General features: G+C 42.5%; 1 protein-coding gene across 2 annotated transcripts; it reads left to right on the top strand.

Annotated features, from left to right (window-relative positions):
- The first annotated feature begins 6,381 nt into the window (after window positions 1-6,381).
- On the top strand, window positions 6,382-77,953 carry CDK5RAP2 (CDK5 regulatory subunit associated protein 2). 2 transcript variants are annotated; one of them, XM_082068097.1, is made up of 39 exons: window positions 6,382-6,573; window positions 6,741-6,799; window positions 8,094-8,161; window positions 11,354-11,464; window positions 12,886-12,962; window positions 13,848-13,971; window positions 14,534-14,685; window positions 16,772-16,928; window positions 18,322-18,375; window positions 19,141-19,260; window positions 19,856-19,948; window positions 21,895-22,113; window positions 27,040-27,210; window positions 28,194-28,367; window positions 34,786-34,883; window positions 37,198-37,328; window positions 38,435-38,550; window positions 39,046-39,174; window positions 42,269-42,364; window positions 43,907-43,954; window positions 44,581-44,768; window positions 46,749-47,214; window positions 50,552-50,804; window positions 52,174-52,287; window positions 55,234-55,834; window positions 57,427-57,659; window positions 59,525-59,573; window positions 59,916-60,100; window positions 61,240-61,365; window positions 65,501-65,617; window positions 65,831-66,020; window positions 66,236-66,357; window positions 67,739-67,987; window positions 69,624-69,707; window positions 69,833-70,092; window positions 71,952-72,098; window positions 73,566-73,704; window positions 76,926-76,972; window positions 77,828-77,953. In XM_082068097.1, exons 1-39 carry the CDS (start codon window positions 6,521-6,523, stop codon window positions 77,885-77,887), a joined length of 5,880 nt encoding a protein of 1,959 aa, XP_081924223.1. In that variant the 5' UTR covers window positions 6,382-6,520; the 3' UTR covers window positions 77,888-77,953. The 2 variants fall into 2 exon arrangements, with proteins under 2 accessions (XP_081924223.1, XP_081924224.1); XM_082068098.1 differs by lacking the exons at window positions 6,382-6,573; window positions 8,094-8,161 and having other exon boundaries at window positions 6,745-6,799.
- Window positions 77,954-116,161: the final 38,208 nt, after the last annotated feature.

The following is a 116,161-nucleotide window of genomic DNA, read 5'->3' as shown; positions in this document are numbered from 1 at the left end:
GCGCTTAGTAGGTGTCCAAAAATCGGATGTACCGTTCTGTTACTTGTTTTTAAATCTTTATACAAAATGCAAATACACTGTCATGGATGCGTTGAGAGCCTGATCTCCATGGCTGAGCTTTTCCCAAGTGGCTGCTCATCCCATGGTGGATCTCGTTGCCATCTCTCCCGTGCGGACACGGTGACAAGGGGACAAAAATCCCCTGGATATGGGTGGAAACGGCTTTTAGCTGAAGAGCTTCCAGGAGCCGATCTGCGCTTCTAGATTTAAAAGCTGAAAGCGCGTGGATGCTTTCAGGAAACTTATGTAGCACAAGGCGGTGATGGGGAATCAGCTGTCAAAAAAACCCACAGGGGACTTTAGGTTTTACGGATTCCCCTGATTTTTGTGGGAGGCTGGCGGACTGTTAGTGCCGGGAGGACAAGAGCACAGGGAGGTGACACCATGGAGCTCATCACTTGGTACCTGCACCGTGCCCTCCCTGCGCTGGGGAGCCGCCAGGTCCCACCCATGAAAATCAATAGTTATATTTAAGCAAGGTGTGAAACAAATATTTCACCGAACTCCTGACCAACCTCAGAACTCAAGCGGCGTTGCTGTGTGTGTTGGTGCTTTGCAGGCGGTTGCTGCTGGGGATAAATGAAGTACCTGCTGAAGGGCAGCGGGAGCCGACTGATGCATCCTCAGAGCCAGGCAAAAGTCAATATTTCTCAAGACGAGAAACAGTAGGAAGGATGTGGTGATTATTTATTTGCTTTCTGGTGCTGCATGGAGGCTTTTCTTATTGGAGACTTTTTTTGGGGGGGGTAGGGGGGAGAATAGGTGCTTTAAACACATGCACAAAGATGCCATTTCTGCCTCAAAAACTTGCTGCCTGATATAAAGATGAGGCACGGCAAGTAAGAAGGAAAATAGTCGAGGATGACCAAGGGAAATGGTGAGGGCAGAATGTGACGTTGTGTGTAGGCCTGAGCCGATGGGAAAGCTGCTGCCTGCTGTAGGCCAGGGTGAGGTCCCATATTTAGGTGATAAATTTGGCTGATGTCATTCAGAGCAATGTTAGTTATGAAACGGGGGAGGACTGGAGGAGAAAATCTGGATATTGGTAATCCTCGAGTTACTCATCAAACTTTTAAAGAGCAGAGTGGTGACAAAATAGAAGATTTCCTAAAAATCGTAATTATTTAGCAGTGCTGATTTAGTGATACACTTGCACTTGGTCACTTCATGGGGTGGGGAAAGGTAATTTAGGAAGTGTTAGGTGGGGCTAATGCCAGCAGGCAAAGTGAAGGACACATTGTTCACTTTAATGTTTCCAAAATATTTTAGTAGATCTTTTCATCTTTGCCACAAAACACCTCTTCCTCAAGTTTTGCTATGATTCCAGGCTACTGTGTAACAGGAATAGGCTTGGATTTTTCCCTCAGTGAGGAAATATCGCAGGTCTGCAAAACCAGAGGGTAAGTTCAGGTGCTGAGCCATCCGAGTCCCTGCCCACCGCAGCACGGGACGTGTTTGCATCCGGGCTGCTTCTGACCTCCAAACTACTGCAAAAACTTTGTGTCTGAGCAGAGAAGGAGGTCAGGATGCCTTACAGTCTGCAAGGGAGGTTGGTCCAGCCGTGGCCTGCGGGTTGCGCATCTGGATGAAATGATCTAGACAGCCCTTGCAGATGTGGTGGGAAGCTTTGTTGGGCAGGGAGGACCTGGCTGCCCAGGTTTGCCCAGGAGAGGAAAGCACAGGATGTTCTTTAGCAGGGAGTGGAGCACAGCAAGGATGTGGCAGCGGGACAACACTTGGCAGATGGCAGAATGAGTCGGCAGGAAGACACCAACCACCTCCAGCTCAACCAGGCCTTTGGCGCAGAGGAACAGCATTTATAAAAGATCGATGCCTCAGCAAGGAAAGAATAAACAGCTTCTTGTTTGATGTGAGTGATGGGGGATTAGATCTTCCTTGCTGTGTCCATCAGTCATGCAGCTGTCCCCTGGGCACCCCCGGAGGTGAGGAAGGAGCTGAGCTGGTTGTATCTCTGGTCAGCTCAGGTTGGTGTCGTACTTGGATGGGGTGCAGAGCTGAAACACCCATGCCAGGGTACTAAAGGCCACCAGGACCGCTGACCTGCTGTGTGGCATAACTTGTCGTGAAGCTGCCCAGACATTGAGGTTTGCCCTGTGCCACACTGGGGTTTGGGCAGGTAAACCAGACGTTGACTTACAGGGCTGCGCTGGGGCCCAGCTCGGGAGCCATCAAGACACGGGGAAGGCATTGAGATGACTTCTGGGGCTGGTGTGGCCATGCAGATACTGGTGGCACTGCTGAAGGGCCACCACGCGTCACCTAACTGAGCGTGTGTCCCTGTCTGGCTGCAGTGGTGTGGCTGTCATGGAGAAGGGCAGCTGGTGGCACGGTACGGTGGCTGTAGAGCATGGAGAAGGTACGACAAGGCAGGGGAAGGCTGGAAGGAGGTGGGAAACTGGATCTCAAGGCAGGTTCCTCAGGGTCGTGAGGGCCCTGTGGATCCAGCTGGTCTGGGTGGGGTGAGTTCAGTTCCACAAGCCAGTAACTGAAGGCAAGAGGGTATAATGGAGTGAGAAAAGGGCGAAAAGCAATGATGTGTCACAGGCACGGGGCAGCCTGGGTGGCCCACAGATTAGGAGAGCAGTTGGTAAGCACAGAGCACGACAGATGTGGACAGATGATCTCAAATCTGACGCTGTTGCTAGAAATAACCATGTGGAGCGCGAGCCCTGGGGAGCTGTCAGGAGATGTCATCCCATGCAATAGCAATTCCCTCGGACCAGGCTGAGCAAACAGCGCGCTGGAAGGCGCGTGTGACAGAGGAGGGGATGTACCGAGCATCCTGCAGGCATCCCGGGCCAGGTCACCCCTGCTGTACAGCATCTGAAATGTTACACGCAATGTAAATGTAGCAGAAAGTTTGCACAGTCTCCTTTAAATAAAGGATAGAAGATCGAATCCTAAAAATACATTTCTTTTTAAAGTGAAGTTTTGAAATGAGCTCCCACAGGGCCCTGCGCTTCGTGTGTCAGAGGAATGGATTAAAATAAGAAAAATGTGGGCCTTAAAAGTTGTACTTCCTCCCAAATGAAACCCATCAGTCTTACTACACATCCAAATGAGGCGTCTCCTAAGCATATGCTGTGCTTACAAATGCATTTCTAAAGAAAAAAAAAGTGTATGATTTGAATATATGTCAGAATTTATACAGAAGAATGTTATTTAAAATGAATAAAAATAAATGTATATAATTTGTATCTATGCCACTTGGATTTTTGCATTTGTTTTTTGTTCATTGAAGTTCAGCAGGAGTCTTTTCACTGATAGCAACCAGAGCTGGCTTGAAACCTAAAGGATTGAATCTGATCTTGTCTCGGTAATGACATTTGTTCCAAGAGAATTATTCCTTCATTACAGCCCTATATGTGAGATGAGAACTATGGCACACAATATTTTTACCATCAGATATTCATTCGTTCATTTAGCATCAGTTGACATTCCGTGTCAGATAATCCATCTGAAAAATGAGCCCTGTGATCTCTTGTGTCTGCTTATTAACCATTCCAGCTTTCAGCTACTTCCATTAATGTGTTTGGTAGCCAGACAGTCAATTCATATTTCTCCATTATTGTTTGTAATATTCACATAGACATATTTTGTCAGAGATGCATGCAGTCATTTGCAATGAAATGTACAGAGCAAAACTAGAAATTGGAAGAGGATATTTTATCAGATTTTTCTCCATGACCACAATGGATCTTTCAAAAGAAATTTATGTTAACACATACTCTGAAATCCACATCTGTGGCATCCATAGTTTTGAATAGTGCTGGTAATGTCTGCAAAAGGACCTATGGAAAACTTGCATTTCTTTTTCACTTGTCAGTGTTAGGAAATGGATTTTTTTTTTGGCACAGAAGCAAATAAGAATGCTGAAGGCCAGTTTTTCCTGCTGAATGTTACATCTAACTCGTTGGTCCTTATTAAGCAAAGAAACTTGGAGAGGTCAGTCAGCATCAATTAAGGGAGTACTTAAAACTAAGTGTTCATTCAGATGCTTAACTGAGCCACAGCTGTATAAGCAAGGGCCACACTGGTGAAATTCCAGGGAGTTTATCGAGACGTGATTTGTGTTAGTAGAACAGTCTGTGTTTGACACAGCTTTGGAGGAATTCTGCTCTGAACTCATAACAGGAGGACACGAATGCTGAAGTGGGTCCCCAGAGCAGGGACTTGAGAAGAGGACGGCAAGGACGACCCGTGCTCGGTCAGCAGTGACATCTGTCCCTGTGCCACCATCGGCTGCAGCCACAGCGCCCGGAGCAGCTGGATTTCATTTGGCTCCTTGGGATCCTCTGGGCAACTCACACATATGTTGCACTCACCATAAGTGTTTCTCTCCCAGACTCCCTTTACTACTCTTTCTGAGGTGGTAAAGATCTCAGCCTGCCTTGTAAAGTGGGAAAGCGCTGATCCAATGAGGCTTCCTGGTACAAGGATTTAGCGTAATCTCCCCAAATGTACCACTAATTACGATAAGGTTAAACAACATTAAGCAGATTATCAGAAGGCAAGTTGTTAACTGCTTCTAAACAAAATATCTCCCAGCCCTTTCTGCCCCTCGCAGCTTCTTGGTGCTGCTGCAGATTTTAAAACATTGGGCAGTGCAGTAACCGAGGGAAATTGTCCATCATGTCTCAGAATATATACATGTATACATCTATATGCCCTTGTCCATCAGACATTTCATGAAGTGATAAACTGAGCAAGGATTAGCTGATTTCCTTCAGAAGATCGTATGTTGGGGCGTGCACCGTGGCTCTGCAGACACACCGATGCTGTACCAGCCTGTCACACAAGCAGTGAATGATTTGTGCTGTGCTTGTGGCTGATGGATCAAAAATGTAACACGCTACTGCCACCTGAAACAAGAGCAAATTGGTGTCCTCCTTTTCGTAAGCGGACTCATTAAGTACGCTTAATTATATGAAGATCTGCTCTGTAAACATGGGAAGCCACGGTTCAGGCTGATCAAATCCCGGTGCCATATGGCAGACCTGATTTTGCAAACCTCAGCTTGGCAGAAGGTGTGGCCACTGCAAAAGGGGACCCAGTCGCGTAAGGTGACAAATGTCTCTCAAAGGTCATGCGGGAATTGAAGGGACTGAACATCTCGTAGGGTGAACAGACCCCAAGTGCAGGGAATCAGGCATGTTCAGGTGGACAGGAGATGAGATTAAGAGTTTGGTTGTGCTAAGTCGTGCCTGGCATTTTGGGGCGCTAACAGCTGCGCTTGTACACGTTAATGGAAAGACAGAAGCAGGGATGGGAAGCCCACTGTGACCAGACACATCCAGTGTTTGCAATGGCTGCTACCAACAGTTTAGGGTGTTTTACAGGCTTTCAACTTTCATCTTATTTGAACAGAGAGTAGAGCTGGAGCAGGTACCTGGAGAAAACGGAGCTAATGGGGCAAAATGGCCATTTGGAATAATAAACCCACAAAATTACCACAGCCCATGGTCAGCCCTTATCCACGTCCTATTTCCCGGCCAGGTGAGAATCCCCTTGGGTCAGCCCAGATGATAACAAGTGAAACCAGACACGTTCAGTACTGAAAAGGAAACCAAATCTAAGGCTTAAGCACATGGTTACTCCTGTGGTCGAGTGTCGCTGGGTCAGAACTTCCTCACGTTACCAGCGATGCTGAGTGAGTCCCAGCACGGTGCCCCGGCTGAGGCTGTAAATGCTGCAGGAAAAGTGTTTCAATCCTACACACAGGTTCCCAATAATGAATTAAAAAAAAGAGGGTGAAGAGTGTGAGAAGCAAAGCGGGGTTTGGAGCTCCCAGCATGGTCACCCCGGCCAGACACTCCTCTAGGACGGGACACCACAGCAGGATTTAATTCAGTTTAGCATTTCCAGCTGCCAGTTACAAAGAATAGTGACTAGAATTTGAAACCAAAGTGTAATTATTTCTTGCTCCAAGTCGGTTTGGCGCCGGGGAAGACCTGGAAACAATCAGCTCCAGCAGCTCTGCCAGGAGCCGGCGTCCCGGCGCGCCCCAGCAAAAGCCTCTTCCAAACGTGTGTTTGTTGGAGCGGGGCCCGGAGGCCCCCGGGGAGAGGCGGGTCCGGTCCCCCGCCTCGGCTGGGCCACAGGCTTGAACAACGTGCCCCGGTTGCCCTCACTCAAGATGGCGCCTGACAGTTTTCTGCCCCTTTAGCCCAACTAGCAGTCCCCGTCATACCCCGCCCCGCTCTGCCCTCAGCCAACATGGCGCCTTCCCGCCCAATTTTAGCCACCGCCCGCACCAAATATGGCGGCTTTCCTTCAGTTTCCATTGTGCCCGCCTCGTACGCTCTCCCGAGGTGGCTTCAGCGGCTTCGCCTCCGTCGACGCAAAGATGGCGGAAGCGATTGCGGCCGTTTGAATTCCAGCGAAGCCGCCAAAGCCGCGCACAAAGGAGCCGGAGCTCGGTCGGCGGGTCGGCGCCGCCATGGACTCGCTGCCGGGGGAAGACCCGACGCTGCCGATGGCGTTTGAGGGCAGGTAGGCGGCCGGGACCGTTGGGTGGGGGCTGGTCCCACCGCGGGCGCCGGGCCCACCGCCCCCCTCCCCGCTGTGCCGGGCTGGGCCTGCCGGCCCCGAGCGGCTGTCGGGGGGACGACACCTCCCCACGCTTTCGGCTCCTCAGCGCTGTCCTCCTCCCTCCTCAGCATCTCCCAGCTGCCAGACGTGTCCCGCGGGGACCCCGCGCCCCCGGCCGGCGGCGAAGGTAAGGCCGGATCGGCGGGGTGGAGCCCCCGGGGCGGGCGGGGGGCGGCGGGATCGGGCCCCTCAGCCGCCGCTGCCCGGGGCTCGGTGCTTCGGGGGGGGTCTCGAAACCTGAGCGGGGAAAAAAGGGCAGAAAAATGTTTTAAAGTGACGCAGCTTGTTGTTAAGTTCTGTCATTACAGAGCGCCAGTTACTGCTGCACTTACTGCTGTCCCTCTGTGGCCTGTGGTCATCACGAGTCTTGCGTAAGATGGGCAGCGGTTTTGTGGAGCGTGTGCTTAAAATACTTAGAATACAAAGCAAGGCAATATTGCTGTTTCGTATTCTGCTCAGCCTTAGGGAAGCTGCATGCTGCACAGCGTTAGGTTGTTCAGTTGCAGCTCAGCTCTTCAGTTACTTCTGCCCGCAGACCTGACCTGGACTCTGTATCTTCACTTTTATCTATTTCTGCATTAAGAAACCTTCCTGTCTAGTTCCTGTTGAACAGCAGCTGTAATTCAGTGCGTTTTTCTGTATGACGACCATGTTAGTATCTTCCTCTCCAGGTGTGGGAGACTTTCTTGAAACACTTATTTTAAAGTAAAACAGCTGAGCAGTATTATGTTGAAACTTATCTATGGGCTTAACTCTTCCCTGTTCTGTAAATTCAGAGTGTATGTTTTTGATTTCTTTTTATACATGCATGTAACAAGCAAGGTAACTTGGCTGACTTCATTGTATAGCTGAAGTAGGCAATTGAAACTGACTCGAATTAGGTGGTTCCACAGGAAGATCTGTTTGCTCGGGAGAATAAACAAATATAGGAAACATACTAAATGCTGCAAAGTAATGTTACTACGTCCTGCATGTGCTCTAGGAAAGCTGCCTTGTGAACCTAATTAGGATGTCAAGATTTAAAAACCACTGGCTGGCATCCTTTGGGTTATTTTCCAGACTCCTCTACATAGTTGCATAACAATTTTGGAAGTATGTTAAAGAAAATATTTTCCTTCAGTTAGTATGAGAGTCAGTCTGAGTCCTCAGCCGCCTCTTTATATTTAAGATGATGCAAGTGCTACATGTTTTATACAGTCTCATTATTCTGATTAAAAGTTTGCTCTCACCAATCAGAATGGAAATAAGTTATGCAGTCCTGTTAAATGTGGCTGTTACAGAATATACATGCAAACAGAAGCTTAAGTACGTGTACATTCATTTTAGGAACAGGAATTAGTGTAGACCTTTGCTGTCTCCAAATTGAAGCTTAGTTTAGAGGTTCTGCTGCCTGAACTTGTTCTGTCTTTTTAAATGTCTAGTGTTACCAGATGTGGCAGAGGATACAGTCTCGCCAAGTAGAGCTCGGACCATGAAGGACTATGAAAATGTAAGCAGACTTTTAATATAAGACTCGGTGGGAGATTTATGGCCAAGGTATTTCAAACATGCTGGCTAAAGTGTTGACTCTGGTTCAGGTTCTTACTTTGTGTCCATCAGCACGGATCTGTTGGAGGTGTGACCAGCTGTCTGTCTGTGCTTTCAACCTCTATTTCTTAAGTATTGCTTTCAAAAACAGGAAAAAAAATGTTGAGACTAACCAGCTGCTGCTCTCGAGTTGCGAAACAAAAATTGGCAACCTCGGCTCAAACATTCACGCAAGCACCAGAAACATAAGAACTTGGTTTGCAAATCTGCAATTGATTAATTTCAGGGAAGCTTGATGTTTATTTTCATTGAGACTAGTACAGGATTTGACTTTTTAATTCATTGACTGCTGCAGAATACCTTTTACCTTTATAATTATGTCTGAGCGTGCTTGGAATACTTTTGTTGTAAAGGTCTAGTATTGTGACAGTTCTGTAGAAAAAACTGTTCTTGGCACTTACTACTGTGTAAAAGAAAACATCAGATATTTTAAAAAGAAATCAATTGTATTGGTTATTCAAATTGAAGAAGCCAGTTGCTCATAATTGCTGAATGATGGTGTGGTTGGGGTATAGCTCTGTTGCAGGACAGCTTCCCTGTAAAAAAATTTAAGACGTTTAACTCAAGTTCTTATGATTCTGTGAAGAAACTATAGAGAGGAAAGCATTAAAAAAATCTCGGAGATGTTTGCTACAGATAAAGGCTGCGGCTTGTGATCTTCAGGATGTGTTCAAGTGTCTGCAGTTTCCAGTGCTTCTGTAGCTGCTTTGGCCTTTTGTAGCATTGTTATGTTTGAAATGAGTGTTGCTTCTACACTCTTTCAGTTTCTTGTGGCCTTATGTCCCTCTGAGCAGAAAGCTATACCTTTTGTTCGGGATTTAAAGCTTGTTTTGGAAAGCGCCGGTGAAGGATGTTTTTTATAGTCCGTATCTATTTCACTTTCTCTTTTGTGTATTGGCTGGGGTAAAAAGAGACAGTCTTGCCATTAGTATGTGCTTAAAGTCTTTGATATATGCCAAAGACCTGTCTAGAATATACAGTTGGCAAGTGGTTATCTGCTGTGTTTGTTTGCACAGGGGAAAGAGTTGTAGAAGGGAGGAAAAATCTATTGTTTTTGTGTGATACAGAGGAGAAAGTCTCTCCCACAGATCTCTGGCTTCCTGGTACGTACAGACCCCTTGTGTTAAGCTGAGCTGTAAAAAGTCTCGGAGGCTTTTATGGATGCAAACAGTATAATGAAGCTAAAACATCCATTCAACTGAAGAACGAAGAGTCCTTTAAACACAGATATTGCTATAAGTTCTGCTTTTGACTCTTTAATGTTACTGGTAGCTGGAAGGTTAAACTTGACAAAGAGAGCATTTGCTTTTCTTGACCTTTTACTATTTACTAAAAATCCAGTGGCAGAGAGAACAGGATGGTTGTAATGACCCTTGAAGATCCACCTAGAAAAGCTCCTTGTATTTTCAGACCCAGAGAAGATACTGAGGCAGATAACATTAGAGGTGTAGGGTTTTTTTCTAGTATTTATGGTGTGTTACAATTTCTTGCAATACAGGCGGGAACCACTGTGTGATAGAATAAGTGATTACATGGGCAAAATGAAAGGCATCTTTACTTGAGGACCTTGTTATGATTTATTAGGCCTTCATGAGTAGAAGTGGGACGATTGATATCAAGTTAGGGAGCTAAGTAATAATATCTGTGGGTTCTTTCTTGTCTACCCAAACCCACTTACAGTTTTACTGTCTTGTAAAATGGCCTCTGCTGGCAAAACCTGTGTTGTGCAGTGAAACCGCAGCCTCTGCTGACAGATGCACACCAGTGGCTCTGTGCAGACTTGGAAAAGAGCTGCTGCGCCAGGCAAGTGGTACTTGCTGCCCTGCTGTCCGGGCTGTAGAGCGGATTGCATTGTCCTGGTTCCTCAAAAAGTGTTGGCTGCTTCTCTTCTTTCATTCCTTTTTTAAATACAGAAATCCAAATGCATGAAGGAATTACAACGGCGTCTTTTAAACGCATAAGTTGAGAGTGTTGCCATCAAAATCCCTTTGTAGTGTGAACTTGTTTGCATTTTACACATTGTCTTTTATTAAGCTATAACTTTTAAATTGCAGTCTGCCTCAATTAATTTACCTCTGAGAAACTGAATGTCAGAGCCAACATTTGTTTCAGTTCTTGGTTTATGATTGCCTAGCCTGTTTTGTTTGCCTTTTGAAAACAGAACCCTTAAGCTCTGCCACTGAAATACATGTGAGCAGAATTAAGGAATGCTGAGTTCTTTTGAAACAGTTTTTTCCTTTTGTCTCCAAAATGTAATGAATGTGTGAATACTAACTAGAATTTCAACTGATACAGTTTGAGTGTCTTTGGCACTTAGACCTTTCCTGAACGAACAGGAAATGATCTACTGGCAGCTTAAAAAGAACCACAAACCAAACGCTGGAAGATCTGCTCTCGCTAGTTGAACATGGTAGTTCACAGAAGCCTAGTTTGTCTCCCTTATGGGAAAGGCTGAGGGAGCTGGGGCTCTGGAGCTTGGAGAAGAGGAGACTGAGGGGTGACCTCATTAATGTTTACAGATATCTAAAGGGTGAGTGTCAGGAGGATGGAGCCAGGCTCTCAGTGACAACCAACAATAGGACAAGGGGCAATGGGTTCAAACTGGAACACAAAAGGTTCCACTTAAATTTGAGAAGAAACTTCTTCATGGTGAGGGTGGCAGAGCCTGGCCCAGGCTGCCCAGGGGGGTTGTGGAGTCTCCTTCTGTGCAGACATTCCAACCCGCCTGGACACCTTCCTGTGTAACCTCATCTGGGTGTTCCTGCTCCATGGAGGGATTGCACTGGATGAGCTTTCCAGGGCCCTTCCAACCCCTGACATTCTGGGATTCTGTGACTTGGAATACTTGCAGCTCCCTGGGTGAGACTGTCTTGGAGGGATGTTTCATTTTGACTTGGCTGTCATGTACTGTTATTAATACCTTCACCATTTGAATATATATATGTGTGTGTGTATCACCCACATTTAACCATGTTAAATCTCGATTTCTAACCTTGCACTGTGCAGAGCAAACCCAAATGATGTTGTTTTCACTCTTTGTTTTACTTGGTTTGAAACACAACGTAATTTGCTCATTTTCTTGCTTATTTCACAGCAAATCACTGATCTGAAAAAAGAGAACTTCAACCTGAAGCTCCGTATATACTTTCTGGAGGAGCGAATGCAGCAGAAATTTGATGGTCCCACTGAAGAAATATACAAAATTGTATGCATTTAGAATAATTTAATAGAATTATAGATGTGTTTTCTCAAATTTGTTTTGTGAGGACTTTACCTGTTTTACTCAACTTTTGAGTCTATTGTTGTTGGAAATTTTGATGTGATGAGTTTATTTAATTCTGGCCTAATCCTTTTCAGTAATAGCTAAATTCAAATGTCCTTTATAAGGTGTGGAAAAATTATTTTCTAATGTGTGTGGGCCCGTAGTTATGGGGCAGACTCAGAGATACTATATTTCCTGTAAGTGGTTATGAATCTTTGATAGTTGTTCTGCTGAAGTCATGTACTGAATGGGGAGCAGAGGAAGCAGCAGCACAGCTCCCCTGAATTTGGTACGTAGTTATTCTGCTTTCTACTGTTTGGCAGTTCAGTTCACCCTCTGTTCCTCTCTGGGTTTATCAGCTGTCAGTACAGCTACCCAGAGGTGGTTTGGGCACTCCAGCTCAATGTTGCTTCCTTTGAACCACATAGATAAATTTTTACTGGGGCTGAGTGTAGCTTCTAGTTTTATTGCTCTAAACTGAAAGAATGTGTATTTGTACAGGATTCAGGAAATCTATGTGTTTCCCATGTCCGCTTGTAGAAAAACTTGTATCTTTTTAAGCTGGAAGAAGGATTTGAGTCGAGCGGTATGTCTTGCATCCTCATGATTTCAGGTTTGCAGATGATAAGTAAGGATTTCTTATGCCCTTTGGTGCTGCCTGCGCTCTAGAAGGAAAGAAGAGCCATTTTGGTAACGCAGTAGCATGTTATTTATAACAGATGCTTGCATCAGGTCTCTTTTCTGTAATAGGATGGGAACTGAAGTCTCTCTTGATGCTTGTCGCAGTTGTTAAGTACATAGATTGATGTTTAGCTTGGTCATGGTTTCAACTGAATGTTGCTGGTTGGTGTCTGTCCTGGTTTCCTACACTGGTGTCTGTTTTGTAGGTGCTAATGGATTAAAATGGTGTCTGTCTGCTTGCAGCCCAAGAAGTTCTTTGTACAGTGTGTGCTTATGTCATGGGTAGCTTTATCAGGCTATAACAAAATAATTTTAAGGCTATTAAAAACTCCATAGTTGATACAATCAGGTTTTTAAAAGAAAATGAAAAGAAGATATCATAGCTCAAAGAACCACCATGCACGAAAGTCCTAGAAACTCCCTATTATAGTAGTTACGTCTCTGTGTGTGTAGGGGATTTGTGTTGCTTGAATACAACGATCCTGAATGCTTTTTGAGATTTCTGAAAGTCTTGAACCTTGCAGAACACGTCCTTTAAAAGCTAACATGTCTCCATGCTATTCTTAGCCCAATTATACTTTATATTTGCTGGTCCAAGCAAAAAGCAATCTACACATTGTCAGTAACTTTTGGGTAGGGTGACCTCTGAATTCTCTCCAGACGGTTTTATTCTTTTGTCCTAGAACATCGAGCTGAAAGTCGAGATAGAAAGTCTGAAGCGTGATCTGCAGGAGAGAGAGAAACTGCTCATCAAAGCCTCGTGAGTACCAGTGTATTTCTCAATGTTACTTAGGATTTCCAAGATCTTACTTCTATTGTTTTTCCCCCTGATGTTTTAGGAATATGAGGATCCCACAGTAGTATTTTAAGGGCGCTCACCTAGAAATCGCTTAATTAATTACGGAAGTTACGTGTGTGTATTCTTAAACGCACAATGGTGTTAATGTAATTATACTGGATGGTGTGACTTTGATATTATCCTTTGTTCTGCTGTATTTTAGGTGAATAAATGACTCCCTGGTTGGGAATGGCTTAGCATTCCTCCTGTAGAAGTTAAGCTAAGAGCTTAATTGTCTCGACAGGTGAAGAGGTGGACTTTTCAGTTTTTTACAGCACTGGATTGAGAAGGCATGAGACAAAACACTTCCCAGTCAGGCTGAGAGAGGGAATGGATGACCATAGGGCTGACAATAGCCTATTAAACTGCTGCTCTAGGTGCCTGGTTCAAAACTACTCCAGGCTGGCAATGTCTGAAAACTACTGACTGCTACTCGAGCCTTGTTTTCCATGGAATTTTCTCTATGTGGTTTACCTCACATGGCATTGACTTGCTACCAATTAGCCCTTTTTTCAGTAGTTCACAGGAGCCTAGTTTCAAGTAGAGACTTTAAAAATATGAAGGAAATACTAGACTTTTTCAACATACATATACACTGCTTGCTTATCCACTGTGACAAGGCTTGTGTGTGGAACTGTCAGACAATAACTGCAATATAGTGCGTAGATATTTTTATTTAACCTTAAAGTGACAAGCAGGTACAGATGAAGTGGAGACACTTGTGCATAATCTGTCAGCCGCTTGCACTTTAAATGTTTTCCACTCTGATATGCAATGGGATCTCTATCTATTATTATGGTCTTTCAGTAAGGCAGTTGAAAGCTTGGCCCAGGGTGGTGAAGCTGAAATACAGCGTGTGAAAGAAGAGGCACAAAAGAAGATGCAGGAAATGGAAAAAATCCTGACTAGCAGAATAAACCTTCTGGAAGAGGTGAGTGGCTGAAACTGAAGGAGTAGTTAGAAATCAGTACTGTCCTTGTACGATTGTCTGAGACTTGATACTGTGATCTACATGTATTTTCAAAATTGTTTCAGCTTTCCTGGAAAAATAGCCAATGCAAAACCAGGAGGAAAAAAAATGAAAGGGAAGATGGTTTTAGCTGCTCTTGAAATGTCAAATACGACGATAGCAGTTCTTCAGGAAGTTCATACCTATTGGTGGTATTTTAGGTACACTCAGCACAAACCTTTTGGTTCCTGAATTCCACTGGAACACTGGCCCAGGCTGCCCAGGGAGGTTGTAGAGTCTCCTACTCTGGAGACATTCAAAACCTGCCTGGACACCTTCCTGTGTAACCTCATCTGGGTGTTCCTGCTCCGGCGGGGGGATTGCACTGGGTGAGCTTTTGAGGTCCCTTCCAATCCCTAACATTCTGTGATTCTCTATGACCTTTGTTCAGTTTAGTGGAATTGGGGTTTCTCAAAGCATTCTTTGTGCTATTGGATAGGTAGAGAAGTTCCTAAATTACTGGGATTGTGTGTTTTAATTACAGAATCTTAAAACTGCCCAAGAAGATGTGGAAAAAGCTACTGCAATGACAGAGAAGGAGAAAGCTCTGAGAACAGCTGCTGAGCAGAAACTTTCTTCAATTATGAATGCCCCTGCAAAGGATGTGGATACGATTACAGGAGCTGAGAAGGACAGGTCAGAACTCCTGCTGATGATGTTTCTAACTACTGAACTCGTTTATTGCTAAAGTGTGACGAGTTGACATGGGTTTCAATAGTTTGATCTTACCCTCAGATACGTGCGTGTTACTGGCCATCTAATCTATTCAGCTATTAAATGAACACAGCAACCAGTTTACATACTGCATGATAGCAAAATCATCTTTAAAAGTTGTCTGGAAGTGTCAGAGAATCAGTCTGCATGTGACATGACCATGTCCTGCTTTAAAGCATCTTTGTAACTTCGCTGACTTACCTCCTGCTTGCTGCTTTCTTGAACCATTGCTGAGTAGAACTTGGCTCTTTCATTGGTGTTCACTTACTGATTTCATGGTGCTTCTGTTCTCTTCAGTCCCAGTGATGGATCTGTTGAGGGTGGTAAATGTAATGGGAAGGGAAACACAGTGTGTTTGGACTTCGTAGGTTTGATTGTGCTTTGCAAAGCACGGGCTTTGCCTTGTTTGGCAGGTACTTGGAAAGGTACACGAGTTGTTCAGTAACTTTAGGTGGGGAAAATGTAAAATCTCAATAGGCTGGAGGTTGTGTGTTTTGTGTGTTGTTTTTTGTATTTTTTTTTTTTCAATAACTTACGCAGGGTAATGTACATTCCTGACAAGCCTCCCAGTAAAGCTTAGTTAGTTAGGGGATGTGAGCCTGGCGTGGAGATCAAAAGATTGTTATGATTCTTACACTTTGGAGTATCCTTTCCTGTCTGTGACTGAGCCTGGCAGGTAGCTGCATAAATGGTGTACCCTGGTACAGAAAGTTGTGCTGGCCTGAGGCTTTCATCTCATCAGTTTTGTATTACAGTAGGACCAAAGCAAGGTTTGCTTTGTTTTCTGGGCAGTTTTTGTGAAAGTATAAGGTTTAAAACTGCAAATCTGAAATCTACAGTGGCATCAAATTATGAAACTATTCTAATAAGTTTTGATACTGCATCTTATCTGTCATTGTAGTAATTATAACCTGGCTTTCACATTACCTCCCCCCTTTCCCTTTCCTGTTTTCCTCTTTCTATCCATTAGTCATCTGCATGAACACAGTTGCTCTCCTGAGGGACTTGAGCTGGGAAGGACTTAGGAAACCAGTCCCTTTGAGAGGTGCTTTGGTTGCCAGCTCTCTAGATTGTGTCAAAACAGTGCTTGAAGTGTGGAAACAAATTGTCAGGATTGGATCACTGGAGTGAAGGCTGAGTAGAGTATGATGAAGAATGTCTCTCTTCTCCCCCTTCCGCCCCCTGTTGTTATCCAGAGTTAGCAGGATCTGCTGTAAGTACATACTGCTAGAGCAGTGTAAGCATTCACAGGACCGGAAAAACATAGTGCTAATGGAAGAAGAGAATACTTGATTTCTTCAAGTGAATCTAATATTAATGTGCAATGCTTTAAACTTGTCTGGGAGAAGTACATCTGGAATTCATATTGTGTTAAAAAGATACTTTCACCGTCTCGGCTACAAAGTACTGAGAGAATCTCAGCTGGCATCTTATGCCCGGACGTTTTCACATATAACCCTTATGTCTGTCAGAAAACTCAAGTGTTATTGTTTTTCTCAGTTAGAATACTGGAGTGTCAACATGTATATTGACTAAAGAAGGTAGTGCTGACCTAACTTCCTTTTTTTTTTTTTTTGCTTATGTGAAACAAGAACCAGCTTAGGTATGAATATAAGTGAAACGGGGTGCTTGAGAGACAGTGACGGTGCGTAAGGATCGGTGGCGTATGTGCTAAGAAGTGGAATAGGTTGATACGCTTTTTGTGTGTGTTAAAAAGGACGATGTAACTGAAACACTGAAGCTTAAGTGTTGGCATTTGAAATGGTACTGGAGGAAGATAAAAATGAGCACTATGCGGATAGCTCAACCCTGGTTGTTGCTCTCTTTGAAGTGACGGCGCCTTTTCTGGGTTCTCTGGAGGGAGAAGGGGCTGTGAAAGTCTCCCCTCAGTTTTACACGTATTGTCTGGAGTCTTTATGTAGGATAGTTGTCCTCAAGATTCACTGCAATGACTGGAGAATTTGTGGTAGATGATGCAAGATTAATATTAAAAGTCTTATAATTTTAGACTTATAGAGCAACTGAATCTGTCATTGAAAAGTAAAGAAGCTCAAATTCAACACCTGGAAGAGGAAAAGGCTCAGAGTGGAGATGGGAACTTATCAGCAGAAAAAATCAGAGAACTTACCGTCGCTTTGAGACGTGAAAAAGATAGTGAGATAGAGGTGAGGAAACTGGCTGAACAGCTGTGTTCTAAATCTCATGCGGTCTAGGATCTTAAAGGATTTGTGCTTGACGGTATGTGAGTGACTTAAGCCCATTTTTAAAAATACAGCTCTCCACAGTTATTCCCTTCTCCATTCCCTGAACATTCGTGAGTTATATTATGGTTTGGCAGTCAATATTCATCCTTATTCTCCATGCTTACCATCCATTCCATGAGAGGTCATGTTTCCCATTGACTTTATGCCTGTATTTTATTATAGATACTGTGCAATTGCTTTTTAGAAACATATATATATATAAAAAATGCAAGGTGTTAATAGATCCCTCAATAGATGACATGACTTCTGTAGAAGTTCAGAATATGAGTCGAGAGTTTATTTTGGGAAGTATCTCTACTATTGTGAAAAAGCTGTGATAAGGGAGTTAGGCATAAAAAAATCTCATGAACTGAAGTGAAAGTCTGACCTTTAGCCTGCGAAAGGTGTTAAGAGTCAGTATTTTATTTCACTTGACTTTTAAAGACAGATCTCCCGAAAGCTGAAAGGTAGAAGCAGGTTTTTAAGGCTTGTTGTCTTTTTTTTCCACTGATCATTTAAGCAATAAATTAAAGCTGCCACAATTAAAAGTAGTCACGGAGGCTGTTGTGCTTCTCAGAAATTTTCTGCCCTTTTGTATTGGAACTTAATATTAAGCAGTACCTAAATACCTTTTTAGTCTATAGCAAGAACAGGCAAGTGAACCTTCTATGGCCGGACTGATTAGTGGAATTAAGTGTTTAGTTCTGGGTCTTCTTGCAATTAAATCAGTATGTGTCAGGAAAAACTACCCTGGTTTCACAAAAATATTTGTGTGTCAAGGTGAAAATGAGGACAGTGTCATCTTGAATCATTTCCTAGGAGGTGGACAGACTGTGTCATCATTTGGGGATGCAGTATTGGAGAACAAATTCTGATGAATACCTTTGCACAGCTCTGTTTTTCCATATGATTGCTTTAAAAACAGAAATTCCGTAACTTCCCTGAGGAAAAGGGCTAATTAAAATCTCTCTTGAGAAAAGCATCTCGCTGACATAGATAAATGTCTCTCGAAAATGCATTTTTAACAACTCTGCAAGTGCAGTTGTCCTGTCTTGTGGAAGAACATGTCGTGTGTTGTGGAGTTTTTTTCCTTGTCCTCTTCATTTAGACAGGCTCATACTGTGGATTTGTAGACTACTAGGAAGGAATGTTTAATGTAGTACAGTTTTGAGGTGCACACTAAGTTTTTTTTTGTGTTATTTTCTTTTTCTCCCCAAGGTTTTTAAGCTCATTTTGCTTTATTTTAATGTTTCGTGAGTTACATTTATGTTTAGAATGAAATTACTTGTATGTAACAGCCGTTTTGTTCTTATAGGCTATTAGAATGGAGCTTAGAAATGAGAGAAATTCCTTTGAAAAAAAGATTCAGGTAAGTTCTAATCTTGTTTCTGTTTCCTTGCCCACTTCAGTGCACGTTGGTGTCTCTTGTTATGCATTCATAGAAACAGAGAGGCCTTGACTCGAAAAGAAGCAAAGCAAGTCCTCTGGTAAATGATCCTTTCTGGTTTCCAAGCAATATTCAGTAAAGCTGATAGGCATGCTCATCAAATATCGAAGCCGATGCTCGTGGCCTGCCCATGAGATTACGCTTCTTATTACTATATTCCAGGCACCTTTAAAATGATGACTTGCATTTTGGGGCTATATTTTACGTAAGTAATCTGAGTGATATGATACAAGATCTCAGTTCCTGAGATCAGCTGATCGGAGGCAGCTCAGCGGGTCCCGATTAAGTGAAGTCTTCGAGGTACAGAGAAGCCTTTTTTTGGAGCCAGGCTCTTCTTGGTGACAACCAATGATAGGACAAGGGGTAATGAGTTCAAACTGGAACACAAAAGGTTCCACTTAAATATGAGAAGAAACTTCTTCTCAGTGAGGGTAACAGACACTGGCCCAGGCTGCCCAGGGGGGTTGTGGAGTCTCCTTCTGTGCAGACATTCCAACCCGCCTGGACACCTTCCTGTGTAACCTCATCTGGGTGTTCCTGCTCCATGGGGGGATTGCACTGGATGAGCTTTCCAGGGCCCTTCCAACCCCTGACATTCTGTGAACTCTGAGCGAATGTGCTTATTAATGTGTAGTTACAGTATCTCTTAGTGGGAAGTTAATGCAACTTTCACATCATCTCATTTAGTCACTTCAAGAAGAGCTGCAAGAGAGAGAAAACGAGCTTGCTGTGGAAAAGAAGAATGGTTTGAAAAGGGATAAAACCATTCAAGGGCTAACGGTGGCATTAAAAGCAAAGGAAAAAGAGGTATGATGGTGATGATCTTGCTGGTGTGTTGAACTCTCATTGGGAGGGGAGTGTGTTGTGTATGTACCAGGGGTTGACTGATCATTAGGAGGCTTTGAGTGGGTCCTTAATCACAGCTGCCATATCTGTAAGCAATTCTGTTTATCTGGAGTTTTGGGTCTTGGACTGGAGGAGAGACAAAAAAGCTACTTAACTGGTATTTTCTCCTGTAAGAGCTTTGAAGAAAAATGTTCTCAGTTGCACATTGATTTTTATCAGCTCTGAGCACCACTTAAAAGGTATGAGAAGTATTTTATGTTGTTGGGTAAGTGGAGCTGTCATAAAGACAGTGAAAATAGGAGAAGTCGACATCAGCTGAAATTCAGATTTTGTGGAAGAATGGGAAACATTTAACTTGAGTGATAGGCGGTCTAGTGTGTGTGGTATAAGAACGAGAATTTATTTATAGAAGATTTGTTATGATATATCTGGTGTTTTTAAAGTATTTGTTTTGTGTAGTTGGATGAATGGATAATGAGATGGGATAGCTATTGCTGAATCACCATCCCTTGGAAATAACTGTTTCTACATAGTATTCATTTTACTTTATTTAAAGAATGAGGAGCTTGGTTCTGAAATAGAAGATCTAAATGCTTCATTGGCAAAGGCAAGAGAGGCAACTCACAAAGCACACGTCCAAAAATTCAAGGTAAGAAGCAAGCAATTGACGTGGCTTCCCCCATCCCTGCTTCTCCCTTCTCCATAATTCCACACAGCGGGTAGTGCTTTGTACCTTTGCAAGTAGAGGAATGGAAAATAGTTTAAAATTTTGTTTAAAATGTTTAATTTTTCTTACTTTGAAAAAAACTTCCCAAACCAAATTATTTAAACGATACAGTCTTAAAATGTCAGATTACTTATCTTGTTTCTTGTCAGCCACTCCTTCCAGCTTGGTGTCATCAGCAAACTTGCTGATAGTACACTCTATTCCTTCGTCCAAATCACTGATGAATATATTGAATAATATAGGCCCCAGTACTGCCCCCTGAGGCACTGCACTAGATACAGGCCTCAACTGGACTCTGCCCCATTGACCACGACTCTCTGGCTTCTTCCCTTCAGCCAGTTCACAGTCCACTTCACTACCCGATCATCCAGACTGCACTCCCCCAGTTTAGCTGTGAGGATGCTGTGGGAGACTGTGTCAAATGCCTTACTGAAGTCAAGGGAGATCACATCCACTGCTCTGCCATCATCCATCCATCTTATGTCCTCATAAAAGTCAATGAGGTTGGTCAAGCACTCCTCCATTGTCCTGCCTTCCTCTGGGGCCTCAGTGGTACAGGGCTCCTCAGGACAGGCTCCGGCAGAGTAGACAAAGGCGGCATTCAGTAACTTTGCCTTCTCTGTATCTTCTGTCACCAGGGCACCCACCTTGTTCATCAGTGGGCCTAGATTGCCTCTGGTGTTAGTTTTATCTGCCACGTATTGGAAAAAGCTCTTCCTGTTGTCCTTGACCCCTCTCACCAGGTTTAATTCTAAGGAGGCCTTAGCTTTCCTAGTTGCCTCCCTACATCCTCTGACAACACCCTTATCTTCTCCCCAAGTGGCCAGCCCCTCCTTCCATGATATAGAAACTCTCCTCTTCCACTTGCACATACCCAGCAGTTCCCTGTTTAACCACGCAGGTCTCCTGGCTCCCTTCCTTGACTTGCTGTGTGTTGGGATGTTCAGAGCCTAATGCAGCAGTAACGTTGAGTCCTCACAGAGCGCCTCCATTTCTTCAAAAGCCATTTGTTTCACTTAAGGCCAAATTTTAAACGTGCTCTATTGAGAGAAGTATATCCTATTTCTTATTCAGGTCACTTTTGCCTGTGTGTGAATCTGTAGTGTATATTTGCTTTTTCATACCTGGGAAGTCCTACTTAGAAACATTGCTCTGATTTTTTTTTTTTTTTTTTTTAACCCTTTCATTTTTATCAGAGCTTGATAATATTTGTGAAGTTCTAGATTTAAAAAGTGTGCAACTCATTCCTCCCGTCCACAGAACGCGTGTTGCACTGTGGGTGACAGAGCAAGCCCTTCTCCTCATTACTCTGCTCCTTAGCTCCAAGCTTGGGTTGAAGGCAGTTCTCTGTGGGTAGATCCCGCTAGGCAGCCCCCCTACTCCTATCACCTCCATTGTGGTCTTGGAGGCTGGTTGTAACAGTATGTGATGGGGAAGAACACGAATCAGACTTGCTATTTCATATAAAAAAATACACTTATGACTTGGTAACTGCTTGACCTAGTCTGAATTCAAATAGACCCCGAAGTGGAAAGTTTTATGGAATAAGAGCTTTGGGAACCAATAATAATTATATGATCTCATTTGCACTATGGGTTCCTTTGCAGGTCAACCTTTATCTAATTCTTAATTATCTGAGACGCTGTCATCCTGCGCTGGATGTCACCGAAACCTGTGTTACATTAGCTCAGAACATTTTCAGTGTAGCACTTTCTCTCTTGTGTTACTGTCATCTCACCGTATTTTTGCACCACAATTGTGAAGTACTGGAAAAACGCGCGGGGGAGCGGGTTTGGACACAACAGGAGTAAAGACTTCCCGTCTCTACAGAATACCTTATAGAACTTGAATGCTTCTTTACATTTCAGGGTGCTGAGGATTATCAAGCTCTCTTGATGGAAAAAGAGACCCTCTTAGCAGAGCTGCGTTCAGAAAACCTTACAAAGGATGCTGAGAATCGTAAACTACAAAGGAGGATTAAAAGGACCGATCAAGAGCTAAGCGATTTGAATTTAGAAAGAGAGAAAATGGAGAAGGAGCTGGATGAAGCACAACTACAGAAGAGCAGAAGTGACAAAACCATTAATGTTATTATCATTTTTTTCCTTTATTTCATAAAGCTTAAAAATAATTTAGCACTTCTAGCATGTTCTTTTCTAACAATTACTTTTTTAATTTGAATGATTTTTGGGAAGGTAAATGCATTTGCCTAAAGCCAGTGTTCAAAAGAATGTGGCCAAGAAGATTAAGGAAAATTCTGGCACGTAGTCTAAAATAAATAGAATTTTGATAGTCTTGGTCAGGTTCCAGAAGAAAAACCACATTATCCTTTATAAGTGGTAAATGGTTACTGTTGGTTTCAGTTTTTCTGAGAGGAGAATCTGAACATGAACAACAATGTACATTTTATACTTCTGCTCTATTTGTCTTATTACATGTCTACACTTTATCTTAAATTACACTACTTGAACTTTATTCTAAGTTCCAATGCAGAACAGGAGTAAGTAGCCAATTGTTGCAGCCTTAAGCCAAACTCTGCCTGGCTTTTTGCTCTCATAGCAGGGTCACTCTAAAGATTGTATACTTAATAATTTCTGCTTGTAAAATTCCCAAAATACGGGATTAGTTGATCACAATTTAGCATAAAAAATTATGTGCTGTATCTGTTTTGCTTCATATTCCGTTTAGGGTTTTTTACCTTGCTGTAGGTGTTTAAATAAGCACCTTTGTGTCCAGTACATGCAGCTTATGCAACAAAGTGAATGAGCAAGTTTCTTCTTTTCTTCCTTTGGAAAAAGGACGCACCTTCTGCAGGGTGTTGGACATAAAACACACAATTCTCACCGTGTATGTCTTGCCACGTGAATTTTTTATAAAGTCTTTGCGTGCAAGCGAGACTCCAGGTGAAAAGTCTGGTCCTCTTCAGCTAGGGATTAGTCTCCTGCTATATTAAATTACATAAAAGATTAAATGAGCTTCTATTTATTCAGTGAATGTTTTGCTTCAATTATTAAATAAGGACTTCAATAAAGCAGGTATACGTGGAAATTGCCGTCCCTGCAATATCACTTAAAACCAGTAGAGGGATCTCTTTACCTACAAACAAATAAGTTCTTCTCCACGTCTTCTGCCCCCAATTTAAGTTGCATTTTTGGTTGATTGTCAACTGTGGTTAGGCTGCCGTCACAAAGTCTCTATCTTTGGTGTGCTTTGAAATTTCTTCAGGGTGTTGAGGTTAAGGAGAGAAAGAACAGATCGCTCCTGTCAGTAAAACAGCCACGAAGAACATACTTTATTGATTTAAAGTGTTTATATTTAACTGTCTTCTCTATTCAGAATTTTTTTTCATCTTTCAGGGGAGCAGGAATATAACTCTGTATAGGAAAGAGGGGAGAAATAGTACTGAGTGGGGAGTTGCCAGAGAATTTGATGTTACTTGTATTACAGAAGCCTGTTTGACTCCATTATGTCCAAGTTTTTCATGTAAATGACTGGCTCCTTGGGGAAAAGCATTCTTGTCAAAAGATGAGCAGTCTTAGAAAAATTATATCCCTAACCTATTTCCTGCTCCTTGCAGAACAGCTGCTTCAATTTCAGAGTTGCTCGTACATTTGTATATAGCAACATTACCTGTGAAATGTTGCCCATTAAGTAGCAGATATGTGAGAGCAAAGAAATATGCCATGATATTTTGCTCTTTGACAAATAGAAAAGCACGTCAGTGATCCAATGCAAACCTTTTATGAGACAGCCTTAAAAATTCTGTTCTATTTATGCTCAGATATATCTATTTATCAGCGTTTCTATTTATTAGAATAAAGCCAGCAAGAATTTGCCTAAACTGTAGAAAATGCCCTCAACATCTTTAATGAACTGTTGTCTTAGCTCTGCACTCACAGGGAAATTTTCACTGACTTTTCATATACTGTAGGTATAAGTTGGGGAATGACCTATTAGAGAGCAGCGTAGGGGAAAGGGACCTGGGGATCCTGGGGACAGCAGGGTGACCATGAGCCAGCACTGGGCCCTTGTGGCCAGGAAGCCAATGGTACCTGGGGTGGGTTAGAAGGGGGGTGGTCAGTAGGTCAGAGAGGTTCTCCTGCCCCTCTACTCTGCCCTGGGGAGACCACACCTGGAATATTGTGTCCGGTTGTGGTCCCTCAGTTCCAGCAGGACAGGGAACTGCTGGAGAGAGTCCAGCGCAGGGCAACAAAGATGCTGAAGGGAGTGGAGCATCTCCCGTGTGAGGAAAGGCTGAGGGAGCTGGGGCTCTGGAGCTGGAGGAGACTGAGGGGTGACCTCATTAATGTTTACAAATATATAAAGGGTGAGTGTCAGGAGGATGGAGCCAGGCTCTTCTCGGTGACAACCAATGATAGGACAAGGGGTAATGGGTGCAAACTGGAACACAAAAGGTTCCACTTAAATTTGAGAAGAAACTTCTTCTCAGTGAGGGTGGCAGAGCCTGGCCCAGGCTGCCCAGGGAGGTTGTGGAGTCTCCTCCTCTGCAGACATTCCAACCCGCCTGGACACCTTCCTGTGTAACCTCATCTGGGTGTTCCTGCTCCATGGGGGGATTGCACTGGATGAGCTTTTGAGGTCCCTTCCAATCCCTGACATTCTGTGATTCTGTAATTGAGAGAATCTGAATTTTTGGATATAGCTATTAAAAAAAAACAAACCAAACCTTAAAGATCCAGAAAACATCCTTCTGCCCTGTTGTAAACCCAGCTTGTTGAGATGCTTTGGGCTTTACTGTCCTGAAATGGAAGAAGGTTAATTAAACTAAATTAATTAAGACTGCTACATGTGAGCTGATCATCCAAATGGCAGACTGTGCCTGTTATTAGGCATCTCCTGGAGCAGTGGCCATAGATGTCCTTGAGCAATTTATTAGCTCTTTATTAGGTCAAGTTTAAAAGCAAAACCCAGTTCTGTACTTCCCAGAAGCTTCTGTTAAGCAGTAGTTCAGCATCACTTTAAGCTCTTTGAAACAAGAACTTTTGGGCATATATTCTTAAGTACAATAAATGAGGAATAAACATCAGTTCATCCGTAATGTTGCTTGTGTCCACCACGTTTCTGTGTCTACAACAGAGATTCAGTGCCGCTTGACGGAAGAGTTTGTTCAAATTTGCATGATTAAACACTTTAAGGACCCATTCTCTCTCTAGGCCTAAATGTAGACAATTAGAGTGTGTTTACTAGGTATTCATATTTGATCAGGGGAAATGCAGAATAACTCATTAGGCAGAATTTATTATTTAGTCTTCCTACCTGTAGTTTAGCCTGAGAGGGAGCTTTTGGAGCTTCCTGACTTAATTATTCACCAACCTGTTTTCCACCTGACAAGAAGGGGGAGGCGTCTGCTCTGGTCTTCTGTATTATAGTGTTTCACATTCATTTTTCTTAGTTCAACTATCATTAATCATAGGGAAGTCTCTTGGGAAAAAGGCTGGCAGAGGGAATTGCAAAGTTTATGCTCTGTGAGCCGTAGGTACTATATTATCCTTGCAACTCAGTGTATAGAAACCAATAGATTTTCTCCCAGACAATTTGAGTGGTCAATGAGTTCAAGCAACCTGCTATAGTGATGGATAGTTTTGTGTGTTACAGAATTCAAGCTCATGCAAAGAAGATAATTTTCAGCCTCAGCTCTAGCCTGTTCTGCGAAGGATTTCGGGAACTCTGGGGGCAGAAATAGGAGAGGCAAAGTATCTGCAAATTGCAAATCTCTCTCAGGTTTTTTTACTTTTTCCACAGTTGTATGCCTTGTCAGTTCTCCTCTTTCCATCAACAGAGCCAGAATATTTTTGATGCTTTAAAGACAGAAGCGTAGTTTCTGTACCTGGCAAGTGTTGTACGCTGAGATGACTTGAGATCAGATAACAGGGGGTGCAGTGGTGGTATTGCAGCAGCACCTTTTGTCTCTGCATGTCTGTCATCTTCTGAAAGCTGTTTATGATTTTCATAGAAGTCACAGAACGTTGGTCACTTAAAGTTATAGGATGGGTTAAAAGTGTTCCTGTAATTACCTAACAGGTAATGCACTCACTTAAAGCCTCTCAGTGATGCAACAATATAAAACAATATAAAAATAGAAAGCCGAGGAATAAATTTTGCAATGCGGTGAAAATCATAATGCTGCAGTTGATCCTTTGCTTCGAATACACTTGTTTTATGTGAATATGCTGGACATGACCTACTTGAAGGATCTGCAGGAATGGAGAGGAGAAAGATATTGTGGTGTGCGTCAAGTCTGTGACCTGCAGAGTATAATCCTGCTTTTTATATTGCAATAGTCCGTGTTGATCCCAACAGATCCTTTCAAGTCCCTGTTGAAAGGAAATGTTTTGTGATTTAGAAGCAAAACGAACAAGGAGTGCACGTTTCTCTGCCAGGGAACTGAGATGTGGAGATGATGCAACTAATTGTGGAGCTGTAGGAAGTAATTAACAGCCAGAATCGAGATCAGGTTCAGTTCACAACTTCAAATCACGGTCATTTGAAGTTTGTGCTCTTGTGAAAAGAAAATGTTTTAGCATTTCTGACCTTTCGTTTGATGCAAAAGTAACTAGTAATACAATGTTAGTGCAAGAATTTTCATGGTGTGATGAGAAAAAGAGCAAATGACAAACCGAATCACCCGTAACCTATTTTCTCCTATTCCTAGCAAGGGAGTAAATTGACTCAGAAGCGAATGTTCATTTTGACAGCAACAACATCTACGTGCATGATATTCCAACAACCTTGGACTCCAGTCGTTCTATATGAAAAGCATTTAAAGAATAGCAGCCTAGTTTTTAGAAGACAATACTGACACTCATCTAAAACTTTCTTTAATTGTGTTCATTGATGTCAAGAGAAAGACACTGACTTAAATACATTCTCCAGACTATTCAGTGGTATGAGTAATTTCAAGCAATGGAAAGTTAAGCTAATAATGTGGATTGTTAGTCTTAAACTTTTTTTCAAGTTGATTTGCTAAATATTCAGTTTCTTTTTTGTTGCAGGACCTTAGAAATCAACTAGAGAAATTACATGGTGAAATGAGTGAGAAAGAAAAAGCAGTTGAACATCATTACAATATTCTTTTGAGTGAAAGCAATCAGAAGTTGCAGAACCAAGAACTAGTTATCAAGCAGCTGACAGACAATGTCAATCAAAAGGAGCTACTGCTTCAGGTGGGTAGACTTAAGTTGAAATGAAAACTGGAAAGTTATCATTTGATTTTGTATGAGGAATTATTACAAAATCACATTCGTATTTGGAATTACTGTTGATTTTTATGATAATCCTTCACTTTTTATAACACTATTTGCAGAACAGACATATAATTATAGAGTGTGTGTCATTCAACAAGATTTCTTGTTAGGGTTTTATGAAGCGTGTGGACAGAGGAGGAAGAAAGCTTTACTAATACTTACGTAGAATAGCACTGTTGTGGTAAGATACTTTAAAAGCTCTGAAGTGCCGATGATTTTCAGTGCATTGTGCAGAAACTGGAAGTTTAGGACTAGGTATAGATACTGAAATATTTTATCTGTCTTTTGGAGCTCATTCAAAATGCCATATAAGAGAAAGGAGCTGCCTGAATGTTAACAGACCCCTGCACAGTTTTGTTATAACTGAAGGTATAACCCTGAAAACTACTGATGGTATTAAACCAGCACTGCAAAGAGTGATAGTTGAGGTCAGTCAATACCTGGAGACCGAGGTGCGTGCTTTGACCTATTTTTAAATACTTAAAGGATTGGATAGCTGGGGAAAGCTGCTGTTTTTTGTTTGGTTGTTGCTTTTTTTTTTTTTTTTTGCTTCTATTATCTTAAATTGAGCTCATCTCTTCTGGGCCAGGTAAAGAACTTTAAACTAGACTCGAAGAGGGATGGGGTTGTAGCTGGGCTTGCATCAGTGGGGCATCACTCTAGAGTTGATGAAGGCTGGGAGGCCTCCCACGCCTTCCTGTGTAACCTCATCTGGGTGTTCCTGCTCCATGGGGGGATTGCACTGGATGAGCTTTCCAGGTCCCTTCAACCCCTGACATTCTGTGATTCTGTGAATACGTGTTGGATCATCCTTGAATATTCTCCTGAATTTTGTTTATCTCTTTTACAATATAAAACTAGAGTAAATTTTGTAAAACTATCTAATTGTTTTCTTTTTTTAGAAACTTGATGGAACAGTGAAAGAAAAGGATGTGGAATTGCAGGAACTCCTGAATAAGTACAAGAACCTTCTAAGAGCCAATGAAGAACTTGAACTGAGAAATGAGGGCTTAGTAAAGGAAAAATGTGCTGCACAGTCTCAACAGTCAATCATCAAGATAGTCCGAGAGTTAGAGGTGAGTTTTTCATAACTCTGATCGTTTACAGATAAAACCTTGACTTCAAATTGAAGAGAATTTTGACTTTGGCTTCAAAGGTGTGGACTCACACATGTCATTCACCCATATAGCAAGGGGTTGTTTTTCTTTCAGATCAATATCATCACAAAATTGTCTACAGGCCTGGTGCTACAGGCAGGGCTTTGGGTTCTTTGGTAACATCTGGTTTTACAAGACATCAGTCAAAACAGTGATACGTGGGAAAGGTTTATCTCGCAGGGGCAAAAGGATGCTGGGACAGGAATTAGTAGGGCTCATTTGGAGAGCTTTAAACTAGACTCGAAGGGGGATGTGGTGGTAGCTGGGCTTGCATTGGTGGGGCAGCACTCTAGAGTTGATGAAGGCTGGGAGGCCTCCCATACCCCTGGGGTGAAATGGGTGTGCTCAGCTCGCTCTCTGAAATGCCTGCACACCAATGTGTGCAGCATGGGGAATAAGCAGGAGGAGTTAGAAGCCTGTTAGGGCAGGAGATTATGACCTAGTGGCAATTACGGAGACATGGTGGGACAGCACACGACTGGAATGTGGTCATGGATGGCTATGTCCTTTTCAGGAAAGACAGGCCAGCCAGGCGTGGTGGTGGAGTTGTTGTTTATGTGAGAGAGCAACTACAATGTAGTGAGTGTTGTCCAGGCACGGATGAGGGGCGAGTTGAGCGTCTATGGGTGGAAATTAAGGGGCAGGCTGGCAAGGGTGATACTATTGTGTGTGTCTATTATAGGCCACCAGATCAGGGTGAGGAAGTTGATGAGGCCTCTACAGACAGCTGAGAGCAGCCTCACAGTCACAGGCCCTGGTTGTGGTGGGGGACTTTAACTTCCCTGACGTTTGTTGGAAGGACTACTCGGCCGGCCAGCCACAGTCTAGGAGGTTCCTCCAGTGCCTGATGCAAAGGGTGGAGGAGCCAACTAGAAGAGGTGCATTGCTGGACCTCATCCTCACTAACAAGGAGGGTCTGGTTGAAGCGGTAAAGGTTGAGGGCTGCCTTGGCAGCATCTCCTGTGGCAGGAACAGAATTGCTAGCAGAATTGCAACCCTGGACTTCAGCAGGGCAAACTTTGGCCTTTTCAAGCAATTGTTGCGAGCTATTTCATTTTCATTAATGAGATTTGCCCAAGGATGTTTAAAATAAAGTGAACCAATGGCAAAGAAAACATGAGCGCTACATCTCGTGTCACATTCTGAACACCCTAGTGATGAGATGGTTGGTATGTTATGGGCACTATTATTAAACAAGGTAGCTGCGAGTGCACTTTGAGTCATGGGTTGTTCGACAAGCTCGGAGTAAAGGACTCGCATAACTCTTTGCCAGGGTATATCAATGTATATATGAATATACATGCAGGGAAAATGAAACCTGTAAAAGGCTGCGCAGAAATTCTATCTCTGTAAAACAAACTGCAGTGCATGTGTGTATCTTTTCTCATGAAGGGACCCAAAAGTGACAGAAAATCAGACAGACTTAATGAAAATCAAACACTGCCTTTCCTCTGTACACCCCACTTCCAATACCGGTGTCTAACCAGGAGAGAACAGCAGCGGGCGAAGCCGTGCATGGTAATGACCCAGCGCCACCTTCTAATCACCGTCTATTCTCTGTTGCTGGTTCACTTCGTGATTGTGAACAATACCTAATCACAACCCTTTGTCCTCTCAGCTCAACCTTGATGTGAGATATCTCCTGTAAGAACCCACTTTGGCATATTAATCATAAATTTTTGGACACAGATCATCTCGAGCTCTACTCTCATTGGCTGCCGCGGCCTCTTTGATGACTTTGCAGCGCTCCACCAACTCTCAACAAACGCACAGCTGGATCCTCCCCACCAGAGAGAACAGAAACCGAGCTCTTCCAGCCCCACTGATCTTTAAAGTTGAAGAAACTGAATTGAGAGATGCAGAACTTTCTCTCTTTCATCATATCTTTTTGCTTTATTTTAATGTAACGATACATTTTAAAGCAACCAACATCCAAAGCTCCGCTGGGTGCCTTGGCCAGGCCAGGGAAGATAAGTGACAGTTTCTAATTAGACTTTGGATTCTTGAGCCACTGTCATGGGCTGGAGAGAGAGTGTGCGAGGGCACCGATAATTAGGTTAGTCACGCTACTGCTGACTCTGGTATCTATGGAGTCTCGGAACGGAATGTATTTTACAGCCAAGGAATTTAGAAGTGCAATGGACTCCATATAATTTGGAAACTTGAGTTGGTTTTGTGGTTAATGCTCTTCTCTCACAACCAAGACTCCTATACTTGCAAAGCTCTTTTTGTTGGAGTGTTTGTTAGGTAAATACATTTCTAACACATATTTTTAGACCTCTGTGATTCATTTTATTACTGAGAAAAGCAGCAAAATTGAGAAAAGTGGCTCTTGTTCAGTTCTTGATCTATGTTTCTGGGTTCTGTTGTGTTGCATGCAGCTGATACTGTAGTAAGGGGCCGCAGTAATGCGAGTTTTAATTCTAAATTGATTTCACTAAGTGTAAAAAAAAAAATGTTGGATTTGCTGTAATGTAACCTTTCCATGATGTCTGTTTTTTGTGAGGGGGAGCTTATACTCCACTTGAGGGTGGCATAGGAAATGTAGTTAGCTGCTACACTGCAAGGCACATCTGAGGCTTCTGCAGACACAAGGCACTTTCCGATTCCTGGATGATCAGCACGTTATTTGACTTTGGTTATAATTACTCCTGTATTTGGGGAGTTAAGACTGTGCAGTCAGGGAACTGAAGGCAGTGTGCACACAGTTGTGATGTCTAATTTGCTGCAGCTGAAGGGATTATAGTCAACACATGGAAGTTACTGATGTAACCAGAGCATCGCAGTTGATGGCTGTTGTGAGAGCTGGAATTGGTGCTATTGCTGCACTATGCAGGCTGTGAATCGTTGTGAAATTGGTGTTGTGAACATATAAGCAGGGTGGTAGTTCAGTTTCTGATCTGATGAGATGAGCTTATAGCTGAAAACAGCCATCTTTTTTGTCTTAACACACTTTAAACCTGCTGGTTTTACCTGTGACACTGAGCATGGCCCCGGGGAGGGGAATGGATGTGGTTGGTGTGTCTCACCATGCCCTCATTAGCAGAAATTTCATCTTGAAGGAGGTAGCCTGATGAGGTGATATTTGGAGATCTGTGTATACTCCACTGGTGTTGCCTCGCATAACACCCATAAGTTCCTCAGAGCCATCAGCTTTGTGACGTTTTTTGCGGTGGAGATGACTTCTTCTAAAAGTCACCACCAAAATCTTTTGCTGTAGTGATTTTCATTTTTGGATATGACTCAGTGCCCTGTAACAATTCTAATCTTATTAGTGATTGTTTCAGTTATGGTAGACCATAAAGTTTTACTGCAGTGTTAGAAGAAATGATCAAATCCTGGTCCTGGTGGATGGATGGATCGGTGATGAGGTGCAGGTTATGGCCTTCTCTCAATTTTTCATCCTCTGACCTTCAGAGCATTTAAAATGATCCCAAGGGCTGTTGTAAGCAAGAGAGTGAGGCAACTGGATATTCTTGTGACTTTGCTAATAAGTTATTTATTGCAGAGGTATAAACCTTTTACTTTCATTGCTCACAATTTGAGAAACCTTTAATGAAAGTAAGTTATGTTTTCCACCACTGCTGCTTAGCAATAGTATTTCAGACTTAAATATAGACTTTAATGTATTAGATTGCCTCCTTTCATGGGAATATAAATCTTTCACTGCAATATGGTCCTGAATGTCTTGCAGCTATCTCCTCTAACACATTTTCCCTCACACCATGTGTCAAGAGGTTTAATGTTTCATTAACTCCCACAGCATTATGGTCTATTTAAGTTACAGAGCAGCCTTATGGTTTGTGTACCATTGGGGAGCTGATTGGAATAATTCACTCCTACGCTTTATTTAGAAATGACAATAATAATGTACCAAAAAAATTCTTGCTCTATCTACTTATCCTTATTATTCTTGGAAATTTCTGACAAATCAAGAACGCTTCTTCGTGATTTTGTGAACCTCTACCTGGTTGAATTTAGAATTTAATCATTTGTGTGTAGTCTGTGACATTTGGAATTAAGAAACACCTTGTGATTCCTGTCATGCCGGAAAAAAAAAGGGGGGGAGGAGGATTTCATGAGCTAACTGAGATTCTCGTGCAAATGTAGAACTAAATTAACCTGGGAATTCTAAAACAAACATAGGAAAGCGGAGCCTGGTTCTGTGTGTAGCGCTGCTTTGCTGGTACAGCAGCCACAGACCCTGAGCAATTGGTGACAACCATCATCTGATTTGTGTACCGTAAGCTCTTCAGAGTGACATTACTTTGCCAGTGCTTCGGAGAGAGCTTTTAATTAGGATGTAGTTCTGTAGTGGCTTCAGTAATAATTGCAAGGCTTGTATCAGACATATGGAAGAGTTCACTAAAACTTTTAACAGACTGTTAACCGACTAAATTAAGTCAAAAGATGTATTTTTTCCTGTTGCTTTCTACGTCATTGATCAGTGTCACTGTGATCAAACTTTTTTCCAAGTTCAATTGCAATCTGTGTATTTTATGTTTAGCGACTGTTCTTAAAAGGCTGAGATTCCGACGCACTGATGAGACTCCTGATGTACGATTTCACAGGGTTTTTTTAGTAGAGATTTTTGTATTGATGGACTCTGGATCACCCACCTCCGTCTGTTTGCTTTTGTGTTTCTCGGTGAGCAGAAGCTATTGCTGTGTGCTCAGCTAGATAATAAACTGGAAGCTCAGTATTTTGCACTTCGTATATAGAGTAATATTTAATAATTTAATAGGTTGCACTAGAATCTGGAAATGTGTTAGAATCCAGCTACCGTTAGGAAGGATGGGAGCTGAACAGGATGAACATGGAGAAAGGCAAGGTCACTTCTTCAAAGCATCTGTAGCATTGGGTGGTGGAAGCTCCTCTTTCCGCAGTAGGATCTGACATGCAGATTACCTTCACAGGAGGAATCCGATCAAAACTTGATTACACTTGCAAAATATTATTCAACATATTTGCTAGCATACTGGCAAGTATGAGTGTAAATAATTAAAAGTAAACAACAGTTGTCCTTGATTTTGTGCTGTTTACTTTGCAGAATACTGAATTTTTCAAATTAACAGAGTCTTCGCGTTGTTAGTGTGAATTAACGAGATGCTACTGTAGCTGAATTTTTGTTGCGATTCCTTCCTTAGGAATTGCAATCGGAGTAATAACATCTGCTTAAAACTCCTGGGTGTAGATTTCTTCCTTGTTAATGATCTCTTCACTAATGATTTAGTACCTCTTGAGAGCTTAGTTTCCAATCTTGAGATTGTAATATGGGAAAATAGAATTACCTGTCATTCTTGCTCTCCAGGGTTATCTTGTTGTACTGCAGCCATGCACATTCCCCCTTAGCTGTGGCACTTTCTTGTTCTTTCTTTCAGTTTTCAGTTGAAGAAGAAAACTGAGAGAAGCAACAAGACCAACTGTTCCTCTCAAACAGAGGCAGAATATGCGTCTGACATTAAGACATGTAAATTTGCTATTGATATCCCAGTTACTTTCTCTTCCGAGATGGCTGATATCTTACATATTTTTATGTGCTAACTGCACGCAAATACTCCTTTAAATAGCTGCATTTTTTGCCTCCCGCTGAAAAAGTGGCTGTGTGGTTATTTTGAAGTGAAAAAAGTCTGGGGAACTTATTGGATCCTTACTGAGAATGCAGCCTAAGAGTCGGGATTTATTCTAATAATAGTAATATACCTTCTGTGAGCAAGACTGCAGGTAAACTATTTGCTTTGCACAGGTAAAGAAGCAGCTCGTAGTGACCCAGCTGAGCGTGCAGAAAACTGACTCAACGAGCGTGTATCTGACATGTTCGTCCTTTATTTGTCCGCTCCGTATAGTCCTTTTTGTTCAGAAATGGAGCAGAGTTTACAGAAAGCAAATTTTATCCAGAATACAGAGAAGGCAGTTAGGACAATGTCCTGAAATGTGTGCTTGGAGCTTGGGTTTGTCTGATTTCCTTGCCCTCCTTTTCCCTCCTCTGAAATCTGTACCTGCCAGGTTGTCTTTGGGTTGTTGAGTTATAAACCTGGCAGGTGCTCAGGATTGGAACAAAAGCTTTTCAGGCACTGATAAAAATGATAAACCACTATTTAGATATACAACTCACGGTAGGTAAATAGTGAAAAAGCATTTATCTTCTTCAATAATAGCCATTTTTGAGTATCATGAATGGTTTCCAGATCCATATTAGGCTTCAGAAGCGGGCAGTCCTGTTCAGCAAATTTGTATTTCTTTCATGTTTTCCTCAGAACACAGGTACCCACATAGTTGTAGAAACACAAACTTAAAATTTACACTGTAAGCTTACTATGTTCTTGTTTTAATTTAGGAAAATAAAGAAGCTGAATACGAAAAGCTGATCCTTGCTTTAAGAAAGGAACAGAATATTTATTCTACACTAGTGAAGACCTTCAAAGAATCGGATAGGTAAGTATGTTTTCTGTTTTGGTGGATAATGTGAACTCAAAGGGCAAAAGTCAGAAGTTGTGAAAAAGGGTGCAGCTTAACTGGAGTGCTGATCATTTTGTAACAGGCAATTGTTCAGTTCCAGCAGGACAGGGAACTGCTGGAGAGAGTCCAGCGCAGGGCAGCAAAGATGCTGAAGGGAGTGGAGCATCTCCCGTGTGACGAAAGGCTGAGGGAGCTGGGGCTCTGGAGCTGGACAAGAGGAGACTGAGGGGTGACTCATTAATGTTTACAGATATATAAAGGGTGAGTGTCAGGAGGATGGAGCCAGGCTCTTCTCAGTGACAACCAATGATAGGACAAGGGGTAATGGGTTCAAACTGGAACACAAGAGGTTCCACTTAAATTTGAGAAGCAACTTCTTCTCAGTGAGGGTGGCAGAGCCTGGCCCAGGCTGCCCAGGGGGGTTGTGGAGTCTCCTTCTGTGCAGACATTCCAACCCGCCTGGACACCTTCCTGTGTAACCTCATCTGGGTGTTCCTGCTCCATGGGGGGATTGCACTGGATGAGCTTTCCAGGTCCCTTCCAACCCCTGACATTCTGTCATTCTGTGATCTTTCAAATGAGGAAAATTATAACTGTAGTTACCATCATTAGTCTAACAGGATCTTTACAATTAATTCTGTGGGATCAGGAGCAGGATCATTAGTTCTGTTTTTGTGATGTGGAGTAACAGGATGCACAGAGCGATGCGTGTTCATGCAGGGGATGCACAATGATTCAACGGCAGAGCTGGGAGTTGGGGGCAGGTCTTCTCATTTCTCCTCCTCGTAGTTTTGTGGGCTGAGATGTGCTGTAAATCTCACCAAGGAAACCTTGTACCCCCAAAGTTCTGGGGAGCTGATAAACCAGCCCCGCAGATAAATTCAGCGTCCTCATTTGTGTAATTGCCATCAGCAGTGACACGGATTTTAGGCAAACATCTGTTTTCTTGCTGACATATCTTCTTTTAGGCGTTATTTATTTTAAGCAACCTGGGTGGTTGTTTTTCAAAATAAGCTACCGGATGTCAGGACCATGACAGTTCTTGTCTCTCCAAGCAGGGAATCAATGCTTTTTCTTTTGGAACCTTTAACTCATGAAAAGGAGAAAATGTGCTTACTTAGCTTCTAGCAATGTGCTGGTTTGTATTTATTTTCAATGTTTTTCTGAGCATTTAAGAGCTTTTCCTTCAAAGATGCTCTTGAGTGAGGGAGAATTGGTTAAAGCAATAAACACACCAGCACACTTGTCACAAGTCAGACTGCGAGTCTTTTCATACGTGTTGTCTTTTAATTAATGCATTTCTACAATACACTGTTATTCTCACACGAGCATGATGTGCTGTATGTTCTGTAGAGCCTCCTGCATTTAGTGCAGTGGATTGGAAATTCTACAGCAGCTTCTTTTGTCTTAAAACAGCGAGGTTCTGAATGAAATCAATGTGAAAATAAAGAATGTGAGTTCAGTAATACCTTGTTATTTATTTGTTATTAAATTAAGTTTGGTTCATTTTAGTATAATTTCAGTTTTTAGTGTTCTTAAGTCTTTTTGTGGGCTGATCGGAACAGTCTGGTTGATGTTGTTGATGGGCGTGGGGACGATCTGGCAAGGGACAGCCAGAGGGACAGTGACTGATGCTAAAGGAGGAGCTTCGGTGGCCACCTTAGAAGAAACCTACTTAAAGAATTAATTCATGTTGACAAATTATCATTTGTAAGTTTTGATATTTACACCCCATTGAGATAATTGAGCCAATTTAGACCTTAAAAGGTCTTTTTACGGACTGTTGGATAAACGGAGAAATAAAACAGTTAGTTGTGTCTGGATCATATTTTCAATGAAACACAATCTAAAAAAATCTTATAGAGTGTAGTTCTGTAGCAAGGGAACAGGGGTTCCATGGTCACTCTATAATGGAATCACAGAGCCATCAGTATGATAAAAGTGATATTTTTTCTGACATACTTTTCAGAAGTTAGTAATTTTGGTTTTCTTAAAAAGGAATTACACAGAAGTTGGCTGGTAGAATATATTTGTCGTGTTTAAACTGACTTACAAGCAGCACCGCTCAAAACAGCAAGAAAAGGATGCGTATGTAAAGGTTTGGTCTCATCTTTCTCTGTAGGGATTTATTTATTCTTATACATCAAATGATGTGACTGTGTGATGAAAACCAGCAGTGGCTGATGTGCAATGGGCCCTTTGTGGAAGCCTGGATGCCAAAAAGATGTGGAGGTGCACAACAAAATGTTTCAAATTGATTCCTGAAGTTTCTTTTTCTCCTTTTCTTTAGTCTAAACAGCTTGCAAACGGAACTAAACAACATTTTCATGTTGCGGAAACAACTAGAAGAGGACGTTTTAGCTAATCGGAATCTGCAGAAGGTCTTAGAAGATCAGATTAAGGACATTAAAAACCGCCAAGGTGTGTATATACATGTGCAGCCCATCCCTTTTCTTGAGGTCTTATTATTTTGTAATTCAGAAATAGTAAAGCTTTTAAATGTAACTTACCTTCTAGCTCTTTTTGTTGTACTTCTTTGGAGGTGTTTTTAGTATATACTTAGATATAGAAAAGAATAATATAAGTGCATGTTCTTAAATATAGTTTACTGCGTATGTACAGATGTATCTGTTTTATTCCATAGGGAATACATAAATAACAATAAAGCCTGTTCGCTTAGCCCTTTAAACTTAGATTTTCAATTGTAGCATCGCTCCCTTGACAGCCATGGTAAGTGAGGAACGAGAAGCTGCTGCCAGTTCAGAGTTTCCAGCCCCAAAAGTGCAGGGATGACAAACACCCAGGACAGGCCAAAGGGTCCCGAGGGTATCCTGAAAATCAGTAATGATTTCTGAAGCTTTGGGTCCTCGCAGCAGCCGTGGGATCAGTGTCAGAGCTGGGAGTAGGATTTGGATGTCTCTTCTTTGTCCTAATTTATATATGCCTTCTCCCTATCTAATATTTATAGAATTAGCTGTCATCTGTATCGTAAATGAACAGGTGTTTATTGAAACATAACAAATAATTCCTGCAGTTATAAATGAAATAAATAAGTAGCTATTTTCAATTAAATTAATGCAATCTTTTGACCCAAAAGCAAAAGAAATTCAATAACTTCGTCTAACCCGGCTTTTCGCCTTGAGACCATGATTTCATGTTCATAAAAATATACTTAAAACAGAATAACTATTCATGCCTTACTTATCCTTCCTAAAAATTATTTCTAATTGTAATGCTAAATATGCAAATTATAATTCAGAATTACGTTCACAACTCATGCTGATAACCACGGAAAATGCAGCCACAGAAAATACAGCATGTCTGCGTGTCAGAAGAACAAAGAAATATGAGGACAAAATTTGTTCAATTAACCAGAGAGCTTATTTTGGGGGATGAAACATTTGAACTGGCCTCCCACAGACTTATTAGTAGGTTCTTATTCAAAAAGTCCTGTCTTTGCATTTTATGCTGTTTTCTCCTGCAAACAGAGTTCCTGAAATAATTCCTGTCCTTGGTTATTTTGACAGATGAAACGCAATCGTTCTGTGGAGATCAAACATCTTATATGAGTATCTGTTTAGGAGAACAAGACCATTTAAGCCTACAGATAGACCATCTATCTCTTGAAGAGCTTAAGAAAAAGGTATTGATCTTTTTTATTATTCACCCTTTGTAACGAATTAATTCTGCTTCACTTATAGTTTGTGCCTCTCTCAAAAAGGTTTGTGTAGGTACAGTTGGGTAGTTCTGAAAGGATTTGAAGTTCTCATCTCTGTGGTTTGTGATCCACCTTTTATGAACTATTTAGTCTTTGTTCCACCACATGAGCTTCAGAATCAGCTGGAAGATGGTTGGTTTGCTGCAAAGGTTCTGTGATCATTAGACACCTGGATTCAGGTTTCAGATTCAATACCCTATTTTAGTCATCATGAAGTATACCAACTCCAAAGAAAAGTTTTGACATTAAGTATCCTACAATGTATATTTCATGCAGTTTTATTAATCACATAGGTGGTAGTGGTGTCTATAATTTATATTTCTGTGTAGCACACTCTGTCCCAGGAGTTGCAAATCTTCATTCGTTTTCCTGCTAGTATGGATGTTACTAGTTTTGCTTGTTCTTCTTTTGGTTATTCAGGTTACTGACCTTCTCTTGCTGGTTAAGGATCTGCAGTCAATTAACCAAGAGCTTAAGAAAAAACAGCTTGGGTGTTGTTCAACAGATTCTCAAGGGAAGGAAGCACTGAAAATATTAAACCACAGTGAGGTAGGTTTTCTGTGTTAAAGTAGTGAATCCGACTCTCACATCTAATATACCTTGTGGAGTCGTTTCCATCAGTGCAGAATGAGTGTAAAACCCCCAGGGCTTAGGTTGCTAATTCCTTATAATAACTTTTTAAATTAATGATGTAAACAACTTCAAGATGTTAGCACAACAGAATCAGCTCAATGCAAGTGCTCAGTGATGTCTCAAGTTGATTTTAAGGAAACAACTTACACATTAAAATATTAATTGGGTATGTGATACATTTTTTTGCCAATTGAAAGGGGAGGAAATAGTTAATTTTACAAAGAAGGCACTATCTTATATAACATTTTAGCTATTACTGAGTGTCTGCTGTTCAAGAGTCATTCTCAGGCTGTGTCTGGTTCTGTAAGAGCTCAGTTCATATCTCTTCTGCATCTGCAGAACAACTAAGGTTCACTGAGGCCAAAAAAGAAAGAATAGCATGTTGGCTCACTTAAACATGTTTGTTTCTCGGTGTAGCACATATAAGTATATGAAGAAGTGATGGATTGCTGAGGGGTGCAAGGAGGTGATCCTGGGGGGTTCCGTTCTTTTGCCCAAAGCCAAGGCTGCTTTGAGCTGTGGGGAAGAAGAGATCTTGCAAAATCCTTCCACTGAGAAGCATTTTGGGTGCTGTGTCCCCATGTGCCTTATTATGTGTGAATGCTGGAGGATGTTCAGGAGGCTCTGGCAGGTTCTGGTGACCCTTCCAGCTTGTTATAATGTGGTTCCTTTCTTTATATTGTGCTGTGGTTTTTGCTTTCAGTTACATTGTTCTTGCGCACCACATATTGAATAGAAAGGTAAAAATATTAAAGGAATAATGATGTTGCTGGTATTTTGTGTCTTGGATTTCTGAATTAACTCCATTAAAAATCAGGCATAATTTGAATCAGTTGTGTGTAGGGATTGCCTAATTATAGACCTGGGACTGTGGCATTGATGATTTTCTGCAGGACAGTTTATTCTGCAGAATCTGGAAAAAGGGTCATGTCTTTTACTGTTTGTGCTGCAGATGCAATGGGAACAATCATCAAAAGTCACAAAATATTCTCGCTGTTCTCAATTTTAAGATGTGCTCATGTTACCTTTAATTGAAATATGTTTTAATTTATAGATCGACCTTCAGGGATGCCATGGCTTTCATTAAAATAATGAATTTACATGTTACTGTAATAGGTTTGCATGAAAAGCTTGTGGGCAATCTGTTTCAGAGTGCATGCACTTGCTATAGATTAATTATATTTAGCAATTTGCCTCATCATCCGGCAGAGGGTGCTGCCCCCCCACCGATGCTGTCGTTAATGCCCAAAGAATTTGTGTCCATTGCTAAGATGATCATGACAAGACACTAAGATGATCATGACAAGACAGTAAGATGATAATGACAAGACACTGTGCACTCCTGCGTTTGTCTCAGCATGAAAAGAACATACGGGGCTACTTAAAAAACTGTCTACGTGAAATTAGATGTAGGATGACAAAGAATGAAGCTTGTAAAATAGAAACAAACCTCAACATTCTGGTAAAATAGGGAAGTAAAATATGGTATTTTAACCTGGGCCAGAATGTTAATAGTACTATGGAGCTCAAAGGTTAAAGGATCTGTAAGTAAAGGTTTTTAGTTTAAGAAGTACCATTTTATCACTCTTGGCAATAAAGAGCTGCCAAGTTTTTGGCGTATGGATTGTGACAACAGTGTGTTTTGCATACTAATAACCATTGTCAAAAAACCCGAAGTTCTATTTTTTTTGTGCGTATTTTGGGCTAGAATTTGTTGGCAGGTAGTACCGAGATGACACTAACATATGTGCTATAAGAGGAATTTGGACAGACACAGGGAGACGTATCCTTCTCGGGTTCTTAAAATGAACCCATCTTTCTTTTTGAGCACAAATCAGACGAATCTGCACGTTGGCGCCTCTGCAGGGCGTCTCCCAAAGGTCTGACAGCCCCCAGGACTCCGCTTCTTGGCTTCGTGTTCGGAAGGGAGGGAGAAGGAGGAGAGGAAAAGGTTGTTTTTGTACTGTCCTCTGAACATCTGCTTTCTCCGAGAGAAGCGGCCTCAGTGATTTCAGCCCCCAGGGCTCCAGGGATCTTTGCAAACCAAGTGTATCAGTGGTTCATTTAGGAAAAACATTCTCAAGGTTTCCAGTCTCCAAGGAAATACTTTAAACAGGTAGCTTAGTCTTGGTAGACTATTTTTTTCCTTGCCTTAAGACACTTATTTTCTTTTAATCTTTTGTTGAACATTAGGTTGTGCTCCTTGGAGCGCAGAAAGTTTATTTTCAGCCTCTCAGACACAGAACTGTAGGACCAGGCTCAAACTGCGTCATTTATTGTCATAGTGTCCCATAACCTGCTTCTCAGGGGAGAGTTTCATTCTAAGAAGCATCACTTATTGATCCAAGTAATGGCCTGGGAAACGCAAATATTAAAAATATTGAGTCATAAAAGATGATTCTTGTGGGTGGATAAGTTCTATGTGCAATTAAGTTTAATTTTAATACACAAATGCGGTGTTTAAACACACAGGTCTCCCGGCTCCCTTCCTTGGCTTCCTACATGTTGGGATGCTCTGATCTTGTGCCCGGTAGAAACAGTCCCTGAACACTGACCAACTCTCTTGGGCCTCTTTACCTTCAAGCAGCCTTGCCCATGGGCTTTGTTTTACAAGCATCTATTGCTTCCTAAATTGTGTAGCAAGTGAAAATAAATTCTGGAAATTGGCAAATAAAATAGGCACAATTAGAACATGGCTGGAGACAGGAGGCCTTTGCCAGAAGAGGTTAAGTGATTTTTGTATTTTTTTGTAAATTCTGAGGAGAAAGGGTTAAATGAAAATGAAGGAATGTGTAAGATCAAGTTTCACTGTATTTAATATGAGTCATGCCTGGGTTTTATATTAATTGTCTTTGATCTTGTTGAAGAAATCTAATTCCGTGTTTGTTACTTTGTATTACAGGCTTTTTTTATTTCTCTTTTAAGACATGTCACTGACTTATTTATGCATGTTTCATCTCACAGTATTTTTTTTGTGCTACATTTTCACATCATTCCATACTTTGTGTAGTGTCTTGAAATAACAGAGGAGCCTGTGATGGAGACTGAAGATGGTGACAATGACAGGAAGAAACAGAACAGTCCATTTTCTGAGAGGGTCAGCCAGGTAGGACTCCAATCTGGGTACATTATGTTTCAGTGCTCTTTTCTCTGCATGCCTTTAAACATTTTCTTAGAACATGAAGTCTTTTGCAAACAAAGCATACTTCTCTTGGTATCTGATTTTGCTTTCAACTAATTGTTGTCCTAAAGAGTTTCTGAAAGCTTTTTCCTCTATTTTTCTGCTGCTAGGGTTTTGCAGTCATGATAGCTTTCATTCTGGTCCTTATTTGCTTTTGTTCAAGTGCTCATAATCTTCCTTAATGGAGATGACAGAAAATCCCTGGAAATGGTGTTTCTTTACATACACACGCTTTGATCTTCAACCTCCATTGCAGTCAGGCCTATAACACAAATTGTATAAGGTTTGCTTGCTGCTATGATTGAGGAAAAAAATACTGTAGATCCTTCTTCAGGGTTGAAATACTTGATGTTTTGGTAACTTGTTGACCACATTTTCATACACACAAAGATCTGCTGTCCTCTTATTCTGTCATTCAAAATAGATGTAATATAAAGCATCCTGGAATCATAAAATAACTCGTGTTGCAAGGGACCTTAGAAGATCGTGCAGTGTAATTAAAGTTGAACCTTTCAGGAGTGTCTGACATGCCAGAGGCTGTGCTGCCATCCAGAGACCTGGACAGGCTGGAGAGTTGGGTGGGGAAAAATTTAATGAAATATAACAAGGGCAAGCGTAGAGTCTTGAATCTGGGTAGGAACAACCCCAGGTTCCAGTATAAGTTGGGAGTGAGCTGTTGGGGAGCAGTGAAAAGGGACCTGGGGGTCCTGGTGGACAGCAGGGTGACCATGAGCCAGCACTGGGCCCTTGTGGCCAGGAAGCCAATGGGACCTGGGGTGGGTTAGAAGGGGGTGGTCAGTAGGTCAGAGAGGTTCTCCTGCCCCTCTGCTCTGCTCTGGTGAGACCACACCTGGAATCTTGTGTCCAGTTGTGGCCCCTCAGTTCCAGCAGGACAGGGAACTGCTGGAGAGAGTCCAGCGCAGGGCAACAAAGATGATGAAGAACATCACCCTTATGAGGAAAGGCTGAGGGAGCTGGGGCTCTGGAGCTGGAGAAGAGGAGATTGAGGGGTGACCTCATTAATGTTTACAGATAACTAAAGGGGCAGTGTCAGGAGGATGGAGCCAGGCTCTTCTCAGTGACAACCAATGATAGGACGAGGGGTAATGGGTTCAAACTGGAACACGAGAGGTTCCACTTAAATTTGAGAAGAAACTTCTTCTCAGTGAGGGTGGCAAAGCCTGGCCCAGGCTGCCCAGGGAGGTTGTGGAGTGTCCTTCTGTGCAGACATTCCAACCCGCCTGGACACCTTCCTGTGTAACCTCATCTGGGTGTTCCTGCTCCGGCGGGGGAACTGCACTGGATGAGCTTTTGAGGTCCCTTCCAATCCCGAACATTCTGTGACTCTGTGTAAATCATAACATGCCAAAATATAACATGAAATGTGGCATATTGGTTAGTAATTTTGAAGAATAATGATGTTCTGTTCTTTGAAATCTGTAATTTCTGTGTTTCTCTGTGTACTAGGTATGCCTTCAGGTATCTTTGGATTTTCCTTGTGAGGTGGATAAACAGGTAAGTGATGTATTGTAAAGGTTCTCTTGACTCTTTAACACCTTTATTTCTTGCTGCTGATGGAAACCAGATCCAAATGGGCCCAGTATGGATTCTCATGTAATTTAATCAAGAGACTTTCACTGATTTTAAATAGAGGTTGAAATACTGTCAAGAACCTGTGTAGAAATTTCCTAGGACATGTCCATGGTGTTACATACAAAAAAAAGGCAGTTTGTAAATACTTCAAGTTGCTTCTTGTCCTGGCCATCAGGGCTCCCGTCTGGAGATTACAGGAAAGAATTTAGTACTGTAAAGACAGGTGATTCAAAGGTGAACTAATAAAAAGGTTCACTGCAATCTACAGGCTACATTCTAGAAGTTTCATAACTCTTCATAGATAATGACCTTCAGGGAAATCTACTTACTACTTACTAAACAACTGATCACTATGAATTAATCATATGAAATAGATGTTAATCAGTTTTGCTATTAATAAATAGTAAGTGAAATGTCTATGGATGCTTCTTAATGTAGATAAAGAGCATCAGGAATTACAAAACCCGATTACAAAAAGATTACAGCCCTGAATTTAATAGAACATTAAATACCTGTGTAATAAGAAAATGTTTCCCATTTTTTTGCAGATAACTCCATCGGGCTATTCAGAGAGTTTCTGCAAAGATAGACACTATAGGAGTCCAAATAAGCCTCAGTTTGAACATGATACAAATGGGAAACACTTTGACAGAACAGGAATGAGTGAACATGAAACAGAAGAGAACTTGCTCACATCTCCTTTAAGAGAAAATAGAACATCTGTACTGGAATCTACGTAAGTATGAGGGATATGCTCTGCTTTTGACAGTATTTCTATTTAAGAAGAGAAGAAAGTAATTTTGCTAAAGTGAATTTAGATAATAGCACTGTCTAATTTACCTGAGAGATTGGCAAGGCGCCTTCAGAGCCATTTTAGTCTATCATGCAATTAAGTAATTAGGAAACATACTATCAGTAGAAATCCTTATGAAAAACCCATTACAAGGAAAAAACCTCTCCAAAGTTACTGGTATACGGAGCTTTACTGTAGGGGCTTTTTGCAGGGTGGGCCTAGTCCCTCCAAAAGGCATAAATGGGCTTAGTTGTCAAAGCACTAGTTAGTGGTGAATGAGGAGATACTACCCTCTGAGGAGATGAATAGATAACATTGTTTTATTTGTTAACTTTTCTCACAAGTCTGCTAATGAGTGATTCCAGCATCATCATCTTTACCATTCTAGTGTGTGATCTTTTCAATGTTCAAGTAAAAATGACCGGATTGACTGGTGATGAGCCTGTACTTTGCATAACTGAATTCTCACTCGTGACACTAGGTACCAAAGACATAAAAGCCTAGTTAGCTTCTGCCATTTCAAATGCTAGCTGTACAAATGCAGTTGTCTTAAATGCTGGTTTATATGCTTAGTGGCACAAACAGCTCTGTAGAATTCAAAGGCTTTCTTATTCTTTAAATGCCTCTTATTTAGCTTAAGTTTCTCTTAAAACATTGCGCTCCAAACTGTTGGCCATGGATCAGTCATTATCTGGGGTAGTTTGATGGTCTGAAGTGAGCTGGTTTCACAGAATCCCAGAATGTCAGGGATTGGAAGGGACCTGGAAAGCTCATCCAGTGCAATCCCCCCATGGAGCAGGAACACCCAGATGAGGTTACACAGGAAGGTGTCCAGGCGGGTTTGAATGTCTCTGGAGTAGGAGACTTCACAACCTCCCTGGGCAGCCTGGGCCAGTGTTCTGTCACCCTCACTGAGAAGAAGTTTCTTCTCAAATTTAAGTGGAACCTCTTGTGTTCCAGTTTGAACCCCTTACCCCTCGTCCTATCATTGGTTGTCACCGAGAAGAGCCTGGCTCCATCCTCCTGACACTCACCCTTTAGATATCTGTAAACATGAATGAGGTCACCCCTCAATCTCCTCTTGTCCAGCTCCAGAGCCCCAGCTCCCTCAGCCTTTCCTCACACAGGAGATGCTCCACTCCCTTCAGCATCTTGGTTGCCCTGCGCTGGACTCTCTCCAGCAGTTCCCTGTCCTGCTGGAACTCAGGGGCCACAACTGGACACAATATTCCAGGTGTGGTCTCCCCAGGGCAGAGCAGAGGGGCAGGAGAACCTCTCTGACCTACTGACCACCCCCTGCTAACCCACCCCAGGTACCATTGGCTTCCTGGCCACAAGGGCCCAGTGCTGGCTCATGGTCATCCTGCTGTCCACCAGGACCCCCAGGTCCCTTTCCCCTACGCTGCTCTCTAACAGGTCATTCCCCAACTTATACTGGAACCTGGTTTTGCAGGCTTTGGGCTGCTTTCTCAGTTTCCTTCTTCCCTGTTAAATTAGAAATACATGAAGGGATAGATTTTTCAGAAAAACCCAACATCTAGAGTCTCCTATGTTTCTGGTACCATTTTATTAAGGTAGTTAAATAAGAGGGTAAACTCTATTAATTTATCTTATGTTGCTATGTAATGTTTGCAATTGATGGAGTGACCAGACCTTTAGTATCTGTTCACAAGTGGGGAGAGGGGTGGTAGAGCATATATGGTCATAAATATGAGAACAGCATTGGTGAGATAATTTATGATATAACTTCATGTTGTGAAAAGGTTTCAAACATTCTGTTCATTAGTGAGTAATTCATTAATGAGTAAAATGGAATCTCCTGGGAATTTCAAGTCAAGACACTGCAAAAGAGTTTCTTAGAATGTGTTCGTGTTTGCTTAAATAAAGATCAAAATTCATGCCTTTTCTTTCTTCTGAGTATAGCAGACAAGAACAAATGAAAATTGTAAATGAACTGTTAGATCATCTGAACACAACCGAGGAAGAATGTTCAAGTGAAGATATAGAGAAAAAGGATGAAAAAGATCTCAGGCAAATGATTATTCAACTAAGAGCTGAACTCAAACATTTCAAGCAGGTCAATAAATTCTTAAAGCAGCAAGTAGAATTGAAATCAACTTTTGATGGGAAAGAGAAGCTTTATCTGGATGCAGTGCCGCAGATTAATAAGGATATAGAGTTGTTGAAAGTGGAATTGAAAGATGCAACTACACAAACAATGACTTTAGAGAGTAATGTCATGAGATTCAAACATGAAGGCAAAAAAGGAGCCTCAGAAGAAAAGCCAAAATATTCAAGATTAAATGCAGAAAGAGAACATCAGCAAGAAAATGTGTACAAGGAGGGTGAACAGCATGAAAGACTTTTCTATAAAAGGAGAGCAAATGAAGTAAGTTTATTTAAAATTCTTTTTTGGGTACTTGGGGAATACATGTATAAAAGAGAAAAATACGTTTCATTTCTAATATTAAATCTTGCTCTTGTGTAATTTTTACAATTAGAAAAAGAGATGTAAACCAAATATATTTTAGATAATTGTTCTTAATGTTCAGAGCTTTTCATCGCATACTTCAGTGTGCTTTAGAACATTAATTAATTGAATTTCAATCCTCACCGGGACTGGATACTAGTAAATGTTATAGCTTTTGGAAAAAGAGATTGTTTCTAACATAATGGTCTGATTATGTAGTACCTTATATCTCTGCATAGATGTTCATAAAGTTCAGAACCAGAGTCTTCTGAACTGAAAGCTTATTAAGTCTAAATGGCAAACGAGCTCTACAGAACTGAAGATTTGCATGAAGTCTGAGAGCAGGCGGGTGAAGAGTCAACGGCAGATTTCAACAACTTCGAATCTTAATTCTGTGCTTTTATTAACATCTTATCATTGTGTCTTGCTTTTCGAGAATATGACCAGTCGTGCTCCATAAAACTGGGGCTCAGCTCTTGGTTATTGGTTGGAACCTCAGTGCACAGAATCCCTTTTGTGAGTACAGACATAGTTTGCTTTTGCCAGATAAGTTTTCAAACCGTTTGTTTGCACATGGTCTGTGATCCCAACCAAAGAGGTGGGAGAACAAGTGTCTGCTAAAGGCTTCATCTGTATTGTTTTAGTAGCAGCTAGAGAAGTGAAGTTGAAAACTCTTTGAAGATCTTCCCTCTTGCAGACAAGGAGAGTATTGCTTTTGATTTTTTGCACTGCTAATAGAGAACGTTGTGGCACCTTCTGCAAAGAGCGGCTTCCATGACTTCAGTGATCAAGAGATTTCTGTGAGCTGGCAATTGGGAACAACTCTTTTTTTATTCTGGCTTGTTCCTGTTGGCTTCAGTTTTCTGAAGGAAGGAGCTTGTAAACCAGGAGATGTTGATAAGCCTTTGTTCTGTACAGGCATAAACATTTTGTATAGTTCGGGTTTTTATGGAAAAGATTTTGGTATGTATGGTTGGTCCCTGGCAAGCGCCCTGGAAAATTCATGCCTGTCTTAGCCATAGGTTCTGATACCCTTGAAAAATTAAAACCTAAGTAACTCAAAAAAATTTTGTCTTGTTTCACAGAATCCCAGAATGTCAGGGGTTGGAAGGGACCTGGAAAGCTCATCCAGTGCAATCCCCCCATGGAGCAGGAACACCCAGATGAGGTTACACAGGAAGGTGTCCAGGCGGGTTGGAATGTCTGCACAGAAGGAGACTCCACAACCCCCCTGGGCAGCCTGGGCCAGGCTCTGCACCCTCACTGAGAAGAAGTTTCTTCTCAAATTTAAGTGGAACCTTTTGTGTTCCAGTTTGTACCCATTACCCCTTGTCCTATCATTGGTTGTCACCGAGAAGAGCCTGGCTCCGTTCTCCTGACACTCACCCTTTATATATATGGCTTTGATTCAGCGCTTTTCAGATTCCTCTCTGGTTTAATCAGTTGTAACCTCAGTGCAATCCCCGAGTCCATTGTGTTAAATGCATCTTGTTCACACTAATGCGGTGTATCTTCTGCTTCTGAATGGCTTTTATAAATAATTTTGCATATCCAGCTGGACTGGACTTTGGGCAATCTGGGTGACATATATGTCTGGACAACAACCCTCAGACAGCTGGAAATTGTTCGACGTTATTAGTGCAGTTTAGTAAAACTAGCAGGAAGTTCATCCCGCCTGGATTTATTTTTCAGCCTCCAAATTATATTGTATTCATGTATGTACAAAAGGAATTGAGTATGTCATTAGGAAAATGGAACTTGCTTTTTATTATTTTAAATTGTGTAAGGAGTATAATTGCTATGAAATGAATGTGGAAAGGTATTTCAGAATACACTGGGTGGTAAAAGAAATTACGGGACTTATGACGCTAGTGGAGCAAATGAACAGCAAAAAAAACCTAACTGAATCTATCTGAACATGCCATTATTGATTTTTGTTATTACACACAATTCCATAACTCTCATCAGCATATAGCATGTTTAATCTTTTTGGCGATAGCACTATTTTATGCTCTGTGGTTTAAACAGGGACACGTTTATTTTATGCAGTCGTCAAAAGGTGAGAGGCTAAAATAGAATGACTAAAGGAATTTAACTTCTCCCCCCAACTCCAATGATAGGATGTCTGTTACAGCAGGAAATATAGCATACAGCAGTATACAGCATACAGGAAATATACCATACAGCAGTACTGGGGCCTATATTATTCAATATATTCATCAGTGATTTGGACGAGGGCATAGAGTGTCCTATCAGCAAATTTGCTGATGACGCGAAGCCGGGAGGAGTGGCTGACACTGGAAGCTGTGCTGCCATCAGAGACCTGGACAGGCTGGAGAGTTGGGCAGGGAAAAATGTAATGAAATATAACAAAGGAAAGTGTAGAGTCTTGTGTCTGGGCAGGAACAACCCCAGGTTCCAGTATAAGTTGGGGAATGACCTATTGGAGAGCAGCGTAGGGGAAAGGGAGCTGGGGGTCCTGGGACAGCAGGGTGACCATGAGCCAGCACTGGGCCCTTGTGGCCAGGAAGCCAATGGTACCCGGGGTGTATTAGAAAGGGGTGGTCAGTAGGTCAGAGAGGTTCTCCTGCCCCTCTACTCTGCCCTGGGGAGACCACACCTGGAATATTGTGTCCAGTTGTGGCCCCTCAGTTCCAGCAGGACAGGGAACTGCTGGAGAGAGTCCAGCGCAGCCACCAAGATGCTGAAGGGAGTGGAGCATCTCCCGTGTGAGGAAAGGCTGAGGGAGCTGGGGCTCTGGAGCTGGACAAGAGGAGACTGAGGGGGGACTCATTAATGTTTACAGATATCTAAAGGGTAAGTGTCAGGAGGATGGAGCCAGGCTCTTCTCGGTGACAACCAGTGACAGGACAAGGGGCAATGGGTTCAAACTGGAACACAAAAGGTTCCATTTAAATTTGAGAAGAAACTTCTTCTCAGTGAGGGTGACAGACACTGGCCCAGGCTGCCCAGGGGGGTTGTGGAGTCTCCTTCTCTGGAGACATTCCAACCCGCCTGGACACCTTCCTGTGTAACCTCATCTGGGTGTTCCTGCTCCATGGGGGGATTGCACTGGATGAGCTTTCCAGGTCCCTTCCAACCCCTGACATTCTGTCATTCTGTGATTCTGTAATGTGACACCTACTGCTCTTACTGGAAAAATGTTTATTTTTCCTGGAATATTTGTTTATACTTCCTTTGCTTGACTGTTACATGTGAGCTGCCAACTCTCCATTTTATTCCATCCCTTTTTCAGACTGATTCTACTTACCTGCCCAAGAAGTCCCGTCTGCCCATTCTCTTAAAATCATCCAGATCATTAGGAAAAGTGCCTTTGAACTCCTGCATGCAGAAGTCAGATTCCAAACTACAAACTAATGAAGGTCTGAAAGCATGTGAAGTACAAACCAAACAACTTGAGGCACAAACAAATGGAGAGTTGGTATCGAATGAGTCTGTAACTGAAAACCTGGAAGAAGAGCCTGCACAGGAAAGCACATCAGTGAGAGGTAAATAAAGAGCAGACACAATGGCTTGTAATGCTGCTCGAAATAGTGGCTTCTCTCCTTGTAGCAGAAAATAAAAACAGATCATTTGTTTACCCAGCTACAATGCTGCTTAATCTTATTATTTTCTTGGGTAGGCAAATACAGATCTTGAAAAATGTTTTTTTTTTCTTTTTGATGCTAGAGTGTAAAACACCTTTGTATGGAATGGAATGTGCTTTGCATACATGACACAAAGTATATAATAAATGACAGTTTCATAGGGTGCCCACACATGCGCACATATGTGTCAATGTTATAGGATGCCAAGTCTAATGAAAACTGTCTGTAATGGAGACAAAAGAGTATAAAAATACTGTATTTGTTTCTGCTGCATAAATAAGTTTTTCCAATATTCCTCTGATCGGTCAAGTCATCCATGTCTGTTTACAGCATGCCTGGGTTAATTTAAACTAAGGTGCTGACAAAGTACCTGGATCAGCAAAGTATGATGAATGCGAGGCCAGGAACAGTGGGTATCGTATAAAGATTTGGAGTGGTAAAAACAAAATGCACTTAGCAGTTAGATTGAAAACTGAGTAGGGATGTAAAGGATAGGTGAGGGAGAGGGGAGATGTAAATACAAGAAACAAGATTTGATCAAATAGCAAGTGAGCCGCTGTCAAAGGCAGAGGTTGCGGAGGCTTTGTTGTTAATGACAACGTTGTCGTGGCAAGGGACAGGTATGGAACAACCTTATTGCAGTTGGTAGGACTATAGCAATTAATTTTGGTATGTGCGAAACCTACGGAGAATTCTGAGAAGGGCTGTATGTTGGATTGGATCCTGAAATGGATCAGAACGGATGAGCACTGCAGTCTGGGATTTCCTTCCCACGTGGATTTCTTCACCCCGGGTAACTGCTGTGCTGCAAACGGAGTAATTCTGAGACCTGATGTGACAGGAGATTGCAGAGGATTAGTGTATGATCAATGCTCAGATTGGAGAAACTTTTTAGCCTTTTCTCCAAGCTTAAGATAAAGCATTTAAAAATGCACTAAAATTGATTAGCTGTTACATTACAAAGGTGACTTGCAAATGTTTATCTTCATTTGTTGGTAGGAAGCCTTTGCAATTCACATTCTTAGTAGTTATCCTAATAAATAGTTCAGGTATTTAGAAAGTATGTACAAACACTGCTTTGTATGACCAGTAAAGTCATTTTCAATAGTTCGTCTTCCTTAAATGACTTTCCTGTTCCAAACTGTCAGAGAACCAAGTTTGAATTCATAGGGTGGGGTGGTTTTGTTTGTTTGTTTCTGTTTTAACTCTCCCTGCTTAATCTTTCTCAGTCACTTACTGACTTGTTTTATTTTCCCTCACTGTTCACCAGCTGACTCACTCAAACCGGATCATAGTGACGTCCAGGTGGAGTTGCAAGGTGTTGATCTGGGTACAGGGGACAAGAATGAATGTGTGATGGACAAAAATCAGCAAAACTATCAAGGTAGGGCATTTATATGATATAGTACAAAATCGTGAAAATATGAATTGCACAAAATTGTAAAAAACTGGAGGTAATTGTCTCCCTTGCCATTATTTGTGTATCTTAAATCTTGGATGTTTTAGCTAGTATGGATTAATTTCTCTAAGAATCCAAGTTGGTATTTTAAGGGTTATGCTTTCAGAAGGGCCACAGGGATTTATGAGTCTCATTTCCAGTAAAAATAATGAGTTGTATGCCTAACTCTGATCTCTATTGCTAATGTCCTCACTTCTGAACTCTTCTCTGAATTAAATGTTTGTTACTTATTACTTCTGCATCTAGTTATGAACTATTGGAATGAAGCAATTTGATGATAGAATTTTGCTTATCTGAATTATTTGAAGGCATTCAACTAGCTTGAGACCTAATGGAATCGTTTAATGAAAATGTAAATAGGCTTAATACTGTGCATTACGTGTTTCTGCATCATCCATTAGTCTTTTTCAGGAGGGCTTGAATAATCTGGTTAGCATGTTGCATATAGACTACAGAGGATACGGCCAATTTTGCAATCCTTTGTCACATCATTAATTTTATTTGCATAAGTAGTTCCATTGAAGCCAGTCGGTTGGTTTGCGGGATTGTGCTTTATGGTTGCCCTATGTGTGTGTGGACACATATGCACAGAGAGCTTATTAGTTCTCCTTTAATTAAAGGACAGCCAAGTTAACAAGTATAACCAGTGTTATAATCAGAAATATTTCTTTGCGTGAAATCAGGAATGTGGAGTTGAAGAGTTCATTAGTTATCTGGGGTTTTGTCCGTCTTAGTCCCCAACCTCCTGTGACGTGTGTTCCTGCAGCAGCCGCTGCCAGGGAAGGAGAAGCGAAGGAACCTGAGTGTCACATTCTCTTATTCAACGTGTCTTCTTGAATTCACACACAATGGAAGCGTTTCTGTCCCGTGATTCTGTCACCTCCGGAATGACACATAATGGTGTGCAGCGATGTGCGTGCTGCAGAGAACATCATCTCACCTTCATTTCCTATGTGTTGATATCCCAGTATTGAAGCTTCATTATTTTCCTGGCTTTTAGGTTATATTTGGTTTTATTCTTTTGTACTTGGGCTTGACTTGGTCCTTCCTATACAGCTGCCCCCCCTTCAAGATTTTGTACTGATTTAGAACTTGAAGCTGGGCATTCGAATTCTCTATGGAAACCTATTTGAAAGTATTAAGACCTCTGCAAGACCAATGAGTGACTCCCTGTCATGGTCCATTCGATGATGGTTCTTTTACCTTGATCTCAGAGTGCAAAATTAAGGCGACCAAAATGCCAAGGGGTTATAATTCAATCAAGCAGTGTTACTTTATTAATTTGCCCGTAAAGCGGCACACGATAGAGAGAGCGTAAGAAAAAGAAAAGGGAAAGAAATGGGGAAAAGTAAAAGTAAAGGTGAGAAATGAGGTTGCGTTTATCACCATCTAGTTCCAGAAGCTCCCTCTGGTCTCCGGTCCTGTGGAGTCCTGCCGGTCCTCTGTCGTGGTTCGGGATCCTCTGGTGGGAAGATCTTCAACGGCGTCCATTCTGGAGTCATCTTTTGTGCTTCTTCACCCCCTTGCTCCCATTGTTCGAGGCCAGTCTCCGCCTTGATTTCGCAGCCCAAGCTCGTACTGCGCAGGCTCCAAAGATTCACGCTTTCTTTTGCCAACGCTTACGTGTCCAGCATTCAGGGGTCTTTCTCTGGTCCATGGGGTGACCTCAGGACACTTGGCGAGCTTCTGGGCATGCTCCTTTTCATTGGCCATTGTTTTAGGGAGCAGGTGGGGAACATGTGTAACTGAGGCTGCAGGTGAGAACACAACTTCTGGACGACAGCTATTGTCCCTGGGTCAAAGAGACCATCATAACAATAACTTCAGGAGGCTGGGGCTGGTTTGGCTGAAGCAGCAGGCGAAGTCCACACAGCAGCCATTGTAAGCAGCAGCCCCCTGTATTGGAGAAACCAGTGCAACACAATGCTTCTCCTCGGGCCTCTCTCCAAGTCATTGTCCATGCGTTCTTTCTGTCAGGGCCTCAGTTCTCTCAGTTCTTGATGGCGATGTTCAGGCAAGTTATGCTCCATCTTCGGACCGACTCTCACACTCCCAAAAGGGAGGTTCTAATTCGTAGTGATCTTTTGCAGAACTTATAGAAGGGGAAAATTTAATTTACTGGTAACCAGAAAATAACTATTTTCTGAGATACTTGCACATACAGCTGTCGACATACACAGAACTATAAACATAGGATATATGTAGGAATATATAGCTTTTATTGGTCTGAGTCTGGGGTGATTGCATTACTTATGAATGGCAAAGTCAACTAAGGGATGTGCTGTGCATGCCAAATGAGTGCCAGTAAAACCTTTAACACCGATCATTTTTATGGATTTTTTTTTAGAACACATTTTAAAAAGAAGTTATTAAAGCCCTCTTTTCAAATTTTACTATTTTGTTGATAATCTTTTTAAAATGCCACTGACTTCATGCTCCAATTTGTTTTGTATAGATTTTTGAAGCGAGGAGAAAAAGAATATTTAATTAGAAGTTTTAGGAAGAACAATGTAAAGTCATAGAGTCTACTTTTAACTCGCAGTGCCTTATGTTTGAGGTTATCACCTTTGTTGCTTCATTGGTGTCTGATTCAGGACTGTGGATCGCAAAAGTCACGTTCTGTCATTGGGGAAAAGAGTGTTGTTATCTGAAAAGGTGATAAGGGGTTTGAAGCATTTGATGTGCAAGTTGAATTAGTGGGCGAATCATAGAAAGAAGTCAGAGGTTCAAAATTAATATTGTATACTTTGTAATTATTCTGCATTTTGATTCTGTTATTATAGAAGTAAATGAATTCATTCTAGTGCGGTTAAGAACAGAATGTCAGATAAAGTAATATTAATATTCACACACAAGCCTCTTGTTTTTCAGAAATGCAAAATCATCATAGCATTTGCAACACGAACAACCAGCGTTCATTAAAAGAGATAAATGAAGAGTTTTATTCCGTGGAACATGAGGACGTTGACTTGGCCACCACAGATCCAGCTTCCAAGTGCCTACGTTCTCTCCAATCAAGTGTAACAAGTACAGATGCACTTGATGACTGTGAAGTCATAGATGATATAGAAGAATTGAAATGCAGAATTAAGAACATGAAGTCTGAGCTTGAAAAGTACAAAATGTTCGTGTTTAATTTACAGACCTCTGACCAGCTTTTATCGAGCGATTTTTCCAATATAGTTTTGAGTGACACGGCCTTGCCTGCGGAAAGACGTGGTACACAAGTGCAAGATACAGCTATGCAAGAAATCAAGACACTTCCTAGTGTACATCAGTTGATGGATTATGAACTCCACACTGAAAATAGGAATTCAGAGTCTTCAGAAGCACCCAATACATGGACAGCACAAAACCTTAAGGAACTGCTGTCAGCAAATGAGGCGGAACTTGAAAAAGAGCAAATTGCAAATATGCATCTTGATGAATTGTATCATCTTCAGAACAAACTGAGAGAAACATCACCATCCAAGTGAGTAAAGCTATTACCGTTTCAGGTTCCTTTTTGTAAACAGCAATAGCAAATAACATAGGGAGGTAATATGAAGATAATTTTGTTCACATAGCAGCGTGTTGTTACAGTAAAGGCTGAATTTCACTAACATTAACACAGAGCAACTGAAACATTTAGTTAAAAGATGCCTTGAAGTACAAACCAGGATTTCTCTTGCAACAGAACTGCTCCTGATAAGCTCATATCGTCCTCCGTGACAGTTCTGTGCAGACACCCGTGTCTCTCCCCACACTTCAGGTCCGTGATCTTTTGAGGTCCCTTCCAATCCCTGACATTCTGTGATTCTGTCTAGAATATATACAAATCACAGACATCAAATGGGGGCCCATAAGAGGAAATATTTTTTTAACTTCCACCACCATCCCTGCTTTTTCCCCCTCTAATTTCATTATTGTTGCAAGGGCCTGTAGAATGGCAGGAGGTAAAACAGAAAGATATTTGGCCTGTTGGCTTTCTTCAGAATCCTTGAGTAGAAATATTTGGAGACACCGAGCAACCACCAACATGGACTATTGTAAATCTCTTAGTATTACTGCTATAAAATACAGTCATGCTCCACAGTACATATAAATTTACATACTTTGAAAATATACCTCATCCATTTTACAAAGGAAGGTCTAAGTGTGTAAATTAAGGAATGAGACAGTATGGATCGCTGTAAAGTTTTTATGGCCACTGTCTTGGACAGCGGCAAGAGTCACAAGTGACAGACCCCAGAATGAGTTATGCATTTCTATACAAATGACAATAAAAATTCTGTAACAACCCACACTGTCAGAGATTTTGTTTATTCCCCCTGTATTGTTTGATTCTCTGCAGCTTTTCAGATCCTCTCCCTTTTTCTCTCCACTAATGTACGGTTCTGTAGAAATAAGTCTATCATCTCTGATACAGACAGTGGTAGTAAAAAGGGGATGTCTGTGCTTGCAAGTGCAGAATAAATTCAGTTGATCTGAATAGATATTTATATTCTGGCATGTGGAGTACAAGAGTTTGGACACTGCAGTGGTTGTCACGGTCATGTCTCTGGTAATAAACATACAGAGACAGGCAGAATTTTCAGTCTGGGTTGAAACCATCAGCTCAGAAAGTCCAATATTGTGCTCCTGGCAGGAAAGACATGAAGTTTCAGAAGAAGGGAGTTAAAAACAAACACACAAACACCACCAACAAAAAACAACCAGTGAGGAAAGATATGTGTATTCTTAAAGATTCTTTTCATGTATTCACTCTTATTTACTTCAGTTTGGCACCTTTGCCTGCCATCGGGTTATTTCCAAGCAGAAAACAAGTCATCACTTTAGTTATTCTGCCCATCTTACAAATGAAGCAGCTAAATGAAGGATAATAACCCAGAAGTTATGCCCATAAATACAAAGCTCAACAGTTAGAGACAATACAGTTCTCATTGTGGCTGTAAAAGCATTTAAAAATAAAATTGAGTCACATAAAATTATAGCTTAGGAATATAAGTTTAATTCACTTTTTATTTATATTTAAATGTTATTTATGGTCAGAAAATTACTTTAAAGATCATTTCATTTTCTCAGGTATGATTCATTAGTTCATTCACAAGCTCAAGAACTCTCCTATCAACGCCAGCAAATTAAAGAGATCTGCAGTGCCTGTGTCGCTTACCATCAGCATCTGACGAGCCTTATTAAAGCTTTTGAGGAACTGCTGCAGGCCAGCGATGTAGATTATTACGTTGCTGAAGGCTTCCGTGAACAGCTGAATCAAAGTGTGCTCTTGTTTGAGAAGCTAGAAAGGAAATTCCTGTATGGTAAGTAGCAGTATTTTGTGCTTGTTGTCGGAGATACGTTAACGTTCTTAAAATGTGAAGGTTTGTTTGATTACTTTTTTTCTTTTTAGTGAAAAGGAAGCCTCACTTCCTTTTGGTTGCTTTTAAATGATTTATAGGAGGAGTGTCTTGGAAGGTAAAATTTTAGTGCTCAAACAAGACTTGATTTTACTTTTGTAGTTGTCCTCTATATTGACACCTTCCATTTTGAGTTATCTTAGCACGTGCATATTTTAACTGTTCAAAATATGGTGGTTAAAGCTTAGTATAAGTTTAATTACAAGTAGGCTTCAGGATTTTGTATTTCAGGAAATGGGAAACTACTTCTCAGTGAGGGTGGCAGAGCCTGGCCCAGGCTGCCCAGGGAGGTTGTGGAGTCTCCTTCTGTGCAGACATTCCAACCCGCCTGGACACCTTCCTGTGTAACCTCATCTGGGTGTTCCTGCTCCATGGGGGGATTGCACTGGATGAGCTTTCCAGGGCCCTTCCAACCCCTGACATTCTGGGATTCTGTGTGATTCTGTGGTGTTGCCTTCAGTCTGTACTTTGAAGAAAGTTAGCAGTGAAGTGCTGGAAAAGAGATACTAATATGAGTGAAATCTGGCAAGAAAGACCTTTTCCTATTGCAAGTATTGCTCTTTCTGACCCAAACTACTGGTAATACAGCTGCAAAACCAACATCTTCAGAGAAATACTTGAGATGGCCTGATAGGGACCTTGACCCCTGCGTCTTCCCGAAATTGGCTCTAGAAGATCCTTTGTGCAGAAACATCCAGGGCCCAGCCAAATAATGATCTGTATTCTGCCTTTCATTAAAGATAGTTGGCAGCATGTTGCAGTTTCGATGGCTCATATAAAGGAGTTGTGTATGAGAAAAAGGTATTATGGCAAGTGTGTCAGAGCGGTGTAATAAAAGATTGAGTGTATTCAATGATTTCGGTGGCTACAGAGATTCCTGGCATTACAAATGAGAAGACTGTGTGGTGAATAAACATTAAATGCCTTTAAAAAATCCCCAAACCAACAGATGGTATCCTATATACTACGAAAAGTCAGTGACAAGCGAGACAATTCAATATATCTAACACAATGGTGTTGCATTGAATCACACATTAAAATAAAATGATGTTTGTAGGGTTATAAAGAACATCCAGCGTACTAAGAATTGACTGTAAAGAAGCAGCATAAACAACCGTCTGTCTCTGCATTTCCATCCCGACCTTCAGTTCATTCCCCTGAAATTTCAACTGTGCAACCCTCGCCTGCCACTTTTGCTTAATTGCACAAAAATTTTAAAATATGGGGAGTCAAGGTGACACCAAGAAACTCTTATTTCCGTATTCAAATTAGTCCAGGTCTCTTGCACTGAACTGTGCTCGTGCTGACACACTGTACCACCGAGAATATCGCAGGCAAAATCCTGTGTGTGCCCTTTTCTTAAGGATAATTGGTTAGCCTGACTCTGGGTGGACAAAATCCAAGTCAGATGGAATTGTTTTTATATGATTTTTATTGAAGAAGCAATGACACCTAATGTACACCTAATCCTTTTGCCATCTAGCATAATATTTTTCATCTGTATGCTAACGAAAACACCACGGCTGTGAAATCTGGTACCTGTGGTATGTATTTTTTTGAACTCCAGAGAAAGCTATTCCTTTGTTGTTGGGCTAGAAATAATTTTGCTCATGTACAGCATTTGACATTAATACACAGTGTGTTGAGTATCTGTTGACTTCTCTAAATTCTCATTCATTTACCATTCTATATTCAAATGGTTTAAGACAGTGGGGGTAAAGATTATAATTCTTAACATCTGTTTTTAATCCAAGCTTTCTGCTTTGCAGGAGAATCGATAGATACAGAAGGTACTATACTTTATGAATTAGCTCAAAGGTAAGAGTGCAATTGAATGTTTATCAAACATGTGGTTGTTTGGTCAGTTGACAAGGATGCTCAATGTTTTGTAGCACAACTTCCACTGCTTTACTTTTTGGGAGGGCTTTGCTTATGTTGCCTGTTTCATTAATATCCATTTTGTTAATAAAATATCAATTTAAAAAAAACCAAAGGCTCTTTTTCCCCACTTCAGTCGTGATATCTACCTGTGATGGGCAGTGGTCTGTCACATAAATTCACTTGCTTTACCTGTGTCCTGTAAATTTGACGCTGTGCTCTCTGTTCTTGCTGCCAAAACAACAATTTTTACATTTTAAATCATTTTGTTTGGCACAAAAGGGATAATGAGAAGAACACCACAATGTACCAGCAACTGAAGGATGAATCGCCTGTACCATCTGCTCTTCATAGCTCGTCTGACTTTGATTTGTCAGAAAAGTCCTCTCTTGGATCACCTGAGCACAGGCCTGACCTGGAAGGACAGCACAGCACACGGGCGCTTCTGCCAAACAAATTTCCCCCAGGTAACTTTTTTTCCCACTGGAAGATTCACTGGATATTGGGAAAATGTGATAAATAAGACACAAGGGAACTAATTAAGAAATAATGAAGAATGTTTGTCTGCTTCAGCTTTCCAGTATCTTGCATAATCATTGCCGTTTCAGTAATAAGGCGTGCAGAGATGACAAGGAGTTGAACTACCTCCCGTTTGAAACAAAATTAACTATGATAGTTTGTGTCTTTGTTGTTTTAGACTATCATCTTTTACAGTACTCCAGACAGTCTTTAAATAGGCAAGTTATAAGGGGAAAATCGACAATTGTCAAGAGATCATTACATTGAAAAAGAGAGATTTTTCTAATTTTATAAAAGCCAGCGTTGTGTTTCCTTGAGAATTGTAAGTGCTGCATAATTAATAAGTGGTGTCATGTTTGACCTGGATAGTTTCACTAAGCACAAGTGGTGCTTGCAGTAGTTTCTTATAGGCAGCGATGAAAATTTAATAGCTGAGATAGCACGTACTGTTCCGGAGAAAAATATTGCAGAGTAAACCAGGAGTGTGCGACATGGATAAACTGACAAATAAGATAGTGACAGTTCGAACAGATAAGTTCCTGAGTAAAGCCGAAACTTACAGCCAATGGAAGAAAAATAGTAGAACGGCAAAGCAAGAAGGAAAAGGTACAGTAATGAAACTCGATCGAACAGATTTATTTATTATGGCATGCATTGTGTAAGTCAAAGTCAAATTTATATCTGAGTCACTGTGGTAAGCTTCCTATTGTTCTAAGGAAAAATGTGGACTGTTGGTGTGTCGAGCCTGAATGTGAAGCTGCATTGCAGAGCTTCGGATTCATTTCCTGGAAATTTGAACTAGATGCAATTGTTACCTACTACAGTTTTGTAGGAAGAAGAAATATAAAGACCCTTAAAACCAGACCATTGTTTTGGTTAAAATGTAGAACAGGAGTTTTCACTAAACACAAGGTTTGGGCACTATATGGAAAAAGACTCTTGTGGAGTCAGATATTTAATATCTGCCATTTGGAACAGCTCTGTATCATGTTTTAGCATGAACACATATTAAATTTGACAGGAGTACATAGTGTAAAGGAACACAATCATTTATGCTAAACGAGAAGTGGTCTCTTGGTTTATTTAGAGTTATTAATGGAGCATCTGCAAGAAATTCGAATCCTGAGACAACGTTTAGAGCACTCCATAAAAACTAATGAGAGACTGAGGAAGCAGCTTGAGAGACAAGTAACAGACAAGGAACTAGATCAAGGTAAGAATTTATCTCATGATGAATTAAATCCGTGTTTCCTACTTAAAGCCTGAAGGATCAAATGCTGCTTTTTCTGAAGAAGATGCACCCCTTTACAGCTGCAAAATGATGTGCCTTTCTCTGAACACTGCTGCACCTTGAGCACCAGCAGCAGACACAGCTTTGCCAGGCTTGGAGAGTGGCATAAATACAGAGCTGATGTGCCTGGACTCCATTGCTTCAAGTATATCCAGTACCAACATGCAGAGGTCACAGAATCCCAGAATGTCAGGGGTTGAAGGGACCTGGAAAGCTCGTCCAGTCCAACCCCCCGCCGGAGCAGGAACACCCAGATGAGGTTACACAGGAAGGTGTCCAGGCGGGTTGGAATGTCTGCAGAGAAGGAGACTCCACAACCCCCCTGGGCAGCCTGGGCCAGGCTCTGTCACCCTCACTGAGAAGAAGTTTCTTCTCAAATTTAAGTGGAACCTTTTGTGTTCCAGTTTGAACCAGGCGCTTTGCTCTAAAATACATCGCTGCTATTGATCCGACGTAGGAAATTTGTGGAAATAGCTTTCCTGCTCCCACTCTGTGCATACCTGGGATGCTCAGTACAGCCTCACTACGAACAGGACTGTTGGAGATGCCTCTTCTGGAATTTTCTGACTGCTTTAAGACCAGCTTGTGTTTATGGACAGCGGCAAAGTATCTGTAAGACAGAGCCTAGGCCGTGGTGCTCAGCTTGTCATTTGAATTGACGGGTGTGATAAATGTGTTCTCCCCATAATGACATAGCGAGTTTTTAATGAGATATACCTGACAGAAACTGATGGACATTTTAACAGAGAGCTGGTTTTCATTCCAAACTCTAATATCAAGCAGGGGATGAAAAATACTAAAAATAGGTATGCAAGTTCAGAATCACTACTCTCTGTTGCCAGTGTTCGGCATCTTTGAAAGCCAAGCTCTCTTTCCACAAGCAGGTAGCCGGGCTTTCCCTCGGGATGCTTTTCTAGCACCTTTTCAAGCACACGGTACCACTTTCTGAGACTTTACTCTGTTCTTGTTCTCCTTCCCACGTTTCCCCTCATAGGACAATTGATTAATATGCAATATTACTCAGAGTGGAAGCAGGCAATAAATACATACATGCTTTCCATTTTCTCAGTTTCTCTAATATTGACATTAGATTCATTATGTTTTACATCACCCCATGATGCATTTCTCTTGTTGTTTAAATGGAGACTACCTGCAAATGGCAGTTTGCCTTCAGAAATAATTTACAGTGATGGAAAGGTGTATAAAAAGCATCCATTTCATTCACCAAGTATTTACGTTGCTGGAAAGGCATACTGTTCTCATGAAATAACCACACTGAAACACTTCCAGCTCTTTTACAGCTTCATAAAGATTCTGGCAAGGACATCCATTAATGCAGTGAGAGTATATTTTCTTTATAAACTGTCTTGTGCCTTCCATCTGTCTTCTTCTTGCCTTAGTGCATCTACCAATGCATGGAGGAGAAATTTGGAGAAGAGAAAACACACCTACCTGTTGGAACAGCTCCTTTTTGTTGCCATGTCCTTGTAGTGCTTCCTGTTCTCTCTCAGTTTTGAAGATCTCTTTCATGTTATCAAATATGTGTATTCCCTCTCCTAGTAATGATGCTATTTTTTTTCTGAATAGATGGGCTGCTTTTGACTTTCAGTGTAAAACGAAGTTCCTAAGTGAAGGTGAAGAAGATTTGAGCTTTGAGACCTAATAATTCAAAACAATTTTTTACTTTTAGCTTAATATCATTAGTTTGTTTTCCTTTAAAAATCAAAACCAAATCGTAACATACATAATTGTTGATGAGAGCCTGTTAAATCCATGTGGTATTGTTTATGCATAGAATTATTCTTACATGATAAATATTATATAGATACACACATCTGCCCACTATTTTTTGCCATGATATTTTTAATATTTAGATTCTCCAAGTATTTAAATGCCTCTGGGCTTCTAGTATTCTATAAATGACTCAAATGTTGGTAATGACTACATCGTTACTGTAGAGCTGAGGTTTGCAGTGCAAGTAGAACTAAAATAATTGCTTCAGTCATTTCAAATGTTAGGCTTCAAAATAAAATCAAAGGTTTGAGTTTCCTAGGTTTCAAATGTGATTAATGGCAGGTAACAGTAGAAGGGGTTTTTGTTTGCTTTCTTTTAACCCCTAAGTTACTAATATATCTGCTCAGACTTACCTTCAGTTTAGTATGCCATTATTTTGCTTTACCTGGGAATGATTTGCTGTGATTTTTAGTAGAGCCTTTCAGTCAGTGTTTCCTTTGAACCCTTCAAGGTACGCTGCCTTAGCGCTCACTTTTTCAGCACAAAACATAATGAAAACTCAAGTGTGTTGCCATTGTAGGCCCTGATGCTCCACTTTATCCCGGTGAGCTGGACCTTTGCATCTCTGGAGAGCGTAATTGTTGTCAGCGGGGCCCTGCACACAAGGCGTAGTCTCAGTAGTGGGTCAAATTGCAGGATTGTGGCCTTATTGCGGCTCTACTTTATCCCTTATTATGTAAGATAACTAATAGTTATATTCTAAAGCCTTTCAGTAGAACTGTGATAGCATAACTTTTCAAATAGGATAAAGCTGGGTGATGGGCAATAAATTAAATTAGAATCAAGATGAGACCATCAAGCCTTGCCACTTCAAGTTGAATTGCTTTGTTAAAATCTGAAAGGAAAAAGCCTTTTGAGTTCACCTAGCTACCTCAACTCTTTAACATATAGATAGTAAAATGCCATTAATGCCAGGTTTCTAGAGCCTTTGAGTCTTTCAGTAACGACAAGAGGTGCATATCATGGCACACTACATCCCAGTTAGGTAGTGGGTAAAAGCTTCAGTCGGGATTACAATAAAATGAGATTACTCAGAGGAAGTGCAGCACATCAAATTGAATTGAACTGCCAGAGCTGAAAGGCTTCCTCCTCATACATTCTGCTAATTTTTTTGCCAGCTGGTAATTTCTCTATTAACCAAATAGTTGACACTCATGTCGTTATCTTGAGCTTTAAAGTGTAAGAGATACTGGGATAACCAATCAACTGAAAAATACTTTTAATAGTAATGTTAATTCCGGTGGGTCCTGAAGTGTTTTACTGACTATAAGCAGGTTATAAAGGGCAATAACAATTATTCGACTGGCATTTCAGAAGCAGCCACCTTGAGAGTGGAATGTGGCACTTTTCAGGCTGTCACATTACACATCGCTGTGGGATGAGTAGCGTAGATACACTATATTATGAGGATTACCTAGGCTGGAATTTGACTAACTGGATACAAACACTTATAGTCATACAACTACTGCAATAAAATCCTCCGAGTAGGGTTCATCACCCGAAAGTTACTGAAAGATAGATGTGTAAAAAAGGCACTGGAGAGACGTACATCTGTTCACAGGGAGGTGAATGGGGGAACATCAGATATGTCGCTCTCTGGAGCTGCTTCTTTCTCCCCGTGACTGTTGATGGTTGATCGACACTGTCTCAGTTAAGTAAATCTTAGATACACGAATTTAAGAGGGATGAATCTTCATCCCCATGATCATAAATGGGTTCTCAGTTTGTAATCAGAAGCAAAGACAGTGACTCTAGCCTTATGCTCTAGACTGATGTATTAACAAATCTGCTACCAGTCTCTTTACGTTATTTCCCACGTTAACCACCATTAGTTGGTAGAATCCACTGCTCCTCTGCGGTGGTGTCATTAAAGACAATGGACAGTGAACGGAGCAAGACTGAAAGATAAGGTGAACCTTCTTACAGCTTGTGTTATTTTCAGAGAAAAGCAATGTCACAAAATCCTCCTGCATTTTGTCCCGTTGGAGTATGAGCTGATAGGTAAAGACTGCCAGGGATAATTTTGCAATTTTGGTAATGGTTGCCCAGCAATGAGAGGTACTTGCGAGGAAGGGCTTTGGATTACTTGGCATTAACCTGAGCTGCCTTTTAGTCTGTAGGGATAACCTTCAAAATACAGAGGGGAGAAATATCTTTCATAACATGTTTTTCTGCAATTTTGTAAATTGTTCTTGTCTGGAAAGTTTAATCTTTAATGACCTAGAGATGACTCATAAATCATCTTTTATGTATATATTTATAGGTTCTGCAAACATTTTTATCCATGGCTCAGAGCAGCATAATTCCCTGACTTCTGAAATACATTTCCTGAGGAAGCAAAATCAAGTTCTGAATGCAATGCTAGCAAAAGGATCCAGAGGTAAAAATGGACAATTGTACTTTACAGGAGCAGGCTGCAACTCATTCCAGATCAGAAAACAATAAAATATTGGGAAAAATAGTGAAATACTGAAATCCTAAAGCTCACAAGAGCAGCTCTTGTTTTCTGACAGCCTCTGAAAAAGCTGGTTTTGGTAAAAAGCTTTAGTGGGTTGTGGGCATTGCGAATACCTCGTGTTTCTTCTCATTTCAGATAAACAAAAGGAAAATGAAAAGTTAAGAGAATCGCTTTCTAAAAAGAATGTAATCATTGAGCATCTTCAAGAGGATTATGAATGCATCAAGAAAGAAAATGAAAGGTTGCAAAAACAAATTGGCCAAAAGGAGGATGAAACCAGATATCTGACATGTCAGATTTACAGCAGTCGTAATGAATTAAACAGGTATTGATTCTATCCGCATTTAGACATTAATTTAGAGAAGAAAATTGTCAATGTGACAAGCATGTGCTTAGCCATAGCGATTAACGTTAATGAGGTGCATAGATATATTCAAAAGGCAAGGGAGGAATTACGGAGGAAAGGGGAATGGATTTTAGATTTTGAAACAAAAGATAAGAATTTACCTTTTAACATAGACCTTTATTGGGACTTAACAGGTTGCAGACAGAAATTAACATCAAGCAACATCAGCTTTCTGAGAATGAGAAGTTACTGCAGTCACTCCGAACCGAGAGCAAGGTTTATGAGAAGTTGGAAGAGGCAAGAAGGAAGAGGACAGGTACAAATGCACCATTACTTCTACGCCCTCAGCCCTTGCAACCCTTCCGTTCCCAAATATCATCTCATCAAAGGACAGTAGGGCTCGGTCACCGTTTCTTTGTGTCTACATGTGTCAGCCATGCAAAGTAGAACTGACAACTTGATGATAAAAAGCTGCTTTTCACTTAGGAGCGTAGCTGTGAGGTGGAGATGTGTGATGTGTTCCGACTAGGCACATGCAAGTTCCTTTATCTTTTTAGCTAAGCTAAAAACAAATATTGAAGATTCAGTGGCTCAGGCTGGATAAGCTTTATTGAGATCTTAGATATTGTTATCTAAATAGATGCTGCTGCATCCTCACAGGTAGCACTTTACTCAAGTAGCTTGTGCTTTCTCTGGTGTGAATATGAGGGTGGTGTCTCCTCCCCAGGGCTGGCGAGAAGCCCTGGCACTGATTTCTGAATGAGACCTTTAATAAAGTCCCGTCTGCTTTTCTGTTCCCAAAGGTGAGGGGTAAGAATGAGACTTACCCTGAGCTCTTTCTACCCCTTTTAAAGAAGCTACACCACCTCACAGCTGTTGGTAAAGTTAGGTTAAAAAAGCCAAATGCTGTTCCTTGCTGCATACTCGTTACAAGATCCAGTAAATTTCCCATGGGAAGTTCTTGTAAAAGTTGATATTTCTCCCTGCTACTTCACATAATACGCCCTGCTGTCACCATGTCCTATACCCAGCTGCAGCCAAGAGCCCTGTTGGCATAAGGCTTCATGCCAAAGTTGGCTCAGGGGTGGAAGGAGGTGTCTTTGCAGAACTGGTCATGTAATTAGAGAGCAGCAGCTCAGCCCCTTCCCACCGTCAGGAGAACAGTTTGGTTTCAGCGTGAAGGAATACCTGGCATTATTTATGGACTGGCCTCCTCCTCTGAAAAGATGAACGCAGCCCTTGCGTTTTTCAGGTTCAGATTTGTTCCTCTGCTTGCCAGGTGATTGTTAGTTTCTTTTTTCTTCCGTGTACAACATAAAACTCCCAATTCTACTCCATCCCTCCTCCACACTCTGAGATTACCCATTCCTTTTTCTTTCCCCAGACTGTGCATTAATGCACTTCACATTTTGTAAATCCTCTTCATTCTCTTTTTATTATATTATTTCTGCTTTTGGCAGGAGACTTGTTAGCTTTTATGGACAAAGTGAAAAATAATTTTCGGCTCTTTAGATCTTTTGAGGGTAGAAGCAATTAAGACATGCTTTTTTGTCAAACCATTATCTTAATGCTGTTTGTAGTTAATTCTAAATGTTGAGGATAAAGCTGGCTATAATTTACTTGCTCAGCATTCTGATAACGGCTAATATAATTTTAATTGTTAAAGATGTTAAGTGTTTCTTTTGAAATTGTCTCAGATCCCAGATGTGATGCGTCAGAAGAATTCCGAAAAGATCAGAATAATCCACTTGACTTACATGAACTATTGACTGAAATACAGAGTTTACGAGTGCAGCTCGAAAGAAGCATAGAGACAAACAAGTCTTTGCATGAAAAATTAGAGGAACAGCTTTCGAAAGAGAAGAGAGAGGAAGCGGGATCAGTGTCAGCCGTGAATATCAACTATCTTGTCAAACAAGAATCTCAGCATTATGCAGGAATGAACGGTACTGTGCCATACGTGCTTTTGTTATCCTGTAGAACCTGTGCCTTGTGCTTTAAAGATGCTCTTAAAGCCTCAGACATCAGCTGTGCGTTTGGGAGCTGCCCATCAGCCTTTCAAATCCCGTTCCTGTTAGCGCTATTAGTGCATGGGGAGGTGAAATGCGCTCTGCACTGTCTTACCGCCTCCAGCTGTCACCTCCTTTTCATTCAAGAAAAGCATTTGCAGACAGTCTCTGGGATGGAAGGATGCCTACATTAAATTGCCATCAATTTTGCTTACCTGGGGGTTCTTTTTTTAATGCAGAACTCTATAGCGTTCACTAAGGCTAAGCATGTATTACTGAAGAATGATCAATAAGTGCGCTAAATGGTCATTGTATAAATCAGTTGTCCGCTTTTTGCCCTTCAGGAATATTTTACCTTTATTTCAATCACTGTTAAGTGATACTATTTTAGCAAATTGGGGAAAAAGTAGCGTTTGCACTCAGGGATAGATTATTGTCCCAATACAGATGTATGTGGGACACAGAGGGCACAAAAATATCCTTTATTGCTGCTAACACACTGTGCATAGTAACAGCTTTCCATATGTACAGCATATAGCCTCCTACTGCCTGCACATTGTGTTATGGGAACCAATAATAATGGGCTTTTTGGGTCGATACACTTCACCTGAACATGCCAACCTATATCTTACGTGCCACACAGAGCAGGCAGCACCACCAAGCAGAGGATGAGTGTGAGAACTCGTGAGACACAACAGGGTCTTTTACCACCTTACTGCTTTGGTGGGTCCATCATGTCCAATCAGAATCGCGCTTCACATGGAATACATAATAAGCTTTACCCTATTCTGTACACGTCAGAAAGATGCATAACATTTATGGGTTGTTACCATTCTGTGTGTACTTTATACCTGAACACTGAATTACAGTCATGTGCTCCACGTGGGGATGGTTCCCAGTCATGATCAAGTGGCTGTGGAACAACTCTCATGGGAAACCTGGACCACCAGTATTTCCAAATCACATTTGTTCCGGCTTAGTTTGTAGATAGAATCCTGGATGTTGCTTTTGACCTGCATCAGGTAGAGCAGTCAGGCACTGGAGCTCATTATTTCTTTAAGAAAATGGTGAATTGAATTATAATAGCTTGGTTTGATGTGGACCAGAAAGACTCCTGGGGATGTCAACAGCTGAACTTCTGAACTTGTTCGTTTTCTACGTGTACTGTGATTAATCTTTACTCATTACTTGGACAATTTCGAAGGTCAGGAGGAGGATGTAGGTATGATCTTAAGTATGGTATAGCTGTGGAGAGCATCATACTTTTTTTGTAGAGTTAATGGGAAGCTTACATTTGTTGATTAAAACATCTTCATCAGGATGTATTGTAGATTTTCTGACTATGACTTGATTTTGGGAGATACCTGGAACTTTGCATAGTTGCTAAAAAGATTAATGTAGGTAAATACTGGAAGATACATCACACGATACTAGAAAATTAGTTGTGTTTCCTGCTTCCTAAGTCCAAGTGCAGCATCAGCAAAATAAAGGAACAGAAGTAGAGCTAGGAAGTTTATTTAACGCATGTTAACTTCTACTGATATACTCTTCCTTGTGCTGTTTTTATACATAGAAAATCTTTGCAAATGCCCTGCTACCGGCAGAAACATTTCTGAGCTGCAGAAACACGGACATTGCCTTTCGCTAGCAAAACCAGGTACATTCCAAAGTATCTTAAACATGCGTGTTACCACTATCCCAGCCTTGCTGTTTAAGAGAAATCTGTGTCAATGAGCTCTATATGTAAGGATAAAAAAATTAAACACTTTGTTTCTGTCCCAGGTACGCATCCAGCTTCTAAAGACGATGTAGACAGCACTTCACACTGCAGCAGCACCTCGTCGTCCAGCACGGCCTGTACCCCCCGCCTGGTGCCCGGACATCGGATGTGGGCGGACAAAAACGGGCGCCACGTCCTTGGCTTGATCGAGGATTATAACGCTCTGCGGAAACAGATCTCAGAAGGGCAACAGGTTTTAGGAGAAATGGAGATTTCTTTAAGAAAGGTCACTGGTACGAAACTGCAGGAGTCTGGGATAAAGGTAAACGGTGAAAGCTGTTGGAAGATGGTGAATTTTACCTAGAGGTGCAAAATGTATAGGTTACAAAAGCAAAGGAGGAGGTTAATGGTGCAGCAGGCACCATTAACTGAATAACTCTGTCAGGACACCTTGGCAGTCCAAGTCTCATCTAGATGCAGGCACGTATTTGTGATTCCGGGTTAATGAGGCTATGGATAAATTAGTTAATTCTAGTCCTTTAATAAGCAATCTTGCTTTTACATGCAACTTGAACTGAAGTGAAACTATTTGCTTTTACTGTGGAAATTGGTGATTGTTACGCTGGAAACGATAAAAAAGCCAAACAAAAACAACAAAAAAAAACCCCACAGATAAACGCCAATGGCATCCTCGGGTGGATTAGAAGGGGGGTGGTCAGTAGGTCAGAGAGGTTCTCCTGCCCCTCTGCTCTGCCCTGGGGAGACCACACCTGGAATCTTGTGTCCAGTTGTGGCCCCTCAGTTCCAGCAGGACAGGGAACTGCTGGAGAGAGTCCAGCACAGGGCAACAAAGATGCTGAAGGGAGTGGAGCATCTCCCGTGTGAGGAAAGGCTGAGGGAGCTGGGGCTCTGGAGCTGGAGAAGAGGAGACTGAGGGGTGACTCATTAATATTTACAACTATATAAAGGGTGAGTGTCAGGAGGATGGAGCCAGGCTCTTCTCAGTGACAACCAATGACAGGACAAGGGGTAATGGGTGCAAACTGGAACACAAAAGGTTCCACTTAAATTTGAGAAGAAATTTCTTCATGGTGAGGGTGACAGAACACTGGCCCAGGCTGCCCAGGGAGGTTGTGGAGTCTCCTTCTGTGCAGACATTCCAACCCGCCTGGACACCTTCCTGTGTAACCTCATCTGGGTGTTCCTGCTCCATGGGGGGATTGCACTGGATGAGCTTTCCAGGTCCCTTTCAGTCCCTGACATTCTGTGATTCTGTGCTTTTTGTGCTATCACGTGTGCTCACACAGTCAAATGATGTCTGAATGACACTCAAGACTTTCTGAAGTATCATATATTTTCCAATGGCCTAGTTAAGATACTGATAACGACAGAAAAAGTAATCTCTCTGTAAGTTTTTAACTTGTTTTGTTGGTGTAAAGATAAAAGCAGCAAGTTTCCCAATCTGCAGTTTCCTATCAAGCTTTACATCACTGAAGTTTCCAACTACTTAGCAAATGGGGTAATTTATGTGATGGGAGGATTCCGGTTAGCTAACAATGCTAAAAAAAGAATTCAAATTGTGTGCTGCATGGGGCAGGAGCTGTGAATGCTTTTTCCATTACCCTTCCCCTTCTGTATCACCATTGCTTTGGTAATTCATCTGCTCCCCGTCTATTCTTTCCCTCCTTTATTTCACATTTATGCAATTTCTTCAATTTGCTTTTCTCATCTGTCAGCAAAGGAAAACATTTTATGTGTGTCCTGATAGTTATTTTAGCATTAAACGGAACAGTTTAAAGGGTCTGCTAAGGAAGAAACATCTATATTGCTTAAATTGATGTCTGTAATCATTTGACTTTCAAATAGCATGACACGAAATGCAAATGGAAAATGAAGAGAGTTGCCAACTGTTACCATGTGGCATAGCAAATCTAGTAAATACAATCTATTATTAATCATGGCTATTGATTAGGATAAATCCTCTCCCTTCCTGAAATTCTCAGATAATGCATAATTCAGCAGTCTTTGTAAATGAACAAATTAGCTTTAGTGGCACACAATAGCTGGGTACATCGTCTTAAATATGAAATCATACCAACTGGATTGAAACCATTAATTAAGATTGCATTTTCCTAATGTTTTAAGCATAAAATATAACGTGTCTCTGATCCTACGATCCAGGTACCGGACCAGATGTCACTGCACAGCTTTTCTGCAAATATTCACACAGTACAGCAAATTTTAGAAGAGGCTGCACGTTTACTGAAGCTTCTCTGGAGAGTTTCCCTGCCCCTGAAAGCTGGACCTGGTACTGCTCATGGCACTCAGGTACTATTATTTTCCATTTGGGGTTTTTTGGTTAACTATTGTAATGTGTCAGGGAAGTTGCAGCAGTTAGGAACGTGTCATTTGGGAAAATCTTTTGAAAATCTTGAACCCAGGATGCCCGGTGTCTGGATACGTGGATTTATTCAGCTCTCATCACTGCAGGCTAAGGCTGAATGTGTCCTGATCATATTGTAAACCAGGGTATTATTTATTTACAAAATACTTTATATTAAAGATGTAATCTGTAGCCCTGTTACATGATAGTCAGGAATCCTAGGCAGGTGGCAAATGTTCCATTTCAACAAGAAAAGGTTTGGACTCCTTGTTATAGAACGAAATTCAATTTGATTATGTATATACTAGTAACAACAGAACTTCAGCAACTTTGATTTAATATCAGCTACATTTGTATTTTATATTTTTGATGCCTAAGCTGTAAAATAGGGATTTTATTTTTAAAGTATGACAAAACCCCAAGACAAGTTTTATAACATTTTAACTAAAAAGGACTGCGCTATGCAAATGAATGGAAGTAGACTGAATGAGGAATGAATTATCTGTACTGTCATGGTACCAGCAGTCAGTAATGAAACTGTTTCAAGCTCTGGCTTTAAAATAATTCTAAAGTGTTTTTCACCAAGGTTTTTGTATGTGTTTCCTAAGGGAGGCTGGAAAACAAAATGAAACCTTAGGAAAATGAACATTTTAGATGTAATTCTAATAACATTTTTGTTGATATTTTCTGGCATCCTTAGATGGGCAAAATCACAAAAGCAGTAAGAATGAACAGTGCTGTCTCATACACTTCACTGATATTTGAGCTCCTATTTGGGATGTCTTGACAAGTGTGCATACTTCCACTTGTACCCTTACATATTCTATAGAGACAGCTATATGTTGGCTTGGATTGCAGCATCTGAACAAATCACAGGTCTTTCAGTGTATGTGTGATGCATCTAATGGTTTACTGTAATATACTTGATCTAAACCTTCTTCATCTGGATCACTCAATGTCTGTGGGACCCCAAATCCCAGGACTGCACCTAATTAGAGTCTAATTACGTCTTTTCTGGAGTTTGTTACCCAACATCCTGAGATCTTAAGAACATTAGATTGCTTCTGATGTCTTAAATGCAGGGTATGAAAGAACATCTCTTGAAGCTTGATTCTAAAAGATACTGAGCATTCACTGCCTTCTCTTCAGCCCCACAGGAGCTGTGAGTAATCAGTTCTTCTGAAGAGCTAAATGCTAGGGGCGAATTCCAGAAGACAGTATTATTTAACAAGTGGCACAACAAGAAAAATTGATAAGCTTCAGTTTACATGAGGATGGGAATGTGAAAGGACATTTTAAGTTGTTTATACTCTGAAGAAGCTTGAGGGCTCTTGTACAAAAGTATTTAGCAATTAACAATGCACAAAGTAGTTTTATATAATGCCTTAATGCGTTTTCTTCTTGCAATTTAGGATGAAGGAATGAAAGCAGAAATATTGAGATTACGTAAGAAATTGTCCGAGCAAGAGAAGAAGTTACACAGCACAGTGAAACGCTTGCACTCCACCAACCAGCTGAAGGAAAACATGGAGAAAGTCATCATTGACCAGCGTAAGTACTTCAGTACTGGTGCTTTTCTAATTTTTATAGTCCGTGGCTACCTCTAGAATTGTAGAACCAACAAAATAGATACAGGCACCTGTTCTTTTGCAGTTGCTCTGGCTGGTTTTCCTTGTGCGCACTCAGTTTGTGACAATTCATGGGGTTCAGACTCTACCGAACTGATGGAAAGAAGTTGCCCAGCTACAAAAGGCTGCATAGAATATCATGAGAAGCAGTTCAGTTTTACACAGCCCACTGATAATGTGTCAATCTACGCAGCTGTCACTAATTGCCAGTAATTACTTGAGTTATTCCCTTTCAGATCGTGCCATTCTCTGCATTTTCTACCCTACAACAGTTCCTGGCAGAGGCAAAGTTACTGGTGCTGTAGACCATCCCAGCCAAAGTGTGTTTGACATTGGCCTCAGAATTGTGACTTTGCCTCAGTCTTGATAATGGTGGAATTGGGCTTGTAGATTTTCTGTTTTGTGTATCGCACCAGAGAACTGAGCACTGGGAAAAGCCAGAGCAGCAGGAAAAGAGATTTCTCAATGTTCCACACCAGATCGAGAAGTGCCAGAGAACAGAAGGCTCAGAACAAGTGAAACAAAAGCTTACTATAAGTCATTTTTTAAAGAAAAATTAAGACATGCTGTGAAATGATATTTTACCCTTAGCAGCCATATTGAGAAAATTATGCAGAAGCATGAAAACAAGTGGGACATGAGATATATTGTAGCTGTGTTAAGCCAGGTGTCTGTTTTAAGAGATTAATCTCTTCTGCTTTAGAGTTTAATCACTCATCAGAAGAGATTTGAATGCAGGTAACCTCTTCTCTACCTTCATGCTATGGCAATATGTGTATTGCAGGAGGAGGATTTAATTTTCTTCTTTAAAAAAACCCAACTATCTTTACCTTAAGAGGTGTGGGACTAAATGACTCATTAGTCTATGCTAGAATGGCACTTGTGTTGTCAGTAATTCATCTAGACTATAAAATGTTACACATCACACAAAGTTATGAGAATGGCCATAATACTCTAAGTTGCTCAAGTCATTTAAATGCAATGTACAGGAATAAATGTTATTTTGCTCCATAGCCTGTAATCTTTATATCTAAGGTACATGTATCTTCTGTGCCTGCAGATTATTTTTATCCAAAATTATGTTTTGTTCAGGTTTTAAAGTTAAATAGTTCCATTTAGGGTTGTCATATAGAAAATCAAAGCCACTCTATTGTGTCTGTCCAAATAATATCCCTGGGGTAGATTTGTTTGGTCAGTTCCTGGTTCCAGTGACATCTCAGGCAGACATACAGGGTAATGTCAGTAGGGCTGGGCACAGTATAAATCGGCAGAGATTTTTTTTACCCTTATGGCCAAAATGTCATCCCCATAGCCACCCACCCACCCACCCTTTCAAGAAGAAAACTGTAGCATCTCCCCTTGATTTTCCTCACTCCTTTTCAGGGCATTCAGCCTCAGCTGAACCAGCTCCTAACAAGACAAAGCTGCATTTCCTGAAAGCTCCTTAATGCAAAGCACCGCCTGGGTAGCAGCAGCTCTGCTGTTAGTGTCTCATCCTCTACATTCTCTTCATGTACTGAATTTAATATTTTTGATTTAGAAAAATCTAGTTTGCCAGGTGAAATGAATTTACTAGCGGAGTTCTTTATGAGCGGAGAGCACTGAGCTGCACAGAAAGACCTGGATACGATTTTCTGTAAGTTTCATTCATTACGGGAATTACAGATGTCAGGTTACCTTTGCCTTAAAGAGCAATTTCAGAAATGTTGCTAAATTGCATCTGTACACAAACTCCTGACCAAGCATACAACAAACCCAGTGGATCATATGAAGCTGCTGGGTTTTGTTAGGATGCTTACACTTGTTTTTTTGGTATTTCTTCCTTTCTCCTTTTGCTAGTAAGAAAGCAAAGGCACAGCAGCAGGTGACCTTCTCTGCCTTCATTCTCCAAAGCCACTCCGCTGAGAATATTCAGGTTCCCTCCGTTATTTAGTTGAGTGTTCGTAAATACATTTCGAGGCAGAGACTGGAACATTCTTGCGGCTCAGAGTCTTCTGTGCGCTTTCTCTGGCGAGAGAACTCGTTGCTTATAAACCTCAGCTGAACCTCTGAACATGTAACAATGCAGTGCCAAATTGCAGTAATCTGCCAAGGGTGTAATTATCGCATGACAGCTATACCCTTGGAGTTGTTGGGTTCTCATTATTGTAATGAAAAATCTTTATTATGGCTAAATTGTTTATTTTTTGAGACTGGAATGTTAAATTGGTGCTTGTGAATGGTATTTTGCAGCAGTTATGGAGCTGACACAGATTAGAGAATCACATATTTAACCTGACATTTCTAAATATCAGTTTTCCTTAGTAGCATCCCCTCCTCCGTACGCGGGTCTCACGCTGTCCCCACGGGGACGGACAAGCTGGATGAAGAGAGGAAACTTGGAACCTTCCAGAGCAAGCCCTGACGTGATTTCCCCATAGCAAATACAGCTTGTTTTGTCCTTGAACTGCTGAAGGATCTGGCCAATTTGTTTGCCATCTGGCCTTTTCCCAGCCCATCATCCCCCCATAACCTCTTCACGGCACAATTTTTCTCCCCCTCCTGCTAACAGTTCCCCCAGCCCGAGTGGGCTCCCAAATTGTAGTTAGATCATGTACCATCTCACCTTGAAATGAACAGAAAGTCTTTTGATGACTTACATCAAGGGAACCTGGTCATGGGTATCACAGGGGGCTGTTGAGATCTGTGCTGGTCGATATGGGGATGAGCTGTGCGTGTTTTCACATTTCTCATTCTTGGTATGGTAGAAAAACTTTGAAAACTCTTCCCCGCTATTTAGATTTGAAAAGCAGATTATGTGCTAGACAGAACATAGGAGTTGGCATTTTGGGGTGGCACAGCTTCGGACCTGAGCAACTCCTGCTCTGCCCAAACTCTGCTTGTACAGCATTTCCTAATTTGGGGCTGTTTCACGTTGTTTTTGTACACCAGGCTGAGCTTCTGAGCAGGACTCGGGGCTGAAGAGCAGCTCTGGAGCTTGGTAAGAAGGCTGAAGCGGTGGTAGGGGCTGCAGGTCATTGCCTGAGCGCTGCCCATCATGCAGACCCGAGTTCAGACATTATTTAATATTTAGTCTCAGGACTTGAATACAGAGAATATAGAAAGACGGCGCAATATTCTTTTTAATCTCCTCTTTCTTTCCAGTGGTTTTAACTCACGATGTCTTGAAGAAAGCTAGAGGAAACCTGGAAGTAAGTAACCTTTAATTCCTTGGTATATATTCATTAGAAATATTCATTGCTGTGTCAGTAGTATTTTGCAGAATTAGTCCGATTTGCTTTAGGTTTGCCACCTAATCAAGTCTGGCTGACAGCAGGTTAGTATGATAAATATTCTGCAATATTTGAAGTTTCAATTAGAGTTTTATGACTGATCAGGTAAACAGCTAAATCTGCTCCTTTCTGATGCTTTCCCTAGATTAATAGTCATGTCTGTCATCATCCTCAAGCAGTTTATTTTCAGCAGATCGTAGTCCAATGACCTGTTTACTGAATAAGTTCACAAAAGGCACCCTTATTTAACACCTGTGTATGTGTTAATAACTGGTGGTGCTCTTTTAAAAATACAGACCCAACAGGCCAAGCTTTTGCAAACAGCTATTTGCTAATGTGATGTAATAAATTAGTTTGAGTGTTTAAGTAATTGCTGTTCAGCTTTGATTTCTCCCAGAAGCTTCAGACTTTACTTCCAGAAGGATGTAACACACTTCTTGACTCCTATATCCCAACCCTCTCCTCACACCACTCCACTCAGTACATTTCCCAGACCCTCCTTAAATTTCCTTCAAAAAAAACCCCTTTTCTGCAAATCTTCTCCCTCCCTTCACCAGCAAAACGTGGAACAGCTGCTGTGCTACCCGAGTTAAAGTGACGACATTAAAAAGTCTTTCTGCTTACAGAAGTCTTATTGCTTAAATTTGAAGACCTGCTGAACGCAGAAGCTCCTATTTGCAGATGCTTTTGCAGCATTAATGGCTCGGGGGTAGGGACAAATAGTGTGTGTTTGAAGTACTGTAAAATAGTAATAATCACTGCTTTTCTATCCAGGTGCCAGCAGCTGAGAATCAAAAATCACCTACCTATACCAGCAAAAAGAGGATTCTCTGAAGGAGAAAGTTCTGCTGATACAAACCAGTCCTGTGGTTGTTGTTTGCTTCTTTCTGCCTTAATATTTATTGATGTAAAAATGTTTGTTCAGCTCTTTTAATGGAATCAGCCTTTGACCAAAAAAAAAAAAAAAAAAACAAAAGAGAAATCTTTTGGTAAATAACTTATTTAACATTTTCTGTAATGTAAAAGATGGGTTTTAATATTTATTAGAGAAGCAAGGTACTGGAGGTAGTAAAGAAAAATCCAGATTTTTTAAGTTGTCTCATTTGAAATTTTATATTTGTATCTGTCATGTTATAAAACTATTTGTTGTTGCAGTCAAACAGGTCCTGAAATAATCAAGAACGTGATCCAAATTGTTTATCGGCTGCTAAAAGAATGTAGGTTAAAAAAAAATCCTGCCAGCTGTCATTGTTTTATAGCAATATGAGAAATGTTCAATATTTTAAAGCATTTTAAACATACCTGGAAGGTTGTTCTGGAAGCTGCCGGATGCTGAGCTTTCTCTTTGCCCTGTTAGAAACTGAGACTGCTGTTAGGTCTGAAAATATGACTTAGAATCAGGCAATTAAAATGAAGAACAGTCACAAATGTGTTGGTGTTATTTTGTTCGGAACATCAGACCTTGAGCACTTATTGAACAAAGGAGCCACATTACAATGTTGGTTTCTTGAGTTCAGATGAAATGAACCCAATCCTTACCAGCTGCATATGGGGTGGGGAAGCCCTGGAAAGTCAAAAACCATTTTGCTGTTGGCAAAACGTGAATGTCACCCGTGTCCCAGACCTGTGCTGAGCAAAAGGCCACTTGAGCAACACAGCCAAACAGGTTTGAAATCTATTTTTCTGCTAGAATATTTGAAAAATGTTTCTCAAATTTCAATAAATCTTTTACAACGGGTTTTTATCTCCCATGTTGATACATATAACAGCGATACTTTGTCAAGGCCAGAGAATAACAGCATCAAACCTGCCCATTGTGTCCCACTCATCCCGCCTTTGCAGTGGTGTCTCAGGTTTGAGCACTTGGTTTTGCAGCCGAGCTGAGGGCCTGCAACTGGGAAAATAACTTAATTTCACCCTAACACAACCAGAATTTAAAGTCGTTTGTTGGTTACAAAAGTAGATTTTATGGCTTCTAAATTGCAGCTTGATATTTACTAATTGGAGCAGCTGCATCCTCCCTTTGGGCAGACCCGCGCTCCTAAATTCTGGGTGGGTGCCAGTACAAGAGCCACGCACCACACAGGTCACACTTGTTTAGTGGGATGGTCTGTCAGATTGTGACAACAACGTAAAGCCGTGCGCTGTCAGTGTGTCCCTGCCAGGACCTGCCTGCACACGTTGACGACAAGGGACCTTCTCTTAAGCATGAAAATGTATTTAATGGGACGTCCCACAGCCTCACCGGGGGTGTCCTGCTCTGAGAAACGTCACCTGCCTTGGAGCCCCCAACCTCCCACCCTTACCTGGGTTGGTCTGAACCTCCCCTTGAGTTCTGGCTGCACCTCCAGTCCTCTGAAGGAAATTAGAGCCCAAGAACAAACCCTTGCTGTCTTTAGCCGGCAGCAGGGGGAGGCAAATTCATTTGTCTGGAGTAGAGAAAAAAAGCCAGAAAGAAAAATCAAAAAAGTTAAAAATAAACTTTGCAAATTGGAAAAGGGGGAGGCAAGGGAAGAGCATGCAGTCGAACTTGTTCTTCAGTCTCTTCACACATTATTGTCCTCACAGCTCACTAAAAACGTCAAGTTAATTTTACTAAGTAGCTAAATTATAGACACTCAGATGTAATCAGAATCTGCTATACATTTCAACTTTTAAAATTAATCATCCTACGTTTTTGAGTTATAACACCTGAAGGAAACAGCTGTACATCTATATATAGTACACCCCTGTCTCTTGGTCTTGTTGCAGCCTTTTCACCCCCTACACCATCTGTACTTACAAATTAATTAATGTTTTCTCCCCCTTCCTGAGCTGATTTGCCACTTCCCTCTTAGCAGTCCCTGCTGGGCCCTCTCAGAGCTCTTGTCCTGACCCTTTTTCCTCCCAATCAGCTCCGATTGCTGCACCCATTTCCCAGCAGAGGATGCGCTGGCGCTGGGCAGGTCAAGGGGACGCGTTCGCTCTGGAGATTTGGTTAACAGGGAGAAAAAAAGCACCATGGTATATCATTACCTCTTTAAAAACAGATGATCCTACGAGATCAAAGTATTTCATCTTAATGAGAAGTGCCTCTTAAACACACACAATTTACTGGGCCGGTTTAAAAAGAATTAAACTAAAAAAAGCTTAGCAGATGGAGAGCTGCAGAAGACAAAGCTCATGGAGTGTTAAACTTTGTTCCCATTAAACAAAATTAAATTTCCTTTAAAAATAATTATGCGGGAGAAAAATAAGCAGCGTAAGCAAAGGGAATTAAAGGAGGGGGCTCATTTGCTTAGTGAGCTCCTGCCTGTACTTTCATTACACGCACAAGGTGATTTGAAACGAGACAGAGCGGTTCAGGAACGAACACTGGGGTAAGTGGGGAGACCTGCGGGTCTGTCGGCTTTACCTGTGACCTTGAGCCTCTGTTCTGGGGGGGCAGAGCACAGGTTGTGCTCCTTCTGTAGGACGCTGAAAGCCTGTTCAGAATAAGGGAAAAATAAATAAAATAAAAAATAAATTAAAAACAAAAAGAAAACAAGGCTTTTTCCCTCTCTTTAGGCCCACTGCAACATGCAGGGCTACACCAGAATAAGGGAAATAGTGCCACGGGGGCAGAGCAGTGTTAGATACACCCCAGTAGCCCTGAGCCCCCACCCCTCCGGGCAGCACAGCTGGATGTGGCGGCTCCAGCCTGAGAACACGATGTAATTACCTCTGCCGAACAGAACAAACACAAATAATATTAAAAAAAATATCACAGGTGGTCACTTGTATTAAAAATAAATCGATGCTAATGCATTCAAGCGGTTAAAAACAAAAGTGCAGCAGAGCTGGGTGGTATTTTAATCTCGACTAAAGGTGCCAGTTCCATTTTTGTGAGGGAGCCGGTAAAGGTTTGTGGGATCCCATGTGCTGAGAGGGGTTTCGCAAGGGTCCTGGGAGGGGACGGGGTTGTTGTGGGGACGGGCAGAGCTGTGCCCTGGAGAACCGAGCCCAGGGCAGTTCACACTCTTCCCATTCTGCATTTATCCTGATCACTCCTGAACTAGACAGAAAGCAAATCCTGCCATCCCTTCCAAATCCAACAGAAATGACAATATGGGAAGAAAACATATAAAAAGGAAGTGGCAACACCCTTCGTAATTCTATCGATACCAAAATCCTGATTTTAAAGCAACCAAACCTGACCCCTGGTCACAAGCTGAGTGACACTGCGGGTCCCCAGGGCTTTTCCACCCTGGGCAGGTGTGGGCTGAGGGTTAAAGCCTGAGCCTGGGAGCAGCCGCCTGGCTTTGCTGTGAGCAAGGTCAAACCACCCAGAGCAAATGTGCCCCTGCTCCTGCACTTATTAAAGCCCTTCAGATACACCCAGCAACTGCTTCTAGGAGGCTTTTCACAGCTTTTTTGCACCCCTGCGTGCAGGTTCTGCTGCTGGTCAAGCGCTCCTGGCCTCTGGCCGAGGCAATGCAGCCGAGCACAGCGTTGCACCAGGGACGCTCTGACCGGGCCCCGCAGGCCAATAAATGCCAACATCAACCCTCCTGTACCAGCAGCGCACCCTGCAGAGCCTGGTCTCGTTTGCCGTAACAACCTGGAAATAAGCTACTTGAAGAGCACAGATACCCCGCATTCACTTCTCCCCCGGCTCTCCCTTCCTGACCTGGTCCATCTCCACACCTTGGCTCCCCAGGTCCATTTTTGAGCCTTTCTGGCAGAGCCACTAGATGGCAAAAGCAGGTTGTTCTGGCAGCGACGCGGGGCTGGGAGTGGGGCCGGACCGAGCTGCGCAGAGCCCAGCGCGTCCCCGCAGCTGCGGATCCTCCAGCACGAAGCCGCTTCCCTGGGTTTGCGCTCCTGCCCGTCTTGCACCTCTTCTGCCCACAGCAAGCTGAAATAAACCCAAAACAAACCCTTTTTGCTACTAAAAGGCCTGTTTGTTTTTTTTTTCTCCCCACCACAAAGTTCGACATCACGCTGGATTCACAATCGAGCATCTGGGTTTCAACGCTGGGCACCGACCACAGCGCATCGCTCCGGAGGGAACCGCTCTCAGGGAAGGGCAGGGGGCTGCTGCTGCCTCCCCTGCAGCGCATAATTCCAATGTAGCAGGGGGTGAAGCACGGGGAAGGAGCTTGGTCACTTACTTTATGCCTTTTTGCAGAGATAAAGGCTGTAGCATGTGTTTGCAGCAAATAGCCTTGCGGGAGGAGAGGCTGCAGCCTCCGGCTTCTCTGAAATGCAAAGCAGCAGCTGCGACAGCCAAGGCTGCTCCTGGGCTGGCGACATCGAGGAAACAAGAAAGATTTCAAGTCACTTTAGTGGCCCCTTTCCCACCTTTCTGTCCTGTTCCTCACCATCCTCCCACACATCACATCTAGGTTTGGCACCGCTTGATCCCATCTCCAGAGAAGCAGCACAACATCGGAATTCAAGCATCGGCACAGAGTTGCAACACATCTTTGCAAACCAGAAAAATCAAAAGTGATAAATAAATCACAAGTAGCCCATTTTCCTACATATCTACCCTAGGAAGTCACTCTAATAAAGCTCCCAACAACACAAATCCAGCACTCAGCCCCGCTGGGCTCTCCCCGTCCATCCAGATGCTTTGGTACCCGCAGCCGCCCCTGCCCCATCCTGCGCTCAGACCCGCTGCTCCGCACCCAGCAACCACATCACCTTTATCTTTAATTCTTGAACTGACCCCTCCTGAGAAAAGCTCTGCATGCCTATTTTTTATGCGTTTATCTTGTCATTTCTTTAGAAAGATACTTGTTACAGTATTTTTTCCTCTCCTTCCCCCCAGCCCCGCCATCTGAGGAATCTACTTGGGTAATTTGTTGAAGCGGGTTGCTGGGACATGCATTATGCATGAGATGCAATCTTTATTTTCTGCACTCCGCTGTTTGCATTCTCAAACAGGGACGGCATCGCGTGCCCGCACGCAAAACGAACATTAGCAGCTCAAAAAACAAAATGCCCATTTATTTAAAGGAAAGCAAAAAACCCCACCCTCCGCTCTTTCAAGCTGTTGTAGCTGGGGTTGCTCAGAGCAGCTGAACAGCAAGAGCAGTCAAATTGTTCCCACTTGTACTCTGGTGTTGAACAAACTGGCTCAGAGCTGCTGTGTTCAGCGGGACACAAACAGCCGGCGCTGACGGCATCGACTGTGCAACATCACCAAACACAGCAAAGGGGGCACGTGCCCTCTCCTGGGAGGAGGCTCGCTCTCTGCATCCCTCCTGGTATCTACACATATATACATACACACATATATGCATGTACACGTGCATTTTTAAGCCCATTCTTGCTGCTAGAGACAGTTAAATCTGTATTAGCCACTCCTGTGCATGTGTTTTGTGCTACAACAGCTTTCCAAGCACGGCATGGGGTCAAACCCCAAAGGGCGCTTTCACCAAGGCTTTGAGCCTTTATGACCTTATTAATCCACCTTTTCCCCTAACACACCCCCCTTTCCCGTCTCTGGGTCCCCGACTCCTTGGCCGGTGGCACCGGGAGCAGATGGTTTGCTGCACACTGGGGATGTGGCACGAGCTGGTGACACCGGTGGGTCAAACAACTAAGGACACAAATGACTAAGGACACACACTGCTAAGCATTGTGTCAGAAGCCTTCGGGTTAAATGCATAAAGCAGAAACACACGAAAAGAAAAGATACAAAAAATTCACAGGTCACCAAAACCACACGCCCCCCTCCCCCCCCGCCCTGTATTTCATGCCTGGAGGTCAGCTTGTATTATTTTAGAGCAATAAGATGCATACCTCATTTTAAAGTTCATTTCAAAGGCAGTTGTGACACTGCTGTTGCCCTCAGCACCTCTGTCACCTCCCTTGCATGGGGACATGTTGGGCAACGGGGGTTTCGCCTCCACTGGGTCACCAGCACCCGAGGAGAGATGAACCTCCTGCCCTGCAGCGGCTTGAAATGGCTGGAGGAGAAAACGAAGGACAAGAAACCAGGTCTGTTAATCCCAAGAAGAGCACGAGGAGTGGAGGAGAATCAGAAAGTGGCCCCTGAGAAGGAATAAAGGGGGAAAATAATGTCAGAGAATGAATAAGAAGGAGAGAAAGAGGACATGTGGAAAGGGAAAAGGAACAGAATACAATGGAGACTGGGATGTAAGGCAAATTATTTTTGATTCTTTGGCTTAAGGGCTAATTTATTACAGTGGTAAATCATGCTTAGGACAGGTAATACAACGGCCAGAGCCTGGACATTATTTAGACAGTGTAATCATGATATTAATGCTCAGAAAAGAGGAAAATCTTAACTGCCTACAGACCACGTCTCCCTCTTTACAGTCTCCCCTTCTGCTCAGCCTGAAGAAATGCAGCACTTTCCCAGAGCCATGGGGCTCATGCGGGGGCAGAAAGGTGGTGTGGAAAGGCACAGGGTGGGCTTTCCTTATTTTAACATCCCACCCTGAGCTGGGCTCAGGCTGCAATGCCACGTTTTCCTCTCTCCCTGCCCCTCTGCGTCAGTGCTGGGGATGCGCCACCCACACATTAACCTGGCAGCTGCTCATGCACCCACCACGGTAGATAGAAAGATGTAAAAATATATATATATTTTAAAATACACAAAAACCAACAAGCAAACATATATGCTAGCTGGTACATGTCCCCCACACACACACAGGTGAAGGGGAAGATGGGGACACAAGAGCTTCAGCTGTGATTTCTGAGGTAGAGATTGGCTCTATAAACCAACTAGGTGAGGCCGAGCCTCTCATCACACCTCCACAGCCTAACTTGGTTGACAGTAGAAAATCTTTATGCTATATAAAGATGGTGTATAGATATACATAGAAATAAACTTCCTAGGGGTTAGGAAAGGTGAGATGGTTCGTTACAGACACCAAGAAGCGCAGGAGCCGCCCCGTCCCCACATCCTCCATCCACTCCTGGTTCAGCAGGGTGGAGCACATAGAACCAGCAGTTCATTAAGGTTTCATTAAGATATCTGTGCTTCACAGGGCCAGCACAACTCTGAGAAATCCCACCCTGACACTTTGCCCGGCTCTGCACCAGCCGTGGGGCTGCCACGTCCACCCATTGCCGCCTCCCGCCCCGGCTGCAGTTGGACCTGGGCTGAGCATCCATAGCTCCTGCAAGATGCAGGTGTCCAGTGCTCAGCTCCAAACCTGCTGGCCCTCGAGGCCGCAAGCGATGTTGGCAGCCTTGAAAAACGATGTAAAAGACATGAAAAAACCAACCTGCTTTGCCTCAAGTCATCAGAGCAAATTTCGCATTCTCCAGCAGTCACGTAATATGAAATCAAATAACTCCATTGTGCGCTGACGCTGCTGCCAATAGGCGAGGCAAATTCTCTGCTTCCCCCGAGCACAACTGGAGCCCATTTGCTCTTGGTTTCCCCCCAGTGTCACTTGCCATGAAATCCATACCGTGATCCCAAGGCAAACAGCTACCCCAGCATCCTTTTGCGGCGCAGCAGGAACTCTCAGGTCCCACAGCCCTTCCCATATTCATCCCTGAAGGCATGAGAAAAATGGAAAGAGAGATTGTACCATCCCACCAACCCATCCTCGTCTTTCCCGTGCACACACTGGTGCTCTGACAGTCTCCACCATTATTCCGCTTGCCTAAAGCCACAGCAGGACATTTTTTTTGTAGATGGGAATATATTCAAGGAATGTGTTTACTTATATCCCATAAAAGCACAATAAACTTATCTCCAGACATTACATTAAAGAAATACTGTGATTTTAAAAGTTACTTTGTTCTAAAACTCCTCCAGGCAAAAAAGATAATAAAAAAAAAATAGCAAGCCACCGGTGGTTAAAGGAAAAAAAGAACCATGCGGTTATAATTTCACTCAACGGTCCATCCCTAACAGAGCAGCACACAAAATGCACATGCGGAATGATAAGTTAAAATATCTTGGAGAAAGCTGTTAATTTACAGCACGGTAAACAAGGGTTGATGGGGAGAGTGAAGGTGTTTTACAGCACGGTTCATGTTATTGAGTCCACTAGATGTCAGATTGGCACTTGGGAGCCCAAGGTGGTTTGAAATGCGGTACAGATTGTCTCGCGTTTGATCTTCTAAACCTGTCTCCATCCATCATCGTCAGCAACTGTCAAGATAACAGGGGACAAGTTTTGATTGGAGCCTGATTGGTTTTTGGTGGTGTAAAGGCAGAGATGCATATGGTCCCGAAACCTGACATTTCTACTTCTTCTGCTGGAAAAATGTGACCTTATGCAGAAACAGGGCTAACTTCCACTCTAAAACCCATTTGTCTGATGGAATTCAGCCTGCAGAACAGGAAGGATATTTGTATTTACATGCGCTTGAATGCAGGCTGGCATGCACCCACTCCTTGATTGGTTTTAGTTACATCTGATGACAAATGCAGCGAGAAAGATCAATATGAAGGGAGTTAGCCTGGTAACCTCCACCGACGGTGCAGAATTGACACTGAGACTTGACACAGGGAAACTGAGAAACAGCATGAAAATTTTATGCCATCAGAGCAGCTTTGTAATGATCTGCTTTCCGGGGGCCTTCAAGGTCTCTTGCATCGTGCTGATTTTCCCCCTGGGCTGCACTTTGAGGAGCGATTTTGCAGCTCCTGGTTGGGTTTGTCAGCAGGGCTGACCTGTCCCCGGGAGACCTCTCAGCCGCAACCTCAGCAAGACCAATCATAGAATCATTTTGATTGAAAGAGACCTTCAAGATCATCAAGTCCAACCACTCCCGCACCCCTGGCGCTACCCTGTGTCCCTGAGAACCTCATCTCCATGTCTTTAAAACCCCTCCAGGAATGGTGACTCTGGGCAGCCTGTGAGTGATGGCAACAGGATTTGGCTCAAGACTTCACAGTAATATGGTGCTGATTGCAGATTTTACCAGCATGAGCTTGCGAGGCGATTGCTTTCCGTACAAGTGCCAGTAAAATACTTATACCACACTATTAAATGGCCTATATATGCCACATCACTCTTCTGTAAAATATTTCATCAAGTGTTTTAAATTTTTCTGTCATCTTTTCCCCTTGTACCCCGTGGCTGTAAAACCAGGCTGGGCTTCACAAGCGGGAGCTCAGCTGAGCAGAGCTTGCTGGGAGGGGGAAGCCGCCTTCACTTCTTCACTTATCCCATGGTCTTAAAAAAAAGCCGTGAAAGCATGAAATGGAGTCAAATTACACAATGTGATCTCCCGTGTAAAAAATATGCAATCTAAAAGAATCCCATAATTCCTCTTGAGCCTGATAGTGAAAGCCTAGATTCACAGCTTATGGCTGGTAAAGCCTTTGACTTCGCTGGTCTCACAGCACAAGGCAAAGGATGCTCCTGCCAAATTTGAATTTTAAGTCTATTTTTACTGAAGATTCCCAAGGACCGATTCGAACACGTGTGCATCTAGAAACAGGAGGACCCATCTCCAGCAGTGATGGGAACTATTTACAAAACATCGGGAAAACAGACCAAAAAGACTCCCCAAACCAGCCCAATGCTGAGACGCAGCAATCCAGCTGATTTCTTCCCAGCATTCATCACATGAACACATAATTTTTGAAGAATATCAGAATGAAAAACCCCAGCCCACCTTAAGGTCAGTCAAAGCAATGTGGCTTGTTCCTGAGGGATAATGAATGAATTAACATTAGGACAAAATCTGTTTGCTTAGCATAAACCTCGGCCAGGATGTTTTCCTGATGGCAAGGGAAAAGATTAACATGTGATCACTCCAAAAATCTCTCTAAAAATGGAAACAGTACAGGGCTGGCAATGAGGATAACGCAGCTGTGCATTAGACAGTCCCTATAATTCCCTGGCACCCCCACAACCACCTCTGCAGCGGTGGTGACATTAAACCCGCCCGGACCCCTCACCTGCGTCACCTGCAGGGGTTTGGGGTGACAGAGGGCAAAGGGGGGACACAATCCTGCCCAGAAAGCTTCTGAATACACAGGACAGTGGCACGAGTCAAAGAGGTTTAGCTCTTGACTGAACTTTCTGGTCAGGAGGACAGACACACAGACACCAGACTGTCCTGTGGTCCACGTGCAACACAACCAGGGCCACCCAGAGCATCACCTGCAGATGTGAGCGACGCAGGTGTCCCACCAAGCATCCCCCCTCACACCTTCACACCCCCCCGGTCTGTATTGCCTGAAGTTAAAACATATCTTTGCCAAATTCTGCCATTTGGCATATTTGCCAAATTGCCATATCTATGCCAATTTCAAAACACTTCCATTTTCCAACCTCGGACTGCTGCTCCTAGCATCTTGCTTTATTTATTTTTGGGTCCCTTCAGGAACTGACACAGTTGAGAGAGCAGAGAAATTAAACTGTGCAGGATTGCCTCCTGCATTGATAGACTCAGATTCTTATTCACACTGAGACTTAAAAAAAACCCAGCAAGTCACTGGAATCTCTCTTTGCTCAGAAATCTGTATTCCATTAACACTGGCATCAGGCACAATGTAAACCAAAAGAAAGAGAAAGCCAGACCAGGGCATGGCTAGAAAACAGAGACAGAGTAAATTAGCCTACTCAGTGTGCAAAGTGAACAGAGAACTTTGACTCAAATTATCCTGATGGAAGGAACAGTCAAGCCCTCCTTGCAGCTGCAATAGAACCCTATGGCCAAGAGGGTCCATGTGAATTTGTTTCAGAGATAAGAAGGAGCCAAAGCCCAGGGAGCATCACTTTCTTGCAATGGTCAGCTGGAAAACACATGCACCACACTTGGCAAAACAAGAGTCGAGAGCACCCTGACAGAAACCCACCACGCACTGACATCTGAAGGAAAAGTGGTAAGCAAAAAAGTGACAATAATCCCATTATACCGTGACAAAAAGTTGGTTTCTGGCCCTCAGAGGGAAGTGGAAAGCAGAGCAGGGTCCATCTAGACCTGGCGGGACAGCAGCTCCCATGTGGCAGTGGTTACGGGGCTGGGGTGGCTCAGCACCAGGAGGGGCTGCAGGAGCATCCCCAGACAGGAGCAGGACAAACCTGCTCAGCAGTGGTGCCTGGGGAGGCCTTTTGGCAAAGCGAAATGGATGTCCCCCACCTTGTTTCATCCAGGAGCCAGAGCCAACCATCCTCTGGATGCTGGAACCCTGGATGAGCACGATCAGAAAACTTCAGGCAGGCAGGTGGCAAACCAGGAGAACGGGTAATGATTTGGCTGTGCACAGCTACTGAGTGCGCTCAGCCAGCCCCCCTGAAAGCAACGGGCCCCCCTGCATTTCCCCACCTGTTAGTCCATGTCAGTACAAGCATCAGCGCAGGGGAGGACGGTGCTTATCTGAGTGCTGGTCCACGTGGTGCTTGGCACAACAGGAGCTCAGCATCGCCAACAGGTAATTATCGGTGCACCACCGCGGCAGCAGACGGGACGTAGCGCCGGGACCCCAGGCAGGTCGTGGTCCTCACACCAGAGCGGTGACTTGTGGGGGCCAACTGACACTCGCTGTACAAAGTGCCCCTTGGTTTCTCAGCGTGATGCTCTAGGTTTAAAGGGTCACGCCACCAGCTCTGGCACTAATGAAGAACAATCTCCCATGGATTTGTGTCTTAGGGCAAACGGTAAGATCTGATTGAAGCTCTTCCCACAGCCGGGACGTTCAGCCTTTCTCACATGGATGTGTTTGGATCTAATGAATGAGCTTGTGGGGCTGTTCTTTCTTCAGCTAAGGCATGAATATTATACCTTTCTGCAGCATGACTCTGTTTCAACAGCATTGATAGGATGTAATGATACAAAACGTCTGCACAGCAAGGTGCAGAGCAAAGGAAGGAGGTTGCAGTGGTAGGGAGAAGGGAGAAGAAAGAATTTTAAGATGTGGGAGAGCAGCACAGGGGCACCCTCAGTGCCATTGCTGGATTCTAGTCTAAGTAATTTTAAAGCTAAAACAAGATATCTGTTTGTAGAAGTGCACCACGATTCGTTCATATGCATTAATGAAAACATACTTGGGACATCGCTGTCAGATTGAGTTGAAATTCAGAAAAGCAATTAAGGTCTGTGTACATACACATAGGGATTGATCATGTCAGCCTGTTTCCTAAAGACATCTGACTGTAAAAGATATTATATTAAAGAAAAAACCAAACCCAAAACCAAACGATGACAGCAAAAGCCCCCACATTCCCCCAGGGTATTGCAGAGCGCACCGTCCCTGTTGACAAATTCCCTCCATTTGCAGCCCCTAAGGCTTATGGCACTTGGATGCAGTTCTGCATGGGGCTGAGCTTCTCCAGAAGGGAGAGGAGGAAAGAAACGCTGCAAATCCCCGATGGGCTCCTGCAGGCCCTGCGGGAGCCCTGCCAGGGACCAGCCAGAGCATGACTGGCACACAGGCCAAATGGCACCGTTTGTTGTGGTCCACACAGGCAGAGCTGATGATGTGATGCATGCAGGGATCTTTCCAGCTGGAGGTATTTTAAACACACAGAAAATAATGTTGGAATCATAAGACTGCAATCTTTAAATTATATTCAAAAAAGATGCTCAAGGCATATATCATTGAATTATGAACAGCTTTGGCAGCTTTATTGATGATGTTGAATCTGGTTGACAGATGCATTTACACTGCATAAGCATTTGAGATGCTAGAGTAATTGCTTATTAGTCTTGTTGTGAGGCAAAACACCAGATTGAAATAAATAGGAGCTCATGAACACAGAATTTTGCTGCCTCTTTGATTATTTTTTCAAGCTAACCATCTGCTAAGCATCTGGGATTCTTAGAATCCAAGATCCATACCACACACAGGTGGGAATTAAAAAATACAAATAGAAGGAGCTTAAGAACCCAAACAAACTATAATATAAAATTGTCCAGAATGACTAAGGAGTTTCTTTCCTAGCTCGCATACAAATGTAGGAAGTTCAGCTCTTAACCTACACACCAAGCAGATGCACAACCAAGCTACTGTGTCCATGTCCTGCTCTTGTGCTCTTCAAGACATGCCAGGGCCAAAAAATGGTGTGTATCGTACCCCAAGGTGGGGCATGGAGGGTCTGCAGAGAAGCAGCCAAGCAGGGTACGTGGCAGCCATGGTTCTTGACACAATGAGACACACCAAGAGAATCCAAACTCCCCTGAGCTCACCAGAAAACCTTCCAGGGCTCTCTAGGGCTTTGCTTGCTAGAATTTTGGTAGACAATGTAGGACTTCAGGTTGTCCCCATCCCTGTGCTGTGTGGCCTGAAGACTGGGGGGGGGCAGCATCGGGTCTGTCCGAGCCGCAGTCTCAGTGGAGGAGTCGCAACCCCCACAATAAACAGAAAATAATGATCTGAAGTCCAAAACTCAAGCAGGACAAATTCAGGAGTCAGAATGATGTTTGCTCCGCAGTTTATTGCGGCCTGTGGGATGGCAGGCTTGATAAGAACATAAAATTGATATTTGAATTTTCCCCAGCTGCCATTGCACTTGATGCTGAGAACATGAGTTAATAAAAACAGCCAGTTAAATAACTGTCAAACTCTAGCAAATACCCATAAAGCAAATGTTCTTTTAAAAAAGCAAATTAGACATGCATTTTTCTCCATGAAAAAGTGCAATTAGAGAAGCTTTATAACTAATATTTGTTTTTGCTTCTGAAATATTAAGGATCTTTCCTAAACATAGCACAGTGAAGGGTTTCAATTAATCTCCTTTGAACACACACATTCAGGTGTGTAAAAAGGAAAAAGAAGAAAGAATGATTTGCACATCACAATCTATCATCTCCAAAAAAGCTGTAAACAGTATCTTAGAGAGCGGAGTTTGTGTGACAAATTTGAGATTAGGCGGATTCCGATCTAAAAATTAAATTGCTTATCAGAGAAATAATATTAGAGTAAAATAAATTAGAATCTCTACTGAAGACTCTAAAAGTAATTTTTAAAATTAATTAGAATCAAAAAGATGGATCTCAAAGGATAGGACAACTCTAATTTAGACAGACGGTAATTAATTCCTTATTTCAGAAATTCATTAACAGGCTGTAAGAGCAAATCTTTCCTTTGCTGGAGTTAAGCTCCAGAGAGAAAGATTCATCTGGAAAGGGGAGATGGGAACTCCCCTGTGTGCGGGGCACAGGGGCAGCAGCTGCCTAAGGGGGGTCGCAGTGATTTATTTTGGGGTCCCCTGGGGTTTGGACCCCCAGCTGGTCACGTTCCCGGCTGGGTAGGGAAGAGGCTGCAAGCACAGAGGAGAAGCTGAACGACAGCCCTTGCCAGGATTTGTGGAAAATAAATAAAACCACGAAACATTGCGTTTATTTCTTGTGAAAAGCAGCACAACGTGCAGCCCATCTCCAGTTCTTGGCTTCCCCGTCTTGTTTCACCCTCACCAAGCTCCTGACTGACCAGCACAAATCCCACCCCAGGTCCTCAGGCCCCAGTGTGGAGACCAAAAACCTAGAGATTTGAGGGAGTTCTACCATAAAACCTCGGTGCGCAGCAACAAGGAACTGAGCTTAGAGCAGACGAGTTTCCATCTTATTTCTCTGCTCCTACCTAAAGCCAAGGGACATCTTTAATCGCTCTAAAAAATAAACAACCCCACCCAACTGGCAGAGCAATATCCATGAAGAAAATAACTTGTGCACCTCCGTAGACTTAGCACATGAATTTTTATCGCTGATAAATAAATGCCCTGGCAGCCTGGGCTGCTGCCAGACCCCCCCGAGCGGATTCACAACCGCCACTCCGCTCTGCAACCCTTTGGAGATGCCAAAGCTCAATGCTGGTCCTTGCCAGAGAGCGCACTCAGCTAGCTGGCATCTGGATTCCTTTGATAACTGGTCAGGCTTGGAGCTCATCCTCCGAGCTGGAGGGTTTGTCGTGGGGAGGATAAGCAGAGCACGAGTCTGCTGCTTGGACCCAACTGGAGAGAAGCCCAAACCTAAATCCTTATATCTGAGAAGACCTGAGCTCTGGATCCGAGGAGCAACCTGCTGGCCTGCCCATCTGCAAGGGATGCTGCCCAAGTCCCAGGTCCACTGTGCGGTGGGATGCAGAGCCATAAATATGGATTAAACCCTTCAGTCTGAACACTTTGGGCTGAGAACTGTCACCTACTCCATGGCAGCAGTGGTTCTGGGCTTTGCTGGCTTCTTGGCCCCACTGCAATAGAAAGGATTAAATGGACATTTCTCCAGGGAAGGAAACTTGTGACCTGTGCAGTGCATGGACAGATGGTTCCCAAGATCTTCATCCAGACACCAGAGGGACGAGATAGAAATGCAACAGGATTAGCTAGCGCTGATTGCAAAATAATCTTCCTCTGTACCTTAACTCATGGTCCCCAGGTCCTAACGGGAGAAGCAGCTTCCCAGGAGGACAATGGATCCCATGGCATTTGGGACCAAAAAGCAGCCACACAACATGACATAAATATATATGTAGAGAGAGAGCAAAATATGCTTAGTACGAGTTCCCACGTTTTGCTCACACTTCTCTGCCACAAGCTTAAGGGCGAGTTCACTCCTCACCATGGTTCATTTAAGCCCAGTTTTGTTCTGCAGGAACTGAGGGAGCTACCCAAAAGCTGAAACCAGCCCCCATGCTGCATTTGAGCCTGTAGTTCCTTTTCCCTAAGTCACAAGTCAGCCTAAACCTCCTCGTTGGAAAATGCAAGTTGCTCCGGGTTGCAGAGCGCTCAGCTCTGAGCGCAGCACCCCAGGTCTCCAGAAAATAGAGATAATTAGTGGCTACCTCTGAAAAATTAATTTAAGTGACAGGCTGTGAAGCTGTTAAAAATCAACAGGCATGTGAAAACTGACTTAAAATAAAAGGACTATTTTTGTTTCTCTCACAGAGAGCTATGGCTACCTTGAAAATCCTTGCTCAATCTAAAAAAAAAAAATTGAAAAATAAATAAATTACAGTTACTGGGTCAAACAGCTGATTAAAAAAGAAAGTAAAGGAAGTATATGTTTTCTCTCACTGTTTTTCTCTGAAGTTTCCTGGGCTGTTTGAGCTGTAGGCAGTCACATTAGCACAGACTGGTAATGGTGCATGATACAAAGCACTAAACCCAGGGAGTTTTGGGTGGCACAGTCTCATCTGCACAGCACTACATGTTTGAAGAAAGGTTTGTACACTAGATAGCTTCTTTTCCTTTCCCTTGGTCATATCAGTATGTTAAAAAAGTCATATTAACTTCCCCACAAGACTAGTCTCGTTTCTGTCTGTAGAGAACCATAGCAGCAGAGAGCCATTTATATCTCAAATACACCACCAGCCATAGAAGGAGCCCATTTCAAACACGATTTAGATATGTTTCACTATCAGTCTCCTGTGATGCCAACCCAGGCTCTGCAGCATCTCGACCCCTGATGCACCGAGCAGTGTCGGGGCCGCCATGGCACCTTCCTTCTCCTCCTTCTGCCAGCTGCTCCACTCAGTTTTCTCCCTGACGAGCACTTGAACGTGGTGTTGTGGGCAGCTGCCTTTACAGCTCAGTGAATCAAACGTTCTGCCCGCCGCCGCGTTGTCTCTTTGATTTACCATGTGAAAAATGCCTGGAAATTGTTTGGTTTGCTGTCATTATAACCCAAGGATATTAAATTTACATCAACTCAGCAACGAGAGCACAGCAAAGGAAATGAAACATTCCCTCCAGAGCGAGGAAGGGACGCGCATCCCTTCGAACACACGGTACGGGTTTGGATCTCTGCTTTTCCTTCTGCCTCATCGCCAGCTCCCGGGCTGAGCACAAACAGCTCGGTTTTCCTTGGAGAAGAGACTTGGACAGAGCAGAAGAGATGATGCTGGAGATGCCTTTATCCCACATCTCTTCCAAGCCCTGCGTGCCCTGAGATCGAAGGCACCAGCCCCCATCCAGCCCCACGCTGCATCTGCTGGCACAGCTGGCATCTGCCACTGCGCTTGCTGTCTCGTACAATCACAGAATAGTTTGGGTTGGAAGGGACCCTCAAAGCTCACCCAGTGCCACCCCTGCCGTGAGCAGGGACATCTTCACCAGCTCAGGTTGCTCAGAGCCCCGTCCAGCCTGGCCTGGGATGTCTCCAGGGGTGGTTCATCAACCGCCTCTCTGGGCAACCTGGGACAGGCTCTTACTGCCCTTGTTGTAAAAAAAATACGTAGAGCCATGATTCACTGGCTGGTTCCTCATCCACAACCTGTGGGGAAACACCTGTCCAAGCACAAAGAGCTGCAAGTGGTCAGTCATTCTCCACCATGGCCACACACACTCCAAGCCGCTGCCACATCAAGAGTCTCCCCGTTCTCTTTGCAAATCCCCAGGGAGCCTCTTAGCTGCCTCCTAATCATCAAGAGTTCTCTGGATCCCCATCTTGATAACAAAAAGCATTTCCACTTCAGTGTAAGCTCCTTATCTCACCGAAGAGTGTGCTCAATGTTTCTTATCCCATTACCAAATATGAAGAACTCACATTCATCCACCTACCAGAAGGATAATTTTGGTGTATTTACAGCTTTGTTACTTGAGTGTCTCCCTCCCTCCCATCCACCTTTCCCTGATTGTTGATAAACACGGAAATCTATTCCCCTCCTAGCAAGGGGAACAGGAAATCTTTTATCCTCTCCCGATAAATGGTAATAAGCTTCTTATCCTCTTACCAATAACTGAGCGCGTCGCATATCCTGTATCAGACACACTAGGGTTAGGGTTGTTTGTATTACGTGGAGAGATTTTGTAAAATGGCAAATAAAAGGCATATCATTTTGTTCTTTTATCTGAAACTTCCTTCTAGGAGGGAAGGCAGAGTTGTTTAGAAGTGGATTTAATTGGGTATTATTCAGTATCAGGTTGAGGCAAGTTCTCTTGTCTCCCACAAAGAACTTCTGCACTAATTTGTTCCTGCTCGTGGATGAAAGGTCATTGTGCTGACTAGGAAGTTAAGTAAACAAAATTAGCATCTAATTTAAGAGACTTCTTATTCCCTCTGGTGTAAATTAGTGTAAAAATTAGCAAGACTTTCAGTTGCTTCTGTTTTCTGCATTCAAAATGCATCAGTTCCTTGAATTTAATGGTGTGGAGCCTTATTATTTCTTTATTTATGCAATTGCATATATATGGGTGGTGAGATGGAAGGGACTGAATATATCAGCCTCAGAAGTGAAAGACGTTCAAGGTTAGCAAAAGCAGGACAGAAGAGGTCACAGCAGCACAGACACACGGACACTGAGGACTAACAACTCTCTACTCACAGATGGGAAAACATTTTTAAAAAGTGAACGTGGCCCTTAGCTGTAAAATTCAGTGCCACACAATAACCCAGGGCAAAGCAAACCCACTGTTAGTACAAGGGCTAACAGGGTGCTTCATTCAAAGTTGGGGGGGGGGTGCTTTTTTGATGTTGTTTTTGTTTATTTGAAATAAAGAATGGTCTCTCTCAGGTGTTCATATTACATTCAAATCACTCTGAGTACTCTCCAGAGATGAAAGAAAAGAAGCCACTGCTTGGATTAACGTTAAAAACCCAACAAATATGTTCCAGAAGCAAGTTCCTGATAAGTTGCTCATTAAAAAAGCTTTAAACTTCTTCCAAATCATCTATTATTGATTATTGCTGCCCATTCGAATAAATAGCCTGATGCTACTGCAGCTTTGCCTGATGAGCTTAACTTTGTACTGCATTCATGAAAAGAAGCCCATACAGGGACAGAGGGCTGAAAAAATAAACATGTTAGAAAACAACCTCAGAAGGATGGCAATAGAGGTTTATTTTTTCTACCCTGCTGGGCAGAACAGCCTTCCAAAGTGGCAATCCGTCCTGGGGAGGGAGGAGGAGCTGAGCTGGTAGGTAAGGAGCGTTAAATATAGGAGAGATTTTGTAATGGCTTTTAAGTGAAAGAAGGTAGATTTAGATTAGCTATTAAGAAGAAATTCTTTACTGTGAAGGTGGTGAGGCCCTGGCACAGGCTGCCCAGAGAAGCTGTGGATGCCCCATCCCTGGGAGTGTTCAAGGGCAGGTTGGATGGGGCTTTGAGCAACCTGGTCTAGTGGAATGTGTCTCTGCCCATGGTAGGGGGGTTGGAACTAGATGATCTTTAAGCTCCCTTCCAACCCAAACCATTCTATTAAATCAGGATTGGCTGCAAATATTGGCAAGAGATGCTGGTGATTTGCTATTTTTGTCCCCCTGCACCTGACCTTCTAGAGAAACCCACTGTGGTCCCATGGCACCAACCCCATAGAAGAGTTTCTCCTCTGGAGTTACACTGGCTGCAGCACTGCCCAGGGATGCTCTGGCTCCATCAGAGCCGTGAGCTTCCCCAAGGACAAATGTTGTGCAAAGGGAGCAAAATCAGCTCCCCCAGACAGCCTCATGGAGGTTAGGGCTACACTTGTTTCCAGTGAGGTCCTCCTACTATAGTATTTTTAATCTTACAAGCTACTAATTTGGATGTTGATTTTGCACTGTGCAGTTCAAACATATTTCCACTTTAATTGGTAAAACTCAGTCCCCAGACCCCAAAGAGAGGTGCAGCATTTTCAACCAAGCTCATCATTTTGAATCTGCAGTTGCTTGTTAAACCAAAAAGATGTGGAACTGAGAGCAATATGTTAAAGTTAATAACATGAATATTAATTCCCTAAAGAGCTATGGAATATATCTATTCTACCAGCTAAGCAAAGGTAACACTCCTCCAACCCCATAAGAGGAACACAGGCACTGAAGTGATAGTTTGCATTTCTTACCGACTCAGTTTAAAATGTGAGCAGAAACGCTTGTTTTGTTGTTAACAAGAGAGCAGCTATTGCAGTTGCCATGAAGGGTTTGCTACAGGAGAGGTTTGGGACCTCCCAGGTTTGGCTGGGCAGGCCAGGGGAGGACCACTGATCCCTGATGTCAGAGCAGAGCTGAGAGACAGCCCACAAACTGAAATTTGGATATTCCCAATATCACACTTGTCAGAAATCAGACAGCTACTGGCAAACCCTTCAGCCTGAGCACTCAGGTCTGGTTTGTGTGCCACCAGCTCCTTTGCTCTCTTTACACAACAAATCCTGGACTCCAAAACCTGGACCTCTTCCTCCAGCAGAACCACACCACCAACTCTTTCCTCTGTCTGCAGAGGCAGCACTTTGTGGGAATACCAAATTTCACTGTCTTGTTAGGCATGTGATAAAAATGCTAGCCTCCTCAGACTTAAATAAAGACTTAGTTTCTGGGTACAACTAGGTGTAGAGACAGAGTAAGCAGGGAAGTGTTGCTCTACTAAAAGAGATCTCTGGGAACTCCAGGCCCCCAGGCACCTCTAGGCACAGGTGGCAGCTGAACAGGGGTTTCAGACAATCACCTCAAGGAAACTGGTATATAAATCCTTCCAAATCATCCTTGTTTCTTCCCACATGGGGTCACACATCCAGAGATACCATACAAGTTATTTCAGGTGCAAAAAACAAACCCAAATTTGTCTTCTCCCATGGGAGAAGCAACCTCTCAGCTTGCTGAAATATTTTCCTGTGTTGCCCAGATCACACTTGGATCCAGCAGCCCCCTCTAATGGGTCTGGCCTTGATCCCACCTGAGCCAGGACTTCTTAGTGTAGCCATTTCCCTCATTATTGTATTTTTCCTTGCACTTCATCAGTCAAAAGCAGCACTGGGGAAGAAGAGAAGTTCAAAGCATGTCACAAAAGTGACCTCTTACAAAAATGTCAGTAGACCTTGCAGGCAAAAGACAGTTTGTGACTGCTGTGGCCACAATGTCTTACAAAAACAGAGATTAAAAGCACAGCTGAAAAAAAAATTAGCAAGAAATCCATTAAGCATATGTTGGGTACAAGCCAATAAACACATAAACAACAACAATTGCTAGTTAACCACTGGCAAGAACTTTCTACAAGCTGCAGGTACTAGGCACAAATTGACAATAATCAGGTTTAATGGGTTTGGTTTACAGTCTCACTGGTTTGCACATTTTATCATTTTCTGCAATATTACTCAGTAAAATAAAGCCTCTCTGTACTTGCAAATCTGTTGGGTTGGGAGAGTCCCAGATGTTGGAGGAGTTGTAGTCAACAGAGGTCCCCAGGGACTGGGAATTTTGGTTCTGTTATAATGCTGAGGCCTCAGGCACAGTGTGCAGAGTGCAATAACAAGGATGAAATCTGGATCCAAACCAGAAGTGATAACTAACAGAAGTACTTAAGTCCAAGGGAGTAAACTCAAACTTTTATTTCCATTCAGATGGAAAGCCCTTTGCACTGGAAAAACGCAAGAGGTTTCATACAGACAGATATTTAAAACACAGCGACTATATTTTCAGCATAAAGTCGAAGCTCTGCTTCCATTGGACTAGAAACAGAAACAAATAAAGCTCATTTGGAGAAAAACACAGCAACCTTTTAGCTCAGGCTCTGAAAGAGGCCACTCAAACCAAGACAAGCTCGAGCCGAGATCTCCAGAGCAGCTGTGTGCATTTGCAGCTTTCCTCCAAAAACCACACAGAAACCAGACAGCATGACTGCCCATTCCCAGTGGGGAGTGGAACCCTCATTCCACTTCCCATGAGTGTAGCAGAGCTCTGGGTATCACTGCAGAGATGCACACGTATGAACAGCCCAGGGGCACCATATAGCTCGTGGTAAGCAAAGCTTAGAGAACACACCATAAGAACAGGAGGCAATACCACAGAGAATAATAATAATAATTATTATTATTATGCATTTATATTGTACCATAAGTTCAATTTGCATTTTGCAAACGAAGATCAGAGACTCCATCTGACCCAGAGTCAGTATAGGGCAGAACATGTGAGCAAAACAAAATACCAGCGTAAAAGCAGCTGGGAGAGGAACTTGGAAGAAAAGAGAGAGGACCAAGTATGCGGTAGAACCAGGCTTAGTAAGAGCTTTTAAATTATTTACTTGTGTTATCAGGATGTGTTGCACAGTTTTGCAAAGTGCACGTGAACACCTTCAGCTCCCCGATGAGGAAGCAGAAAGCATTGACATGATTTACCTGTTTCCATGAGCCAAGGCAGAGTTTCAGGTAGGTCCTTGCTCCAGGCCAACCACAGTAGCCATAAAATAGGGAAAACACCCAGAGCAAGCCCCTCTCCCTCAGCAGAATAACCTTTCCCCACCTCCACCTTATTTGCCCTTGATTTCCTGATTGCCCCCAAGGACCTCATGAGGCATCATTGTGTGGGGAATTAATTACATCCTCCATAAAGACTCCTGATTAAGATTTCCATCACATGCTAACGAGACACTTCCTGTCTTCAATCTGCTTTCCTTCATTATAGCTTTCTGGAGACAAACTTTATACATTTATGAGAAACATTAAATGCACCATTGTCTAACTACAATTTATAGCCGTCCTGGCTCTCTGAAGTTTGTATAAAGACTCTGTCTATTATAGCATGGAATCTGGAATGGCCTCCTTAGAGCAAGATTCCCCATCCAAAGCTGTTTCTTGGGTCACTTCACAGGGTGCCATCTCTGTAAAAAACAGCAACCAAGCCCAGAAACATGGGTTGATGCAGCCTGAGCCTGCTGAAAATGGAGGGGAAAGTCCACCTCAAAAAATAGCAATAAAGAGATACCTCCAGGACTCCTAGCAAAAGCGCAGAGTGATCTGACTACTAATTGTGCCTCCAACAGAGAGAGATTATTGGGAAAAAAGAAAAGAAGTTAGAATTGGTATTTTGGGTAACGGGCTAAAAAATGAAAGGAAGGAATAATAAACAAAGATGACTGAGCAATATATGTAAAAATGCCAATAAAGGTGGGCACCTGGAATATTTCTTGCATTTAATGCAGAAGAAAGGTTCCAAGGTTTGAATAAAATGACTCCTATCAAGGGTTTTGCTGTTATACTGGCTGTAATGCCTATGAGCGCTCGCATTTAGTGCACACATTTAGCATCCAGAGTCTCACTCCAATACGTAATACAATAAATGCACAAACAGCTTATTGTAATAAATACAACACCACTGCAAATGAAATTGTAATTATAAGCATAACTCAGACAGATTTTAGTTAATACCTATTTACTAGGAAGTGCTAATCTCCCAAATAAATGGCCCAAGTATATAAAATGTGCCTCCGTGCTCCCAACTTCCCTCTGTCAAAAACTGTTCACCCACTAATTGGAATTTTAAAAATAGTCCCATTTTTTGGAGTATGTTAGCAACAGCTATACCAGCTTTTGGAAACCAGATGCTGCTGAGGTGAACAGTTTAGCACATCACTTGTGAAAGCTGGAGTGGGCAAAGCAATCCATCCGTCATGCCCTCTCCAGCCAGGTTGGGATCCATCGCATTGCTGTTCCCACTGATGGGAGTCAATATGGCTAAAAAATGCTGGCAATCCTGTATATTCATCCTGGAGTGGAGCCCCAAGGTCCCAGTGGGGATCAGGGCTCACCTGCTGCTGTTGCTGAACACGCGCTGAGGACAAGGTGGTATCTGCTCTGCCCCACATCAACAGGCCAAGCAAAGGTGATAAACCAGGACGTGCATTTGCCTCCATTTGAAGAAGGGGAAGAGAGTTAAGCTTACGAGACTTGCCCAAATACACAGATAGCCTGTGGCAGGGAAGGAAGCAGCTTTTCCTAGTCCCAGCACGGTATTCATACCTCCAAATTATTCAAGTCCTCAGTGAAGCAGTGCTGAGCCAACAAAAAATGAGTTCCAGCCTTTGCCCAGGACTTGACCCTTGTTCTCCAGAGAAAAGATTACAAAGAGGAACAAAAGTTAACTTTTACTTGTCCCTCATATGTGGCTGCAGTGGCTCTGAAGCTTTGCCCTCGCTGGGGACAAGGACATGGGGCACTGATGTGACCAGAGGAAGGTTGTGCTTGCAGAGCTGCATCCTTCCTGGTGAAGAGAGAAAAGGAGACCCTAGGGTAGCTCACCAAAGCTCCTGGGTGATGCAGACCCTCACCCCTCAGGAAAAATATCCATCAGTCCCATCTGCCACTCTCAATACCTGGAAATCCCCCAAGATGCTCAGGTTGGAGGCAGAGCAGGCTGTGCTACAGAGAAAGTCTCCAGACTCCTGGACACGTGTGCACCAGCAATAGCCACTGCTGCTTAAGCTGGACCCAGAAGTGCCTGTCAGCCCTTGATGAAGCAAAAGCACAAATTGCCATCAGCCATGACAGCCCAGGGATTGATCTGGCCCTCAGGAGACGGCAAGGGAGCAAAGTGGAGAGTGTTAGGCTACGTGGACCATAATTCTGCAGCCCCAGGCTGTGCATTCATTGCTGGCTTTTCTCCCTCCATCACTGGGGTCATGTGAAATAAGGAATTTTATCCTGCGGGCCTGCCAGCCTTTTAATCCAAGCAGTTCATTTTCTCCTTGGAATTCATCTTCTGGACCAGGACGCACTAACCGCAAGCCTGCATTTGTGATAAAGACCATGAGACATGAATATTTTACACTGGTAATGAGATATTCAGCATTGATATACAGCCCAAAGCCCAGTGCAATTCCAGCTTTGTTAATTATAATGAACTATTGCAGGACTCGACTTCATCTGCTCCTTGTAAATCTTGCAATGTTGGTGTGATGTGCTGGTGGCTTCTTTCCAGGGTGAGGCTGGAGCTCACCCTGGTGAATGTTTAATCAGATGTTCAGCCCCACTGTAAGAGCAGTTTAATGGTGTGAATGGTGCGTGGGTTGTGTTTTGCTGCTGCCTGGCTCCCTTCTGGGGAAGAAGATATGGTCCTGTGCACAGGGCCTGAGTACAACTCTACTGTAAATCCACCACTTTCCTCCTTAGACGTCTCAAGAAGGGACTGAAGCTGCTAACCAGGAGGACAGTCTTCTACTGCCTGAGTTGCTGTGACTGGTGGGAGACTAAGCCAGCTTTGCTCATGTAACTCGGCCTCTGGAAGACATGGTGGACCTTAGCCATCATTTTTTGAAGTCCTTTGGACACCTTCTGTCAGCTGCCTGCTCTTCATGTGACAATAAACTGTTAGAGTCTTGTCACTCTTCCCAAAGCCTGTGATGGACACAAACCCTGTCCCCATCCCTGAAGCCCTGCATCTGATACATCCAAATTTTGGCAAGCTTAAAATTCACATTTTTTGATAACATAGAAACAGTGCAGACACACTATATGTTGTGGGGAAAAAAGAAAATCTACATTCAAAGCAAAACTCACTGAAGCCCCCCCTGGATTTCCTTCCTGCCCCAAATTCCTGGGAATATCCACCAGATCCTTTGCTTCTCCCTGTGTCTTTTGGGCGAAACGTCTTGGTCCAGTGTGATACGATTACCAGGGGCTATTGCAAGCCAGCAACCGCTCTACTCCCCTGCTCAAAAATCATCAAGTCACAGAATCGTTATGGTTGTAAGAGACCCTCAAGGTCATCGAGTCCAGCTGTTAACCCAACACTGGCACTAAACCACGTCCCTAAGATGCTGCAGAGCTTTTTATCCTGAGAAATATTGAGCCTTTAGAGTTGCATTTGTGTGCCCAGAATCACCCAGGATCTGGCCCTTTGCCATGAAACGAGTGTAGGACATGGGAGGAGTGGAGGAAAACACACTTTTGAATTAATTTGGTACCGAAAAGTCACATAACTCCACCCAAACAGGCCAGGCAGCGTGGACAAAGCTCTGAATAAAGCCTGACTCTGCTGAGGCACCTGGAAATGGAAGATATCAATGGCAGGAACAGCATCAAGTTAAAAATGTGATGGAGTGTGAAGCTGACGTTGCGAAGTGCCGTGCAGGAATGGCACAGTTCCGCCTTTATTTAGAATTAGTGGATACTTGAAAAAGTAGCTTAATGTTTTGTCAAATGCTAAGCATAAATCTGGATAATAATTCACGCTACACTAGACTCTTTATAACAGTAGTTTGCTAAAACAAATTGAATTCAAACCTATATTCATTTACTAACTTAATGCATGGCATATCTGTGAATAATTTTTCATGATCTAAAAAAAATTCTAGGCACAGGCTTAGCTGGAAAAGGGCCAGGAAATCTAAAATTAATGTACATTAAAGCATAACTGGTACTCTAAGTGCATTTGTTATATGCAACAATAACTGCTTTAAGCCTTTTTTTTTTGAGAAAGAGGTTTTGTGTAATAGCTAAAAGAAGTTTAGATCTGAAAATCCTGGGGTAGGATGACAAATCAGAGCTTCTTATATTTCAAACTGGGGTTGAGAAAATTTGGGAGGAGGGAAAGTCTGAAGCAATTTGGCACTTAGAAGATGCAGTGTTATTAATGGAACGACTTAAAGAAAAAGTCTGTCTTTTTCTTTTTTAAATGTTTGGTGGAGGGGCAGAGAGAATTAAACATCTTTGCTTTTGAAGATGTGTTGAAACATCTCCAATCCCTCCCCATCTCTCCCTCACTTGAAAGCACGCAATTTCAAAAAAATTTTACACATTGCATTACAAAACTGGAGCAACCCCAAAGTATTTTTTATTACCCCTCAAGAGAAAAAAAATTAAGTGCGAAGTCCTGTAAAAGTGAGGGCCAACTTCTGCACCACTTCTGCACAAAAACGATCATTGCAGTCCTACCAAAACAATCCCAGCTAAGGTTGGACAGCCATCCATTTGCTTAGCAAGCAGAAGCCTGACCCTCAACATGACCTGCTCCACAGCCAGGACCATTTGGACAAGAGTAGAGTAATTCATCGGAGACCCCAGAACATGAAGGATGGAAGACGCCCAACAACATCTCTGGTTTATGTTACTGCCTCCTACAAAGATCCATATTTCAGAAGCACTCGTTGCACACCATCCAAAGGCTGCCTTGCATTTCACCTCTGTGTCACCCCCTCCAACGCACATTAATATTAATTTCTTCTTCCTCCCCCATCCCAACAATTATTTACTTTGCAAAGGATTTAATGTGACACTTCAGCTGAAGGCAATGTGTATAAGCCCCACTCCTGCTGTACAAGAATTAATTTTTAGAATTCTTAATTTATTACCAATTAATTTCTTCTAAATTATAGGAGAGGCGACCTGCTGTAGATAACTGTTCCTTTCTAGTGCCTTCCTAGAAAATCTCTCATTAATGAGACCACTAATTTAATGGTGGCAGGGGCAAATCATCCACAGAGAACTCTTCAGTTGCAATCTGTATGTCCCACCTCGTATTCTTGAGAATATGGTAGGAAGAAAGCTGAGTTTGTTTGCAATAAAAGCTTGTATAAAATATGCCTGTATATGTATGTATGCAAATAGCCTGATCTAGCATCATTAAACCTCTTAAGGAAATATGAAGTTTTGAAGCCATTTCCCACTTTAGAGCTCAGGCAATGACTGGAGCATCTGCATTAAATGTTTAATGTTCAGCGGAAGTGCAAATCACCATTTAATTAACTTCTTCCATAAAATATGATAGTTTAGTGAAGTGAACACAGATGAATTATCATTATTCAGGAGAATGCTGAATGCGTTGGTGAATACCAGACTTTGCAAAGCTGACAACAGTGGATCAGGGTGTCCCCGGTATCTAAAATAGAGTGGATTTTTTTTAAGGGACCATTTATTATTCATGAAACTGCATTTTTCCACAGCAGCCACTGTTATCAGACCCAGGCATGTGAATGCACAATTAAAGGCAAAATAACTACTGCCAACAGCTGGCAAAAAATAACTTCCTTGAGCAACCATTCATTAGCTTCTGAGCTGGAGCCTCTGCAAAGCCACTGTTTGGTGCTAAAAATGTCTATAATGGTGTCATGAGGGAAAGTCACTGTTCATGGAGATCATTTGATACACGTCACTGTGGTATGATGTGGGAGAAGCCTCCCTTGCCTCCCCTCTGAAGGGCACTGTCATGATCCCTTCAAGAAGGACCCAGATGGAGAAGGAGCACAGACCCCATCATGTGCCTTTGCTACAAGTGCTCCTTTTCCTCCATGATCTCTAAAACTAAAGGGTATTCAACGGTCTCACCGATTTCTTGCTCAAACTCCAATTTTGTGGACTTACTGTTCATCCCCCAAGCCATCTGGAAAGGATTAGCCACTTTGAACGGATTAATTTTATCTGATTATTGCCATCTACCACTATGCCACTCATCTGTGCTCCTCTGTAGTCTGTGGAGATGAGGACAAGTCCATTGAGCGCTCTCAGCTGAGACATATCTCACAGTGAGCCACCCCCTTCAAATACCTTTCCTTCTCTCTTTTGATAATAGATGGAGCCTAGCTCTATACTCCTGCTGTACTATACATTGCCAAAGAGCCAGGCCAGACAGGGCTACATCTCCTCTCTGTGGAATGGAGAGCCCTTCCCACAGTATGTCAGTTTACAAGGCAGCACAAATATGAGTAGCGAGTGCCCCTGTGGAATGATGCTCAAAACAGAGGAAAAAAACCCCAAAACTGTGTGAAAATGACCTGAGGCATTTCTGATTGTTTCAGAAATAAAGAGTAATGAAGCCAAATGGTTCAAAGTTGGAGTTCTCTTATTTTATTTTCACTCTTCCGCTAACAATGATCCTGCCCTTTATCTCTCGGGTTCTGATCTAACAGCGCTTCTGCTTGCCGAAATCTTGTTTTCTCTTTTGATCGATGTTTCCTTGAAACAACCATTCTCAATATAAAAACACATTCCATTTGAGCAGTCACTAAAACTGTCTTAATGTCTCCACTCTTCACTTGAAGAAAAACCCCAGCCCCAACAAGGTGATTCTCTGCTTACACAGAGGTAAATGTATCTGTGTCAAAACCAGCTTAATCTAACGTCACTGCAGCAATCATTTAACTCTGCCTGGCTGTCAGAAACCATCTCCTTCACCTTGAATACTTCCTGTTGATAACTCCCTGATCTGTAACAATCCTGTGCTTTATCCCCCCTGCTCCTCTCATCAGCCCCTGGTCCCTTCTCCTGCTCTGGGTGATGCTCACCATGGTGGGACCAGAGGTGACAAGGGCTGCAGACTAAGAAGTATCAATGATCTTTCAAGATAATTTGTAATTGTCTGTGCTGCTGACACATGCACATATACATAACCACCAGTTGCAGATGGGATTTAGAAGACCCTGAATGCTGAACGAGTTTCCTACTGCCCAGCCCAGCCAGGTGAAAACACCAGAATTCAACCACATGCAAGTCACGGATATCATGACACAGCAAGTCCACCCTGATCGTGACCACAAGAAGGAAGGATGTGAATTTTCTACAAATACAGAGCAGAACAGCATATTTTTCAGCTGTCACCAGATTCAGAGAAGCCCTGAAGATGCCATGAATGCAATCGCCTGAAAAGAGCAGGAGAGTGTTTATGCAGGTAGCAGTTTATCAATCGATCATTACTTTCATCAACAGCTTTTCATTCCTTGTTCCCATCAATAGGGACATCTCTGAAGGTCCATTCCGATCAGGACAGACTAATTGGTACTAGAAAGTTCAGTGTTTGAAGATTGTATGATTAGGGAAATGTACAAATTCAATTTCTTTCAACCAGATTCAATTCTAATCTAATCAGAGAGATAGAAAACTCCAGTGTAATAATGACAAAGAAAATGACTTTGTTTCAGGCCGTTTAAATGTCCCTTACTGCAAACACTCCAACAGAAGAGGCTGTGTTTAGAGTCAGAGACAGGGTATTTGCTTTGAATTCAACAGCAAATGGGCCATTTTCTGTGTCTAAATTAACACACTCTCTTTTTGAGAAAGAGAGAGACACCATCTAAGTCAAATGAGTATTTGTGACATTTAATAAAGTAATTATATTGAAAGGCTAGGGGCTTGAGAGAGAATAGACTGGCTAATGTTGTCTTGGAAAAGTCTCTCAATAAAGGAATGATGCTTCTCTCCAGGCTTCCAATGACCTTGAACAGATTAAAATTGGTAGTGGAGAGCATCTTCCATCAGCACTGTTTAAATCAAAAACAGATCTGAACAAAAGCAGGTTATTATTATGTGTTCCTACGTGGATATTTCCAAAGAGCCCAAAGGACTGAGGAGCCTTGTTGGCTCCCAGGCTCTGAAGTGCTTGACAGTTGGACCAACCATCAGCTCCAAGTGACCACAGCACCTCTTGGGTTGCTGTTGGCCGCCCTGCTTGCTACAGACTGTATCGTAGGTGACTTTTGTACCTTGAGCTGAGACCCAAGCTGTTCTGCTAGACTGCTGCAGACACCTGAGCTAGCTAGTTTAAAATGAGCTTAGGTCTATCTAGATAAGCTTCACTTGCTTCTTTGGCTTTCTTGGTAACCCAATCCTAACACTGAGCAGTTCAAGCAGTCTGAAGATGGACGTTCACAGCCTGCTGAGCTTTTTGGAAATGTTACCATAGGTATCATAGTAATGCCTGGAGTTTCTGAGCAGCAATCAGGGCTCTTGGAGCCACACAAGCATAAGGAGGATAAATCTGTAGGTAAAATTTCACCAAAGCAACGTGTTTGGTCTAGGTGCTCTTCTGGAAAGAAATTCCCACCAAGCACCATGTCAGCAGAGCAGCATCAATGTTGAGAGCTGTTGAGTGTCTCGTCAGGTACCTGTTTTTGAGCCAAGCACAATAAAAATCAAGGAGCGGCCAAACTACAAGATCATGTTAGAGAAACTCAACATTTAAGTGACTCAGAGTTGGCTGATGAATCAGTGGCACAGCTGGAAATAAACTCTAGGAATCACGGCTACACAACCACTCATTCCTTATTGTGACATCGCTTACTGTTAGAGCTGTAAAATTCCTTTCTCTGGCCTCAGAAACAGCAGCTCATTTACTCACTGCGCATTCAACCCAAATGGGCTGGCACCGCTTCAGAGCGGTCTCCTCACAATACACCTCGGTGTCGACTGGAAATACTTCCACGCTCATAACAATGTGCATTGTCTTGAGCTGGTGTGCAGCCAGGGTCAGCAGAGCATTGCCTTTTCTTTATACATCCGTAAAGTGAATTTTCTGCTTGTGAGAGGTTCTTGATTGACAAGCCTGGAGACTGAAGTCCTTAACACAGCAGGAAAACAGGGGCAGAATGGTTACAATATGAGCTTTAGTTCTGCTCTAGCGTTTTGTTGAGCCTCAAATTTGGGCTGAATAGAAGAAAGCTAAGTATGAGAAAGATTTTACTTCCTTGCCTGTCCATGTGCCAAAAGGTTGGCTCATAGGAAGCTTGCTGTTTTCATGGGTGACACTGAGGTTTGATTTCAACCTAGTTGTTCTGTCAGCTGAGGCTTCAGTGACAAGGATCAATTCTCATACTTTCTTTTTCCAGCTAATAAAACCCCTGGCCAACAACAGTGACCCAGCTGTAAGAAATTCAGCACTTTTTCTCTGCTCCTACAAAACAAAGCCCACTTACTGCTTCTGTAGGTCTACTCTTGCTCACCAAGCACCAAGGTGGGGGAACATCAACAGGGAGGGCCACCTTGCTGGGACAACTGCATGGACAAAAGGATAAAGCCATCATGACTGTATGATGACAGCCAAGTTGAAGGGCTTAGGTGGCTCACGTGATGAGAACTTGGTCCTTGGACTAAAATGCTCCTTTTGGCAACTAGGAGCTAGACTCTAAAATTGATAAAAGGGGACAAGAATTTAGACTAATATCAGAGATTTCAGAGAAACTGCCCCAGGTTTCTCCTATTGCACTACAGATTCCATGCAGCCATGTGTGAATATAAGCAAAAATAATCGATAGACCCACACCTGGCAGCCAGTCCCCCCACGCAAGGTGCTGTGCAAACACATGGAAATGTTGTTCTGGTCACTAGCTACCTCTATTTTAACTCAAAACCTCAAAAAAGGTTTTCTCTGGGTGATGTTGTTACTTGTTTCATGACCCATGGTTTAATCCTGCAGATCCTCTCCAGCCAGTGGGGACCCTGCTCCCCATTAGAGACCCTTTGGCACCTTGGAAGAGCCTGAATCCTTCCTAAACTCATCCACCAATGAGTCTCCAGCTGTGTGAGACGTTTGGAGCTTTGGTTTGCAATAAAGTAGCGAATGTTGTTACCATTGCATTGAAATTTCCTTGAAAAAATACCTTGATTCTGTGCCATAAAAAAGCACCTTCCAGTCAGAGGGCAACTTAAATCAATAAACATTACCATCATTTAATAAGACTAAAAATCATTTCAGAAGACAACACAAACCAAAACTAGCAGTCTTTTAAATGTAATGACCTGCGAATGAAGCCAGATAATCTGCACATTTGACATAACCATCTATGTTCTATTCAATTATTTGTTAATAAATACAGGCCCTACTGTTGTAATTTAATACTCCCAAACTACAGAAGAAGGTAGGGGTTACCTGTCTTTTAAATAATTAAATTCTTGGGTTTTGGTTATAGAGGATTTTATTACCCCAATAATACCTTTTTCCAAGACAGGTTTTCATAAGCTTCATTTGCATGTTGATTTTTTATAGTAATTATCAGTAAAAGGTCAAATATTTGCTTTATCTATATAATTCAATTTTAGAAATGCCTTTGGGATTCAAATTAACTCCCTTGTAATATCTTCATTGAAAAAGAAGATTAATTATGCTTACAAGAAACCTAATTTGGCTTATCAGACCTTTAATGTTACAGGGATCGTTAATGCATTTAAATTTAGGATTAGTAGAGTGATCTGGTTCCATTATTTTGGTGACTTTAATATTTGTCATTATTTTTATGCATACAGCTTCTTTTCCCTAAAGTGAAATTATAATGTCTATTATAAAGGAAATAAACATTATATATTGACCTTAGTAATTATGCTTCTGGTTTTTAAGAGTGCATAAAAAGATGTATTTGTGACTCAAATATAAATTCAGCATTCATACATTAAGTGGATTCTGAGAGGTAACACTGACAAATCCGTGATGGAAGGAGGACTTGGAAGTGCTGGTGTGGCCAGGGATTGGTGGTGGTACCATAGTGGGGACCCCTGGGCTGCTGGAAATATCAGAGGGATGCTCAGCTCTGGTACAGCTGCTCTCACGAGAGTTTTTCAGTTGAACTGACTTTGTTGGGAGCAGAACCGAAGAACTCACAAGTGCTTTTGAAAATACCGTTTGCAGGCCTGGGTTCATCCCATCCACTTAAAAATACCGCAAACCCACCCTATTTCCTGCACCGGTTTTCCTTCCCTGCACAAATACTGTGTGCACAGCCCACAAATCTGACTTTGTGGCTGGCTGCAGGGATTAACTTTGCTGGCTACATGGGGAAGAACTGGGAGCGCTCCAAACCCGATATTGCTGTATAAACCTCCAACTGTATTAATAAACAGATATCAGTGCTCTTCTACCTGTCTTCTCTCTGTCTTAGTTATGCTGTGCTTGTTGGTATGGGATACAATTATTCATGCCATGCTGATTACCGGGATTTTGGGTTATTTATGCCAGGCTAATTGCTGTGGTATCACAGTGTTCATGCTAAGCTAATCACCATGGTATTGGATTATTTATACTGAGTACACTGCTGTGGTATTGGGTTATTTATGTTGAGCTCATTTCTCGGGTACTGTGTTATTCACGCCATGCTTGTAGCTGTGGTATTGGGTTATTTATCTTGTGCTTATCCCTGTGATATCTGATTATACTGATTAAACCAGTTGCTCCTTCTGGTAAGGCTATTCTATTGTTTGATGTACTATCAAGAGAGGAAAATCATTCCTGTCCTTTCTCTCCTCCTCGGATCAGGTTCACATTAATGTTTTCTTTTGGTTGACTCTCTGTGGAACCTCCTGGCCATGTAACTCTATCAGAGAACTTGGACGTAGAGTCTCCATGTGTTTGCACAAGCAGTGAAGACACGTTTGTGCTGTCAAGGCTGCCTTCTCTTGTACCAGCTCCATCTTCGAATTGGCATTTCTGCAGACGCATGATGGTGGCTTGAGCTTGGTCTCACTGATACCTGGACAAAGAGCTCTGATAATTTCCTTGCATTGTATTTGCCTTTGTTCCACTGTTCTTTGGCATCAGGACTCCCGTAAGCCATAGTCTTATTAGAAATTTCTGAATATGCTATGTAAGGTCATCTATTTTTGCAATTAATTTGCTGCCAGCTCCAAATCCATCTCTCTTGATCTGAACGCCATTGCTGGCCTCTGCAGCTGCTTTACACATTTGGGAGAGTCCAATGAGTAAACCAGCCACTCGCAGACCCTGCTGGTTTGCCGCTTGGTGACTGGTATAATACATAACACAGAACCAGTCTTGTCACCCTTGTAGGACTTGAATCCAATGGTTGCTTAGATAATTTGGATAATTTCAACTTATAAAGTAGCAGGACATGCATATGCAACTCAGTTAGGTAATGGATTAACCTCTTCAGTAGTTGAAAAGAAAATATGGCCAGGACTTTTCAGCCCACCATTTACCAGGTGTCTTACGTCCCATACTGCCTATTATATTAGTATATTGCATACTGGAGATGAGATATTTAAATCAGAGTGAGTCCAGCGGTAACATGCACATTGTCACATGGATTTGCAGTGCCTGAGTGCCCCATGCAGCCAAGGGACAGATGCTCATACCCTTTCATTACCAGATCTACCATATTCTCAGTCTTCAGACACAACTCCTTGAGAAATGACTGTGTTACAGGCTCACTTTGTAAGTGATGATACTTTGGAGGCCTCTCTGAGAGTGACCAAATCATTACACGCTGGTGTAAGTAGGGGCATCTGACATGGTCATTTTTCTCCTCCAGCTCTGCAGACGCAGCAGCAAGAGGGAACACGCTGTCATTTGCAGTTCCAGGAACAGGCAATGCTATCTTGACAAAAATGACTTTTATTTGCCTGTGGGGCTGCAGCTGCAGTAGGGCTTGTGATGAGCAGCAGATATTTGTGCCTGATGGGTGCCTTTAGATACCTACACAGATAACACTGCCCCAAATCACTTCATCTAACTCCAGCCACCAAAACTCTCCTGGAAGTTGCTGTCATCTCCTTGGCTTTGAGAAGCCTTTCTGATTAACTTCAGCTGGGTGCCCAACTTCAGTATGAAACGAATTTCATCCCTAATTAACGTGTCCAGGCTCAGACAAGAAGATTCCAGCCCTGCTACACTCAGTCTCCTCCCAGCCCCCTAAATTCCCACCCATTGCTCCACCTTGAGCAGACACTGCTGCTCGTCTCTGCCCATTACACACAAATAAAAATTATCAGCTTAGTTGGTGTCTACTTTTCTTTAATTGTTCTAAGGATTTTTTGTGCATCAGTGATTCAGCACTGTGTATGTTTCAATACAAAAAACTTTAAAGGGGCTTAGTACATTAAAAAACCCAAAAATCATTGCAAGAAATAAGCACTGATGTTAGCTTAGGAGAAAATCTTTCAAAGTGTTTTTGTTTTGCTAACAGAACATTGCTATGTATTATTCATTACAGCCTCTGAAATTTAATTATTATTAGTGCTACTGATGATTGCTAGAAAAATAAACCGTAGCAGAAGGTGTCCGTCATTGTGTGAAGGGCATATATATATTGTATAACTCAGTACACCCATTTGCATTAATCTCATTACTTGTTCACAATGCAACTGCTGAACTGCTGCTTGCAGGGGAACCGGGAGAGTGCAGAAGAGAAGGGACACATCTGCCCGACCTGCTCTGCCCTCTGCGCCTGGTCCCCACGCACCTTCCGGGGCTTTGTTTTCATAACACAGAGCGGAGGATGAGTTAATTAAGTCCACCTCTGGCTTTTTTGCCCAGACTTAATCTGTACCTGAGGGTTCCTCTTGTGGGACTGCTTGACGCTTTACAGCCCTGCCCACCCCACCCAACCTCATCTGTGGCATCGAGGCACTTACAACGGGGAGGATGAAGTTGTTCTGTCAGGAACAACCCTCTGTGTTTGTCTGGTGGCTCGAGGCAAATGTGGGAAAGCTGCTGGAGTGAGTTTAAGAGGAAATCTTGATTCAGCAACAAGCAATGCCTTTTAGCGTGCTCTAAACAAGACGCACAACCTCGCAGGCAGAGCATTCAAAGGCTCTGCCATTCCACGCGCTCTCCCAGCCTCGAGCATTGAGATTCAGAGATGATTGGTATTTTCCTCACTCTACTACAGTGTAATGCAATCCACTGTAACTCAGTTCAGCCCTGCACAGTACATCGTTTGTTATCACACCAGCCACACAAATAGCATCTTGCAGCATTTTCCAGGATTAAATAGCACCGGGACGTAGATGCTTGTGCCAGGAGCTGTGGTGATGAGGGAGGGGGCAGCACACCTTTCATTCCTCCCTGCTGTGTTGCAATTCTGCATCCCCCATTCCCATTCACCCCAAACCCTCTACGAAGCTTGAAGTCTCTCTGCTGGCACCTAATTTACCCACTGACTTGAAAGTCTCACTAATTGCCTGCTAGATCTTGCATGGCCTCTCTCAGAGGTGCTGGAACTACCTATGATGTCTGTGCAAGGGTTTTAACAAAATACTGCATATACTGCCCTTCTGTTTAGCGACTCTGCCATCTCTGGCTCCACATTTGAGACTCTCATTAGAACCCAGAATGAGGAGGAGAAGAATGTGAGTTTCTTCAGACTGAAATTCAATCTCTGCCGCTTCTGTCTTACGTGACCTTGTTAAATCACTAGATCCTTTGAAGATTCAATTTCTCCATCTGCTCCATTAGAGGAGAAGGAGCCTGTTACATCAGGCTAAGCACACCGGAGCTTATGAGCCACTGGGACACAGGCAGGGTGGGGGTCAAAGAAGGACTGGGACAGTGGGACCATTTGGAATATTTCCAGGCAGCACTGCAGCAGATCAAGTCCCTGGGGTTGGTGTTTCCAACTACATGGCATCTCTTCTCAGACCTCTTCTTAACCCTCCTGTGTGTCTCAAGAGACCTGGTCTCTCAGATGGTCCCATGCCTGTGTGAGACCTGTTGCCTCCTCTTTAATCCCCATTCCTTTTCCCTTCTTAAAAGCATCCCTTGTAAGGAAACAAAATGAAGGCCGAAAAAAGAGCCAGGTTGCTATAATGAATCAGGAGGTAGGTTGCAAAAGATGTCCCCCATGATGGGCACGCAGATGTGCACATGCAGTCTCTAACCACAGAGGCCGAACAACATTCAATGAAATCTAGAGGTCTACAAGGCTCCAAAGAAGGGAAGAGTATTCTAGTAACTTGCTTTTCCACTCCAACTCCTATTGTGAGATGAATGCATTAACGGCACGGAAGCACATCAAAGGAGAAAAAGCAGGAGCTGAATCTTTCAGAAAAGAGAACAGCAAAAGAGATCATAGGACAGCAGGACTGAATTGAACCAGGTATCCATCGGGGACGTGGGATATGGAAGAGGTTTGATGTCCTTGATTTGCAAGAGAGAACTTGAACACAAAGACATGTACTGAAATCTTAGCCAGTTCAGTGTCTCTCTTTGAGATCAGATGCAAAGTTTGGTATGATTTATTTTGTGTGATTACACGGATGAGGTCTCTATGTATCCTGTCTCCTACATGCAAGTATGGAGGACATTGATTGTCCTCCTCCTATGTTGGTCCAAATATTTGGATCCTGTTTTCCCCTCCCCGTGTTTTATGCAGGTTGCTGCCCTGGCTGCTGTCTTTAGCCTCCCCAGTGGCAGCATAAAATCTTTACTGGATTTTACATCACCCTTATACATGCAAAACGACCGCTGTCTTCAGCAAAGATCGGATGAAGATCTCAGGATTTAGTCCAGCAGTTTTCTAATCTTCTTCTGGGACCCTTTACAGCGAAAGGCAGCAAATAAATACGGGATGGTTGGCTGCGTGGAGCGCAGGCGGATGGGTTCTACAGGTCATAATTCAGTGCTCCTCTATTGCAGCCCACTCTGTCCTTGGAGCCACAACGTCAAATGTTTTTATTGGGACTTGCGTGTTTAAAGGCTGGAGCTAATCTCCTGAAATGGATATGTAAAGTGCCGGACATTTACACTTGGATTGTTGAAAGCATATGGTCATGGGGCCACGGAGGGTGTTTCTCTGATTCTAACGGAGAAATATGCATTACATCTAAATTGACACTGCAAACTGACCTGAGCCTGGTATTAGAGAAGATTAAATTAACCCCCAGCAATAGCTCCATATTACAAAAATGGTTAGATCTTAATAAATTGAAAATGATAACAGCGGCAAAAGCTGTACGTTTTCCCTCATGTTCCTTTATTGCTGTAACACTTCTTTCCAGTTTGTTGCTTCCGTGGGTTTTATTAGCACATTTCAGTGGAGTAGATTTGCTCTGAAGTGATAAAAGCCGACTGTAATCAGAA

Source organism: Streptopelia decaocto, assembly GCF_964273445.1.
Source record: "Streptopelia decaocto genome assembly, chromosome: 17".
Taxonomy (NCBI): domain Eukaryota; kingdom Metazoa; phylum Chordata; class Aves; order Columbiformes; family Columbidae; genus Streptopelia; species Streptopelia decaocto.
Note: the sequence above shows the minus strand (reverse complement) of the source record. Positions and strands in the feature narration are given on the sequence as shown.

Coding starts and splice junctions, on each gene's coding strand:
- CDK5RAP2 (XM_082068097.1), top strand. CDS start 6,521: ATGGACTCGCTGCCGGGGGAAGACCCGACGCTGCCGATGGCGTTTGAG. Junction 6,574..6,740: donor CCGATGGCGTTTGAGGGCAG/GTAGGCGGCCGG, acceptor CTCCCTCCTCAG/CATCTCCCAGCTGCCAGACG. Junction 14,686..16,771: donor ACAGGAGCTGAGAAGGACAG/GTCAGAACTCCT, acceptor TTATAATTTTAG/ACTTATAGAGCAACTGAATC.